This window comes from Sander lucioperca, chromosome 15 (genome assembly GCF_008315115.2).
Source record: "Sander lucioperca isolate FBNREF2018 chromosome 15, SLUC_FBN_1.2, whole genome shotgun sequence".
NCBI classification, from domain to species: domain Eukaryota; kingdom Metazoa; phylum Chordata; class Actinopteri; order Perciformes; family Percidae; genus Sander; species Sander lucioperca.
The window spans coordinates 14676216-14820394 of record NC_050187.1 but is presented as its reverse complement, the minus strand read 5'-3'; the positions used below and the strand labels follow the sequence as shown (position 1 = coordinate 14820394).

The window sequence follows — 144179 nt, the reverse complement described above, 5'->3', positions numbered from 1 at the left end:
CACTCTCCTCTAACCCTGGGCTTCACCTGAACCTAATCTCACAGGGCATCTCAGCTATACAAAACCCTGTCAACCTGAGTAAGACGATGCCTTGTTGGTGGTGGTCTCTAAAGACCAGCAGGGACAATGGATCAAATACAAACTGAGAGGCTTTGAACTATTGTTGTAACTCTCTTTGCCTCTGTTGCTCATGCCCACCATGACCTTCTGCTCCTCCTCTGCTCCTGATATATCGCTTACTATCTGACTGAGTGAAAGTGCCTCATTCTAGAGCGGGAGGAAATTACTGATTTGCCTCTCTCGTCTACCTGTGACCTAGATAACGGTGTCTACTCAATGAATACATGTAGGTATAACAGCCTTCATACTGGCTCACTAGTGTTTGTAATCTGATAAAAACCTACTTGGAATTCCCCTTCATCCATCTGACTGCAGAGTCATAGTGTAAAACAAATGCAATTTGGAAACCATGGGTGTGCACTGTAGGTGTATCACATTCACTTCAGAGTAGGGCTGGGCAATTTATCGATATTATATCGCTATCGTGATATGAGACTAGTTATCGTCTTCAATTTGGGATGTCGTAATATGGTAAATGTTGTCTTTTCTTGGTTTTAAAGGCTGCATTACAGTAAAGTGATGTCATTTTCTGAACTCTTCTTGCCATTCTATTATTTCCCTTTACCCACTTAGTCACTAGGTCCACATAACTGATGATTATTTATCAAAAATCTCATTGTAAAGATATTTTGTGAAAGCACCAATAGTCAGCCCTACAATATCGCCGCAATATCTACATCGAGGTATTTGGTCAAGAATATCATGATATTTGATTTTCTCCATATCGCCCAGCCCTACTTCAGAGGAAGAAGCAGGATTTGGGAATAACAGATGACATGAAACAGGATTACATGTAATCCAAATGATTACCATTTACAATGTAAAGAAAATCCTAAACATTGCTCATTCTTTGCGTACATGCCTTTTGTAGTTTAATTGTCTTTTCTCCCCGCCTTTACTCGCCCTTTAAACATGAGCCATGAAACATAAGTCATCCACAAAGCGCTTAGATATAAGTGTGCCCAGGCGAAAAGGTTAGGAAATATCTTTGCAGTATTTAACAATAACAGCCTCATAACTGCATGGTCGCAAGAAAAGTCATACAAATTTCTTTATGCATTTTTTTTAAATAAGCCATGCACTGACAACTGTCGAAAGGAAAGGCGAGAGCATATTTGTGTGTGGATATTGCAGAGCGGTGCCAGCTTTCATGAATAACACAATGAAACAGTCAAACAGCGTTACAGAAATCTTTCAGGTTTCCAAATGTTTGAAAAATGGGACTTTCTTTCGCAAGAGGAATCCGGAGGAATCTGATCCTTGGATATCAATCTCTGTCTGCGTGATAAAGACACTGATGACAGAGGAGTTGATCACTAGCCTAGGGTGGGGTCCATGCATATTTGTCTGCAGTTCTACAGTAAATGCTGCTGTCTCCACCCAAACTCAAACCACTCCACAGACTTGTCTCTCTTCCCGAGCTGTCGGCAGACATCAAGTCTAACATATGGTACACTCTGTGTTCACCTTCATTCCATCAAGCATTTCCTCAAGACAGGACCACGAGGAGCCTCGTCTAATGAGAAAACAACATGTATGTAATCAGCTTGACAGAACGGGGCAATTCTGAAAAACCTCGGTAAAGCTATCGCTGGCAGAGGCTGCTTATGATACAGGCTTGTCAGTTTCTGCCAGCTGGCACAGGCGCCCTGGCAAAACCATGCCTAGTGTTTAATGGATCATAAAGGTTTGCTGGGAGCCGCTTCACAGCTCGAGTTGATTTAGCAATGTAACACAAACCCATTAGTGCAGCGTTTCTGTGTAAGCAAGCATGGCATTCAGACTCCATGCACCATGCAGGCTCCATGCAGCAAAACACAGACGTATAGCCCTTGTAAATCATCAGGTCTGGGCAACTTGCACAAAAAGGCAGTTACACATTTCATCAAAAGAAATGATACAGCTTATCACATAATCACTGTAAAATTATTGGCATGCCCGAGGCAATTATTCTCAACTGCTTCATGTAAAATCGTAGGAGCAATTTCCTAACCATTCGGTCCACAAAAATGAGCCATTAAATCCAAAAAGATGTTTGGAACTTATTATAAGGAGAAGTGCACTGCCTTTACCCACTCTTTAGAAAACTGGCTGCATTGTTTTTGCCTCCTATTTTCATAGCACTCTACGCATATCCAATGTTAACAATTCTGCATCTCAAGGCTGGATGTATCATTAATGTGAAAAAGAAGGTTCACTCTTACCTTAATACAAAAAGACCCAAGAGCATCATTATTCCAGGAGTGTGCAGTTAAACTGAAGACATTATTCCTTCTTCACTTTCTCTGTTTGAAGATAGGTAACACACTGTAGACAGTGCATTGGCATGAGGACAAGCCTGGCTGGCTGACAGAAAGGGATTAAACAGTATTAAGAGTGTCCAGATGCCGGGCCACACGCACATCCGTTCAAACTAATACTTCGACATACTGACACACTGCACTGCAGGATAAACAATGAAAAAAAACCATTATCATTATCTCATCAATCAGAACCAATACCCATCATTCCACTGTTTAATATCAATATTTGCACACTGGATCTTCACAAATCAAAACATTTAAATAAAGATAGTTAAATGCTAGCTCTTGTAGCTAACAGTTGTGTCTCTGTTTTTACACATGCGCTTTGTATCATCTCGCTGTCTGCAGGTCTGTTGTTCATAGCGGATTATAGTCTGCCTGATGCACCCTGTGTCACCAGCCCCCCCCCCCCCCCAGTGAAGGACACACATCTGGGTCATGAGATTTTGTGAGTACAGTATTTGTTTTTCAGATTTCTGCATCATGATCGTGGCTGTGGAATTATTAGAGTGTGATTATAAGTTAATCAATGCAAAAAAAAACAAGGACCCCCACAAAATGATTTTATTTTCCTCTATAGCCCATTTAAATATCATTTTTTTTAATATAATCTATATTTCCTCTGAGGTCATCGTAGGAAGGCAGAGCTTATGAACCTGTAGTGTAGTTACAGAGGCCAGAAATCCCCCAGCCGCAGCTCTGGCGTTTAGAGAGTGCAACCAGGAGAGCTTTTGGTATGGCTCTGGGGGCCGGCCTTGCTCCCTGGACGGCCTCCCCTGGAAGTCTCCTGTGACCCCTCAGTCTTTCCATAACTCTGCTGAGTGATTGCGGTAGTCAATTAACACTCTGTGAATTGCTCCCGGTGGAGAGAACGGTCACACTCGTAACAGCAAGAAACCAAAGCCGCGGGTTCACTCCGAGTTCTGCAATAATAACACAGTGGACCTGGTACAATGAAAAATGGGTTGAGGGCCCAAAACTATAATAGCAGCTATTGTGCTGGTGGTCACACAGTCACTCAAGTGCAATATTCAGGAAGGCCATTTCATTACATCCAATAGAGCCTCAATCATGTGTAAAATTTGCAGTTTAAATGGGCTCGCTATCATATCAATCATCAGCGGCTGCAGTGAAGGCTAATGGAGGTCCTTTCTTCCTGCTGACTCTTTTGGCTTAATTTAGTCTTTTTTTAATCAAGACAGGCCTGTGAGTGATTATTGTTGTGCTGAACCAGAGTGCTCACACCAATATGTTTCCTGAAGATTAGAAGAAAAAAACAGAATTTGTTCTGCTGGAGGAAAGAAATCAGCCAAAATGCGTTTGATGTTAAATGTGGCAGCGGACCTGCAAAGACCTTGTTTAATTTTTCAGGTCCTGAGTTTGGACAACAACAATGGTATGTCCTACTAAATACTGAAACAGCAAAATTAAGAACAACCTTTAGGCAATTTTGTTGGATTTAGAATATGAAGTAGTGTTTAGCCACATTGAAAACTGCTACTATGGCAATGTCAGGTCCACCACTTTGGTTCAGACTGAAATATCCCAACACTATTGGATGGATTGTCATATAATTTTGTACAAATATTCTTGGTTCCCAGATGATATATCCTAATGACTTGATCCCCTGAACTTTTTTTTATGATGTTCACATTTGTTGCTTTAAGTGAAATGTTTGAGTTAAACTATTGGATGAATTGCCATGGAATTTTGTGATCCCTAAACCTTAAATTTGGGGCTCAAAACAGGTCAACATTTTAATTTGTCTAACACCTAGTTTATGGTAAGTACCAGCAAAACAAAACTTCTCATCAGCCTCTGCTGCACTTAATGTTTAGTGTTAATTGGCAAGAGTCTAAACTATGATGACGACCATGGTAAACAGTACCTGCTAAACATCAGCATGTTAGCATTGTCATGGTGAGAATGTTAGCATGCTGACGTTAGCATTTAACAAGTACAGCCTCGCAAAGCCGGCAGCATAGCTGTAGACTCTTGGTTTGTTTTATTATTATGAAATGCTCTTTTCTTGGTAAGAAGTGATCTCACACATGAGCATATAAAATGTAAGCATTGAGTATGCTTAAAAAAACTTATTTTATATGACGTGTCTTCTGATGACTTCTAAGAGCAAAAGCGTGTTGCTTCTATATGACCACATCAAAAGGCAGGGTGAAAAGTCTGCCATAGTCTCCTCCTGGCTGCATGCACTCTGAAAAAGAAAGTTATATATTAAATCAAATGTATTGGTCACATACAATTATACAGAGTATATGTAGTGAAATGCTTTGTCCACTGTCTCCATGGCTGTGCAATGTGTAAATAATAAGGAAATAAATAGAAAAAGAAGAGAATAAGAAGAAGAAATGTCTAAAGTGCATGAGGTGTTTCCAACATGCTTGTGCTCCTGCTACAGTCCTCATTCAGTATCCGGATAGCTTGGGGATAAAAACTTTTCCGCATTCTCTCTGTGTTGGCCCCTGTTGTAGGCAGCGATAGCGTTTCCCAGAGCGTAGGGCAGAGGAGAGGCAGTTGTTAGGGTGACTGGGATCTCTGGTGATTTTCTTTACTCTGGACTTTACTCTCCTGATGTATATTCCCTCTAGGTTGGGTGGTGCACTCCTGGTGGTACGTTCAGCTGATCTCACCACTCTCTTTAGGGCTTTACGGTCTTGCTAAGTGCTGTTTCCATACCAAGCTGTTATATTCCCAGTAATATTACTTTCAATGGTGGCTCTGTAAAAGTTCTTAAGTAATTGCTGAGGTATGCCTTCAGGCATCTGAGGTGAAAAAGACACTGGCGTGCCTTTCTCTATTATACTACTATACTACTATTATTATACATATTTTGAGACACTCTTCCGCCCAATTCCAACATCGGAAAGGTTTGGTGGAGAACTGTTTTCACATGCTGTTTGACAATCCGACAAGTACTTAATTTGAAGCATACTGAGGCCCTGACCTGTCCCATGCTCCTCTGTCCATCATGGCCAGTGTTGGGGAGTAACGGAATACATGTCATACATGTTCACTCTCACAACTCAATGCATTTCCCAGAAGCCCCAATATGAAAACGAAAAAATGAGCTATTTGCGTGATCACTGATAGAGGTAGAGATGGAGCCGGAACCGGCACAACAGAGCCAGGGCAGGAATGCGTTTCTATCTTGGAAATTCAAACAGCATTTCACATTAAAGAAAGAGAAGGGAGAACGAAATATAACTGTGCAGTGCAGCCTCTGCTTGCCAGCAACCAACTTCCTTTCAGCGTCCAAATTACTCCACCTTCAACCTGAAGAAGCATCTTAAAGTAAGTTTTTTTTTTTAATTAGCCATGGGTAGTCGTCTGCTGTAGTCTTACTGGTCACCTTGCTATTTTGTAGTTGACGTGCGACTTTACATTCTCCTACGTGCTGATTTACTATCCCCAGAGCCGTTGAAAGACCCCTTTAGACATGTTAGCTAACGTTAGCTAAAATTAGCTCGTGGTAGCTTAGACTGCGGTTCGATTTTTGTAGTATGCAGTTCGGGACTACAAATCCAAAAATCTATCTGCTTGTTTAGGTACACATCCAGCCAGTTGAAACAGAAGAACACACCAGAATAGACCTGTTTAGTAAGCTGTATGTGATGGCCGCATTCCTACTTATAAAATGCAATTCAATGTGGAAGTAATCCAAGTATTCAGAATACGTTACTCAGATTGAGTAACGTAACGGAATACATTACAAATTACATTTTTGGGCATGTATTCTGTATTCTGTAACGGAATACGTTTTGAAAGTATCCTTCCCAACACTGTCCATGGCCCATATCAGGCATGAATGGTGCCACTTTATGAATGCATACATGGGGAAGTGTACAGAAGAAGTTTGAGACTGACTCAGCAGGACACAGAGGAAGTCCCAAAAGGGAAGTGATGTAGTCGGCATAATCACACTGATGATTCACAGGCTGTAAAAGCACCCAAACTATTTCATCATCACTGAGAAATTAGCTTGTGGACATTTTTCTTTAAAAGTTTTTGCTCCTTGTGATGAGTTTAATTTCAAAAATCTCACAACTATGAACTCTCACAAGTATGAAACATTGCATGCATCTCTAAATTTTATATAAACTACAATTTGATGTTAAATTACTGTATACTTGGCATATTTAGTTTATTATGCCAACAATACATTTCCAGGGGACACAAGTTTTAAACGAAAATAATAAGCAACCTCCATTTTTAATTAAATGCACAGTTTTTGTCCCTCGGCTCCAAATGCTCATTACCCGACAATTACATCATCTGTGGTCACACTTAAGGGTGTGTGTTGATGTTTGAACACATTTACTTTGTTTATAGATGTTGTGACTTGGAGTGTGGACAGTACCCCCACAAACCCCTTAATTTGCACTTTGTCGGCCTTGTTTTTTATGATGCTGCGAACAATTATGTATACAAGGAACATCCCATAAAAGACACTAATATAAACATTTTATGACTGTAGACAATCTTTTCCCCAGCACAAAGACATTATAAGAAGTAAACACATGACGTCATCATCTATATTTTATCTCTGGAGTTAAGATATACACCCTGCAAGGTGCTTGGCAGGAAATCAATAGCAGACACTTGCTCTATCCCAACATGTAGTTCAGTGTTTTTCTGGACGGTCAAAGTCGGGTCCAGCTTTGCAGAACCCAGCTGTGGCTTTTGGTCCCTTGTAAAATGTTTTTATGTCTAGACATTGCACCAAAATAGAAACACTGAATGGATTTAGCTGAGAATCAACTCTGTCCTACCCAAAGGATCAGTGTACTTTCTCATGAGTGAGAATAGCACTCTTCCGTTCTGTTATTCAACCTCATAGTTCAATAGACCCGTCAGTTGGAATAGTAATGTTGATACAGCAATAAGGACGGGTGAGATAACATTGATATCTGATCCAGATTTGAAGGCTTGCACAGAACACTGAACTGAGGAAATGTAATGGAGTAATGTTGCATTGTTAAATTCAAATATTTAAGCAAAGTCTCACATAAACACAAAATAAAGACCTCATATTATTGTGTATAGCGATTAAAAAATTGCCTGTGACATTTAGGAATGCCCTGTATGTGTAAGCAAAAAAAATGAGTCAGATGTAATGTCGCCACCATATACCTTTTTGTATTGACTTGGATGTACTTTTGCCAAATAAAGACCAATAGTTGGAAGAAACGTGATTCAGAAACAGGAGAAAGGAGCATTTGCTTCTCCCAGAGATGAACAGCAGGAAGTACGTGCAATTGATTAGTAGCCCAAAATCTTGTTTTTTGTATTGGTCCTTCAATAGTCTATTTCTTTTAACCGCTGACACTTTGTTCGCCCAAAATGCCTCTGGCTTTTGTTTTCTCACTCAAATTTGGAGAAAATCCAATGTTCTAAATCAGTCTGCAATTTACATTTCCAGTGGACTGCTTCTTGCTTAAATTTATTTGAAAGGTGCTTGCCCAGGGAGCTTATGAGTCAGGGTTCAGGAATCCCCTCATTCACTGCTAATGCACAGTGACAAACAGCGAGGATGGATTGGGATCTCCAAACATTCTCCACAGGCTTCATAGAGCAATCAATTTATCACAGGCCTGGTAGAGCAGTGCCAAGGCTTTTAACTGCAACGCAAGACGTGGTCCATGCTGCTAACAGGGGGAGAGCATGAAGATTGATGGCCAGATGAAGCTCTATTATGACTAACCCCACTTGGTGGTTTTCAGACAGTGCCGCCAGGCTGCTCTAAGAGTGCCAGTGGTGCTGGTGGAGCAGCAGCAGCAGCAGCATGACCCTGCCAGTAAGATTGACAGGGAAGAGTGTCACAGCCACATACTGAGGATGTTTTGTGGAGTCTGAATGATCTGAACTGCATTGTGTTGATCTGCAGTCAACAGACAGTGGCCCAGCTCTGGCAGTGGTCCATGCTAACAAATACCAGCTTTAACTGTGGAGAACAGATAGTCTCCACTCTCTCTTCTGAGTAATGTCTGCCTCTCATTCATTTGGGCGGCGCATGAAAAGTTTTCAGACACCGGGGCCATGCCAGAGGTGACATCACACCATATTTTCTCCTCCTATGAGGCAGACTGCAGCAGGATGTTAAGGAGGTTGACATGACAAAACCACCTCTGCTTACGAACGTGTACGTGTCAACGCCCTTTTTGTGTGTGCGGTGTGAGAGCGTGTGTGCCAGATTGTGCGTACGGTTACTTGTGCCAGATTGTACGCATTTATGATCATGTGTGTTCGGCGTTTGATGATGCTGCAATGGGGTAGGGGAGCATTGCTTGAATAAAAAAGAGATTTATTGGACAACTGAGGCATTATTTTATTTTCTCTTAATTTTTTTTAAAGAGATAGAATAACTAATATTTCTGAGATCTACATCCAAGAAAGAGCTGTTGATGAATAGGGTTATGCCTGATGTGCTTGCAAATTACATACATTCTACGTTGGAGGATACAATTCCTCCTATTGAGATATGTTCTTGCCCCCTCTTTAGTTTACAGTACATTTGTTTACTTGTGATTGTCTCACATGCAGCCTTAAAGCCTTGATAAAATTGAAAAGACAAATGTATACCTTGTTAAACTTTACATGTCTTGTGGCTGCTCAATTAATCTTGTTAGAAACAAAGAGTGCACAGGTGTAGGCCATTAAAGAATACTATTACAGCCTTACCATTCTTTAAGGCCTTTGTACACCCATGTTTCCTTAACTCGCTATAGGCAGTAATGGGGATTATACACTTTTATGTTCCACCCATTGTAAGCTTTCTTTTGCTTTAGCCACTCCGCAGAGTCATTTATATTTCAGCACTGACTGCAGATAAAGACATGGGTCTTTGTGTCTGTGACAGATGGAATGTAACCAGGAATTAGCCAAGCTTCAAATGGCCTAATACAGCTAAATAATTACCCACAATGATTGCAGTTTGTTTAAGCACAAGATAGAAAACGCTCCAGAGGTCTCGTGTTACAAAACACTGTTTTGCATCACGTGCTCTTGTTCAGATCATCACTTAAGCTAGACTTGTGGTAGTCCCTGTGGCTGACATATTGAAACATAAAACAGGAATCACACCTACAACTTCCCCCTTGCAATCAGAGCTTGTCTCTGTGGTCGTCACAGTGGTTGACTTTTAAGTTCATTGTTTTAAATTCCCCAACTCACTGCACATGATTTAGTTATTAGACTGGGAAGGAGAGAGTGATGTAGGAAGAGAGAAGATGGGGAAGGAGGAGTATGTTTGCAAGATTTTTCCCCCTCAACTTAGCCTCTCTTCCTTGCCTTTCTGCTGCATTCCCTTGTCCTCACTCTGCAGTCTCTAACAGAAGAGGGCTTCAAGGAGAGGCTGGTCGAAGTCAGACAGGGATGGGCCTGAAAGAGGCGTATTGTGAGGTCACATTCTTCCCAAATGCAGGCAGGAGCCAAGTCAGTAGCTAGCGGAATTACCCCCATGAATCATGCCCATTGTGATGCCTACCCAGGATGAGAACATGGAAAGGAATTAGGTATGGCAGAGCCTTATCAGCTTCCCATTCGGAACCGGCCGCTCGCTCGGTACGAGCAGCCGGACAGCCTTTCCCATCCTTGCTCATGTAGAGTGTCCGCGAATGTGGAATTCCTCCACTGCCATGTGTTGTTACTTAAGGGTGTGCTGCAGCCAAGTTACTGCGCACTTTTCCATCCACGCCCGTTCTCCTGTCTGTGCACTTCCTTCCCTCCCATTTACCCAGAGATCTTTGTGGTAGGTCCTGGAGTTCAGGCAATATTAGGTTGCACCTCTTAAAACATGTTAGGCTTTGTGGTGAAAATTAAAGAATGGAAAAATGATGAAATGTAACATTTTGCTTAGGGCTTTTTCACATTTAAGCAAAAGGGAGAAAAGATGAGACGGCTGGAAACACATTTATTTTTCATGTACAGTCCTATTTGTTTCATCTTAACCAGCTCTCTGCAGAGTCCATGTTGAGTTATATGTCTTGGGTGGCATCTTTAGTTTTAAGAACAACCAGTTGTCTGCCCACTAAAGTGAGAAAGAAAAAAAAAATATATTTTTACAGCACAAATTTGGGGGATTTATTATATATCATTATTTCACATCAACTTTTCATTTGAATCCATTTAAAAGTAGCTGTTTGCAGCGACCATAAATCCCCCTTGACTGCTCTTTGTGTCTTGGGTTGAGAGATTCTTACATGATATGACAAATTAAGTGAATTTCATGGTGAACAAAGAAATGCGTTTGTCATTTTGGTCAAGGAGGATGAAACAGATAAACATTGAGAATTAAATGATGTAATAGAAAACACTCCACAGCGAAGGCATGCATTCTCACTTAAAAATAACCCTTTGGTGATTTGAATGAAAAGAGCCAGCAGAGAATAAATGAGTCTGCTGCATGATAAACAATGCTATGCAGCTATCGAGCCTGAACATGACTTCAGCTAAAGGTTTTAGCCCTCCAGGACTTTGTGATGGATGGTAAACAATCCTGAACCATTCTGAAGCTTGTATGAATGAGGTAATAGCAGTGAGACAGGAAAATGGACTGTGCCAGGAAGTCTCATGTCAGCATTTTCAACTGTCCATGAGAACAAAAGAGAAAGAAAAAAAAAAAAGAATCTTGCCGGTTGAATCTAGCTATCCTCTTTCTGTTTGTTTGTGTGGTGGTGGTGGTGGTAGTGGTGGTATGTGTGTGTGTGTGTGTGTGTGTGTGTGTGTGTGTGTTTCCATCAACTGCAGGCAGGACAGGACAGGGTGTGGGCAGGAGTCACCCCCTCCAGCCCCTCCTCCCAGCCCTCTCTGCCTGGGAAGGGCACGCCGGGTGGGGCTGGCAAAGCTGTGAGGGCCCCCATACCTCATAAGGGCATGACACAAGCACTGACTGCATACATCCGGGGTGTGAAGTCTTTGTCATAACACAGCTCTCCACAAAAATAAAATAAACACATGAGAAAGGAGAGGGTGGGGAGATATAAGGACAGGGAGGGAGCCACTGGAAGCAGGTAGGAGGGAAAAAAGTGGAGCGATAAGTTGAGTAGGACAAAGACTGGGAGAGTTGGAGAAAGGTGGCGCATGAAACAAAGCGACAAGCCCCCCCAAGTTGATTACTATTGAGTAAGCCCCGAGTCCATTAGCACAAATAACATCCAGGTGCTGCTGTGGCTATGGTGGCTTTTTTCACTGGGGTGTAAACGACCTGCTCCTTTTCATGCTCCAACACAGGAGGCCGGGAAACAGGCCAGACAAGCGCCATGTCTCCTTGGGCTATTCCTCTCTCCTTCTCCCCTCCATCACCTGAGTCCCATCAGGAGTCCCGCTGCTCCTCGAGACATGTTCTGTTCATCCGCCACCTGTGACATCACCCGAAAACATTGTTGCTCTCTGATCTGTGTCTGTGTGTGTGTGTGTGTGTGTGTGTGTGTGTGTGTGTATGTGTTTTGAATGTGGGTGACTTCTCTCCTTGGGTGAGACCTCCCTCCATTAATTGTTACACTTCCCTTCTCACAACTGAGCCGGGGGGCCCCTGAGCTCGCACTAAACATGCTTTCTTTTTCACTAGTTTAATGAGGAATAGGAGAAAGAGAGGGAGAAAGAAAATTTGGCAGAAAAAAAAGTGGAGGGATTTTTCAAAACAGCCACAGAGGATTTATTTGACAGAGGGAGAAAGGAGAGAGAGGGAGAGTCAAGAGACATTCTGGATGTGGAGACAAATATGTGTGCATGGAACCACACCACACCCATGTTACCTCTCATTACCTCCAGATAAGCAGCAGTGCACCACAGCTGGCTGCTGTCTCTCAGTAATGGCCACTATAGTACAAATTAGTGGATGTAGCCAAGCCCAGTCTCTTTGGCTACTAAGCCTGGACTCTGCATCCTCTGGGTCTGTTTCACAACTGAAACAGGCTTGAGCGTTTGTCATTACATCCCATTTAAGGCTGTTAGTCATTCAGGTCATAAAGTCCCCTCTATTCTTATTCTCAGAGTTGTGAAGTTAACATAACTGGATTACAGTAATCTGATTACAAAATATAGTAAGTGACAATAGCAATGTGACTGCTAAGACAAACACCAACACACACACACACACACACATCTAATAGCGAGTGCACATGGCAAAGGACAGGACACAATTAGTGCCAAGGGTACAGTGCCGTTTACGCAGGAATCTATATGTACGTATAGTATGTATAGAAATTTGGCTAGATTGTAATGTTTATCGGGGCATATTTTATGCATTTTATCAATCTTGTAGAATATAAATAATTTCTCAGTCTTAGTAGAAAAGTCAGTCTTTCCATCTCATAAATCTCCTCAATCATTTCCAGGTAATTATTTGCTGTACCGTAGGTGGATTATTCTGCACAGTACACGTTACAATACATATTTTTGTAATGTATGTAGAGCTTACATCTTGAAAATGTCCCTCTCAACACAGCATATGGATACTCTGTACCCATGCGTGTATACTCAGGTGACTGTACATTGTAAGGAGGTGCTTAATCACTCCAGCCTTCACCATTGCCCCCGTGTCTCCAGTATTCCTTTCTGGGGTAGGTATTGTGCGTGTTAAAACAAGAAGTTCAATCCTTGCAGGTAATGATCCTGCGAGCCTCCTCTCCTTCTTACCGCAATATTTGCACTGCTGGCTGCTGCTTTGTGTCCCCTATTTACCCCTATTCCTCTCAGCAGTGCTTCACCTCTGGGTCACCCTTTGTTGTAAAACAGTTTGGGTTGTAGTACGAGCTTGGTGTCGTCCTGTGTCAACTCCCTATGAGGATGGCTGTGAAACATTCACTCAGCTGGGATACAAGCAGTTACAGGAGGCTGCATTGGGGACAAACCAGGCAGAAAATCCACTCATCCCTAGGGTGACCATTAGATATGGTATGTTGACATGATATGGGACTGGGTGGTGTTTGAGGTGAGGAGGCCTCGACGTTTACAGTCTTGAGGATCTCAGCCTTAAAACACCATGACAAGGGAACAAAGCCCAAGCTCTGATCCTTAAGCTCCATAATGACTGGGTGCATGTCATCCATAGGGACTGATCTCATTTATGTTGCACTGTTAGGTCTGTGATCCTCATGCGCTCAACTGCTCTCTATAGTAGTGCTGAACAATATCAAGCATTGTTGAAGGAGTGTCTGGAATCTATCCAGCTTCATTATCGCTGCAATACAGATATGTGAAGGAGAATGTATCTAGATTTGTGAGCACACTGAGTGAAATGTGCAAGCATAGTGTGCACACAGGTGAATGTAAAGTTAGGTGTGTGTGAATACCATGTGTTGTTCCTGTTTATGTTTGTACATGTTGTTTAGGGCATGTATCTCCTACTGCAAGCCTCCAGGAGGAAAAGTTGTTACAGCACTGAATAAATGTTATTTATGGCCACCTTGACAGATGCTAATACAGGAACTGTGCACACGGAAGCCAACTCCAAGTGCTTGGTATAAACATACCAAGAGGATAAATCCTAGTTCAAAAAGCTGCTTACAACATTACAGTGAAATGTTTTTGCAGAGAATGAGAGACATGGTTTGGACTATTTCAGGGAACTCTGAATGTTCACTTTGAACAGAAAGTTTGTGAATGAGTAGTGTGTTGAAAACATGCAGTAATGGAAAAAGCAGACATGAGGATGTCGCAATGTAGAAAGAAATACAGTATGCACAGTGGCAATCAAACAACTCTGTAACTTTCAGGGTTTCAGTTAAAAGTAAATGCATCAGTGTTGATGCCTGCCACCATGGCTTGAACCTAAATGCACCAGGTCTTGTTCTGCCATAGTACTGCCTATGATGCAACAAGACTAAATCCACTGATTCAGCAGAAATTTAAGCATGTAGTGACATGTCACAAATGATTGCATGTCAACTTTTGCCAAAGCCAAGAGTCACGACTGGCATGGCAATCACCCATGGCACAGAATAACAGATGATCAGCATGTCATGGGATTAATGTCCTTTTTATTAAAGTGTTGTGTCATGTTTTCGGTGTTAAACTTCTCACGCAACATAAGTTGGAACAAAGTCATCCAAACCATACGACGACATACGCCGTTTGTTCTTATATCCGTCCTTATGTCGGTTAGTTTTTGTGTTAGGCTATACAAAAACTACTTGGTTATGTTTAGGCACCAAAACTACTTAGTTAAGTTTAGAAAAAGATTGTGTTTAGCTTTAAATCAGATGTTATTTCTCTTCTGGTTACGAAGAACATGACATGGCTTTGTATGTTACGTTTGTTCAATTCAATTTTATTTATAGTATCAAATCATAACGACTTTACAGATAGAGTAGGTCTAGACCACACTCTATAGTTTAGAAAGCCCCAATAATTCTAGTAATTCCCCCAAGAGCAAGCATTTAGTGCAACAGTGGCGAGAGAAAACTCCCTTTTAGGAAGAAACCTCGGCAGACCCAGGCTCTTGGTAGGCGGTGTCTGATGCTGCCGGTTGGGGATGTAAAGTTACGAAAAAACTTGCTGTTTACTTTTATTTTATATATATGGGACTCGAACCCCGGTCTCCTGGGTGAAAGTCCTGTGTTTGTTTGACCCATGCCTAACACTGAATTTGGCGCTCTTCTACTTTGTCACCTTACTTTCTGCTTTGCTACTGTCATGATTACTACGGCCACTAGAGGGCGCCCACCACTATAAATGTAAATCTGAGTCGTAATTGCTGCTTAAACAAACAACTTACGTATGTGGGCGTTTTTGGGAAGAGCCGAGAAGGGCGAGGTTGCTTTTACATCACCGAATTTTGACATAGAATCATCTGCATAGCAAGTTGGACATGCAAAAGTAACACCTACGCAAGTGGATTTTTTGCTGTATAAGTTACTATGTCTTTGTGATAAACCCAAATCCCTTTTGACTCTCTTTGCCCCTTCTCTGCCCTGCTCTGATGCACTTTGGTCTACTGCAGTACTGTACACTTGTATTAACCCAATTTATTATACTTTATTATGTTTGATTTGCACAGTAAAACACACAGTTCCCATGGCAATGGTGAGGCTCTACAGAGAAAGCCTTATTTGTTTGCACGATGGTTTCCTCACCCTCACTAGTCTTGCCTTGGGTTGGACTCGTAAGTTTTGTGGATTTGATGAGCAAACAGCAAAATGTTCTCTGCGTTTTGGAATGGTCCATTTCTGACCCAATACACCACTCTACAGTGTGGGCTAAAATGCCATATTAAAAACAACATACTGTTGCTGGTGTGGCAGGGTCATTGGAGACATAATGAAAAAAGAAGTGTGTGACATTTTTGCGTTCATTGAGTGCATTCCATTTACTTTCCAAATTGCAAAATTCCTCAGCCTTCCCCAGCACATGGCAATGATAGGTACTGTAGTATATTGATGCATGCTCTAAGTACCGAAGTACCACATAACCCATAATTAAAGCCATATGTGCCATGATGCACTGTATTTTTGAAAGAAAATGTAAGACAAGGTATCAGATCTGACGCCCAAAGTTATGGTGCATTTCAATACTCAGCCAATAAAAATTAGAAATCCAATACAGGTGACCAGCAGATTCCCCAAGGGAAGTTTTTTTTTTTTTCATTACAGTGAAAGAAAATGCATCATCCTGTTTAACTGCTCTGAAGGAATACAACATCATTAGCTGGAGGTTCTCAACCAAACTACAGGGCATTTTTACAGTGGGACTGGCTGAATAAATCAGCTCTCTTGGAGTTCTCAAACTAAGTAGGTTTTACTTGGTCTCTTTGATCTCTGCAGAGCACCTGCATCCGATGTCTCAGGGAAAATCCTTTAAAAGTCAGAGGCATGTTTATGTGGCTGCCACAGAGACCTGCTTTCTCATCACTTTATTATCAAGTCTTTTAACTCCGTCTGTAAGAAGCCAGACTGAAGCTCCTGAGCGGTACCGAAGCATGAGCATGAGGAAATACCTAAAGACATAATAATCATTAAATGATTAAACCAGGAAAGCGGGCACTGAGTCATCTCATGTGTATTCAGTGTAAGTGCTACAACTCTCAGGAGGCACCTGTGTTCCATCAGCATGCCATTAGAGTCTAAAAAGATCACGTCCATGATCCTGCTAACATCCTGTTTCTCCTGAGTGTGTGTGTGTGTGTGTGTGTGTGTGTATACTGTATGTTGGGGTGAGGTGGGGGTACTAGGCTAAGTTGTTTTGTTTTAATCAGTTTCGCCTGTAATCACACTACTCGGAGTTGGCAGGCGATGAGACTGGAGATGGGCCTGATGCGGGTAAAATGACTTCCTGTCTCTCGCTCTCCCTCTCCCTCTCTCACTCTCCCCGGCCTGACTCATAGCTGGGGAGCGGCCGTGCGTGTGAGTGTGAAGACGAGGGGAAGTGAGCTCACTGGTGGGCCGACCTGGCCCTCTTGGGGCCAAATCACTGCCCGCTAATTAACCACAGAGTGGCCCCTACCCTACAGGACCCAGCAGGGACTCTGCTCACCACAGCCACTGAGCTAGCGGAGTCAGCGGTCACTTTATGCAACTTTGCAGTACTTGTTGAATTCACTGCATGAGTGTGTAAAAGACAACACTGTGCACAAGTGTTGATCCTCTCACTAATAAAAATGGACCTACCTAAATGTAGCATGTATCCCTGTTCCACACTTTGAGTGACATCAGTTGTTTTCTTTGAGCTTTGACCTCAATGATCTGGCTGTGGGGCTGGGACCATGTTGCCCATGTTGCCATGACAGTGTGTACCTTGTGTTGTGTAATGTGTTCCAGATGGATAGGTAACGCCAAACATACTACATTACACCAGCGTCTGTTAGAATAATCTCCTACCACCTCTAAAATGCTTTCCTTGGATGCAGAAAGGAAGTGATGATCACGATTTACAACAATCTGCTTTGATTTCTGGAAATCTAGACCACCACCTTGTCTTGGCTGGCTGTGACTTAGAAACTGGCAAGATGGGAGTCTGTGGCTTGAAGCTAATACGCTGAAGAGCAGCCAAGCCCACCCACACCTGACAATCCAGGGTAATATCCAATAAAAAAGGGAGGCATTAAGTGAACAGCGATTTGCTTTTTTTGAATTTTACTCACTCTTGAAAAGTCAGGATAACTATTTAATAACTCACTGCAGAGTTTGAAAGCTATTTTTACTCTAACAATAGTAAACAATGTATGGCGGTCTGGCTCACAAAGGAAAAGCAAAAATGTGGATCGACAGATAGTTTCCAGGAGAATCAATCCAACAAGGACCCGGGATGATTAATGTGGCCAAGTAAATAATCATTTTTCTAGGGGTGGAACAAGACCTTGAATAAATGTTTACCAGCATTACAGCAGTGCCGTTACAGTACACAAAAGGATCTAAACAGGATATTTCTGCTTCGTTTTCAGACTTTGTAGTAAATACAGGTGATTTAAAAATGTGTTTTGTTACAGGGAATAATGCTCACTAAGCATACTTCTCCAACTAGTGTCTTTTGTTATTTTTTTTCAAATGGGGCAAGTCAAAGTAAGAGATGCAGCAACCGATCTCTGTCTGTCTGAAGTAAAGACTCAAAACTCGGCAGCAAAATATAAATTCTCCTAAAGAAGGTGGCTGCCTGTTTAGTCAGATAAATGTGAGATCTTTTGGGTCTCTCATCGCTGAGGGTTTCTTTTTCATTTTGGACCACAGTAAATAAATTGATATGCAGACAGTGTCATAGGAGAATTATACGACTGACATATAAATATTGATACATGTTTTAATAAAGACAAATTAAATAGACATGCAATCTATACTAATGTCACTATAATCTGTTTGGCGCTCTCTCTCTGCACTTTAAAATAGAATAATTGTGTAACAACACAGCTTGAGTAATAACTAATGTTGAGAGCCATATGACAACCATTGACGGGAAGCACATTAAAGCTTTGTATCATAGGATGTGTCATCAGTTGAGCAATTGGCATGGCACTTTGTTGATGTAATATGGCAGTCATTATCTTCCACAGTACCTTCCAAAAGAGGAATGCCCTCTCAACTGTCAAGTCAGATCAGTTCTGTGGAAAACCACACTGACTACAAGAGCCAATTTGTCACATTTGCAGTATGTGGCACCACATCAGCTCCAGTAACATTCATCATTGCCTTGATTGTCCCTCATTAGGAGAGCAATAAAGTGAACTGACTCACTAATCATACAGAAATTGCATTTTCTTTTCATTGTCAAATTCAATTGTTGGCCAGAGGATTAATTCCATTTTTGGCCTGTGCTGCATTGACTACCACTTTCTGAATAAAGGAGCAAAGACACTTTAATTGCCAAGAAAAATAAATGTACAGGAATTTGTCTTGGCGCTATTATAGTAGAGGCAGATGGACAATATACCGAGTTTAACAGAACATACTGACAGACATACAGTAGAACAAGGACAGCAGGACCTCACATACTGTGTGCAGGGATATGGAAGACATACTATGGACACCACCCTCTACATAGTTTTATATACATAGAGTGCTTAAAAAATAATACTTTTCAGAATAAACTGCCTGCACTTAAGATTGTTTTTAATTTGTAGGATTCTTTGAATGCAGATGGCATGACCTCCTTCCATGTGTGTAGCTTTCAAATCCCCCTGCAATGCAAAACATTGCATACATTGTTTTCTTTAACATAAAGAAGCTATGCCTGTGCCAAGAACCTATGCCTGTGCCATATGGATACATTTCTATTTTGTAAACTGTAACTACTCTTATTTCAATTTCTCATCTTTGTGTTTTAAACAATTTCATACTACAATGTTCTGTTTTGCTGAAGTGCAAAGATGGGGTGTGTGTGTGTGTGTGTGTGTGTGTGTGTGTGTGTGTGTGTGTGTGTGTGTGTGTGTGTGTGTGTGTGTGTGTGCGTGCGTGCGCGCGCTGGTGCCTGTGTTCTGGCACAGGGTGCTGATGAATATGCTGTGCCACGTTGAGCAATGCCATTATTGCATAGGTGTGTGATAATATAGCTAGTCTTCTATATTCAGAGGGCAGGGGTGGGATTACTCTTAGAAGCATCCGGAACATACCTTTCTGTGTGATTGGGCTGAGTTTAAACTACTAAGGCTACAAACACAAATGTGGACCACATATGAATTAATGCAAACTACAACCATATGAAGCTGATGGCAGACAAATGAAAGAACGAGAAAATAGACAATGACTGCAAGGTCTATTGTAATTAGAAGCAGTGGGCTTGCTGGAAATACCCTACTTCATTGATGAGATTGATTTTGTCTCTGTCTGCACATACACATATAAGTACGCACTTATACATGTGCAAATGTACATGCACGCGCTTGTATGTGCATGCACAGAGCTCTGGAGGATTTACTTTTCCTGGCATGACTAACCTACTAATACTTTTATACACTGAAGTGAAAAAAAGAGCTTGTAGTCAGGCTCTTCTGCCAATAGCTGTTGCAATACTTTTCTCATGCAGAGAGAACATTTGGGGTTGGGAATATGAATCCACAGTGTTAAAGATATACACTAAGTAGGCAAGCCAGACACTTTTCTGCAAAACCACCTCTGCATTTCTGGTCCTATTTACTGAGCAGCTTTAAGTGTTTAACTTGTTCTGTTGAAAACAGTTTTAAACTTTTTTTTAAATAAGGGGCCATACTGCTTGGATTAATTGAAATTGAAATTCAGTTATGTCTCTTCTGTGAATACTTTGAAAACCTGTGCTCAGTTAGAACATGCAAACTTACTGTAATTTCTTTTGTAACATACATTGCGGAGAATTTCCCTTACTGAGATAAGATAAGGTAGGAGTATGGGAATGCAGAGCAGGGGTTGTAAGGAAAGCATGTTTCTGAGGGAGAGCCCAGCCTTGATTTGCCTTCAGAAAATAATAAACCAAGCCATTTTTGTAAAGGACACTCTTAGGTTTGTACATACAGCTAAGCTTTCAGCCTGCTTTCAATATTGTTTCACAGCAGCTGGCAAGCTACAACACACACCTGGGTAAACACACTATGCTCTAGCTCTTGTCCTGTTCGCTCTCTGTCTTTCTGTGTAGCCCATGAAGATCATTGGCCGTTGCAGGGGCCTTCGTTTGTCTTCATTCTGCATTCTGCTCACAGGCCTCAGCTGCGACCGCAGATCAATCTCACCAACACTGTCCATCTAGACACCAGGGGGAGGATGCCATGTCCAAAGGCCCACCCAAAATCCTTTCAAATCCTCCTCATGCAGATCAGGCAGGACTCACAGCAGTGTGCATTACCTCAGAAGGCTGACATAGCCCAGCCCCCTCCGCTCTGGACTGGTTGGCTCGTTTACAACCAGAACTTTGATTGTATCAGCTCTGGTGATGTCAGCCTGCTCTGCTGCTAACAGCGTTCTGCCACTCTCTTCCAATTCTCCCTCTCACTCTGTATGTCAATCCTGCCAGTAGATTAATCCATGGCTCCCCACCACACACTCATCACTCTCCCAACAACAGGCACAAATTCATACTGCCAAGAGCAGGATATAGGCTATTAATGTCACACCTGACTAGCATTTACATTGTGCAAGCTGCTCTCAGCCACTCCAACATTACTATTTGGATCAGCAATTCATTTCACAGTATTGAAAAAGCCTGCTCCTGCGCTGACCTTCACTCAATTGCAGCATGGGCCTCCAGATGCTGGTGACTTAACCCCTCGCCTGTAAAACAAGAGTAAGAAAAACACCCTGGTTATGATGACTATATTGGTGGCCTCGTTCTCCCAGGGAGCAGAGGCTTGGCTGAGGCTCTGTGCGGCTGCAGAGGGCCAGTGGGTATTAGTGGTTGCTGTAAAGTTTTTTGGGAGTAATTTAGGTTGGTATTAGACCAGTACGCCTCCGCTGACCCTTCCCTCTGTGTCGTACCCCTTGCGGTCCCCCCTGCTGTTCCCCCTCAGACTGGGGAACTCCATGTTAGGGGTTTGTAGATCTCACCGTTATTTATTTATGAGTGTTTAAATGCCACAGCACCCTGGCAAGGACTTTAATGGAGGTGAGACACTCCCATGTCGCACAACTCCCCTCAGTAAAGTTTTACAGCGTCCCACCACACTCTCCAGAGAGACCAGGGGAAAGTGACGCCATACCCTAGAAAAATACTCTGTACTCATGCCTGGTCTGACACTCTGGTGCAGTAGAGTCGGGGGCTGTGAGGTATTTTGAAACTGTGGTTTTTGGTATTGCTTTTCTTTCAAACAACTCCAAATGTTACTGTCATCAAATATCACACTTTAAAAGCAGAAATAAGCTGCTAAAAGCAATTATCACAACATAATGTCCCTCATGTAATGAAGATCTCTCAACTTGTTTTAATCAGCCCACAAGCCAGTCGTATCTGTCAGGCTTCACCACCACTGTGGCTAATGGATCCGTACTTTATCACGTTGATTCTCCCTGTAAAACCAGCCCCCCTGTCAACCCACCCACCTTTCCTCCTTCCTTCATATGGCCTTGATGGGATCCAGACTCTGTGTGGAAGCATATTAAAGTGGCCCAACAGTGTCAGCAGGAGAGCTAAATGGAAGGTAGAGAAATCGTTTGAACCTCTGTTACATTATAACAGTTCTAAACACATCCAGCTGGGTCCAAAGTTCAGGGAGGACATAAAAGCACCATTGCATGTTACCTTGGAGGATGATAATAGCCGAGCACCACTAAAACTACTAAGACAGTCCACAATCAAAGGGCCCAGAGGAAGGACTCCCCGCACTTCTTACTGGCTGCTAATGGCCTGTGTGTGTCAGAGACAACCTATCTGACAGTCGTTATATCTCCTATAACACACACTCCATGCGTTGTAAAGACAGGGAACTTTTTCGGTGTTAGTGATTAAACTCCATTAACTTTGGGTCAATTAAAACACAAAAGACTTAGAAGAACAGTAATTACCCTGTGCCAGCCTGGTAGGTCACCCTTTAAGCGAGTTGCAGCACACTGATCTTGATGGGAGGCTGCTCATATCGTGACTTCATGGCTGCCAGACTTGTTTTACAGGAGTTGGACTGCTGACATTGACAATATTGCTTATTCTGTCTATATTATAGAGATGAGCTGGACAGACATAGCAGATCGAGGCCAGACAGCATACAGCATGTGTGTTCCTTGAGCTATGTGTCGGCTGTGGGCTCCTCTGTGGCGTTTCAACCACACACGATAAATATGAGCTTGTGGCGAGGCCGTGGTGCCCCAGGAATGCTCACATGTGGTGGAGCGGCTCTCACCACCATTGACAAGAGAGTTAAGATGGCTTTTGGTCATCAAGATTCCTAGTGGGGAGAGCTACATAGGAGGCCATTTAAATTCAAGACCGTGGTTGTAGATGCCAGTTTCCTTTCTGGCTCAAGTCTCTTACTAAAGCGTGTTATTTGTTTACTCTGTGACGAAGCAACCAATCACACTATTGTTTACTGGCTGACTGATCTCAGTCAGGTCCAGAAATGCACTTAATCACCAGTTAGCAGCATCTGAAACAAATATGGAATGGCATGATCAACAGCAATATTTCCATATCGTGTAATTCTATGAATGTCTTTCCATATTTATTTACACAACTCAGAAATGCTCTCACGGCTAGTTTGGCCTGAAATGCAGGATTTGGCCAAAAATAATTAACAAGTAAGAAGTTTAGGAATCTGTGCAAGATGCCAAACAAAATATGAGCCACGATAAGATTTTAGCTTTAAGGACATTCAGCAATAAGACATTTACACCTAGAACCAGCCAACCACACCCATAAACACAATATGCCCACCAGCTAATTTGTTACCCTCAGCAATTGTGTCAAAATATTTCTATGGATCTATGGAAATGATGCCTGTTCCTTAAATAGCATTTTGAAACAGAGCTGATTAAAGGCTGGCATAAATTATACACCAGAACGAATTTGAAAATTGTTTCACAAGCAACAACAAAAAAACAATTACCAAAGAGATTTAATTTGGGTCAATTATGCTGTGGTCAAGCTATTATATCCATTTTCTACCAAACATCACTAGCTATAGGAAAAAGTCAGTGTAAATCATGGGACTGAAATGCGCTCCTTCCACACATCCGTCATCGGAGACCAATCTGTTGTCTCCCATAACTTTATGGCTGACAAGGGTCATTCGCCTGAGGCCCTGACGGAGACTATATCCCCTCTCTGGACAGATGCAGTGGCATAAGGGGGGCCCGGATACCCCCTCTCCTCCTGCTGACCTCTCCCTCTCTTCCAGAGTCTGAGAAAGGGTCCCAAGGTTGAGAAGGTCCTGGGGACTGGACACATTGCGGCATTAATTACACACTCAGTTACCATTGAGCCTAATGTTTGCCCCCCCCGGGGGGTTAACTCCTTCCTGACAAGCAGGGAAAGTAATGGGGCCTCTGTGGCTCGTTTGCCAGCAGTCAGCCAAGACAGCTCCTCCATGTTCTCTTCCGCAGCCCTGTTCTCGCTGACTGACAGCAGCTAAATGCTTCAGTCCTGCGTCGCTTTGCATGGAGATCACACACACACAGGGAGGAGGAGACGGAGATAATGGGAGGTGTGAGGCGGTGGGTTACAGGCGTGACACTTCATACCATCAAAGGCTTTTTTGCTGGTCGTCTTGTGCAAACAAAGAGTCTTTTTTGGAGCGTTATCAATCAGAGGCTTCTCCTGCTGACATCCTCACTGCGCCCGTGACTGGCTGTGATTGGCTGAGAAGACACAGAAAGGAGAAGGAGAGTGTGCATCGACAGGATATCCCCCCTGGTTAACAGTAATGTAAACACAGTAGAAAGAGAGAGAAGTACGTGTACCTTTGTCACAGACTCAAGGAGAGATGCTTGCAGATGTCCTTCGATGTATTAATTCCTGAACTTTAGCAGGGCTGGCGTTCTTCTCCAAAGCGCTGCTGGCTACAACTATAATCACAAGTGTCTCTGCCTATTGCTGAAGTATTCCAATTTCTGTTGACAGGGGCTGTAGTCGGTAATCTGATAGGAGAGTACTTACAATATCAAGGCTTGTGTTTCGTTTGATTAATTCATAGCCTACAGGGTCTGTGAGATAGAGGGAGAGCGCAGCATGAGATCATGACCCTGGAATTCTAAACAATAACCATCTGTGGTGAACCGTGTTGAGCTCGATCTGACTCTCGCTTTTCCTCTCTCACTTCCTTTTTCTCTTCCTCCCTTGCAAGATAACACGTTAAAACACACCCACACATGGAACACACCTGCAACAGACATTTTGCATATACAACCAACCAAGTACCAAAAATATGTCACAGCATGCACACTGTTAAAAAAAGGGTACTTTTGGGCCTGAGGCACATTTCACCATAACACCTGAGTTAAAACAGAGCCTGTGTAAAAAAAAAAAAAAAAAAAAACCTCCTATGTACACAACCCTCTGCCTGAGTTATCCTACTAGCAAAGTTGAGAACAAAAATGTTCCTGATTCACTTTCCCTTTTAGAGTATCATGTAATTTAACAGTTACTTAAATATAATCAGCTTGGTAACAGTGCTTTACACTACAAGCTGTTAGTGCTAACAGCAAAGAAAATAATCCCTGTTACATGTTGGATTTAATGAATTAGTCCACTGCTCTGTGCTGGAAAAAAACGCTGCTGTGTTCTACATGCTTGAATCTGACATTTTAAAAGAGGGATGTTCTGAATTAAAAGCTTTAAGAATGTTCTTTTCTTTACTCCACAAAAAAGAAAACAACATGCCTGTAAATGTCAGAGCTCTTCTAGCATCTCCTTCGATGTTGAGAAAAAGTGACGTGGTTTGTTCTCTTTCAGCTTGTTGCCACAGGGCCGAGAAATGATAGATGAAGTGTTACTTTGTGGACTATTTTTAACTTTTCCAAACCAATGTTCAGACATCCCATCTGGACAGGGTTAGGGGCAAGGCAGCGCAAGTTCTTTGCTATTAGTTACAGTAACAGACACCGTGAGCTCTCTTCAGAGGTCAGAAAACAAACATTTTACTTGTTTATGTGCCATGGCACGGCTGAGATGATGAGTGCAGTCTGGTTAACAGTTTGCAAGAGGTGATGCGTGAGTGTTTAATAAGCTTGGACAAAGTTGTGTTACATGTAGAGGATGGTTTCAAAAACTAAATTGCCTGTTAGATTATCAAGTGAGGACATACTATATATGTGTTTATGTTCAGGAAAACTAGTAGGCCCTGCTGTAAAGGACAACGGTATTCACAGGATACATCCAGCATGTTTCTCCATTTAACAGTATGACATTTAAATACTTCTCTTCGCCAACATAGTAGACCGAAGACATAGGCTGGTCAATGACATGGTATCACAGAGTCAGTGACAGAGTTGTTAAACTGTATCGAGCTGTGGTGTATCCTTGCAAACTGGGCCTTTAAGTCAGATATATTAAAAGTTATATTACATCATGCAGGATCATTTCAGTCTGTGATAGGGGCACATTGGATTATTTGGAAAGACAGGTCTACATGAAGCAGGTAGCCCCTTGTTTATTTTCTCAAGATAAACATACACATAGAGGCTCAGTAGAGTTGGATAATGCCGATTTTAGAATGTACTACTGTGCGTGAAAAGCCTTTTTTACATAGTAAGAATGATTGGTTAGAATTAAGGAACTTGTTTCCTTTCTCTTTAAATACCCTTGAGTAGGCCCATACTTCTTATATATTTTACAAAAGCAAGATTTTCTAGGTTGTCATAAGCACACTCTCAGTGAAATCAGGGGGGTCACTATGTGTGTGTTTCAGTCTGCAATTGAAAAAACGCATAGACTATTTTTCAGGAGACGGGTGTAGCACTTATCAACTATTGTGGTCAGTGGGCTTTTTAAATACTGTAAGTAGTATGTAAAATGTCATTGTTACTAATAATCCATGTATAAAGAAAATATACATTATTATTTATTATTTTTGATTTAGTTTAGTTTAGTCAATAGTTGACAAATGAAATTGGATTAAATGAGTTTTTAGGTGTCTTCTTCTCTCCCAGCCACCTCCGAGCCAGATTTCTAAAATGACATGGCCTACAACTAGCCTCCAAAGGCTTTGCTTTGCCCTTTGACTGAACAGGATGAATGACCTTTGAAGGATGGCCTTCACGGAGAAGGACTGTCTTGCTATCAGCTAGGAATCTCGTAATGTTTATGCTTTGAGGGGTGTGTCAGGATGAGAGTGTTAGACTGAGATTCTTTGAGAAAAAGGGAGGTACACCCTGCCTTATGGCTCTAGTTGAATGTCAAGTGTAGATACGCTGCACAACAATGAAGCGGCAACACCGTCTCTAATGAAAAATGTTCTCCTGTCTGCAGCTGGAGCACAAGTGGCCCCACAGAGCTGCTCTAAAGATTTCCATTCTGTTTTTCCCCCAGACTTACCACAAGGTCCACAAATAGGCCTACATTGCACAGAATGAATTTTATCAGCAGAGGACTCTCACTTCATACCACTATTTTTGACTTTATAGTGAGAAAGGGTGTTCCCTTGATTATGGTTATACAGCGAACAATAACTGGAGTTAAGTTTCCCTCTGTGCCCTGTGAGCCTCAAATAGCGTGTCCACCGCAGAGAGACCCTTAGGTTTTCAATTACACTCTCAAAGTGGTCCCCGATCGTTCCCCCCTGTCACAGGTGGTGGGATGTAAGTGGAGGGGCAAAACCTGGTGTTCCATTTAAGAAATATGTGGGAAAAACTGACTCTGAGCCATATTTGTTTGGAATGTTTTGTGGTTACAGATGTAACTTCTACTGCACCAGCGTCACTCCGCAGGAACAATGTCTCTGCTCCGCTTCTAACCACTAATTACAGAATCAGTAGTGGGACTAAACACATAGCATAACCAAAGAATACAGTCATTATATTGCATTTCACACATTATATTGTAAATATAGAACTGTGCAAAAAGTGCAAAGACTGATGCTAATTTTCACAATGTTTGCAAGTTAATAGTTGTCCAATAATATCACCTAAACTGGATCTTAAACACTTTCCCTGTCAGTTTCTGTCACCTTGTGGTTGGCATTTGCCCGGGTGGCCCCATTTTGCTTTGGGGGGTCTTGGGGTACACGTAATTATAAAGTCCCACCCACCTTCTCTCTCTCTCTCTCTCTCTCTCTCTCCACACTCATCTGTATTACATGTGTTATTTAGGGGGGGCAGCAAGCCACCAAAGTAGAACACAAACCTCCCTCTCAAGGAGCTTTGTGTTCAAGAGAACAAGAGAAAAAGAGTTAGACTCTGAGAAAAAGACATAGAGAGAGCGCGTTGTGTCTGGACTCCTAAACCAGAGAACCACGGTGCTTCACCAGAGGACTCTAAGGGGAAGCCCACACAGCAGGAACAACAGTACAGTACAGCGTGATGGGAAAACATCCACAGATTGATTTTCATCAGTTATAACAGAAACCCAGAAAAAAAAAGAAAAACACTGACTTGCATATTATGCTTAAATCTGTCTAGCTTCCTTTGCGATATGTCATGTGTAAAGCTATATCCTGTGGTTCTGCCTGGTGGTCAGGCAGGTCTGCGGGGGCCCCAAGTCCCTCACCAGGACTTGGCAGCAAACTGCAAGCTTTACTTTGAGCAAGCAAAGGTCAACGGACAGAGAAAAGATCATCCCTTTGGCTGAGATATCATTTCCACATTGCAGCTCAATGCTTTGATCTACTTTTAACAACATTAGAGAATGCATGAAGACTTGATGTACCATGAAGGATCATACACTCAACAGCAACCATCTACTGTATGCACATGTATAATCTGCAGTACAGGTCTTCTTTTATCAACCAAAAATGAGGCTGAGTTTACACTTAATTCTCCTGCATCATCTTGGCTTAAATGAATAGTTTGACATCTTCTCTACACTAAAACACTCATCCATCATTACTTTAAGAAACAATAGTTATAGTTAATACTATTAACAAAATAAAGGAAAGGGGAAAATCCAAAAGCACAATATGAGCACTTTAAAGAAATTGTTTGACATTTTAGGAAAGAAGTAATTGGCAGTAAGTCTCTGCTGGTTACTTGGCAACCTGTCAATGAAGACAAGACTACAGGACACCTGTGCCGTTTTTACACTTTGTTTTTTCTTTAGCTCGAATTAAACAAAAAAATATGAATTGTTAATGTTAATAATGAGCTTTACATGTGCTGGTCGATGGATTTTGTTACCTTTGGACAGAGCCATGTTAGCTGTTTCCCCGTTTCCTCGTCTTTATGCTAAGCTAAGCTTATTGGCTGCTTGCACTAGCTCAACTATCCTATTTAGCATAAATACATTACTGTGGTAGCAATCTTCTCATTCAAAGTTCTCGTTCTTTAAACACTTCAGAAAAAAAGCCATTAAGCGTAATCCCCAAAAAGTTAAGTATTCCTTTAAGTAAATAGTTTAGTATGCAAGGGGTTATGGTCATGAAATAGTCTTCACTTAAAGGACAGTTCCAGCGCAAAACGAACCTAGGGGTTATTAACAGATGTTGACACTGTCGTTCTCTGGGACATGTTTTCATGCTATTCGAATGTGTTTGTAGCTTGAAAGACACTAGCGCGGACCGCTGATTAGCTTACAACGCTAGTATTCGGGGCACAGGGAAAGTAAAAACAAATCGCTATTTATACCACTAAAAAGGCTCAAAATATCACCACACTTCAACGGTAGCATAATGAGGGTCCCTAAATGTTAACCGAAGCTAGCGTCTTTCAAGCTACACACACATTCGATTAGCATGAAAACATGTCCCAGAGAGCGACAGAGTGGGTACACATCTGTTAATAACCCCTAGGTTCGTTTTGCGCCGGAATTGTCCTTTAAAGTGAATAAAAAAATTTAAAAAAGATCTTAAACCAAAGATATATGTGTTCAGGAATAACCCTACAAATCAAGTATCCTCAGAAACTAACCCCTTAAACGGCAACAGTGTCCTTTGACCCCTTCCATCCTTCCTCACAACTCACTTCTAGACACGCGCAGAAACACGCACTCCTTAACCTCATTAGCAGTTAGGATTCATTAGAAAGTGGAAATTTAATTAGTGGTTTCATTTTGTCATTGGGTAGCATTTCCTCCATCTGAAAGACAACCACACAGGCAGAGGGGTGTGTCTTACGCCTTTTCGCAAAAATAAATGGTAATGCTGTTGTGGCCATCCTCCACACCCTTCTATCATTTGTCTTAACCAAACCCGCCCAGAAATAAAAAATTACTTAAATGCAAGGGGATTTTCAGTAATTTTTTTCCTCCTTTTTCTCTTACACTCTCTACTTCTTTTTTTTTGCAAGTGGAAAAGCAGCACGCTTTGTGGAATTCCGTCGCCCACGCACTCTGTCAGGACACTTGATTCCAATTAGATATTTGTCTTTGCTTTCTTGTTCTAGCCTGTCTGGGCCTCCTGCTTTTATCCCTCCCTCTTCCCTCCCCACTAATTCCCTCACTGTTGAACTCTCCCCTCCTCTCTTCCATTTTCTCGCTCGTGTCCTCATTCTCTCAGTCTCTATCACAATATGTAGTTTTGTGAACCACAGTACCCTGCTTTGCTTTCATGTATTCACTCATACACCGATTTCTCACAGTCCCACATCCTGTGACCGATTTTAAACTTTGACACTTTAACATACAACACATCAGGGCTGTAAAACACTGTGACAAAGCTGTTACAGCAGACAAAACCCTACATTTTCTATAATTATAAAGTAGGAATTTTCAAGTTTGCAAACCACCTTTGTTTTACTCTTAGGCAGTGAATATTTATTAACCTATGGATCTATTTGATTACAGTGTGAGGTCAGCTCCGTGCTGTGAAGGTCCTCCCACACATTCACTAATGACAGCCTAGGCATGGAGTGCATACAATACATTTTACCCAGAGTGCAGTAGCCACATGTAATTCTTCATCCAAATTACTGTAATTAAAACATTCCACAATCCTTTATATGTTATTCCACCCTTCATGTGCTGTTGTTGCTTGTCTCGGCTCTCTTTTAAATCAACAAATCAAACATTAGTCTTACGGTTGAAGTGATTTACATTCAGCATTTGGAAATCCTTGCAGCGTCTAGCGACATTAATAGTTCTGCTGACTCATACAGACTAGACAGCCTTATGGCACAGCTCTAATACAGGAAAGAAACATCCCTCTGTGTTATTATTAGAGAACTAGAATTAGAGAAATAAGAACGAAAGTCAGTAACATTTCTGCACAGACGAGAGAGTTAGCACGCTTAAAGGCTGTCGTTGCTAACCCTGAGTACAATTCTCCTTTGTAGCGTGCCACAGACAGATGATTTGGAGTACATCTCTTCAGGCTTGATTGTTTCCAAGCAGGGGGTTCCTCTGCAGCGTCCAGCCCATCAATTCATAACTGAGGCCCTGAGTTTCTGCTCCGTGTTGCATGGAAGTTTCCAAGGGCCAAGCTATTGTATGTGTCAGCCACATTTATCATGTAGTTGTACAACTCTGGAAAATTCTGTGTTACAATTTGCAATTTCATGGCTAACCTCAGTAATAGAATAATAAGAATAGTATAGTAAGAGTATATTTGATATTTTCACAGTTATATCATTAGAGTGTGGAGACGGAAAGCTTGCAATTGAATTTGCTATTGAGCTGGAAAGGTTGTGTTTCTTATTATGCAATTGCTTGATGGTAGGCTAAATGAATTTCTATTGGAAAAGCTGAGCTTCAGAGTCACCTCTGGTCGCCCACCTTCAATTATTCGTGATTCTGGATGGGATTATGTTACTGATGGGCCAGCTGAGGCAGTGAGCTCTAATTAGGATTTATACTCAGGGGGCAGATTAGTTCTGAGAATGCATGAGGGGGGAGGTATATGCATGCTTGTTTATCCTTCACCTTCAGTTGAACATACAGAGAGCAGAATAGCTGGCGTTAGGCAATAACAGCTATGTTCGGCTGTAGGTACTATGCACCGCCTTCAGCAACGAAAACTTCTTACTGCTCTCTCAGGGCCAAACCATTCATCACATGGAAAAGAGGGATGGATGAAAACATACCCTCTGGTCAAGGAGAGAATACATTCAGTAAGTCAAAAAATCATCAGATTGCATCTAAACCCAAAACACATCCACCTCATCCGGAAGATATTATCTAAAGTCGTGCATGAGCTGGATGTAAATAGCAGATGGACCTGCAGATGTACCTCTATTATGTGCTTTCCAGATGACAAAATTTACCCACAGATTCAAAACTCTCAATTGCACTGTAAAGCAACGTATGTTCAATGAAATTACTATTGTAAGACGGCAGGCAAAATGATAAACAAATTAATTTCAACTAAAGATAGTGGGAAAACACTCCCACTAAATACTGTTTTATACTATTAAAATATAAATGTTCTCCTGCAGCTCTTTATGCAAATAACTGAAGCTAATAAGGAAATAAGAATGTTTCCAAGGCCCTCTAAGAAGTCTTTCAGGATTTCGGAAGTGCCAGCAGGTTGGAATTTGACTTTGAATCACTGTATATCATTTAATCTAAATGAGGGGCTTGTGCCTTTAGCCAACCATTAGTTTAAAATTAAAATCTTGCCCCAAGAATCTTGTCTGGATGCACGGAGAAAATGTTCCACTGACACACGTGTCATCAGAGAAAGTTTGGACCACACAGAATAATCCTTCATGGCTCTTCAAGGACGGAGCTATGCAGGCATGGAAGATCTACAACTGGAAGGGAAGGCTAGCCTTGCATCTTGCCTTTTAAAAAGCACTCGCTCTCCTTGAGTGTCTCCAGAGTGGGACAGATGCAACAAGGCAAGGCGACCTCTTGAAGGGGTCAAGGAAAAAAACACAGGGACGCTTGGGGAGGTGGGTAGGAGGGCCGTTGACCTTACTGGAGGTACCTATCATTCACTGAAGGTGTTCGCACCTGAGCAGACATACACACACATATATAAATCCCCGAACATGCACAAAGAAATCACCCATACACACACTTGTCTATCGTCTTTTCATGACAGGAGGTCTCCAATGAATCTGGCACTCAGAAGACCCTTGAGAGGAAGCAAGGCCACTCTTACTCCTACCACTGACTCTGCAGGGCACAGAGAGACCCTTGCATGTCTGCATTTCATAAGATAACCAGATTGAAAAGCCGTCTCCAGACAAGTGTGCTCTGTCAAGGGCTGAGGGGCATTTTTATGTCTCCCTGTTGCTGTCTGACGGAGACGCGGAAGGTCGGCTCTGAAGGAGTGCTTGTTCACAGCTATTACAGTCGCTGGTACAGTGATGGGGCACTTCAACTTGACAATACCCTCATTATCCGTCTCTCTCTGTCTCTGCCTTTACTGATGTGCGCCAGGCACTCTGTCTTGATACCCAACACACACTGTCAGCATGTTATGGCCCGACTCAAGTAACTGTATAAATTCAGATTATTGAAGAATTATTCTGGTCTGTCTGGCAATTAAATACGCTCATGTGTGGCTTGCCAGGGCAGCCAGCCAAGCTCTCATCGGCACCAGTCCCAGTCAGATCTAATTCTACCAAGCGCCTCCCTTTGTCTGTGGTAATGCACTTTTATCAGAAGGGAATGTATCTCATAGTATTGAAATATCTCTTTCTACTCACACTTCCTGAAACCTTCAGTACAAGAGCAAAGGCATGGAGGATCTCTTTTGGTCTGCGTTAAAATCCAAACAAGATGAGTCTGTCTCATAGTCATCTGAAGTTTGTGTGATCTCCAATTTATTTCATTGTTATTTAATACTCATAGTGGCCTATTCCCCTGAGAGATAAAACGCTATGTTCTCCGTCTTGACTCCTCTGTTGCAGAACTGGAGAGTGTAATGAGCGGCTGGCGGTGGATAAAACACAGTACAAATCCATTAAAGGGCCAAGTGGATATTTTGACATGGTGCAGGTTACCTCTGGTCTCTGGGCGTGTAGAAGATACATGTTTATTTTGGAGTTGAGTGACAGTGAACACTATCGCGAAGGCCCAGACTTCAGAGACAGGAGACATCACGTCAGAGCTCTCTTCGCCACAGTGGGAGCCACTAACGAAAGCTTGCCTCCACACAACATGCTCGTTAACGCACACACACTCTCACAGCATCACCTTCAGAGGGGACCCACCACCCTGCAGCAGAGCCTGGCACCTTGCCAGCCAAGAGGGAAGAGGGGGTTTTAAGTGCAGAGCCTGGCCTGGCCTCATCCAAAACGCAGAGACCACTTAAAACACATTTCTGCAGCTATTTAACACAGCAACTCAACACAGCTCAACAGCTGAGGTCTTCCAAACTCTGAGAGCAGTCCAACTAATTGGGGTTGGGGTGCAGAAGGCTGATATGGTGTGGGGGGCTGTGGGATTAAGCTATTACCTTAACCACAGGAAGTAGATGAAATATGATACCTACTAATTCCATCAAACCTCCTGTTGAGCCGTGTGTTCCTGAACAGGTCTTTTTTCTTAAACTCTTATCTCATACGTAAAGTTTCTAGACACCATTAGTTATCACTGTCATCTCATTACTAGTCTATATCCTCGACGTTCCACTTCCGGAATTGCTCCATTGCCGCCGGAAAATCCGCTGGATTTCACTCATTTAGGCCGGATATTTGTTTCCTTGCGCTTACTTTGTGTTGGCATTTTAAACTCCGGTCGATTTATGAGGACTATGGTTAACCATTTCTCAGATCTCTGCAAGGCAATTCCGGACAGCTAGCTAGATTATCTGTCCAATCTGACTTTTCTGTTGCATGACTTAAACAACTTTTAAACGTACATGTCCACCAACAAACAAAACAAGTTCCTTCCGAGCCTATTTTGCAGCGGCACCGCGGTTTTCTTCGGTGCTTAGCACCGCCCAAGACGATTGTGATTGGTTTAAAGAAATGCCAATAAACCAGAGCACGTTTTCCTCCCATCCCCGAATGCTATGTGGAGTAGCCAGACTCTCCTCCAGCGCGCTTTGGAGAAGGGTCTGGCAAAGCGAGACTATCTCATTACTAAGGCTTGCCAAGAATCATCAGATGAGGAAAGATTGCCAGACAACAGTGGGACACATAGAGAGACTTACAATCAGTAGAAACTATGATTACACACCCAGAAGCCGTCCCTCTGGTACATGATGTTCTCATCTTTAAAATTGCAGACGCAAGCAATCTGAATGACAGCCTAAAACTTTTATATCCATGACAAGTAGAAGCTTGTCACATTTGGATCCATGTGTACTCACCTTTACAAGCTTTAATAGGAGTACTTTCTTGACACATGATATTCAGTGTTGCTTTGTAAAAATTATGAAAGCTTTTGTATGCCATTCATTCCACAATGACAATGTAGATGATGATGATGATCTATAAAACCACAGACTAACAGGTACTTCAGGTAGGCTATGAAGAGTCTTATTAATAAGCATATTGTTTCTTATTGAAAAAAGTAAGAGTCTACTGCCATGCTAGCAGCAGGTATAATGTTTACTATGGTCATCATGCTGACATTTGCATATTAATAGGGCTGTATCGTATAGTTTGAAGCTTCATTCATAATGTTGACGAATATACGGCCATTGGCTGAGGATATCGGTTGGTTGTTTTTTGGGCGATTTATAATTTTATTTTGCTAATTTAATGTTCTGCCTCCGAAGAACGAGCTGCACATTGTTTCTGTTGAGTTTGACTGAAGTGAGTTTTACGATGAGTTAACAAGGCAATTAAGCTGCTCTTGGTTCAGTGAAGGAGAGATACTTGAATTTAGAAGGTGTTGAGTTGTATTTTTCTGTGACTAAAAAACAAAATAGTGGCGCTAGAGGGAAAAAAGTAGGGATCACCAAACTCATCAGTATTTATCCACTGGAGACCACGGATGTTGATGTTGTACAAAGTTTAATGGCAGTCCATCCAATAGTTGTTGAGGTATTTCCGTTTGGACCAGTTGTGGACCAACCAACATTGCCACCCCTAGGGCCATGCCACTAGTCAAACATAAGGTTTTAAATACTCTGATGTTGGACAATGTTTTAGGTTGAGATTCATTGCCTTTGATGTGAAGAACATTTTAGGTTTAACATTTATAGAGCTATTACTTTTGGCCAGAAAATTTCCTCAAAGACTAAATCCTTCCTCTGAACTGTTTTTGTACAGAAAAAACTTAACACACCAATGCTCCATTTCTCTTTGAATAAAACTGAATTATTCACAGCTAGATGAGCCAAAGAAATGTTTTTATTCCTCCGCAGATGCATGTAGACTTCAAAGTAAGTTTTTCTAACATACACAAAGTTACAGCATGTTGAGACTACTAGTGATTGTGATTATAAATGAAAGTGTACAGCACAGGCTTCAAATAGAACATTCTAGTAAAACACCTCTATGAACACTGTTGTTTTACTTCTTTATAAAACATCTGGTCTCACTTTGTGGTTAATTATTAGAGAGGCTTACATGTAGTGTCATGTCCGACAATTAAGTCACATGAGGACACACAGAAAGTACAGTACATAATCTCTGTCTTGTTGGGGCACCAATCAAATGATCTGGGTACACCACTGGGTAATACTCGTACTAATAGTCAATTTATGAATGAATTTTTCAGGGGAAAGCATACGAAGGATTCAACCTTGATGTTTGAATAAAAGGAGTAACTGAGGTCACTATCTTGAAGAAAAAAAGAGAAAAAGTCCCTCTGGTAAATCTGACAGAGGTGGTTATTATGAGGAGGATAGATAACACATGGGAGCATGTGGAAAGAATCACAATCACAGACTCAAACACACGCAAGCGCAGCCACACAAACTTCCTGTAGCAAACACTTCTTCCACACACTTATACACATGCAAGATGAAATTCAACCCATCCAAACATCCATATACACTAGCACTTTTACATCCTGTTTTATCTCACAACTCGCCTCTAACACAAACAAACTCGACTTTTTCTGTAAGATGACTTGTTACATACTGTATGGTCATTTGTGCACACACACACACACACACACACACACAAACACATAAACACACAAACACACACACATACTGGCCTCCTTTCGTCCTGCACTGGAGCATGGACAGGCCAAAGCTCACTTTTCAAGAGGGGATGCTTTGAGTTCCAGAGGGGTGCACATGAAAGAGCAGCAGAATATAAAGGAGTGCCCAAGGATACACTGCAGCGCTCAATGTGAGGACAATTTAGCTCTGATGGAAAACCCGGATCAAAGGCCTGGCCTCCATAATTGCACATTCCCCAACAAACACTGTGCCATTTGAAGAGTGGGCCAGACCTCTGGACTCCTGAGACCTGTTCCTGTGCACCGACACAGGCAGCCCCATACTTTCACCTTGCTATGTTCTCTATCTCAATGTCTCGCTAAAAGATTAGAGAAATGCTTTCATTCCAAAAGTGCTCACGATTTCTCTTTGAATGTCAAGATACTGCCCGAAGGCTGAGCCAAACGACCCTCATATTTTCTTCTCTCTTTTGTTAAAGGTCGCCAAGTCATGTTTATCGCCATGGTGAGTCATTGTTCAAAAGGACAACACTCATATTTACAGACTTATCAGATGCACCTTACTGATCTTATAAACTCTTTGCTTTGTCGCAAGGTGAACTTTAGGTTGCCATGTTCTAGCATCACCAACAAGGACACCTAAGTGATTTGGTTACATAAGCAGCTCACAAATTAATGACTGCACCCCTCTGCTAAGACTCCAAAACAAGTTCCTGCTTTCCTGACTAATTCTAATGATATTAGGATGATCTGTTTAAACACGTGGGTTCATCTTTATGAGAGAATCCGTTGTGTGGAAGATGTAGCTCTCTGTGTACTTGCCTGTCAGAGACGATGAGACAGGGGAAAAAAATTAAACTAAAGGTTTCTTATTCCCTTGAGCCCAGCCAACAGGTTTATTTTCTCCTGCATGCAGGTTCAGCCACCAGAATGCAGTTTAAGAGCTTGTATATCTAGCTTGGATATCTTCACTGTGCTGCAGGTGGGAGACCTCTGGGTATTGTGGAATGTCTTGACTCTGCTGCGAAGGAAACCAACAATAAAATAAACTGTTGTTAGAGATAGAGTTGTAAGTATTACAAGTGAACATGGCATGTGTAATCTTCAAGTAAAACTAACCTATGCTTCTGTGTTTGCATGTCGAAAACTTACACGACCACACTTTGTTTTGTGTGTTAAATATTTTTCTTGTAGTCCAGTTGCATTTTTATCACCACAACGCATAAACTGAATGACCTTGGTGTTGTTTGTCCTCTTGTTGTTCTACTACTGTAGGATGCATGTAGTGAACTGGCTTCCTTTTTGCTCTGTCGCCATCCATTACAATCAATGTTCGGATGTCTGCACTAAGTCTCTCCAAACTCCGCACATGCAGCTGCAGAAAACCAACGTGGTGGAGCAGACACTGACAGTTCTGTCCATGAGCCTGTGAGTGCTTACTCCAGGACTTCTGATGGTGTTATGTTGCGTCTAGACTTTAATAAGTGGTTGTGTTTTCCTGAAAGCACACCCCAAATATCCCCAGAAAGTCCTATGGCGATGCTTTGGTAATAAAATACTATATGCATGTGTTGTTGAGCCGGACTCAAATAAACATGTTCCTAATAGACCCGAGTGTGGCAAACCCTACAGAAAGTGCGTTGTCATCAGAAATATCACTGTGTGTGTGTGTGTGTGTGTGTGTGTGTGTGTGTGTGTGTTTCTGTGTTAATACATACATCCTTGCACATGCTTTGAAGAGGTTTTTATGAAGTAGACGTCGCATATGGGAATACTACAATGTAGACAACATGAAGAACATGACATTTTTGAAGTCATCATGGGAGAATGGGGCTGCAAAAACAAACCTGCAAATATTATTGAGCAACTGAAGTTCTACCTCTGATCTGTTGTTTCATATTGCTTTAAAGCGAGACGAAACTTTTGAAAGAACTGACTTATTCTTTCAGATGAAACGTTGGAATCATAAGTAATAAAACACACCCTTGTTCTATTCAATTCATTCTGGTGCTGCTACATTCTTACTTGGTCTGGTTTGACCAGTAGCTTAAAGTAGCCAATGTTAGCTAATGTTTGCAACCAACTTCTGATGTGTACTGTATAGTTTAGCTTTAAGGATCATTTCAAAGCAGCTCATTTTATGTTTTGCAGAATCAAAATGAATACTTCAGATATCAGAGATCAGACATCAAGCTTTGACTCAAATCAAACCTATTTTTTGGTCATATGTATACTGTATTTTCCGGACTATAAGTCGCTCCAGAGTATAAGTCGCATCAGTCAAAAAATGCATCATGAAGAGGAAAAAAACATATAAGTCGCACCTGACTATAAGTCGCAGGACCAGCCAAACTATGAAAAAAAGTGTGACTTATAGTCTGGAAAATACTGTAAGTTATATTTATTATATTATGTACTTTATTGTATACTTGCTCCAGCACAATGACTATAAAAACAAATTAACTGTAACTCTGGTGCAATTTTGTATAATGTATGGCCAAAATAGAAAAAGCAGGCAAATACTGTAGCTACCTTTTTCATCATAATATAATCCTACAGCCTACCTACAGTAGTTTATGACTCGCTGGGGCCAGTAAGATCTAGACACACTGATACACAAACATCTACCATCTGTGGCTCACCTGTGACCCAGTCCTATTATACCTTCTACCAGATGGACTATCTCCGGAGACTCGGTAAATGTATAGGCCTTAGTCCCCCATTCAGTGCTGACCTATCGTTAACCTGGGAGGATTTTCTTCAGTTGTCAGTGAAAAGCATTTGAGTGGGTCAGATTGAATTTCTCCTTTTCTGACATTCAAGTTCAAAGCAATCATGTCGAGTAGGTAGAAAGAAAATAACAGAATTTAAGAGCTGGTTTGGAAATTTTTCAAAAGAACCACGATGGGGTTATGATGAAGCATAATGATCATTTCCTTGCCGCTCTAAGCTTTGAGGAGAAAAGAAGAAAAAAAAGCTGACTGAGCTTCCAAGTTGTATTCCTTCTTGGCTTCGGTAAAACCTGTTGAGGTGCTAATAACGAGACGCAGACTGTCCACAGACTCGGTTTTGACAAGTCCTCAGTCTCCATTTCACTCAGAGGGTAGAACACTGTAGAGATGAAAGCAGGGAGGAGAAAGGGGAGGCCTTTGGTGTTAATCATGTGCTGATTGGCAGCTTGGGAGCCTTTAAGAGTTTGGAAAACCTGTAGAGAAAAGGGTCATTATCCCTGAACACCACTGTATTTCCTCCTTATTGTTGTCAGTGGCAGCACTGAGATCAGGTGAAAGATGTAGTTTCATTTTTATCCTGTTTAATCCCACAAGGCTCAAAATAGCACCACACTTCCACAGTAGCATAATGAGAGTCCCTACATGTAAACCGAAGCATTGAGAACTTTGTAAGTGTACAGACAGTTTATTAAAAAGCTAGTTTACAAAGCACGGCGTTGGCCGTTCGACTGCTCGTGACTGTTTTCCCAAGATGGCGCCCGTCTGTATACATGAACGGTACGGTCTTTGTAAACTATCTATCTTGCTATTTTGAGCCTTGTTAGTGGTATAGAAATAGTGATTTCTTTTTACTTTACCCTTGCCCCGACGACTAGCGTTATAAGCTAATTAGCGGTTTGCGATAAAACTGGTCACATTCGATTAGCATGAAAACAAATCCCAGAGAACGGTCGACTCGGTACACATGTTATTAACCCCTAGGTTCATTTTGCGCCAGATTTGTCCTTTAAGTCGGACTCTTCTTTACTATCTTAAACCCGAGGACTAAAATATATGTCTTCCTATGCTAAACCAAACTATTCGGCTTATCACAGTAACTGGACCTTACCGGGGACAGGGAGATCTCACTCTTTCCTGTCCAAATAAAGCCCCTCTCCAATAAATATATCCTCGAGATCTTTTAGGAAATGGGACACAAGTTGGCTAATTGGAAGGGTGTCAGAGGTTAAACACTTCCCTCAACGTTTCAATCTGTCATTCCACACCACTGCATGCTGGGACTAAAGCTTGGACCAGAATGTGGGAGTCCAACTGAGCCTTTCCAAGGACACTAAACTGTAGACACCCCAGAGAGGCTGCCACTGCAGCCTCAGGAGAAACACACAAACCAGCTGTGTGCCACACACACACCCAATCCATCACCTCAGCCTTCACATCCCTGCTCTCACTAAAATCTCAAATAAAAATGTGATTTCCCAATCAAAACCCCACAAACTGGAACTCACACATTTTCTCTATAATCGCTGTTCCATTTCCGTCTAAACTAATGTTATTCACCTCAGACTGCTAGCAGAGAGTTTTCCTCTTTATGCTGTTGGGGCGTCACACTGATTGAATTGTTCTTTTAGCTTAAGTCTGCATGTTTAACCCCAGGCCCTTGCAGGATATAGCATGAATTACATCCACACGCCGCACTGCTTAAGATTGTAATCTTTTGAAAATATACAGCCAATTTCCACCCTGTTATATACAGCTGATTGGTGTAGCCGTCCACGCCTTCCTTTAGTATCATACTAAGTCCCAGTGGTACAGTATAAACAATCAAGTAATGAAGCTTCTCATCAAGATGCTCTGCATAGTTTTCTCCCACCCTCTTCTTTGTCTCACAGACTAATCATTGTTTCTTTTTTAATTAGGCTAACACAGTTCTTTGTATACACAATTATACATTTGTAAATTACAATTTGACATGTTGCAAGAAAGCAATGAAGATGGCTAAGGAGGGAGGGGGCTGTGACATATTTGCAGCTGTCTTTCAACACTAAATGAGGGGTGTTTTCTGTCTTTGGCAGTTTGTTTAACCACTTATATGAGTGGATTGTTCATTAATTCTCATTCTGTCACATCCCAGCATTAATCGTTTTTTTAAATGTGCCTTTAAACTGCCACCCTCAACATCTGTCTAATGATTTAATGTTGACATATTACACAGTGAGTTGTTTTTCTGCCACTGATATATTCTGATGCTTTGATGCAATGAAGCGTTGTAATTCATTTTAACCAAACTAGTGCTCCACGTCAGATTAGATTTGATATGGTGAGGCTCGGGCACATTCTGTGAATAGCATGTCTGGAGAGTCAGTCCAGAAATCTGTGTATGGCCCTTTACAGTTTTTGTGTTTTAAATGACCAAAACGGGTAAGGTTATAAAAAAAAACAAAAAAAACCATCATTGAAAGCCAAAGTAGTCTTTATTTGTAGGAAACCCAATTACAAGCCAGACTGCTTAGTAAGACGTGAGAATGTTCAAGATCCTTATCATTATTATCATTAGCTTTCCCCCTCCCCTTTCCCACCACAACCAACCACTTATCTTGATAAACTGTCAACTTTGAATTAGCATTCAGCATGAGTCCGACATAAAGAAATGACAATCTTTGCTGGGGTTTTTTTCGCTTCGTACTGCTTTTTGCATGTGTTATAGTGCTGTGATTTCCCAACTCTGCGACCACTAGCCTCAATAGCCACAGCCCAGCTAACTGCTGGTCACCACACCTATAGGAAACACCCACAGGACATGCTTTATGCCTCAAAATATTGAAAACATTATCCGCATCCATGTGTTGGGTAAACAAATATTTCACTGGCCAAAAAAATCCATTAACTTATGTTAAACATTCAGAGGCTTTTGCAACAGAATTGACACTGGCCTTGCTGTAACTCTGGTGAAACAAAACAAGAGAGTGAAGGCCTTGCAGCTCTGCAAATCTTTGTTTTTGCAAGTTTACTTTTTGCTGAACATTATCTCCTCATCTTTTCTCCTATGAAACGTACAAACAGTGAAAAATCTCACCACATTTATCTCTGCAAATCTTTTTTGTGTGTGCAAGTATTACATTTCTGTAATATGCAAACTCTTTGTCCTTACAACCAGACTAGCATTTCCAGTCAGGTTTTCTTACACAACATTTGAAATGCTCATAAAACAGGTGGAAACTCACTCCATTTTATGACCAACAGGGGAGTTAGAAATATACACACAGAGTCACAGCACGTTAATGTCAACTCTGTCTCCTAAATATTACGTTCATAATCAACTCATTTGCATTGCCATTTTGTGGGAAGCATGCTGCGATTACATGTTTTATTGTCAAGACGAAATCTCAATGGTATAAGAATGTTACACTGCATCGGAACAAAACATAGCCAATGAACACAAATCAAATGGCAAATCCATGTCTTCTCATACATATTTGGCAATGGTTGATAATGTATTATAAATGATGTTCATATTTTCATTTATAACTACTTCACACTTGCTTGTTCCAGCTTTAAGACCAGTATATGAATGGTTTGACACAGTGGAAGGACGGAGGCCAGCTATGGTTCTGATCCAGCCGTTCACTTGTGTGGGTCCAGACAGATCAGTGTGAGGGAGGGTTTGCTGCTGTGAGGCTGCTCCACCTAATCCCAGGCTGCATTACTCAACCAGTCCAGTCAAACAGCACACAGACGCGGGGACTTCCCCTTCCCTCCAAAGACGTAGAGGAATACTGTATTGCCTCATGCACCACTGAGGTAATATCATTACTTCAGCAAAGTCTAACCTGAATATCGTCTAAAGTGTCCAAACCACATTGTGTGAGAGTATATGCAAAGACCAATTTGTTCTCAGAAATTTTGAAGCATTCTCTATGAAGCAAAGTATTCTCTGGTTGTAACATTAGTCTGCTGAAAGTTCTCCAACAGAAAGCATTACCTTGACTACTGCCAAGAGTATTGAACAATGCTTTTAGTTATTTTCCTTTTTTTTCCCGATAAATACCAATCAAATCTTCGTGAGGGGAAATCCATCACATGGGTATGCAGCAGATCCACAAGGTATACTCTCTTGCACGCAACTCCAAACTCCAAATTAAATTACTGATATCCACTGTTCCTGGCACTCTTTCAACACCTTCAGGGTGTTGAGGAGTGTCATTTCTAAACGGGCCAGAACACTGTGGGTAACAATGTTAATATTTGTTGGAACATGGCTCATAAAGTCCCCCACCTCTCATCATATGCAGTTCACAGGGGCATAATTGTATGTAAGTGTGGTTCTTTAACTCTATTTTAGCTTAAATTATGTGAAAAAAGGTGAGGAGTCACAGTTTGAACAGAATCTGATATGTAATCCTTTTCATTAAGAAATGTGACACTTAGCCAAACTTTTAAATCAGATGTTACTGTGTGTAACAAAGAAACAGGCAGGTTAATTCATCTTCAGTAGCATAATAAGGGGAAGAGACTGTGTAAAAAGTACAATCTGGATCTGCACTGACATATTTCCCTCGATAGATAAATATGAACTCGAAGCAAAGCGTTGGGTCTATCTCTGAAAACAAACAGGGCCATATATTTCACTTGGAATAACAGAGATCAGCTGTATCAACACTGGTCCTCCTACTGCAGCCAGCCACCTCAAGTGAGAAACCATCGAGTCTGAGAACCGTCCTCTGAGTGCATTTAAGCAGACATGAGGCAAAGCCATTGTCATTCTGCTGAGTAGAATATTGAACTAATCAGGATTTGATATCAATGATGAAAATCTGGTTTAATGACAATTAATCTCAATTTAAGACAACTGTCAACTCTTGAAAAGTGTTCAGACGAAATTAAAAAAAAAACTACAAAGAGACACAGCTGAAGAGCACTTTATGGCTGTTATGATTTGATGGCAGCATTATATTAGCGAGGCCTTCCTAACTTTAATAAATAATCTGACTGCTGTTTGCACTGGCACAGCTGTTTGCATTGCCTTTGTTCAGCTGTCTGTGCACTCCCTCCCTTTTCCCAGTTTGATAACATAATACTCTGAGTATGTTCCTAACGGGTAATAAAATGAGAAGGAGCCGCTATCTGCTCTGTGATTGAGCAACACCAGATTTAAACACATCCAATGAACCTGGAGCATTTTACCAGCCAATGTTTTCTCTCTCTCATACATCCTGAAGATGTGTAGCGTGCAGCGGAGTTGAAAGGCTCAGAGAATTATTTTCTTTTTAAGGCAGAATTCACCCTCAAAAAGATTCAGATTTGTTAGCCTTTGATGTCGAACATGTGTCATTTTATAACAGCGAATATAGACCGCAACCATGTCAAAGGGCTACAATCTAAAAACCTACATTTCAAATCACTGATGCCTTCGAGGGACACCTTAAAAATCGTGTTGACTAAAGTTGTTTGCACCATAATGCTGCCCAGATATTTTTTACCAACATAACAAGGAACAATTTATATTGAACATATGTGCAAGCTCTCCAATTTTAACACAGAATTTTACTAACTGGGTGCCTGTTTTTGTGTCTTTTTGCTATCTTAAATGACCTAAATGTGTACAAAGGGGATTAGTAGCAAAATTACCTTTTTTCTGTGGAAAACAATGATTTTGCAAGACTGCTTAGCATAAAGAATATCCAACTTTTCACTGTGAGTCAGCAAGATCCTTATCGTTACTATGATTACGTCTCCCCCTCCCCCTTCCCACCCCAACACACCACTTATCTCAATAAACTGTCAATGAATCAACATCCAGCATGAGGCCGAGGTATGGGCATGGTAATCTTTGCTTCTTTTTTTTTCTTTGTACTGCTTTCTGCATTTATTATCGTCTCATGATTTTCCCAACTCTGCGACCACTAGCCTCAATAGCCACAGCCCAACTAACTGCTGGTCACCACATCTATAGGAAACACCCACAGGACATGCTTTATCCCTCAGAATATTAAAAATATCCACATCTATGTGTTGGGTTAACAATAATTCCAGTGGCTACAAAATCCATCAACTACATTTATATTCAGAGGGAGTTGCAGATTAGCATTACTAGCTTTTCTCTAACCCTCGTACATGATGGCAATCTGTTGCTCCTTCCCACTTGTCTGTATGTTACTTTCATGAATTGCGTGACACTGACGAATTATGTCACCTTGCCGATAGGGGTTTTGTTGTTTAATCTGTAGGACTGAAATGTTCACACCACACGCGTTCCCAGTGCCTGCAGAACGAACGCTATTTGTTTTCCCTACAATATCTGCTCCTGGCTACCAAAGCATAATACACTTATTAATAATAATGTTTAAGCACTTGGTTGAGGTAAGGCAAAGATCATGTTCTCGGTTAAATAAATAAAAAGCCAGTGCTGATGTTGAAGCATGAGTAATCTTAACCTTTAGTGTTTTAGTAGCCTAAACCTAACAACACATGGGACACAGCAGGACTCCAAGTTACCAGTGCTATACATTGCACCACCCCCCTACAAATTCTGTGCAGTATAAGAACAGCATACTTCCTGGATTTAAAAAAAAAACATTGCCAGTGAATGCAATCTAAGTGTGGCAGAGCAAATTGTAGTATATAAAATGACTTTGAAGGAGTGGGGGCTGCTCCTAAATGTGCTTTACTGACAGTGAATGGGGGAGATGGGTGAGATGGAGCTGATAGACAAAAATGGCTTTTTAATCTCATAGAAGGTCAAAAAATTTTGACCTGGCAGATCCACCTTTGACCTCACAAAATCACTGTCATTGTCAAGACTGTCTGGTCTTCTGCGTGCCATCAGTGAAGCTGCTGCAACAAGTGTTGATTGATGACAGTGGACTATATTAGACTGTTGTTTGTAGCTTTTGGAGTGAGTTGTTAATGTACATACATCTAGACTAAACACATACAGTAAGAAAAGAGGCACAGATACTCAAAAACTTTGGGAGTTGAGGCGCTTATACAAGCATGACGGCGTGCTTAGTCACAGACCTGCAGGCTATGGTCTTGGAGGACTCTGTGTTTTGTTTCAATCATCAAAGCTATTGGGTTTTGGGTCTCCTCTCTGTGCCTATCACTCAGCAACACTCATGGCCACTCGGACCCTGAAATTTTACTCCGGGCTGCTGAGAGGAGCGGGTGGAGGGGGCTGAAGAAACGTCTCCCTGGCCTTGCTCTGCACTGCCGGGGGTCACTCTGCCATTCTTCTGTTACACAAAAGACTTCTTCAAGTGCCTGTGTGACAATGGCCTTTAGATCACCGGAGCGCAATGATTGCTGGTTAACGTGAAAGCACTGCGTATCAATTGAGCCAGAATTAATCTGAAGTTTTAGTGTTTTTATAAGTTGGCAAGGAAACGTGTTAATGCCGTCCTGTAACCATGACTAAATGTTCATGCTGTCCTTCATTAATTAATTTTTTTGCATGATAGTTAAGACCGCACAGATTGGCCCCAGACTGGGACTCATTCTGAGCCCGTTAATGAGCACAACCACTCACTTTCAACCCGAAGAGCTAACATAATGTCACTCGCAAGCTCCTCATAATGAACGTGCACAAACCACATGTCCACAATAGCAGTGAAGCATGATTTCACAAGGCAAGCCTTAAACTTAGCACAAAGGAATGTCAGATGTGCTGACACAAAAGATCTCCCTTTCCCCCTTGATTTACATAAAGCATAATGCACTGAAGGAGATGAGACTTTCAAGCATTTGCACACCACATTTAAAACGCATTTGGGGATTCTGATTAGGGAAAAATGAAAAACATTATCAAATAAAAATAATTAAAACAATGTTTGGAGTCTATGGTTTCCAGACTGTTTTTGTTTAGCCTTCATCATAAACAGAGTTAGCTGTGTCTGTCAGTGAATTAAGAAAACACTGGGCCCCTTCTGCTGTGCCGACCTCGATTCACAGATCCTGTGAGACTTGCCAACGGTTTGCTTTCTTTCAGCACAAGTCGACTCAGCCAGTGACAGACAGGCACCCTCATGTCAAAACACTGTCTGCTGCTGCCAGCCTATAGGCAGCCCCAGATAGCATGCAGCACAGTTACACTGTCACCTCAACATCACTGACATATTTATGTATACAGTATGTTCTTGCGCATGACAACATATGCAATATATTAAAAGAGCAATAAGTATCATCATTGTAAGGCAACAAAGCAGCCAAGCCTTGTGAGCCAAGTCATATATTTATACTGGTTAATGGTTTGTGAGGCTACTCCATGCTCCTCTGCTCTACAACCTTTATGTTTTAGCTCCTCTTTCCAAAACTACTTTCACTTAAAAGGTTTAATCTGTTAATTTTAAAACTTTGAGTCAGTCTAACACGTGCAGCCTTGTCACGTTTTGCCTTTGCTCATCAATGTTTCTCTGTTCCATTGCTGCTAATTGGAACACTTTGCTTTGGTGTTTTGGACCATTTGGTGTGGAGCAACCACGAGAGGACAGAATCAGGCAGAGATGCCAGTTTGTTGCAAACTGACACCTCTTCAAAGAGCCGCGACTCTGCCAAGCATGCCGAGGTATCCTCTTTCTGACCTGAGTTCAAAAGGCACATCTCTCACACAACTTGTTTAGCTCGACAGTGCTATAAAGAAATAAATAGCAACATGCTTTATACATTTAGACATGGTTGAATGTCTACTTCCTTCACGTCTGTACTTGGCTTAATTCAAGATGAATTAATAGAGCAGAATACTGGAATAAATGTGCAGTCTCCATCTTTTTTTGTACCTGTGCACTTTGAAAGCAGCCAAATAAATGCAAATGGGTGTCTATTTTATTCCCATTTTAACCACTGGAATGCTCTGAGGTATAGGAAGAAGGAAATTATGAGCTTAAAAATTCCCATTTCTCACTTTTCATAGTGTCTTTGATGCAGTGCTGTTGTGCACAAAATTCCCCTGCCTTCATGTGATGTAGGAAAAAATATGTAGCCAACATGTTCAACTGCAGAAATATGGAGGAATTGCTTAAGGATATAAAGGAATTGGCCATTTTTCATTTCATCTTCAACAGTTGAACTCATTTCCAACAGAGGTGATTCCAGGATTTTTTAAGTGGGGTGGCACGGGGCAATAATCAGTCGTATCAGAATACAGCATAGAAAATCTGCTTGCAAATATAGGAAATATTGGATAGGATAGAACAACACAATGTAATTCTGCAAAATAAAACATCACATTCATTATTAATTTCACTTGTTTTCATTTTAAACCAATTGTATATCAGAATACAATACATATTTTCTATAGGCTCAGTCTGCCACTTTTAAGAAAAAAAACAATTCCAGTACTGGTTCCATGGTATCAGAATTTTGGATAGTCATCATGGAAACATTAATTGGTCATGTGACAAAGGCTGGGAAGATTAGCAGAACAGGCAGCCAAGTGAAGTGATGGATGGGGGGGGACACCAGAGAGGGGGGGGTAATATTTCAGGGGGCGTCGGTGCCACCCCGTGCCCCCCTTCTAGCCCTGCCCCTGATTTCTGGGCTAGCTAGACAGAATTATGTAGATAACTGGGATAAAGATGGTAGAGTACCTGTACTTTTTATTCTTTTGTGCATGCTATTTTTTACCCAGCGCCTGCAAAAAAAATATGGATGTGCATTTGTCCTCTAATGATTAGCTTAAAAGGTAAAAAAAAAAAAAAAAAAGTTATATTAACCTATGATTAGCTCTTTGACCACATGACTTATGAATTTAACTTGTGTATGATTAAGTAACTATAACCTTGGACTCATTTAGGTTTAGCTCAGCCAAGATTAACGAGAACAAGACAGCAACAGCAAGAAAACTGTATGTAATGTAATACTCCAGATTATCTAACCAGATAGTTATTTGTTATTTTCTCCTACACCAACAAAACAAGCAGCCTGCAGACTACAACCCAATGGGCCAAACTGATCATTTGAAAAAGTTTTACACATTATACTACAGTATGTTGCCTGTATGACACCCATGCACACATTGCCTACATGCTATTTGTCATCATGCTGTGTGGAAAATATTGCTCCCTCTGACAGCTTTATGAGTACTTCACACAGAATTCTGAGAGTCATGGCCAAGAAAAAAAAGAGATGGCAATAAAACACTCCTGTTGCCTTTTAAGCTATAGTGCAATTCAACCATACTGAGGTTTAGCATTGATCGTGTGTTACAGCTCCTATTGTAGAAATATCTAACTTGTCTACAATACTGGATACGGTAATGACATATAAAGGTCTAAGCCTGTCAGCTCAAGTAAAAAAAAAAAATGAACACTCAGATATACGGTAAGTATTGCAGCTTCCATAACTTGGCCGAGGCTGCCCATTATTCAGTTGCAGGTTTATTTAATGTATTTTCCTGTCTGCAAACATAGTTTAAAATAAAATGAAAGTGTTCCCTCATTGGCCTGTATATCATGTATGTTAGGCCGTCAGTATATATTAAAACCAGATTATAATTGAATTAACAGCATTATCAAAACATTGGGAAACTATGCTCACTGTATCCTGAAAGTAAGTGTGCTAGCACTTCAGTGGAGGAATACAAAGGCCCAATCCGAAAGTCCGGACTCACAGACTCACGGACTTTGGTGTGCGTTCTCGCAAAATTCGTAAGGGTTTAGGGTTGTCCCAATGTCAAATTTCAAAATGAGTGAGGGTTTGAGTACACACTTACCGAGCCCTTTCCGTGAGTCTGCATCAATGCAGACTTCACCAAAGGGAATTACCCACAGTTCAAAGCGTTGTGACGTTTACCGCGGAGACCATAGGGAAATCCGGAAATAAACAACAGCACAACACACAACCACGGAACACAGACCAACCTGTTGTCCAGCTTGTAAAACAAGAGTTTGAAAAAATGTGGAATCAGGCAGCCATCTCCTGTGCCTTGGCTGTGTGGAAAGCAACAAACTTAAAATGAAAATTCCCAAACAGGCAAGTGTCAGCAACATCTTTGTTATTAAACGTCGCCAAGGTAACCAATCCCAGTTATACCTATCTGAGCCCATGTGGCCTCACACACTCACTCATTTAGCACCTGAGATCAATTAAGTCTGTGAGTCCTTAGCCCTCAGGGCTCACTTTGGGATTGAGCCAAACACACACACTGGGCTGGAGATTAGATCCAACAAAGCATCAGTTAAAGGTATAATGTGCAGTATTTTACTAAAAAACTGTCATTGTATGTATTGTATGGTATTGTATAAAGCTAGTGCTAGCAGTTGGAAACGGGGGGAAACCGTTAATCTGGCTCTGTCAAAAGGTCCATCTAAAGGTCACTTATTAACTCGTTGGAAATTATTTGTTTCATCTGTACACAAACAGAAATGGAAAAAAGACAGTTTGTTAGATTTTTATTTTTGGACAGACCTGGCTAGCTGTTTTCCCCCTGCTGACAGTAGCTTCATATTTAGTGTACGTACATGAGAGTGGTATCAATCTTCTCATCTAACTCCTGCCAAGAAAGTGAAAGTTGGGACAAAGGAAACTGAGGATCCAACACATACAGCAAAAGTCAGCTCTGTTCTACCATCAATCTTTCTGTGTCAGACCTTTTAAACTAGCAGCACATCCACAATGGGAATGAAAGTCGGCTCATTAGTTTAACATTAGAGCTTTAGTGTGTAACTTTTTGATATTAATGAATGTCCGTTACATTCAAGCCGTTGCCAAATGAGTTGCTACAAAGCTAATTAAGACTATCAGCTCCACAAAACTCTTTGTGTATTTCTCAGTATGGCTATGTTAAGAAGATTGTGGCGTCCGGTGACTTTCCGGCGCAGTAACTCAAGTGAAGATAATTACCTCTTCTGAAGATCCATCGTGTTTTTAAATCCTCCGTGTCATCCTTGGTTACAAGCAACTGTGTGAAGGGGGCGTGGGGGCGGTGTGCGGTCACGTAAGGCTTGTATCATGTGGACGCGCCGACAGTTTTGTTGTCATTACTTAGAATTCTTCATGGGCGTGACAGAAACTACGCACTATAGCTTTAACAGGTAGTTGACATGCTCCAGTGAAGTGGACCCGTCCAATATTCAGCTTTGCCATGTGCCTTGTAAGTGAGCTGTTCCCACATATTTCCATGTTCTTTGTGACTGCTCCACTTCTCCTGCAGCGCAGTCAGACACACATCTATAAACAAACTTAATATTGTCCTTCCCTTGTTAGTTGACACTGTATAATCTAATTCTCAGTATGTTGACTTACTTACTGTTGGCGTTGGGTCTAAGCCCAGCACTAAATATGACAAGAAATTAGTTTATTGTTGTATAAAATTAACAGGGACTTACCTTGAACTATATTGTAATTAATTACTGTGAGGAAAAGTGTAAAGTAAACATTCTGACATGCTTCTTCTATTGCATTTAAATCTCATATTGGTCATATTTTTACTTCCTACAGTAACACCACATATTGCTTTTTAATGTCACACATCCAGTTTCCTGAAATAACATTGTGGCTTTCAATCTGCAAACGTACAAAAACAACATCAATTCAAACCTCCTCACTTATGAGTGAGAAGATTGAACATGAAAACATATATCAGCTCGTGAATGCCTGTTCTATCTCAAGACTCATTCCTGGTGTGTGATCACACATTCTGTGTGTGTGTGTGTGTGTGTGTGTGTGTGTGTGGGAGAGCCGGTGGATTTTGTTTACTTTAGAGGAAAGTGAAATGCCGGGGTCGCCTATATTAAAACTGACAGGCCCATTTGGAAGCAATCATCAAGTGTGTCATGGAAAAACCGCTACGTCATGCTGCAAGGCACGTCAAGACTTTGCCAGCATCAATATTTTCCTTCAAGGCTGGCAAGGTATGTCGTTTAGACTGGGCTTACAGTATGTACATCAAGTTCCTCTCGACGAGTCTGCAGCCCTGCAAATGTTGCAATAAGAGGAATAATTGTCTCTCTTTCTTTCCTCTCAACAAATGATCCAAAGTGTAACGTGATCGACAAACAGGAACAAAAGAGAGGAAGAGTTTTATCAGTATCACCTCCTCCAGATAGGAAGTTCAGGTAATTAGCTGCACTCACCTCAAGCGAGGGCCAATATCCTGTTTGAAGAGAGCACTGTTCTGACTCACTGATCCTGAGGGCAACACACACAGGCCCTCCGAACTCTAGGAGACCACCTTGGATGGTGTGATGGGCAAATGATCTAATCTTCCTGCCTGAATAGTTTGCATCCTCCCACCTGACAGATTGTCACATTGATCAGTGATTTAAGCCATGAACATCCCTCGGCATACCAGCTTGTTCTCAAACCTTTTCCGCTGCAGAGACAAATCTAATCAAACACACTTCTCTCCAAAGTGAAAGTACTGTGCTATGACATATTGCGCACTCTCACACAAACCGCCAAATCACACACACACACACACAGACACACACACACACACACACACACACACACACACACACACAGTATGATAACTGGTATTGTTAGCCAGGTGGAAATGCTGCGCTGGTGAGTAGTAGGCTACTAGCCTAAGCATAGATAATCTGATTTGTCTCACTGACTGCAGCCCTCTGGCCTCCCCTCCCCTCCCCTCAGAGGATCAAACACCTCCCAGGCCATTAAGGATGTGTGAGGACACACACAGACTAATGATCCATACACAGGTTCTTAATGCAGGGTGCTGATCCAGTCATCTCTTATGACGAATGCCACTGACATACACTGTACTACTTTTGGAAGAAAGAAAGAAAGAAAGACAAGAGTAAATAAGAAACAAGAGAGACTAGAATAAACATGACATAACTGAGTCACCCACACCATCACCACAACAATTAGGCACAGTTTGAACCAATGGAAATCAAAACCATTGCTCTTAACCTTACCCTCTATAATCCAATTTTTACTTAACCTCCACATAGCAGCTGGACTCCCCGCGCACTAACCACATTGAGGTACTTACCACAAACACACTCAGACATCAAAATACCATCACCTCACAGAACAGGCTTTCGAATAAATGTTGAAAATAACAAAGCGGCCACCTTTAACAGTGGAAAATAATATTTATCTGAGCACCGATTGCTGATACCATCTGTAACACGTTCTGTAAAAGCAGCTCCCATAAACACACCATGTAAACACTGATACTTTTAAATGGGACGAACACTGATCTATGGAGAGATCCTCCCTTTCTGTAGTGGTCTGAACACTCATGTCTTCCTCAGATGTGCTTCTTCACCTCGCACATTTTTCACTCACACGTAGATAGACTGACTTTACTATGGTAACCCACTACTTCACTTTATTTCTTTATGCCTACATGTCTCTGACTTTTCCACCCGTTTTAGCGGTTGATCGTCGTTACACCAGATAGACGAGTCAAACATTACCAGGCCATGTCGTGCATTTACTGTAAACCTCAAGTGATTGTGTTTACAGTATATTCCTACATTCACTTTGTGACAAAGAGTGGCAAATGTGGCAAGAATGGGGTTTTCACTGGAAATGACTTTTCTAGACAAAATATACTGTATACATGCTCAGCATTACTGCAATGGTGGAAAAAGTACTTGGATATTTTACAACTAAAATATGTGCATTTAAAATCCTAAAAAGTACAGATATATTATCATCTTAATTAAAAGTAAAAATACTTGTTTTGCAGAAAATGCCCCTGTGACTGGTATAGCTGGTCATGGTGGAGCCAAACCTTTTCACGTCAAGGACCCCTAAACTGACACAAATTAGGCCCACGGATCCCCATTTGATAATATTTCGTCCTAGGGGCCCCCATCTGATATGAGTTTTGCTGTTAGATGTTTTATAACAGAAAGTGTATGAAACCCATGACCAAAATAGTCATACATTCTGTCATTGTGTCATCAAAATGACATCTGCTCTTTCCCCCTCACTGAAGAATCCAAAATCTATGAATATGCAAATAACATAAAACATTCTCTCTTCTGTAGATAAATTTTTTTTTCTTTATTATCATTATTATTGCAGTTCAACATGGACATGACAGGTTGTTCATTTCAAGGAGACATTCTTACGTTGAACATATTGACACCACTAACAAACATTGATACAATAAAAAAAAAAAAAAAGACAAAAAAGGATAATTATGAAGACAACCTTTTAGTGTCAAACTCTACACACACATCATTCTGCACAGTGAAGCTCAAACATCCAGGTGAAGCAACACAAAGCTAAACATGTTTGAGTGGAGGGGTCCACATTGTCTTCACTATCAACAGTCTCGACTGGAAGCACAAAAAAGTTTGACATACACGTCACTTCCGCCACTCCCTGATGCAGAAAAGTAAATTTGCTGTCACTCCGTCACACGGTGCTTTCTTCTTTCTCACTGTTGACTGTCCACAATAGAAGTCCTTGTTGATGCAACATAGCCAAATCACGTTTGCATATAAGAATACGGGAGGAAATGATTCTGCTCTACGTCATGGGAGCCAGACAATAATGACAGAAAATAAATGGGATAAATTTTAAATAGAAGGATGGAAGTTGTAAATCTTTTTAGGAGAGAGTGGACCACAGATTTTAGGAAAGGTAGGGGGGAAAGGAATGCTCACTAAGCACCTAATCCACCACATTCTTGTTAGGGGTCCGAGTCTGAATTCAGGCAGGCTTCAATGCCATGCACTGCGATAGGAGGGGTTGCAAAAGGCTGAGGTAATTGGATTGGAATACGGCACTGAGTGTCAGACAACAAAAGATATCCATCTCTCTCCTGGCCGTTCAGCTCTTTTGTTGCTGGCTGGAATTTATTTGGTCATTCACTCTACTCTTCCAAGCCCGGCGAGGACAGAAGAACAGGGGCAGGCCACCAGGACTGGCTCAGTCTGGTGGTCTCGTATGCGGGCCAGTGGAGTCACAACGCCTGTGCAGCCGCTGTGTGAGGATGTGTGAACCACGGATCCCCCAAAGCCCAGGGGTCATTTGTGTGATCATTACCATAATCACATTAAGGCTGCAGGAGATTAGCACCATGGCCTCAGAGGAGATACCCTGTCTGTGCTCCATGACGACTACAGACCATGCTTATAGGGAGCAGTGAACACGCTGCTTAGATACCTAGTAGCTGTATGATAGACAGACAAACTGGCAGTCAAGTGGAAAAGCTGGATAAAGCAAGGAGGCATCCTTCTTTGGCTCGTCCTTTGTGCAAAATGTAGTTTTCCAAGAATTGAGATATAACATGTAATATGACATCTGTTTTAAAAATGCCAGTTTTTAAAATTGTTTATGTGATATAATTAATATATATCTATAGATTTTGTATATCTTATATATACATATATATAAATGTGGAAGCACAGGGAAATATTTTTTTGATTTATTTTGTAGTGCTGAAACTCTTGGTCTCTCAGAAAAACAGGCTGTAGAAATGTGTTCTGTTTTGCTGACCAATAGATTAATTCAACAGGATTATATCATTGACGTTCAGTACGACCACCACTGTCTCCCACCCCTGTCATCATCCCAACACAAGCATCACCTTTAGGCAGGTCATGCCCCCACCCCTCAAACCATCTACAATATCTAGACTCAATTTTGGCTTTTGCCATCAAGGAAAAAAAAGAAAGCTCCCTAGGGTCAATTAACCCTAATTACCCTGAGAGAGCATTTCCGTGAGGCCTGTAACCTGAGATATCTATCAGTTCAGCGACTGAGGCGGGCAGGGAGGAAGCCATACCTTTTTAATCTTGAAGTTCAACCACAGGAAACGTGACATCTGAATATTGACAGCAGTGATTTAAGATGCTGGAAATAACACTTAAAGTGAACATAGTATGCTTTTCTGTGTTTTCTGTCATATCACAATGTTATAATGTTGGATTTTCATGTTAAACGCGTTCAAATAATGAGGTAAACATATTTTAGACAAATCCCTAGCTAAAACGTTCAAATATCCAACTATTCTGAACGCTCCAGTTTCAACCGTTTTTTCTACTCTCAGCTAAGTCTCACGCAACTCTCAGCCTGCCTGCTATGATTGGTCATCTGCTCCAAGTAGGCAGGACTGGAGTGTTTTTTCTTTTTAAGCCACTGCGGTGTTTACATTGTCGCATGTAACTAGCTACATGCAAACGGCAGTAAACAAAGTCATCTTGGCTGCCAGTGTCGTTAACATTCTCCCCAATTTCGGGTCACATTACTCCTGAAACATTTTCTGTTTATGCAGCTAGTATTTGATTTAAAATCCTTTGTTTGAGATTTTTGACTGCAGAAATTGCTGCTATATTCTATTAGTGTCAACTGCTAACTAAAGTAGCTACATGGCTAACGGCAGTAAACAATGTAATCTTTGTAACAATTACAGTAACTACATGAAAACTTCACTGTTGTTGCATGAAATGTCGTTTGTGGGCTTGATGTCAAGCCCCGCCTTCCCACGGGCTGTAGCGAGACGTACTTGATACAGAGGGTGAATACAGGTGCAGCAGCCATGGGCAGTATGAGAAAAATAAAGTGTTTTTTGTTTAATTTAAAGCATGTAAACATGCTCTAGTACAAACGCAAAATGCAAGTATAATCCTAAAAATGATAATAGTTGCCCTTTAAATTCTCCCCAATTCTGTTTATGTGGTATTTGGTTTAAAAGCCTTATATTCTATTAGCTAAGTGTCCATTGCTAACTACAGTAGCTACATGGCTAACGGCAGTAAACGTCATCTTGGCTGCCAATGTTGTTAAATTCCGTAGAAAGTGCTGCTTCGTTCCATTACAATCTAACGTTAGCATATTGCTAACTATTAAGCAGCTAGCTACATACTAACGCGAGAACATAGCTGTAATCTTGGCCAATGCTGGTCATTTCTCCCCAAATTCCGGTCACTTTACTGCTGGGACATGTCCGCGGTTGTGTAATATTTGGTTTAGATGCCTTTATTGGTGATTTTTCACGGTACAAAGTCCTGCTATATACTCCGTTGCAGTAGCTCCAGCTTCAACTAGATAGCTAGCTGAAGCTACCGTACAAATCTTTGTATCACTGAGGCATCTAAACTAAAGATAAGAAAAGCTTTTTGCTTTGCTGCTTTGTTGAAAACAATGAACTAGTCCTTGGTTGTTTTTACAGTTTCTAACAAAAATTGTTAGAAAATACCAGAGCTTTCTGCTTATCAGGTCCAAACGCATATATTTATGTGAGATTTGTGACACCCTCATAAACAGCTATAAAGTGTGATGGTGAAACATTATAGTTACTGATTAATACGGTCCTGTCTAGGCAATGCCACAGTTCCCAACTGTGTTTCCTTGATTGTGACCCATTGCATGACCTGTGTAATTGGTCCACACAAATCACTAACCACAGGGGCAGAGGGGGTTCCCATCCTCTCATATGAATGTGTGTGTGTTTGTGTAGTCACTGATCCAGTTCATAGATTACCTTCGTGCAGAGGTACACCCGGCTGCATTTGCCCTTCGACACCAAAAGGATACCCGGGAAATAATATCTTTCAGCAGTCTGTCAGCCAATTCCTCCATGTTTAAGCTGTAGATCTGGTCAACAGGGGTTTCACTCAGACTAATATCCATCCAGGCATTATGTTTGGCTATAAACTACTGGTTGGTTGTTTGAAACAGCCTTTAGATTGCAAGGCATTTAAAATGTGTGACATTCCTTAGGCAGGCATAAAACCTGCAGGTTTGCCACTCTGGGGCACTGTTGTGTGCACTCCTGATAACATCATGTTGTCAGCTTTTGCATTCAAAGTTTATTTAAAATTCTAAAATTAAAGTAAAAGTATTTTTAAAACAGCAAAATATGTTGAAAATGTGCAAATACTGAGCATTTTTTTTCTACTATGGAATTTAATATTCTTTATCCAAGGCTTGCATTACACAAGGAAAGATGTCTAACATACCATGCATTTAACAAAATGCCCTTGACTCAACCACTGGCCTTGATGCATGCTCATTTTGCAGTCCACATGATTGACAATGTTACCTAATGGCACAAATGTAGAGGAGAGTAAAACCAGCTAAAATCAGTCTACCCACCTTTTAAGCTGACATAAATCTTTATGAGGTAAAATAATAGTATAAATTGTGGTGAGTGTAGTATGCAGCTAATGCAGGACGTAGGAAGATATGGCCTGTTAAAAGGTAAATTGATGCTTTTCTGAAAATCCAATTCATTTATGTTTAGGTTTGTGGTTGTGATGACTTGTGATTATCAATATGACTGTAGGTCATAGTTTATTTTCATTTTTTTCCCCACCACATCACTGCCAAAGAGTCCTTACAGCAGGCAATCTTGAGTGTATGATGATATTATCCTCATAATGTGAGATGGGCGGGCCCACTGTTCCCTACTCATGAATATGGAGGCTCAGGCTCCGCAGACATTCCCTCCCTCTTGAACTTGTGTAGCCAGCTCCAGCTCAGGCCAGCAGTCAGTCAGTCAGTCAGCAGTGGGCTCGGCTGCCGCATGGCCACTGTGTAAACTTTCTTCAACAACAAGGGGAAACTTTCGGATAACGAAGAAGAGCAGACGCTCGCAGAGTTTGAGGAACATATTAGGAAGAGGTCTTCTATGAATCGGGAACCTGTGCTCCGCTGATCAAAGTGTTGTTTCCCACTCGTGCATGTTTTAACCAGAGGAGAGCTCTGGTGCCGTGTGTCGGCCAGACGACGACTAACAAACGAGTGGCAACAGCAGTCCGGAGGCATGATTTTGAGACGGGGCTCAGTCGTTGTTGCTTTTTTACTCTGCTTTCTGGCGAAGGTATGTGGATTATTTCAGGGGGAAACAGCGGGAAGGGTCACTCATTCAGCTGTTGGGATGTACTTTGATTGCATATGTGTGTCGCCTTTATGTGCACGGCTATGCTAACATTACATGTAACCATGCCTCATGCAAAATTGTGTCCAGTTAGCCTGCTACAAGTGCAAATAATGTCAACGGCAGAACAGCCCGTTTGGTATTACAATTTCTTATATATATATATTTTTTTTATATAATGAGTCAAAGTTTTCCCATTGCATTCACTATTCTGTCCTCAACAGGTGTCCGAGGGAACGGGACAATTCGAGTTGCAAATCTTATCGATGCACAATGTTAACGGAGAGTTGCTGAACGGCATGTGTTGTGATGGCTCACGGAACACGGCGGATAGAAAATGCACACGGGACGAGTGCGATACGTTTTTCAGAGTTTGCCTGAAGGAATACCAGTCGAGAGTTTCTGCTGCAGGGCCCTGCAGCTTCGGATTGGGAGCTACGACTGTCCTGGGAGGGAATACCTTTTCTTTCAAGAGCTCTGTCAGGAATGACAAATCCAGGATAGTATTGCCCTTCAGTTTTGCCTGGCCGGTGAGTTGGAGACTTAAAAAAAAAAAAAAAAATATATATATATATATATATATATATATATATATTTATTTATTTATTTATTTATTTCTGTGTTCCCGGCGCGCTTCTTTCTTCTTCTGCCTGGAGAGAAAATGTTTGTTTGCAGGGCAGTTATGTGCAATTACTGTCCGTCAGTCATTCTCACTCCCTGACAAGTGGATCTTTTAGTAGTTAGCTCTCTGTGAATTGTCCTTTTTAGAGGAAGGACCCCGTGGTCTCCTCATTATCTGCACCTATTAACCAAGTGCAGGTATTTTTCTTCTTTAGGCCTAGACCGGTCTATTCTATCTAAATAGTATTAGGATGTTTATAAAACTGCTTTGCATGTTAGATCATCATAAAACCTCACTGTTCAGAATGCATTGGACAATCTAAAAAAGTGAGTAAATTATGACCTACAGTTACAAACCACTAGAAATCCATCAATAAGATTAAAAATCAAATATTTGAGCCTGTCTGGCTTGATTCAACAAATAAAAAGTTGAGAGAAAAAGTTGGGTGAGCTGTATTCTCCCAGATTTCCTCCTCCTCTGCCTCCCTGGCAGCTGCTCATGTTGCACAGTTCACTAAGTCTAGAGTAAAATCCCACTTTCTGGTTTCCTCAAGTGTCAGCTCTTCTTCATAGAGTAAATAAATGTGCCTGACAGGCCTGTGGGAGAGTTGTAACTCTGTGAGAGATATGATTCGTTATGCTGGAGCACATTTCGATGGAGTGAAAAAAGTAGGACTGTGCACACAGACTGACTGGCCCCACAGCTTGGCCCACAAACTCCTCCACTGTGCCTGATGGGTGAAAGGCATAGTCCGCTGGTATGTGTGTGTCCAATTACATCAAGGCTATTTTTACCTCAATCTTGATGGAAGTTCTTGTTGTAATTTCAAGCAGCGATGGGTTCAAACGGCCCGAATAAGTGAAAGAACTGGAAGACTGTGTGTGATTTTCTTTTTAAGTTGGACATTTTTATGTGTGTTACCTGTGGGGCACAGCAGGTCATTTAGATTTGTGTTTTTCCTATGATCTGATGGCCAGTAAAACAATGTTCTCAGCAGGGTAGCATGTAATTTGATATGTTCTGTACTTTTATTTGATCTCCACTTAGACACTGGCGCCTCACACCTTTTTTTAAAAGACAAAGGTTTCTGTTTATGTTCACGCCATGGCAGCACTAACAGAGACAGATTAGTTTCATCTTACTGGTTGAAAGTCCTTCCTACTTTAAAAACAGCACTTGTTGACATTGAAATGAAACCTAGTGCCATTCATGTTTTACAGCTCTGCTTGCTTTACTCATTTCTTTTCTGACATATTGATAAAATGTATACTTATGGCTGACATGTCCTAAACCTAATGAAGGATGTACGGTCATTAAGGGCAGGATATCTGTGGAAATACCAAAACTAGGGGGTTATATTGCCAGCGAAACTTGTAGAAAATGTTGTTTTGTGTATGTATCAATTAAGAAATGTCATGTTTAGATACATAGATTTGATACAACTCTATTGTAGAAAACAGGAGGTTGATAGCAGCTATGCTGAGATTTTGGAAAGAACAGGGTCGCTCGTTAGATTCTCTCATCCTTACCTTCAAGTGCTTTACTTCAGTGCACATTAACAATTGTCAGGTTAGGTATGATATTACTCTTTGTCCTTTTCATCAGTTGATTGGCTGTTGTGGACAGATGGCAGTGTGGTGCAATTGGGTTGTTGGGTACTCTGAGTTCACGAAGCCCCCCCCCCCCTCATCCTCTCTTGTGAGCTGCATGAAGTTGGCCTCTTGTCCAGGCCAAGGGCTTTGTTTAAGTCACGCTCGGTTGGACCCCAGGCATTTCATCGCTTTAACCTTGCCACCCACAGTAACTGCTGCACTTAATGAGGCTACACACATGTGCTTAGATAGACAGACAGGTAGGGCGAGAGCCAGGAATCTATCTGAATGCCGTCGGCTGGAACATCTTTAACATTAGCACATCGTTGTTTTAGAGCCCTGTATAGATTCGCCAATGTCACTCGTGCTTTTATTCCACAGAGAAGTGAGGGCCCTCACAGTGTATCAAGCAGGGACAATGGTGTGCCCTCAGTGACTACAGTGAGGATTACAGAGCATAATAGAGGCAGTGCAGCTGTAATGCCAGTGCAGGGCAAGCAACAGGAAGCAGTTGTAGTAGACTCAGCAGTGATGAAGTTGGCTCTCAGGCAAACTGACCTAACCTCTGTGGCCACCTCAGCACATTTGCACATGTTGCACCTAAACAAGGAAAGAGAAGACCCTTTTTAATTGGATTCCTTTCAGATGTTAGATTGAGCTTTTATAAGCACGTATCTTCTCACTTCCCAACTGGTTTCTTTCTTGAGTAATCTCAAGCCTGATTTGACCCAGCACCCCTAATTATGCTCAAATCCGATTTAATTATGCCCACATTTAATAGCATAATTTTGCTCCCTCTTTGACTTAACACAATGCTAGCGTGTTCTCTCAGACCTGAGACATGCAAGCATCGCTGTGATTGATTTTTTGACAAGTCGGGGCAGTCTGAAAACTGAGATCAGGTAAGTCACAGAACAATAGTCAGCTCAGCCTTGAGGGTAAGCTCTACCAGCAGCTGTGGGGGTAATGACATGTTTGTTTTATATACTCTGCTCTGATGTGGCAGTTAAGTGCAAATTACTCAAGTGAAAGAGGGAAAAGAACATGTTCTTTCTTTTTTTCCCTCCCTATCTCACCCTGTCTTTGACTTTAGTAAGGACTTTTTCAGTGTACTTACAGTGGTGTTAGTGTGACGTTACATAATGGCTTTGGAAGCTTCGCTGTTTATCACAGTTGTTCCAAGCTGTATGGAAACGTGACATGCATAGAAAATGCATTTAATTCGGTATCACCTGTGCCCTGTTTTTGTTTGCTTGAATGGTTAGTGACTCTTGTAGAAGACAATGACTGGCTGCTTGTTTAGTTCATGGGGTTCGCGGGTTCATGTTTTGATCTTGTTTGCCTTGCGAGAGATTCAAATTCTGTTTGCCGTGTCTGTTGTTTTTGTTGGCAAATGGTGAGATTCTTCCGTTTGAGGGAAGGTTTTGTCCTGTCCCTCGGCTGATGTACCTCTGCAGGTTATTTAATAAGCTGTTGATTGTACAGTCTTTCGCCAACTCTTGTGATGAAAATCTCTTGCGAAACAATGCATTCCTTCCTTCCCTCCCAGTCCACCAGTGCAGTCAGTGCCTATGAAGGTGATTATGAGAGTTGTCTTTTCATGACTGAGCCGCCTGGCTTTTTGGCAAACAGGGGTGTTACCTAGCAGTCCCAATCATTGGTTGGATCTCAGTTTGATACAATTGAAGAGATTGACTCAGGGGAACTGATACAGAAGGTCAACATCCCTTTGACTGGACTGTTTACATTTCCTGTGTGCTGATTGTAGGCCTAGATCGGTCTAATCTGTTGTGCTTTGCCTTTATTTAGACCTTTGGCTTTTGCCTGTTATTCCACGAGACATACCTCTTTTTATTTTGTTAGATTACGATGTAATGGTACATCAGATTGTGTGTGTGTGTGTGTGTGTTGGAAAAATTCCCCTACTGAGAGGATTCAGTAGTTTTTTTTGGCAAGTCATTGTGATTCGAACTGGAATGATCTTTATCGCTAATGTTACTTGTCTGTTGGACAGTGTCTGCTTGGCCAGGAAAGATAAGAAGACATATGGCCACACTTATTGCACTTGGACGTGTGTGTGTGTGTGTGAGTGTGTGTCTGTTTGTGTGCTCTGTAGTTCAAAGAGAAGCTGGGAGCCTGGGAAAAGTGAACCTGGCAGTGGCAGACGGTTCCAAGCTGATAACTGCCGGAGAGTTATGGAGTGTTAGTGAATGAGGAGTCAGGCAGTATCTCACTTTCTGGAAACAGTTATTTGGTCTGGAACTAAACATCCCAATAATGGCAAGGCTTGTACTTGTTAGATCAAGCCAGTATGACCTTATTGTTAGAGAATACAAAGCCTGTGGATCATCGGCTGTAGTTTATGCGAACATCAACTTTCAGACCGTAGGTGAACGGTAAACATTGGTATCCAAGGCCACTGTGTTTTAAATTTTGGTTTAAGTGTTTATGGCGTGGGCTGTCCTTAATCATGTTTATGTAATATGCGATCAGTCTGTGGTGGTGATGATGATGATGCTGCAATAGCTTCCATGTTGAGGCAAGTCCAAATCGCCCAAGACATGGGTGTGTTGTCATGTTGTTGTAGACCTGCCTTTTAAAGGAATGAGTCAATAACCCATTAAACTTTACGCCTTTTTGACAACAGTCCCCCACAAAGTGATTTAATGAATTTCTTTGACTCTGTGTGAAGTTTCGTTGTGTAGCAGGTGAAACAGGGTTGTTGAAGTTTTGGCAGGGATCCATTGTTGCTCCTAATGTAACTGCCTGTAAACTGATAATGTGCTGTTTAAGAAATGCTCAGATTGTTTGAGGGGTCACTAAAAGGTCACTGAAAGGAAGACTTTACTGTATTATATATATTAAATATATTTTTTTCGGCTTTCTCTACTTCTCATTTTGGTCATAGCCGCAGGAATTTATTATTGCAATGATGACTAATATTAGTGTGTGTGTGTGTGTGTGTGTGTGTGTGTGTGACCTACATACTAGTGAATGTGTGTGTTGCTGCATTTTGAGTTCCTGTTTTTAGGATGAGCTCACCACGCTCACTGCGCTGTGTCATATACGTGGGATTTATTTTGGGTGGCTCTCAAACACATTTGCCCCAACCCAAAAATGTTTCAAAAGTCGATGTGGACATGCAGGTGGGAGTGCAGCTACTGGAAAGATGCATTCAAGTGCAGTTGTACAGGCTGGAAAAATTACTCCTTAATGGGAAATTAACAGTAAAACTCAGAGGACTCTTGTTCTTGGTGTTAATGTAACTATCTGTAGGTTGGGTTATAGTAGTGGGTGAGTAGTCACATTACCACAGACTCACTCGAGTTCTGTGTCAACTGATTGCAGCCGATTGTGAGTCAGGATACACTGTAAAGACTGCATTTCAAATAATAACTGCCCTGATTGCAGTGAAACACTGGCACAGGATGAGACAAATGTCTCCTGGAAAGATGGGAAGTTGAATGGCTGACAAAACAAGGTAAAGCCATGAGAAACGGTCCGGGAGTGAGTCATACCCCCGTTTTTTTCTTTCTGTGGAAAGTGAAAAGGGGGTTTCCTTTGAGCAAGGTTTGTTTACCATGAAGTCATTGCAGCAACGAGGGCCATAGCAGCAATGCAGAATTTCTGAAATGCCTCCATGCAGTGCTGCTAGGGGCAAGCATGTGTGTGAATATAACAAGTAGGTGTTTTCTAGTGGATGCTCGAGCACTGTAAGTGGATTACACTTTCTCACAATCACATACTTTCTCTCTGACTCTGTCATGCGCGCTCGCAGACACATTGTTCGCTCCCTCATGACTGTGGCACAGGGCAGCGCAAATGTGTAAGCTGATATTGGTGTGAGCGCTACCGACCCTGAATCGGACAAAGCGTTTTTCGGGAGTGCTGAAATCAAGACAGGCCCTCCAGAGTGTAGCACTCTTTAAGTCTCTCTCTGCCTTTCTGCCTTTCTTCCTCACCCTCACATACACTTTTATTGTGTCTCCATTTTCTACCTTCCTTGACTTTGCCTATAAAGCAGTGTCCTTAAGCACTTTGGTCTTGATTATTTACATCATTCATAGCAATTGCCACTAGAGGTTTATAAATGAGCAAAACATTGAAAATCACATATAAGCCTACATTGTAAAACATAATTGACTGTGTGCTTTCTCAGACCACTGGAAGTCATCTACTGACTTCTCTCACTGCATTTTGTAAATATGTGGAAACCAGTTTCTAAAGAGCAAAGTAGCGTGGCTGAAGACATATATAATTTTGGCATTGCAGGGTGAAGTATCCTTTTCTACGTGTTATTTGTTTTATTTTGACTCATTCTAGTCATTAGTCCAGTGCAGCGCTGCTATATCTGGCTGGTTTTTGGTGCATCAGACACCCTCCTGCTGGGTGGGTGTCCAGCTAGACCAGACCAATGTCCATGTGTCTGTCATCCTAATCTTTGAGATGCAGAGAGCTCTGCACCACCGCGAGCTTATCCTCTCTAATCAGATCAACAGGACCATTGTTACAAGTTAACTGTTAGCAGCTTCTGTCCCAGGCCCCATTGTAAGCTAACTCAATGATGGGCAGATGAAACTGGCAAGGCTGGTGAGGTCATGGGAAACCAGAAAGTTGTGGATATTTTCTTTTTAGTTTGCATGGTTACTAGAAAAACAAAAAGCTGTCTGTGGTTCTCTGCACAGTAAGTTTTTATGTTATCATTGAGTGGCAATGTTTATAGATTATTTTTATGATACAGTGATTGCTTGACGATCCTGCTGTTGGCTAACACTTGGCTATCTCTATCTTGTCTTCCTCAGAGGTCCTACACTTTGATAGTGGAAGCCATGGACTGGAGCAATGAAACCAGTGGTGAGTATTTGTCCTTGTCTGGCATCTCCATCTTGCCTACCCCTGTCTTTTCCGCTCCCCCCCCCACCTTCCCTCACGGCAATGTCTGGGAGGAGTCTTGTTGAAGGTCAGAAAAGGAAGTTTATTCTTCTTGAACCCCCTGCCCTCTTCCACATGGGGTGGGGGGGTGTGTGTGTGTGTGTGTGTGTGTGTTAAGGCAGTGTGTTGACAGGTGCCTGTAAGGCGGGAGAGCAGGACAGGGAAGCGAGGGGGAAGAAGAAGTGGGGACAGGGCAGACGGAGGGGGGGAGTGCAGACAGAGAGAAGGAAGTGTGGCGAGGGGAGGAGTACAGAAGGGGCCCACGCTGCCCCCCTATGAAAATGTTTTTATTTGGCCGATGACTGATGGCAGGTGCTGCCAGCCAGGGTCGGGGTCACACTGTCTCACTGTCACTGAGGCGTGAAACACAGAGTTCACTATTCGCCCAGCCCGGCGCTGCAACTAGCCCGCAGTCACAATGCGGGGGGCCAAGGCCCCTGAGCTATCCTGTCCCGTAGGTTAACGTTACCTCTGGCAAAGGTGGGCTGCTGAGTTCAGAGTGGAAGACTTTTTAATGTACTGCTCGAAAAGACTGCGGGTGTTCTTCCCATGAACGTGGGAAGTACGCGGTGATAGCATGCTGGATCTAAATTCTGGTCGTCAGGGTTTGGTTTCTGCTGTTAACAATGCTGGGATTCCTGCTGGTTGGAGGTCAGATTGGTGACAGCGTGGTGATTCCAGGCGAGGGAGGGCCCTATCCCATGCTTGTTTATGCAGGTCCGTTCGAGGTCAACAAGGTTTCGGTCTTTTCTGCTGTATTTGCCGCTCCCCAGAGAGCTATTAGGGCATCGGTGTGAAAAGCCCCCTGAATGTACACAGTCAATGCTGGTTAAGCCCCGTTGAGCTCCACCAGGCTAGCTCACAGCTCTGATAGCTTCATATGTTTTGATTAGCCTAACTGATGCTTAAATGCCAGCTGATTCCTAATCACAATTAAAAGTTTTTAATATTAAACTTATGTACATTTCATGCACTTTTAAGCATTTTTTAATTCCTACTCCAGCACTGTTCCATTAGTGTATATCCAGTGTTTTAAGAAAAGTATTTTTTCACTTTTACAGCTTAAAATGTAGAATTTCTCAATATAAAATGAATTTGATGCTCAAGCTTGACCTCTCTAAGCTTTATAAAGCTTGTCTGATTTATGTTTAGCTCTGAGCCAGGCAGCAGGTAGTAAGGATGTGCTACTCCTGACACTGCAGGTCAGCGGTTGGTAGAGAAATGCCACACAACTGAGCTCTGGATTCCAGACCACTGCGAAATGTTACCGGGCACTGTGATTCCCCCCACCACCACCACCATACACACCGCAGCACAGTAAATAAATGACAGCAGGCCATCCCCCACTGCACTGCATTGCATTGCATCATACTACACAGAGAAGCGATTCACCCAGCGGTCAGCCACCTATGCTCGTGTGAGTGTGCATAGTAAATAATGGCTTTGACATATTTTTCATTCTCTCCCAGGTGGAAGATTTAGATATGAAGTAGCGAGTGCTACATGTGCAGGTGAATGGGTGGTGCTAATACTAAGGGCTTGTATGTATGTGTACAGTGTAGTGTCTGGAGACTGGGCTGAGCCTGTTTGCTCAGTTTGAGTGTGTTTGCTCTGTGTGTGAAGCTCATTACAGCCCTTGGCTCCCAGGTCAGTGCTTGCCTGTTTGACAGAGCCGTGACCTCTTCATGTTTGACATGAAAATAAGTCTGTTTCTGGGTCTAGGTCTGTGTGTTTTTAAGTCTCCTTTGGTGTTGCACAATCACAACATGGACTGGACCTTTGCTTCCCATCTGAAGTACAGATAGATACTTGTAAGTGTGTAAAAAAAGAAATTGCTGTTAGTTCAATAATGTATGTGAGAAATAAAATTGCTGATGGCACATTGGCAGGCTTCCCAGCGGTGACTGTGACATTGTGTCCTCACGCTGTAATTTATGGCGGCAGCGGTTCTGTCCTCGCCTGAGCAGATCCACAGGGCAGAGACAGTAATATCCTCAAGCTGTAAACCTGAGAATCAGAAAACCAACCAGGGAGAGTTGGAGAGGGAGCGTGAGAAAAAAAGCAGTTAAGAGTGCTCATTACAGGCAGCCTTTTTCTTTTTTTCCTCATTTCCTCCTGTACTTTTCTTCCTCTTTAGTTGCTTTAATTACATATAATCTGCTATCTAAGAGATCTTCTGCAATTTGTGTTCAAATTTTTGGGGCATTTTTGGGTTCCCACTGTATGATCACGGAAAACATTGCAACTCCCAAATGTGTAATGTACTGTAGGATGCTGCATTCCACGATTCTCTCCCTGGCTCAAACATTTGATGAACACTAACATAGTTGAGGAAAGGAATGTCATTTTGTTACGTTGATGGTGTCAAAATGGGGTTTTGTATGCAGATTGGAAGTTGATAGAGAAAGCCTCTCATTCGGGCATGATCAACCCCAGCCCGCATTGGCAGAAGCTGACTCACAACGGCCCCGTAGCCCAGTTTGAGTACCAGATCCGGGTCAGCTGTGACGAGCACTACTACGGCTTTGGCTGCAACAAGTTTTGTCGGCCCAGGGATGAGTTCTTCGGGCATTACACATGCGACTACAATGGAAACAAGACCTGTCTGGAAGGCTGGTCCGGACCTGACTGCAACACAGGTAAGCCCTGCTGAAATGGCAGCATGTAGTGATGGGTGATGGAAACGCTGATCAAGACAGCAGCTCGAGACAGTCTGATTAGTATTTATGACTATGAATGAGTCTTCTCAAACTAGCAGCCAGGCTGTAATCTGTGATTCATGCTGATACACTGTCTGCTAAGTGGTTTGCATTGAATGGAAGGCTTTGTTTCTTAACTCTTGCAGTCTTTTTTCTTTTCTTGCTTTTCATTGCCTATATGGCCAGAAAATCAGCCTGGGCAGTAGTCACTTTTTTATTAAATATTTTACTGTGTTATATGGCAGGGCAAACTTGGTTGTTTGTCAACAGCAGCCTTTGTTCTCACAGGCTGTCATAGCAGGTAGTAATTATTATAATCATTTACTGCTATAATTAAAACATGCTAAAAAAAAATGGAGCTAGGTTTGAATCTAGTTACCAGGCAGTGATTGTTCTTCTTCCTCCTCTAGCAATATGTCGACAAGGCTGCAGCACTGAACATGGATCATGTAAGGAGCCAGGTGGATGCAAGTAAGTGACAGAGGCAGCTCTGTATGATTTATTAGTCTGTTATGAATGATTTTACTGCCTTTTTACTATGTAAAATGTCAAACATGGTTTGTTCAAGTGTCTTTACTTATTATGGAGGCTGGGGCCAGAAGCCTGTGGTGTGGATCATTCCAATATGCAGGGATTGTGTCAAAAGCACCGCTTCGGTCATGGCATGGATCTTTCCCTGTACGTGCTCGGTTTTCTGGCCAAGAGACTATCAGTACCAGGGCTTTAACAGAGATGCAGGCTGAGCTGCTTGTAAATCTCTCGTGCAGCTTTGGACCGGAGCTGCCAGTCTGAGAAAAGGGAGAGGCTCAACTGCCAAGACTTCCATGTTGGAAATGTAGGCTATGCGTTTCCCTCGAATGAGGCAAGTGTTATCAGTCAAATCATGTGTAACGTTCGGATGAGCCTTAAAGTGTATTGTTTGTGTAGCTAATGGCTTCCTAATGCTGTTTATGCACACAGCTAGAGGAAAAGCCAGGCGCAGATGGATATCAGAGCTGGGGCATTGTGTGCAGTAAGAGTTGTATCTCATCCTCATCCTGGAGGAGGCCCTGCACTGACTGACTCTTCCCACAGCTCAGGCATTGGTTGCTTTCTTAGTTGTCTGATTTGGCTATAGATCAAGCACAGTGACCATCAGGTTTGTTCATTTTCTGCCTCAGCTTTGTTGTTTTTCCCAAGCTTTCGACATCATCAGGTTTCTTGTAAGTGCTTGTGTGGCCACTGGCAGAACAACTGGTCGAATTGCTTTAGTCTTTGCACAGGTGTGGCCATATTTAAAGCTCTGGGTTTAACTCTGTTTATATGCACTCTGCCAAACAACTCTCCAAGCCAGCTCTACTACTGTTGTAGTCGGGGAGTAGTTTCCTGTTGTTGGGCTGTTGCAGAGTGTTAAACAACAGCAGTACATAGCAACATTGGCTGCAGGCTAGGGTAGCCTCCTTGTCACTACCTCGGTCAGTAGTAGATTGATGACACTCCATGGGATTTTCTTTTAGCCTTTAGTTTTTATTGATCAGCAACTTTCATTGTTACTAATAGAGTAGTCTTGCATTGCCAGACCTTCCTCCACTGCGGTGCTGCGGAGGAGGGTCTGGTGAGTCCCCACGGCATTCCGGGATGGGAGAAAAACGTGCTCTGGTTTATTGGCATTTCTTTAAACCAGTCACAATCTTGGGCGGTGCTAAGCACCGGGAAAAGCCACGGTGCCGCTGCAAAATAGCCTCGGAAGGAATTTTTTTTGGTGGAACATGTGTACGTTTAAAAGTTGTTTTAGTCGTGCAACAGAAAGCTCAGATTGGACAGATAGTCTAGCTAGCTGTCTGGAATTACCCTGCAGAGATCTGAGAAAAGGTTAACCATAGTCCTCATAAATCGACCGCAGTTTAAAATGCCAACACAAAGGAAGCCCAAGGCAACGGATATCTGGCCTAAATGTGTGAGATCCAGCGGAATTTCCGTTGGCAACGGAGCAATCCCAGAAGTGGAACGTCAAAGATATAGACTACTAATAGAGTAATACCAGTGCAACTGTGGACCAAGATTGCCACTGTAGAAAAATGGTTTGAAAAGCATTAACTGCACAGCCACAACATACAGATTTTAAAAAGAGGTCTGTTTTAATGTTGAGGGTTAAAATCTGTATGTGCGTCAGCTGTGCTGCGCAATATAATGTCACATTCCCAAGTAATTTGGCTGTTTAATAACTGTAAATGATTTGAGATCCTGCTGAGGAACCCTGCTCCGCTTCTCATGGAGAAGATTAGCACACTTTTAAGAATAGCCTCTTTAATCACAGACAGAGGTTTACTTAACCACCGCGTTTATTTTTACAGTCCGTCCGTTCCTTGGGGCTAATCAGCGCACCGCTCCCCCAGAGGGACACTATTTCCTGTCACTAGGCTCCACAGCAGCAACTGTATCACCACCTCGCCACCTTTTTGAGGAGTGGACTTATCAGTCAGGCTGGATTTCAGTCTTAATTATAGAGCCCTGGAAGAAAAGGGCAGCATTATCGGTGTAATTATGGACCTGGACATTTCAGTGGTCAGCAAGCTGTGTTCCCCTCCTCGGCCTTGGGGCACAAGCCTGCCTCCTTACTCATGGGAACCAGGATGAGCAGCACTGTAACAGCCGAACACTCCTCTCTGCAAGGATGTCTCTGCTGCCAAGCCACAGGCAGAGTGTTGTTAAAGGGAGCGTCTGGCCGCATGCTAATGTTAGCTGTGCTACAGGTCCCATTGGAACTGTAATTTAGTGTTTTGTTTTTTTCTGTTTGGTAAAATGCTAAATAGTCCTCTGTTTCCCTGTCCGCAAGTATTGTTCAAAAGCTGTTGCATAAACACCCTGCTACTTAAGATTCATTTGTGGTTTTTAAGACACAGCCCAGTGTTGAGGGCTTGAATACTGGCTCTTTGTTTGTTTTATTTGTGCAGCTCCACGCTGTATACGCTAAGGTGTAGTTCATTAAATTCAGATTATTGCTTGTAAAGGAATTTGGAGTAAACGGAAGATTAAGATATTATTATTTTCAGATACCACAGGGATTATCTCACCTCGCTGCAATTGTGCGTGCGTGCGTGTGTGTGTGTGTGTGTGTGTGTGTGTGTGTGTGTGTGTGTCCCACTTCTGAGGCTGACGGCATGGCTCTCTGTGTGTCTTGCAGGTGTCTGTATGGCTGGCAGGGCCAGTACTGTGACAAGTGCATCCCCCACCCTGGCTGTGTACATGGAACCTGTGGAGAGCCCTGGCAGTGCCTGTGCGACACCAACTGGGGCGGCCACCTTTGCGATAAAGGTTAATTCCCATCTCTAATTTCAGCTTCAGTTGCTGTAGGAGCGCCGTGTGTTGTGTCAAAACTAGCTAAAGCTGTATAAAACAATTCTTTTCCAGACCTGAACTACTGTGGTACTCACCAGCCATGCCTGAATGGAGGGACATGTATCAACACAGGGCCTGACAAGTACCAGTGTACCTGCGCTGAGGGCTACTCTGGTGCCAACTGTGAGAGAGGTGAGTGTCCGTAACCTTCTGCAAGATAATCTTTAGCTGTCTTTGTTATTGCTAGCAAGCTTTTAATGTGCACTCCACTGATAAAGTTTACTCGTCATGAGTACTACTCAGCCTGTGAAAAGCAGTTTAATGTCTTCTGTAGCCCTTGTTGGGAGCTTTCTAAAGTCTGAGAAAATAACCTTGGATTGAGCTCATAACTTAAAATTTTTACAATTATGAACTGGGGTTAGAAAGGTGTGGGCAATAACCAGGTGTGGAGGTGTGGATCTAATAAAATAAGCTATCAGGTTGCATTATGGGAAACATAGGAACCGGTCTCTGTAGCAGTTAACTTGTAAGAGGGACTAAAAGTCTGAATATCTTGTCCGCTGCCACTTTGTTTTTGACCATTCTTTATTGAATCTGTCTCTCGCAAGCCCCAACTTTGTGAAAGTGCAAATCGCCTGACTGCCCCTTTTTAAAGCTACTTACGTTTTTAGTGACTGAAGGATAGATAGGATAGAATATTGCTCTGGCTAAATCTTATTTTTAACATTTTTCGGCAAACAAAATAGAGGCTTCAGGATTCCCTAGAACTTTTTTTTTACGTGTTTTTTTTTTTTTAGTTTATAAGACAATCTACATTTGGAACCTAAAATCAAAATATAAAATGTTATCTCATGGGGTCTTAAACTCATGCTTGCAGTTATAATAAGTGGGTAGGTTATTGTCTTTCTGAGCTTACAGACAAAAGGTCAAAGGTGCCTTGAGTTTGTAATCAGAGGAGGTGGTAACTCGGCAATAATCTTGTTTCCACTTCAGCGTGAGTGCCCCCCAAGTCAGGTAATCCACCAGTTTGATCTTCAGGGGCCGGTCATCCCTCTGCTCCTCAGGCACTCGAGACAGATGGGTGTGGTGCTAAGGTTCAGCTGCTGCGAACACTTACCATGGAGATGATGGTTTTTTCCTCATTAAATCTGAGCCTCGCGGGGTGCTGACAGCTTAACTGCAGAGATGTCAGGAAACCGTGCCCTTCGTAACAGGAGGTCCGCCGACCAGGGGATACGTCAGGCTATTGTAACACGGAGGCCCCAGGGTGCAGCGCTTCATCCTCTTCCTCCCTCCTCCCCACGGCATACCTAGAGCCGTCCACTGATCACCTCCAACCACCTAGTTATTCCCAGAGTGAATCATTCATTTTTGACCCACTCATCCTTAGCTCGTCCATAAAGGAGAAACTCTAGGGCAGAGCTCCCCCCTCTGCCGCTCGCCCTCCCGCCAGTCTCTCATCTTGTGCCGCCTCACAGAAGAAGAATGGCGGGGAGTCAGAGGGAAGTCACGGTGCGTTAGTCAGGTCAACTTAGCATGAAAGATGATTTCCTGGTGGTGTGGTCTGCCGGGCGGGTAATGAGAGTGAGATGGGGGGATTTTGAGCGGGCTTTTGGGACATGGGAGGGGGAAAGGAGTATGTGATGGGTGAGGGAAGTCGACCCCTGGGTATGTTCTGCTGACAGGTCCCGGGCAAAGGAGTGTGGTTTTTTTTTTTTGGTTTTTTTTTTTTAGGAATGAGAGTCGGCAGCTGAAATGCATTTTTGCATCTGATTTGTTTTTCTTGTGAATAATAGGTCAGATGTAGATAACATGATGTCACAGTCAAATATTCTCATGTCAGCTACAATAGCAGAAAAACAATATAGTGATATAGACTGAGATCAGCCAAAAAGGCTAAAACCACAAAATGAGTGTCATAAATTGAAAAAAGGAAAATCCAAGAGTTGATTTTTCCTTTTTAAAAGTGACTCACACTGTGTGTGACATGTTTGCAAAAACATTCTTTCTCTTTCTAGCGGAACATGCCTGTCTGTCCAACCCATGCTCTAATGGAGGGAGCTGTTCAGAAAACAGTCAAGGCTACGAATGTCAGTGTGCGCCAGGCTGGAGCGGCCCCTCCTGCACTATCAGTGAGATTGCACTCTACCTTTACCCATTAAATGTCAGTACTCCTCATAGAAAAGATCATGCTGAATAACCAGAGTTCTTCTGCTTAGATGTTGACGACTGCGCTCCAAACCCCTGCAATCACGGTGGAACATGCCAGGATATGGTCAACGGTTTCAAGTGTCACTGTCCTTCACAGTGGACGGGGAAGACATGTCTGATAGGTGAGCCACACAGCCTCTCTTCCTCTTTCCACCACGTCACGCCTGTCAACTGCACATGCAAATGCCTCTAATCCCTTCTCTCCCTCTCTAGATGCCAACGAATGCGAGAGCAAGCCTTGTGTCAATGCCAACTCATGCCGCAACCTGATTGGTGGATACTTCTGCGAGTGCGTCCCTGGTTGGATGGGGCAGAACTGCGACATTAGTGAGTTGGAAGGCTGTCGGCTGCAGCTGTGGAGCGGGACACCTGTCCAGCTCCTGCCTCCTTTTTTAATTTATTTATTTATTTCTCTCCATTCAGTACAGGCTGAATAAAAACTGTGATATGAAGGCGTAAAACAAACAGTTGGACAAGTGTAGCCTTTTTCCTGCAGTGTAAATTAATCTGCCATATCATTATTAGCCCTGTGTGTGGCCAAGGCTGTGGTGACCATCCCAGGACTAGTTTCACTTGGCAGCAGACAGGATTGCTCAATACTCGTGTGTTGCACTGATTCTGCAGCCACGTAATCCAGCTCTGTCTAGCTCTGACAATGATTTTTTAAAGGCCCCTAGCATGGGGAACATAAAGCACAGGCTTGTTTTCAAAGACAGACTATTCAGTCAAGCTGTTAAGATTTAATCGACATATTTGTTTTCCCGTGCAGATATAAACGACTGCAAGGACCAGTGCCAGAATGGGGGAACTTGCAAGGTACGTGTCGGGTCAAAAACGGTCTCGCTTTATCTGGCTTCGCTGCTCTGTTTGCCAGCTTGTTTGCCAGCTTGTTTGTTTGTTTTATTGTGTCTTTTTGTCAAAGACCGAAACATTTACAGTGGTTGTATAAATAGCTGCTGTGAACTGTTCTCTCCAAACCGACAGTGGAATTGTTGTGGAATTCCTCTCTGAAATCAAATCTGAGGGGAGTGGGTTCAGAGGGGTTTCGAAGGGAGGGACACACAAGTTCCTTGACCACACTAGATTGAATTACCATAAACATTATTGTGTTGAGCCTGTGCCAGGAAAATGTGTTGTAATAATTGCGGAGCTGTGATAATGTCCCTCCAAAGTTGGCACGGCCCTTCCCCCCCCTTCTCTCAGCCTCGCTCTTCGCTCTGTTCCCTGGTTTGACAGTTATTGTTTGGACCCCACCCTTTCAAAGCAGTTAATCAAAGTTGTGGCTGCATGAGGTTAACCCTAGTTTCTGTCTGTCTCTCTCTTTCTCTCAGGACTTAGTAAATGGCTATCGTTGCGTGTGTCCCCCTGGCTTTGCCGGTGAGCATTGTGAGAGAGACATCGACGAGTGTGCGAGCGCACCGTGCCTGAACGGCGGCCGCTGTCAGGACGAAGTTAATGGTTTCCAGTGCCTGTGTCTGGCTGGTTTTTCAGGAAATCTCTGCCAGGTGAGACACAACTCCCAACATTATCATGAACAAAAGCCCCCCAGCCCCCTCTTCCAGCATTGCTGTATCTTTGGGTTCGTTGTAAAGTTTTCCTGCCCCACCCTCCTTAAATGGCTGTTGTTCCACAGTCCTCCTTTTTAAAAGGGAGTGCTTTGTTGAAGCTGCTCCTGGCTACAGCAGGATACATTCCTCAGTGCTGAAGCCCAGACTCGGAGGACGGCTCCTATGTCTCTGCCTTGTTTTTCCCCTTTCCTCCAAGTGCTGTGCGTGTGTTGTTTCCTGGCACAGCCTGTAGGGAGGATGCTGTGGGTTTTGCTCTGTTCAGTGTAGCAGAAACCATGTCGGCTATCAGGTTCACCACTCTCTATTCAATACCTTTCTGCCCTAGCTGGATATCGATTACTGCTCCCCCAACCCGTGTCAGAATGGAGCGCCCTGCTTCAACCTGGCCACAGACTACTACTGCGCTTGCTCAGAGGACTACGAGGGCAAAAACTGCTCTCACCTCAAAGACCACTGTCGCACCACCACGTGTAAAGGTACGTCTCCTCCCGCCTGCAACAGCCACAAGCTTTTCACTCTTTGTCCTTTTTCCAGAACATTGCTGTAAGGTGATCTGCATAGCGTGCTGTAGTAAAATGCTGAATAAGACCAGGTCTTCGCCATTTGCCTGAACACTTTGCCCACATTTTCCCATGAGGGCAATACCTATATTTTAGTTTTTGTGTGCTTAAGTTTCCTGGCCAAGGTGAGCAGGAGTTTTTTTTGGAGTGTAGCTCCCTTGATGAACGCCCCCCTCCATCTCCTCAGCAAAGCTTTTCCAATGATTCTCCCCTCCTGAGTTGCCTGAAAATCTGGCAAAAGGCTGATAGCACTGTGTGTGTTCTTAATAATGACTTGGTGGGCTACCTCTTCTTTTCCCCCCTCAACGAATGTGCACATTTTTCTGTGTGTGTAATTAAGTGAGTGGACCAACCACAGAGTCAGATAACAGACGGTGAGATTCTCTCTGCTCTTGGCAAGAATTAAGTGATTACAGGGGAGAAAATTCACCCTGTTCTCCTAACCTGATCAGACAGGGGGAAAGGAAGGGATTTTAGTGCAGAGTGAAAAAGATCACTCTGAATTGCTTATGAAAGCATAACAGCTTATCGCTGCTTCCATCATTCATTCTTTTTCACATTCTTACACTGATACGGTTTTTCTCAGGGGATGGGGATTTTTATCATCAGTAGAGGCCTGTACGTTGTATAGATCTTTCTTAATCTCTTCCTTTCTCCTGCTCACTCTTTATCTCTTTGTCACTTTTTGGCTCTCCCACTCATTTTTTAGAATAGAGTAGCAAGTGGTTGTTCTCATTTGAATATCAGCAATAACCTAATTTCCCATTTTCCCTTATCACTTAGAAGACTCAAACCACATTTTATTATTTGGAACGAATGTTTGTTTAAACCAAGGTTTGTCAGTTGTTTCACTGTTGAACTGTCTCTCCTCTCCACAGTGATTGACAGCTGCACAGTTTCCGTGGTGTCCAACAGCACGCCGGGAGGAGAGCGCTACATTTCATCAAATGTGTGTGGACCTCACGGCCGCTGCCGGAGCCAGGCCGGGGGCCAGTTCAGCTGCGAGTGCCAGGAGGGCTTCAGAGGCACCTACTGCCACGAGAGTAAGACCAGACTCCACACACGCAATACAGAATACAAAGCACAACTGATCAGGACATATCGGATAGGCCTCTGCAAAAGCACTCTCAAATTCACTTTTTTTTTCTTCTTTCACTTAAAAACAAAACAAAAAAACAATCAGATATCAACGACTGCGAGAGTAACCCATGCCGCAATGGAGGCACCTGCATCGACAAAGTCAGCGTGTACCAGTGCATCTGCGGCGATGGTTGGGAGGGCGACCACTGCGAGATCAGTGAGTAGGACTGCTCAAACCCACACCTCCTCATTGGACCGTTCAATCCATGTTTCATCATACAAAGTGTGATGATGTGTTTGATATGCTGCCCATAAATCACACTCTATCTGATGTCTCCACCAGACATCGATGACTGCAGCACCAACCCCTGTCATAATGGAGGAACATGTCGAGACCTGGTGACTGATTTCTTCTGTGAATGCAAGAATGGCTGGAAGGGAAAAACGTGCCACTCCCGTAAGAGACCTTTTTTTCCACACCCATGTAGTCTGTCTGTGCAGGCTCATGGTATGTGCTTATGTCTTTATAGAACAATGTGTGTGTGTGTGTGTGTGTGAACCCTAACATTTGAAATGCTCTCTCCAGGGGAAAGTCAATGCGATGAAGCCACATGTAACAACGGAGGCACCTGCCACGACGAAGGCGACACGTTCCAATGCAAATGTTCCCCAGGGTGGGAGGGTACGACGTGTAACATAGGTGAGTCACACAGTCACTGTGGTTTGGTTCAATGTTATATATTTACACACACAGAAGATTGCTTTGTTGGAGAGCTCCGTCTTGTTTCAGATATTAATCAGATCTGTCAGATCAGCGAGGTCCATAAACCCTTCACTCTGTCAGCGCTCCCTCTCCTCCCATCTCCCTGCTTGCCCATTTCTCCCTCTCCCCTGAGTGCTGACAGATATCCGCTTAAAATCCCTGATTGCAGTGACAATACACTTCAAAGTCATGGAATGCAGATTCCCTCAGAGAAAACGGAAACCCGACAGGAAAAAAAGCCAAACCAACAGCAGTCTCCTGTGACAGCTTTTAAAGTTTATAAGCACTGATTTTACTGGTAATCCTGACTGACATCTCTCTCTTTCAGCCAAAAATTCAAGTTGTCTTCCAAACCCGTGTGAGAATGGAGGTACCTGCGTGGTGACTGGGGAGTCGTTTACCTGCGTCTGCAAGGAAGGCTGGGAGGGTCCCACGTGCACCCAGAGTAAGTGCTCGTTAAATTGTGGCTGGGATAAGGGTGGACAGCTATTGCTATTAAATGATGATACACCTCCTGCTACCTAGTGCAGAGGTAAAGTCTTGCATCTAATTAAAACCGACTCTCCCAGCCCCTCTTGATCTGTACCTTTTTTATATATAGATTTGATCTCTTTCCTCTCTACCCCAGCTGCTGCCAGCCATGAGAGGAGAAAGAGGAGGGAGAAAGGGGCTCAGGAAAGTGGAGACAGATGTTTCTCCTCCTCCTCCTCCTCCTCCTCCTCCTCCTCCTCCTCCTCCAACACACACCCGTCTTTCCCCTCTCATCGTTCTATTCCTGTCCAAACAGTGACATGTCGGCTCGTTCTACAGCCTTGCTCCATTTCCCTGGGATCCCTGCCATTGTATGCATGTACCCCAAAACATAAATTTCCTCATCTTTTGTAAGGGAGGGAGAAACAGTCGGGTTGGGAATCTGGGTGTGGAGGTGTTGGCGGTGGTGGTGGTGGTGGGGGGGGGGAACTCATTTTTTAGGGCGAGAGTCTACTCGATTGTTTGCTCTGTGTTGTTAATAAGGCAGAGTAATCAGGTGGTGCCCGACTGGCCCAACGCACCTTTGCACACGCAAGCTCAGACGTGCTCTTTGCTGTCATGTGCACTAAACACAGGTACATTAGAGAGAAACAAAATACAACACTCACTACTGTTTGTCTCTCTCTCCCTCCCTTCCTCTATTTTTTTTTGTCTCTCAGATACCAACGACTGCAGTCCCCACCCATGGTAGGTGGAAGCCAAACATTTCCTGTAGATTTAGACAGATGTAGACGGAGTAAACAAGGTGCTCCTCCTGTATCGTAGTTTTTCACCTGCAGGCATTCTCGCTCACCGTCTCAATGCTGAGAACCAGGCATACACCCTTCACTGTCATTCCTGGGATGCAATCAACAAAATCTTTTGTGAATTCCCAGACACGACTCTTATTTAACCACATACCACTGGAGCTCACTCCCATATGCATTTACACTAAAAAAGAACAAGTCTGATTGCCATAATTACCTTTGAGAAATGATTATAGCTGAATATTAAAGCTTGAATAGATGTCAGTTTGTCAAACAAGCCTGATATACAAATTTAAATCTCACCCTTTTTTTCCCTTGCAGCTACAACAGCGGAACCTGCGTTGACGGGGATAACTGGTACCGCTGCGAGTGTGCCCCAGGCTTCGCTGGTCCAGACTGTCGGATCAGTGAGTATTAACCCTGCCTCCCACTCCTCCCTGATCCCTGTTTGAGCCATAAGTTAGAGCAGGTCCCGGGTTGCGGGACCATCGCAGTCGCTGCAAATGAAGGGTCTAGCCGGCCAATTATCTGTGCATTGGGCTGCAGGCCAGGCCGAGCCATTTCAGTGTCACTCCACCGAGCCCTGCTGCTGTCCCCGGGGGAAAACCGGCTTAGCAGGCCAACAGCTAATCAGCCATGCTCTCTGACACTGATTACACAGATTGTTTTCCCTCTTAAAGGCTTTCAGATGGCCACATTCTTTCCCATTGCAAACCCTTTGTTCTGCTAAGTCCAGCCTTTAGCTCCTGCATACCTGCTAATGATGCTGCCTTTAATAAAGCTGCATGGGGCAAAAAAAAAGAAACCGTCCAGGAATGATTTAAAGCATGTTTGCTTGTTTTTTATTAACTGGTGTGCATATGTATGTACTGTTCAAATGGCACATGACCTCCAGTGAATTTAGCCTAGGAATTAGATTTGTGTGCCGACTGCTTAACCCAATGTTTGTGTGCTGTCTGGCTGTGCTCTTTATTCCCAAAAAGGAGCCATTTCTCACCTCCCGCTCTTCTCCTCTGTGACAGATATTAATGAGTGCCAGTCCTCTCCATGTGCCTTTGGCTCCATCTGTGTGGATGAGATCAATGGATATCGTTGCGTGTGTCCACCAGACAGGACTGGACCCCACTGTCAAGAAGGTAGAAGTCTTCACGAGATTATAAAGGACAAATCCACATAACAAACACACCTTTCTCTGACCTAATGCTGCGATTGTATTTAACACAGTGACAAGAAGACCTTGCTCGGTCAATGGACACGTCACCCCTGATGGACTCAAATGGGATGAAGACTGCAACACTTGCCACTGTTCTAATGGGAAAGTTGAGTGCACAAAGGTATGTCCAAACATACTCTGCCTATACACGAAATGTGGAAGTAAGAAACGTATTTATGATTGCTCGGGACAGCACAATGTCATAGTTTAATGACGGAAGAAGGGCTGAGGAGAATAATGGTGTGTTGAATTAGTTATATACTCAAAGGTTGCGTGGGCAGTTGCATCGCACTCCACGGTATTCAGAGATCTCAGGTAGGGCCATGTCGGGCCACAACAACACTCTGTGTCACAGGGTGGAGTTGGCTAGGGAGTGTCAAATTCTATACAGAGATGATGCAGTTTGTTTAAAGAGAAGAAAAAAAAAACACATAATGGCACTGTTAGAAATGGGTGTCAGATGCCAGCCAAAGTCACACTGGGTGAAGATTGGGTGATATACAGTAGTGGCCTGAAGTAGTGCTATCATTATCATGCTCGTCTAACCACCAGATGAACAATGGCGCCTCACTGATACTGCTCCCTTCGGGAAGCAAATGCATCACAGGGTGAAAATGATCTAGGGCTGTAAGGTACAGGCTGCCATGTTGGACATAGTCTGATATGGGAACACAATTTCTACATGGGTTTTACCGTACTTTTGCTAGCAGTAGCTCGTGTTTCATGCGGATCACAGAAGCATATCCCTTGACATGCAATCTTCACAGAGCCACTATTATCCTTGAATGGGGAAAAAACTGGTGCCATTGATTGTTTTTTTTTCTATTCCGTTTACAGTCCGGTGTAGGGCTGGGTATTGTATCTCTGGTGTTCAGTAGTTTTTGAGATATTACAGTCAGGACCAAAGTGGTGAGCCGACAAACCTTCATGAGCCCTAGTCCTCTTTATACTTGTTTATTAAAAAAAAATAGGTCTGTGACATTATCTAACATTATTTCCCCTGTCATGTTTTTCTCTCCAGATGTGGTGTGGCCCTACATCATGCCACCTGGGTGCCAAAGGTCGAGGCGGGTGTCCCTCAGGCCAGAGCTGCATCCCCATCAGGGAGGGCCACTGCTTTGTGCAGCCCTGCCTCGGCCTCGGAGAGTGCTGGCGCTCCAACCCTCCCCCGCGTCCCACCAAATGCCACCCCAGCTCCAGTTACCAGGACAACAGCTGCGCCAACATCACCTTCACCTTCAACAAGGAGACCATGCCTCCAGTGAGTTACCTAGACACCAGGGAGGGAGAGATTGAATTAAAGGGTTTTGGGGTCATTTTTCATGCCTCTCCCCCACCACCACTCTTAAATGAATGGGAGCAGCAAAGTGTGAAAGATCAGGTTTTCAGAAGTGCTCAACCATCTCTCCCAGGCAAAAGGACTTTTAGTCTAAGACTCCTAAACAATTCAATCATGTATTCAAATGTGTTCCAGGAAGAAAGAATGTGGGGATATTTTCTCAGCTCTCTCCCTGTTTTCTGTTGACTCTATCCAAGTTTTGGTGTTCCTGAGAATCAGGCATTCGCGACTCCATGCCAGTCCCCTCTTAACCCGACCACACTGCGGGATTAATTTCAGGATCGTATGGATTTGAGCTAAACAGGACCACTGGCGACTCTGTCACCACATAGGATCATCCCTCGCCAGTTGCCTAACAAGCATGACAGCAGATAGTGACAAGCATATGAGCCTGCGGTCTTTAATCTAAATGAGGTGGATCCCAACCAGATAGCATGTTGAACCTACTGCCAAAATGCAGGCCTAGAGGCCTAGCGCTTCCTTTTTCTTCTTGATTGGCATCTATTTTTTCCATGTGCATTAACATTCGCTTCTTTTCTTCTTCGTGTCCAGAGCTTGACTGTGGAGGATGTGTGTAAGCAGCTGAGGCGCTTGTACGTAGTGAAGAATTTCTCCTTGGAGCATTCTGTGTCCATAACCTGTGACCCCTCATTCTCAGCCAGCAACGAAATCCACGTCTGCATCGTAAGTACCTCCTCCCACCCCCAGTTTGCCATATGTTTGTCTCTCTCTATTAATGCACACTCAAAAAATCCTCTTTGATTTAAAGCCTGCAGCGTGCATTCTTAGCAGCATTAAGACACGCTCTAATGGGATATGTGGTGGATTTAGGCTTGGTTGTTTTGTGTCAACAGTAGACAACATGTAAACATGATTAATGGCAGACGAGATGGAACTTAAACTTAAACCAACAAATTTCAAACCTCAATTTTTTTCTTCTTTACTTCTAGTCCACAGAGGACCATCGTTTGGACCGGAGCCCCATTAAAGAGATCACAGACCGGATAATCGACCTGGTTAGCAAACGCAACGGGAACAACACCATCATCACCGCCATCGCAGAAGTGCGCATGCCAAGCCCCAGCAAAACTGGTATGAACCGCCTCCAAACTCTTGTTGCCTGTGCTTTTTCCCAGACTTGCACACACAGTGGGTGGGAGGATTTGGCTGCTTTTTTTTTTTTTTTTAAGAAGCTCAGATTAGATCGAGCCAAGCCCTGAATATGACAGTGACGCCAAGCACTAAAGAAAAATGTGCACGTGTGAAAAATAATTCCTAACCCTCCCGCATAACTCGAGCTGCCCAGGTCTGCCATCTCATGGCAGTTTGAATGGAGCATAGAAAGAATCTAGCCAGGATGAAAAGAGCAGAGCTGCTTGGCTACGTGGCTTTAGGTTGGCTCGTACTGCGACTGGCTGGACTTGTAGTCAGACTCCCGCATATGTCCGCCATTCATCAACACGGTGACAGCAGACTGCCGCCACGGCCAAATAGAAGCAGCCTCCTCCCCTGTCCAGGGCTCAGAGGTCAGGTTGCACTGGCAAAAGCATGCTAATAATTTAGCAAGCTTCACGTAGTAACATAACAGAACCTTTTTGTGCATTGTTTAACTGGGACTTACTTCTTTTAACTTTTATATTTGTGGCATCTCTTTGACCTCTGTTCGTCTTCTTTTCTTACGTCAGACTACCTAGTGCCCCTCCTCAGCTCCATCTTCATCGTCATCTGGGTCCTCGTGCTCGTCTCCATTTTGCTGTGGTGCATGCGCCGCCGGCGGAAACAGAGCAACCACAACGGGACGACAGCCACCGGCTCTGAGGACAACACGACCAACAACGTGCGGGAGCAGCTTAACCAGATCAAGAACCCTATAGAGAAGCACGTGGGCCTCGCGGTGGCCATCAAAGACTACGAAAACAAGAACTCCATCATTGCCAAAATAAGGACAAATCATCCCGAAGGGGATGAGGACGACAAGGAGAGGCACTTACAGAAGGGCCGCTTTGCCAAACAGCCAGCATACACACTGGTGGAGAGGGACGAGAAGACTCCCATCTCCAATCCCAACTCCACATCCAAACACCCTAATTGGACTAATAAACAGGACAACAGAGACTTGGAGACAGCAAACAGCATAAACAGGATGGACTACATTGTATAGCAGACAGCTGTGTTGCTGTGCAACCAAGACTTATGCCTTCACACCCCGGTGGTGGGTGAGACGGGGGAGCTTTGGCATGTGTAGTTAGCAAACTGTTGTGTCAGTGGTGACCCCACAGTATTTTCAGATATTCCCCGTGTTAATTTAAGTTTTGACAAGCTGGCTTACACTGGCAGTGACAGTTGCTTTGTTTGGCTGGAAACACAAGGCACGGATATACATTTCACTGTAGAACTAGTTGCAAAAGTGTCCTCTGCATTTCATTTCCCTTTTTGTTTTTTAATTTAGTGGACACATCGAAGGGGCTCCTGGTGTAATTGTTGTACAATGACTAAAACTACTCGACGTGTTCAACGCTAGAGCTAATTATTTTTAGTATTTGTTTGAATTCTTTCTAGTTCTGTTTAGAGAAAGTGCCTTTTCAGCTTTAGACTTCAGCAACTGTCAAATGAGAAAAAAAGATCAACTTTATTATTTATTTTTATTTTTTCGGGCAGGTGGGGATAGGGAGGGAAGGGTTCAATGTCAGCAGTTGCTGCCAATATGAAGAATTTATGTCAATTTAGAACATGTAGATATGTAAATTTTTTTTATTAATCATTGTGTATATTTGATTTATTAACTTAATAATCAAGAGCCTTAAGATATCATTCCTTTTTATTTATATGTTCTGTCTAGTTTAAAGGTATTGATAGCCGTGGAAGCCTACCATTTCTTTCAATGACTTAATTTTTCAACGCATTCTATAAAAGCCAAATTTCAAAGAAGACAAAGGATGGGCACTTTTGGCCTGAAACACTTTTCTTTTTCTTCGTTTTACCACACATTTGACATTTCATTACTTGTTGCCAGGACCTTGATTGAAGGCAAGTGAGGTTAAGACAACAAAAAGGATCAAGGCTGCTGCGAGGGATGGACATGGTGGCAGACATATTGCTTGCCACTAATGGATAAATACTTAAGGGAACAAAAATCCTTCAGCAGCTTCAGTTTAACCCATTGACATATTTCAAAGGCGGTCAAAATCCAACAACTTGCAAGGCAAGTTGCGTCAATATGACACGCAAGAAATCCCATCTGCTTTAGTCAGCGTAATATCTTAGGCTATACCATGAATACTTGAACAGTAGGGGGGCAATGGGAACACTGTAGAATCCGGTAAAATCCACTGCCTTGCTCTGCAAGTGCCTGCTTTTGTTTCTGTGCAAATTTAGTTTCTTTAAAAAAAAAATGAGGCTCTTAAAGACAAACATGTTTTATCTCATTTGTTAACCCGTTGAGATCATGGCAACATTTTGTTCTATTTTTGACTTTTGTGTTATGAACTTGAGAATTATTATGTTGATCTGGCAATATATTTTTGAAAGTCATATTTATTAAATATTTTGTATGAAAAGAGAATTAAAGTTGTCTTTGTTCTGGAGAGCGAGTAAAGAGTCTGTCTGTGATGCATCAAGCCAAACATGTCGGAGCATATGAAAGATTTCTCATGCAGATGGCGTGGGAACCGCTGCTGGAGAGGCATCATAGTCTCGAGCAAGATCTGTCCAAATGTGTTTACAGCTAATTACGTTGTAGCAAGCCATCCTCGAATTAAATCAATCCTGGGGACAAAAATACTCTTGCTCCTCATGATTCTCAAGACAATGTTGCCCTTGTTGGTCTGGTTTAAGTAGCAGGCTTAACTAAAACCTTTTCAAACTAGCAGGCCTCAGAAGCCTACGTTGTAGAGGAACTGATTTTAAGATTTACTCCTCTGCAGAATCTGTTTTTAAAAGGATTAAATCCCAAGCGAGAGATTATCAACACCTCTTTAGAATGACCTTAAACCATACAAGGACTTAAAACAGTAGGGTCAATACCACTAATCCACTGTGTTGTCTCTGTCTTGATAAGAACAGAATTGGCTCCTGTGAGTGACTCATCTCAGGTTACACCCGCTAATACAGATGGAGAATGGCAGTGAAGCACTGGTTTATTAGTAACATCACTGTTGGACAGACCATCACTGTCAAATTGCCATGAGCATCAGCCCCCGGACTGTGTGGGAGGAAAACAACGTGCAGAGATCTACATGCCGTTTCATGCTGGCTGCTTCCACAAGATTCATTTATTTGCATATTTCCACAAAGGTTGAGAGATTGCTTTTTTTTCATGGGAAAAACAAAAAAAAAATGTCAGCCTTTATTTTTGATAGGACAGCAGAAGACATGAAAGGGCAGAGAGAGGAGAGAATGACATGCAGCAAAGGGCCGTCGAGGAGTAAACCTCTATATATGGGCGCCCACTCTACCAACTGAGCTATCCCGGCGCCCAAAAACAAATTTATTTATATCATGAAATGTCTTTCCAGTCCAATAAAAAGAATCGGGAGTAATGTATCCAGGCAACATTATGTCATCAAGTGGAACATCTTGGGCTTTACGTGGGGGGTATGAGTGACTGTTGGCCGCTAGTTGCCCTATGCTCTCTGGATCACTCTACTGGCCCAGGCCCAAACAGCCCTGTCGAGTGTTGGGGCGACGACAGCAGCTACATTTTAACCTGTGATACTGTAGACGTCCTGCTACTCCCAAATAAAACCACTAATAATTCAATAATGCTCATAAACCCACACATATTTGGTTCAAGTTCAAAATAAAATTTGCATAATACCCTCAAATTTAAGGATGCATTTCAGGTGCTTAGCAACTTATTATTGAGCAAATTGTATATGAATGAAATCTAACTACATAAGTACATTTTTGAGAATGGGGTGATGAAATAAATCTGGAAACAGCAATCAATCATACCAGAGCTTCAGCGGGGAAACTGGACAGTTTTCAGACACGTAGGAGCCAGTATTTCAGACTGAAAGCCATGACGTACTGCATGGCTCCTGCCTGTCTGAAATCCCCAATCTTTAACACAAAACCAAATCTAAACTCCAATTAAAGGTTTTTGACTTTCATTTGCGAGCCTCTCTTGACCACCACTACTTATGGGTGGAGGCAAAGTCTGTTTCAAGTATTTGACAAAGCGTAACTCAAACGCTCATGTATCAATTGCCATAATGTGTTCAGCATTTGATCTGTGAATGTGAAAGTATGTATGTGTGTGTGTGTGTGTGTGTGTGTGTGTGTGTGTGTGTGTGTGTGTGTGTGTGTGTGTGTGCACTGTATGTACAGCACATGTGAAAAGAATAGATATTTTAGTAAAAAAAATGTGACACGTGTACAAATGCATGTCATGTGAGGAAAACATGTAGCCTGACATGATATCATCTCTATCTCTGTGGCGTCAGGCATCTTTACTGTAGCTTGTCTCTCCCCTTCAGGACCTCTTCAGTCGTCGTAATCTAGAGGTTCTGGGCACATTTTCACTCCCCTCCTCTCCGAGTGTGGATCTGGAACTAATAGAGGAGCCTGAGGATGCAGGCTTGACAGATAGGCCCCTCAGACTTGCGGCCAGGCTGTTTTGGTTTGTCTGTGCCGTGTTATTGCTTGTGAGGGGGAGCCTCTGGGCCCGTTTCCCTGGAGTAAGCAGCTCTACTTCCAGTGTGGTTTTCTTGCGCTCGGAGACAGGGAAAGCCTTGGACTCTGCCTTGGCTTCGACTAGAGGAAGGGGCGGCAGAGGAAGAAGGTCATGCCTGGATGTTTGTGTGGAGCACTCGGTGGATTGGGTTTGCATTGTGGCTGGAGGTCTTCCAAGGCATGTCCTCTTGGCCCTCTGTGGGCGAGGGTCTTCCCCTGCATCGCTCGACTTGCACCTCTTGCTCTTTCTTGTCTCCTGACTGATTTCATGTTGGCAGGAAACTACTGACGCCCCATTTGGGCTGATGCTGTCTGGAGGACTGTTCTCAGTCTGCTGCTCCTGGGTCAGACCCTGCCTTTGAGTAGTCCCAATCTGTGCCATGGCTTCATTTAAAGTACCGGGGCAAGGCACCGTGTGGTCTGCCTCTGGGAGAGCCTTCCATCCAGAGCTGAATTCTGATTCTCCAGCCTTAAGCTCCCCTCTTTGCTTTTTGGGACAGGCTCTCTGGTCCATCTGCTGCTCCCCCATACTGGAAACATAGAGCTCTTGTTGGACACTAGCTTGTTTGGCTCTGAAAAAGTTAAAGGATAGGAGGATATGAACAGATACTTAAGTATCCTCTCTGACTGGTGGGGTTGGAAAGTTTTGCATTAGATCATACTTACATCTTTTGAAGTACCGTCTTCTTTGTTTTTGCGGGGCAGTTTAAAGGCTCTTGGGTTTCTCCAACTCTGGAAAAATATTCCGATCGGCTTTGTTCGCTCAATTCAGTCTAGAAAAGACAAACAAAATCGATGTAAACAAAAAATATTATTCCTGGCATCCACTGGAAAGATTTGGCTCCACAGCAGACTGCTGTCATCATCTGGCATTGCCGGACAAAACAAAACATTCACTAGACTGCTTTACAAATGATAAGATAGTGAATACAATTAAAAGTCAAAATAATTCAATATGATAAAAAGTTTATATACATTTATCCTTAAATAATGTTGCCTCCTCATTATTTGAACTATGATACAAGAGGAATGTTTTCTATAATGCTTTTAGGGACACTTAGCAACACCCTAGCTGGCACTAATAATTAGCCCCCCCACTTCATACTGTCCACAGCAACCACCTCAAAGGCTTTAGAAAATAACCACCGGCTTGTCATAGTGTGATGTGTGTTTCATAGTCTCTGCTATCTGAGGCTTGGAGTGATGCTCGCAGCCTGAGGCAGGATTACTAAAGAGTGAAACCATGTTGAAAAGTTAAAACAGCGATTAAAGGATCCTTATTAAGATGATGGAGAAAGGCAGAGGAAAAACACAACTGAGACATGTGAATGGAAAAATGCAAAACAGAAAAGGGGTAAAAAACATCTCAGAAGACAGAGGATAAGATAAAAAAGTGAGTGAATGTAGCCTTGTATTTAGTAGGATGTAGCAGCACTTTGAGTTGCAGGTTTAAATGCAGACTAGCCCATATGCCACTATGTTTGAGTACATTCTTAGTTGGCTAAAATGGGTTGAAAGTTCAATATAGCCACATACTAAGGGGACCCACTGAGGCAGAACAGGGAACAGGCCAAAGATTGGATCTCACCAACGTGTGCCCTCAACAGGCCACTAATGAAGGTTAATCACAGGTCTTTCCCTTGGCTGACCTACAACAGACTCTGGATTTATGAGAGAACAAGAGACGCTGGTAGTAAATTGAGCAGAACTTAAAGGTTGAGAGCCCGACAATTTATTGTGAAATTAATTAGGAGAATACCAGAGTAACTCGGGTTTAGAAATTGAGTATATTTGTTTAACCAGAATAAGCAGCATACAGGTGAAGAGCTTCATGATTTGAGTGACAGGCTGTAAACTAACAAGAATAAGAGGCCACAGTGACCAATCTATTAGGCTGTACTTAGGCACAGCAGTGCTTTAAACTAGAGCATAACATCAGCATGCTCACAATGACATGTTGATGTTTAGCAGGCATGGTTACTATGTTCACCATCATTGGCACGGTAGCATGCTAACAAATGCTAGTTAGCACTAATCACAAGGTACAGCTGAGGCTGATGGGAATGCCATTTGGTTTGTAGGTATTTGATAATAAACCAAATACATTTTGACCTGCTGATGGCACTAGATGAAAAATGAAGGGATAACCAAAGTTATTACAATTCATCTCGAATTCCATGAATGCATGTACCACGTTTCATGGCATCAATCCAATAGTTTTTAAGACATTCCACTCTAAAGCACAAATGTCAACCTCATGTTGGAGACAGAGGAAAAGTGAAGGGATCACAAAAGTCAGTACGATCTATCCTCTGCGAACCATGAACATTGGCACAAAACTTTGTGCTGATCCATCGAGTAGATGGACCTGCTGGTGCACTTGATGATAGGTCAGGGGTTCACCAAAGTCATTAGGATTCATCATCTCACCACCATGAATGGCTGCACCTAATTTAATGGCAATCCAGCCAATATTTGTTGAGATATTTCAGTCTGGACCGAACGACCAGTGGTGGACCGACCGACAGACATACATCCCCATCCACAGAGCAATACGTTTAGCATGGCTAGACACTCTTGCAGTGGGAAAATACAACCAGACAGATATTAAATCTTGGAAAATTTGAATTTGAGGTTGTGGCCACTATGTTTATTTAATATCAGACATTTTCAGATCATTACTATTCCATAAACTGGTTGGTAAAATGATCAATGTGCACTCTAAGATGAGGGAAGCCAATGTGGTAAGCTCTGGCCTCCATCAGCTGCTGTGAACACTGAACAAAATCATTAATGTCCTCTCCCATATGTCATGATACCAGTGACAACATGTGACCCTACAGAAAAGGGGGAAGGAGTAATTGTCCCAAGCTGCAAGTGTAAGCTGGGGCATTGTGGCTTTGCACTGGGTGTTGAGACCTAGCTGCACTTTGGTCTGTGGTGTGGCGGATGGAATAAAGAGGCCAGACGGAGGGAGTTTATAAGGAGGCTGGGCAACAAGGAAGTAGGCGGAGACGACAAGAAATAAGGGACAAGATACTACAGAATGAATTGGAGAAAGAGAGAGCGTTAAGAGGGGAGTACAACAAAAGAAGAGGCACCCCCGAGAGTCATATCGTCTGACCTCAACAGTCTCTCCAGCATGCCCACAAACACAAGAATCCTCACACAGGAAGTTCTCCACAGGCTGCCCTTTGTGTAGAGATGGAGTCATGCTCGAGTGTGGGCAGAAGTTCACTCTCTACGTTCTCTCATATCCAGAGCTACAGCTAAGCCTTGGATTTGGGACAGTGACACCACACACAAACTTGCATTTGCCTACGCACTCACACACCCACCCCAACAACAACAATTGTGAGAAAGATGTGGGTGCCATCATTTGCATCGTAATGCCTTGATATGTATTCTCATCTGTTAAATATGAATAAATGCTGTTTGAAAATGAACTTGAAAGAAAAATCAACAAGAAGCCAATGGGAGGTTCTCAGGGAAAGTTTTGTGCCTTTCTGTTCCTGTCGGCACAACTTCAAAAGAGAGAGAGAGAGAGAGAGAGACAGAGAGTGAAAGATAGAGAGAGAGTGAAAGAACAGAGTGATGGAAAGGAAGAAGCATGAAGAGAGGAAGAGGTTGGATATACATAGAAAGTAGAAGGAGAAAGATGGATAGAAAGTCAGACATAGAGAGAGATGGCGCATGAATTATTATCACCAGAGGTCCATGGGTTGGACATTCTGTATATAAGAAGAAAGTAGAGGGATTAAAGATTGAGAGAGAGAGAGAGAGAGAGAGAGAGAGAGAGAGAGAGAGAGCTTGTGCATGAACATTATAATTATCACAAGCTATGTGGATAAAACAGTAAGTATTGTGTGGGAACCGAGATGGCCTAATCTCGTACGGAATGATGCAAACTCCCAATAGCTGGAGAGCGTTCCACGAAACAGAAAGAACATCTACCCGCTGCCACCACCAACACCACCACCTTTCCCTCAGCAACAAGGATTTAACCCCCCCACCGCCAGCCAGTCTACTCACCCCCACACAAAGCTGCAAAACACTTCTCGTGATGCAACACGTAGGGCAGACCAACAGTGCCCTCCCTGGCCCCGGAGCCTCCAAAACAACATGGCTCCACCATGGGAGCTGCAACAAGACAGCACATCTGGATGTCAGATTATAGAGATAAACCTGCCAAAAGGGTAAGGAGAGCAGAATGAATGAATCATTTGGTATAAAAGGATATCAGTATAGATCCTCATAGCTTGCCCCAACTATGAGTGACTCCTGGAAACAACTTCAAAAAGATAACCAACTACAGGCTCCATAAAATACAGGGAATGAACAGTTTTTCCTTAGCCATCTAAGATAAGGTCACACAGATAGGAATATTATGTTGGTTATCTTTTAAGGCAGCTGCACTTGAAAGTAATGTGCTGATAGGGCCGAATAGTCTCTGAGTAGTCTAATACTCCACTGCCATGCCATACTCTTGGTATGCATTTGACATATGACATTTCTTTTTTTATTATCTTATGCTATGTTAACATACAGTAGGGGTTTGCTGTATATAATCTACATAAATGCCAATGGTCATTCATTTGTACTATAACAATTTTGCTGGATAAAAACATTCAGTTTTTCAGGAACAGAGAATAGCTAAGAATAAGAGGCTTTTTTTGCAGCTTGACAACCATGCATTTTTTTGGTTTATCCAATGGGTTTTGCAAGGATTTTTAAAAGCCAAATAGGTCAGAGATCTTTCTTGACCTATCATGGAGGCTTTGCAAACTGAAGTAAAAACATAAAAATTACCCAAAAAACAAAACAAAAACAAGATGACAAGTCAGAAAACAGGTCGGCGTGGGAAGCTCCGATCAACCATCAACTCATATTTGCTTGTGATCTGCCACAGTTTGTTCTTGGATTACTCTAATGTCTTTGTATCTTACACAACACACACAAAACCAGTGATATGCCATCCTATAAAGCCATGATTCATTAATCTGTCAGACGGTAATGATTCAAACCACTTGTAATGCTTGAATTCCTAAAAGTATTCAAGTTATAAAAATGGAATTATTCTTTCCACTAGAAAGCCTTTGAACAGCTCTATGATGGTACAACTAAGTATACAAAATCCTCAAACTGGCACCAAGAAACAACAACACTATTTAACTGTCAGGGCAGAAATACCTCCTGCAGAGATCATTTGTGAAACTAGTTCACAAACCCCTCTCCCTCCTCCCACTCTGCTCCCACAGAGGAAACATGCCCTGTTTGTCTAAGCTCATCACCACATCTTCCCTAAAACAAAGTCAACAAACATGCATGGGTACATACTTGTCTAAAATAGAGGACTTCTTATCCCTGAACAATGACAAATGTTTTTGGATCCACCCTTGTTCAAGGATTAAGACAAGCTGTTAACAGTTTGGACTCACTTCGTGCAAATTAATGGACACAGCTTATGACAGGATGGTCAGATCATAGCCATGTATTTGGCCTTGGTGGAGAGGAGATCTGCAGATACTGAAGGCTTGGGAAAGCGCTGCTTCTAGCTGTTGCGAGCTGTGAAGAACAGAGGAGTGCTGAGGTCATGAGTAAACACAGGCTCGTCCATAGCTCAGAAGAGGGGGGGTGGTTGGGGGGGGGGGACTGGAAACACATCTGCTCTGCCTTTGATCCAAACTTCTGCGGCCCAGCACGCCACTCACCTCAGCTGCCCACTCTGTGCCTGATTAGAAAACATCAGCCACAATCCTACACAATAGCTTTTCCTTCCCATGCTGCCCTCCTCACTGTTGGTGATGACTCACAATAGCAGCAACTTTTTATGAGGGACTTGAATCTTCAAATGACAAGAAGAAAAAGATTGTGTAAGAGATGCCTTTTGTTTGCTTCCCATGCAAACGCAGTAGTTTCAATGGCCCTACCTCTGCAGAGCAACAGTCGGTTCTAGGTTCTAACAGACAGCTGATATTAGTCTCTGAATAGATCAAATATTAGACCGTTACTGTCGCCCCCATAGAAGGGATGGATGTCAGGATTCATTTTACTCAACTCCATGACTTTAAAGGCGTCAGCCCGCTCAAACCAAAGCACTTTCTGATTGTCGAACAGCGTCTGAAACCCACTCTTAGTTTCCAACATCGAAAACGGGCACTGCGAAGACTGGTTTTGAGCAGACCTCCACCTTAAAATGGCATTTGGCCACTTGGGGCAGCAAAACCAACTTGTAAATCAGACATTGACATATTATCACCTTTTAAGTTGTTATGGCGAACGTTGGCAAGTCCAAAATTCCCTCTCCTTTCAGCTCTGTTGTTATGTCGAGCTCTTAAAGTGTCTCTTATTTGCTGCTAAATGCTCCAGTATGTTCACCAGCTAGTCGCTAAATTTGAAAATGCTGGGAATGGTGCTGATGAGAGCTGTGGAACTGAACCAAAACAGCAAAGTTGTGGCTGTAAAACCCAAACAATGCACTGACACTCCCAACACAAACACTTTGTAGAGTTGACTGCAGAGTTGGGTGATAATTCTCGGTAGGTTCTTGACTATGAGCAAGCCCTTTAACATTACATAGTCATTTGATCCATTGTTGATAAAAAAAAAAAAAGATTGATTAATGCATCAAATTGAATTTGTTTGTGTTAGCATTGAGCGTTTTAAGGTTTATTAAAAACACTCAATGCTTTTAAGGTTACATTAAGGACCCTTTATGGTCCTTAATGTTGTTTCAGATAAGATGTGGTAAATCTGCACAAAACATCAATTGTAGCCTCGACCCAAAAACGTAGGTTTCGGTATTGAATTTTGAGTACCGAAAATCAATATCTGGTATCCTAGTTCCCTCTACACTGCAGGAAATGACTAAATCTCACCATCTCCTCTTCTACTGTAACTGAACCACAGCTGAAAATATGACTAATAATAAGAGTGCACAAGATACAAGAGACTAGAGCATGCTCGAGCGTGGGACTGAGATGTTGGCTTTCACAGAACAAAAGGCCAACCATGATGTCACCTAAGTTCCCTCACAACGTAACCCCCTGACCTTATGAGAAGTGCTAATTTGATGAGTCTACATTTCCACTGTGGTTAAGGATTTTTGTTTAATACGTCACACAAACTGAATCCTAACAACAAAATCAAAACCTCCCTAAATACAGGGGAACATGGAATTCTTTTGGGACTAGCAGGCTCGATCTGTCAACAGTTGTGGAATAAAAGACCCCTTTTTGAGCATATGACCAACTTTGACATAAAACTCCAACGGCCCCATTATTTTTAGACAGCAACATTATTATGCCTTACATCAGCTGTGACTCACTGCATAGGCTGTTTTTTGTTCATTTAGATTTTCAACTTTCTTGGCAACCTTGAAATTGCCAAAACGTAGGTTTCTGACAAATTAGAACAGAGCAAAGGATGTAAACAAATAATTGTTTTTGTCATGTGAAAAACTTTAGCCCTGCTGTCTGGTATCTTTCCCTTACAAACCACGTTCGAGGTTGGACTAGTGAGAGCTCCACCACAAGACTCCCACCCTCCAATTCCCTCTGCTTGTACTGTATGAGCCCAGAGAACCACATCCTGAGGAGAGGAACGCAATCGACAGCAATGCCTCCTTGAACTGGAAAATTGGTTACACAATATGAACTTTTCACTGACGACTGTGTTGCTCCACTAAAAATATTACAATCACTGCTTTCATTGGAAGCCAAACTGTGGAGAGTGCAGAGACATTTCAAAGGGAAACAATAGCAAAAGCCCCACAGAAAAACAGCAGGCCACTGATCATGGGATGTGATGGGAGAGATGTCTGTCCTTGATGTGAGTGCCAAGGTAAGAGGCTCCACCACCGTTTCCCAGAATACTCTTGGGAGTTTGGGATCAAATGAGCACTGGCCAGATGATAGTTGTCCGTAATATGAATGGACAAAAAACAACTACAGAAGTAGGTCTTTCATGGGCAGTACACATGGACTCTTATAGGGAAATACCCACTGAACCCAACTTTATCCGAGTCCCATCAATCAAGGCACATCATGACAGTTAACTGCACACAATCACATTAACTGAATTCTCCCTTAAAAACCCAAACAATGTATATGTACCAGAATGATAAAGACAGTTCTATTGAACCCAGAATAATATGATGTAAAAAGGAGAATATGATGTATTAATGATTGTGTATACTAAGATTTTACACTTGAGGGAGTAAGGTGGTTAAAGGTTAGACAGAATCCAGTTTTTATGTAAGATGAATATTATGTTCTGCCAATGTCAACATTGAATGCAGTGCCACAATGAGGTTTGATAAAAGTTGAGTTCTGGAAGTATCTAGACTTTCCTTTTTTTTGTCTATATTTTTGACTACCCTCTAATGTTGAGGTTTACAACAATCCCACATTTGAGTTTGACAAAAAAAATAAATGAAATTGTACAACTGGGGTGAATTGGCAGAATGTGGGAGCAGAAACTCTTCCTTTTGACCCCACCTCACTCCATCCAACCCCCTGCCATCCTCTCTTTCCTCCTCACTAGATCTGTGAAAAGCCCTGGCAGGTTCAGAGACCACTGCCCCCACCCCCACCCCTCACGTAACGAGGATCAGCATATATGAAGTGAGAGCACAATTTGGCAACACATCCCTATAATAACACACAGACCCATGCAGGACTTTTCGCCAGGCGACTGGAAGAGGAAATAGAGCAGTATAAACAGCACTTACCGCGGCCAGACTTGGGTTTCCATGGTGCGCTGAGGCATCCTCTGGACAGCTCACACACACAACATAGCGTTCGGGAAACACACGCAAATCTGAAGGAAGGCAAAAAAAAAAACAACACAGACCATGCTAGTTAATAACGTGGGCTCACCTCTAATTATGAGCCAAAGTCAGACAGAAGGAATTGTGGTGGAGGTTAGAATTTACATCTACAAGCACCAACTATTTACTATCCCTCAGAGCAAGGAGAAAATGACAGTTTACAGATTGAGCTTCACGGTTGAGCTATATGAGCCGCGTAAATAGCATGAAATATTAGAACATTTTATGGTAACAATGGCTCTTGGGGGTAATATGACTGTTCCATCATCTTCAAAGGCAAAGACCATTTACAACAATAATACACTACATGTATTATATCATGATAATAAATCTAAATGTCCGCAAGAACTACATATAAACTGACTTCAACATATCACCTCAACTGGAAAGAAAAATTGGCCAATACCTGATCTATGGCCTGTAATATAGCCTCCTGTATGTAACAAAAACTTCATTTGTTTTTGTTTTGTTTTAAACATTCTTTTTGGGTTTTTATGCATTTTAATTAGATAGTACAGATAGTCAGAAAAAGTAGGGAACAGAGAGAGGGGATCACACGCAGCAAGAGGCAGCGGGTCGTATTTGGACCCGGGATTCTGCCAAGGACTCGGACTACATGGGGCGCACGCTCTACCAGGTGAGCTAGAGGTCGCCCCTGAAGAAGAAAAATACTGATGCAAAAGTAACTTCCTGTAGGAACACATTACACCATACTACAGTATTCTTCATCTTGCATTCTTGATCCACTTAGCTTACCACCCTCTGTTCAAACGGTTTACAGCTGTGGCAAATTTAGTCCGTAAAAGCTCATATTCCTCCTCAGTGGCCATTTTTTAATACATTGGTTTTGCTTCACTTGTGTGGATCAGTGGTTTATAAACACAGCCAATACACACACTTTGGTTAAGCTGACACAGAACACGCATATATCATACACCTGCATTAGTGCACGCACAACTGGTGTAGGGTAACGAGGATGTCTAAAGATAACTATCTCGGTGGGTAGCTGTGGATGTCGATTGATTGCTCAACAACTACTGTACTTGGCAGATTACCATGAAAAATGCAGTAGAAATTCTTGACATTGAAGATGAATTCCTGGGCCAATATCAGGCCTTAACTTTCACTCATACACTGTGAAATAAAAACCTAACAGACATAAAACTCTCACAGAAAGAAACTTACTGAGTAAATGTGTGCTTTCCAGAGGATGAGCACTTTTGATATTGGATATTCCAAAATCTTTTCTCTTGGGCCACCCCATCACAGTTAAAATTTAAAGTTTACTTAATTTATATCTCATAATCTCTTATGCAGTTTGCCATGAAATTAGTTGAGCACATTTATCTACATAATGGAGTGACCCCCAGATCCTGTTTTAATGACCTTATGGCTGTCCCTGTAATGCAATACAGTTTTTGTCCCACTGATAATAGCCTAAGAACAGAAAAAGTGTAAGTAAGTCGTTCGTTTGTGTTGTGGAGTGAAATGAAAGTAAGCTAAATCAGAAAAATGCAGCTGCATTCTGATTCGCTAATTATAATAACAGTTTTTAAAAGTCCCACTTTGTTTTAGCCCCGTAGTCTTCCTAATAGGATTTAACTTGCCATTTTGCAATGTATACAGTAAATATCAGCATAAAGACGTTTTAACCATCTGTTTTATAGCTGAATGAAATGTTTTACATGCCCCGACCACTATGTACAGCTAACTCACTGGACTGAATTACACAACCTTTGACCTCGGGAGACTGGGTCTAATTTGATGTGTAACGGACCTGCTGAGAGAAGCCGTCATCTTAGTCTGCAGCAGGTCAGTGCTGCCTTAACATCCAGGCCCCCAGGGAACAGATATTAACTTTACTGACAGGAAGAGAGCCATGTTGGTCCCATGAAAAAGGTGGCCAAGGGTCACAGGCACTAGATGGCCCACGGAGATAGATTCTCCCTGCCCTCCAATCTTTCTCTCTCCTACTCTCAGTAGGCTCTCAAGGGAACCACTTAATGGCTGCCTGTTTTCAACAACACCCCGAGCAGGTAGGGACAGGACATAAAAACAAGTGAGGGGGAGAAAAATCAACATGCAGACCACAGATGACTTGCTTTTTCTGTGGGAAATTTGGCTGAGTACGAGCCATTGAGACGTCTATTTCTGATTCATTTAACTGGGAATTGAATTTTTTAGAAAACATGGAGGATACGTACCCCCATAGAGCTGCTTGACAATACATCTGAGGTTTAAGTGCCGCTTCAGAAAATTGGCGACCAGGTTGAAGTTCTTCCCTATTAAAAAAACAAACAAAAAAAACAGAAAAGCAGTTAGAGGTAAAAGAGGAGCAGAAAGACACAGAAGAAAAAATATTGTACTTGTGACACTATTTACAAGTTAATCAAAGGACACACTATCCAAATATATTTTTTTATCCAATACCCTTCATTTGATGAACTCCACAACTGGCACTACTTATATCACATACTGTAGAAGCACACTTGGCTAGGCTATGCTGGACTGGAAGTGATTATAGGACTAGAGATCAAACTTGAATACAGCAGCTACAAAAAACAATGCTCATTCCTACACATTATTGTACCGTTAGCTTTATATGGCTGTATGTGCTTAAACATTTCCCATCAATTTCTTGCTAACCTTAATCTTATGCTCAGTCCGAGGGCCAGCATGCTTCAAAACCAGCTAACTGATCCTTGGAGTAAGAAACTACTCCATTTTAATTTAACTGACCTCCCAGCTTGGAACAAGCAGAGAAACCATGGTCCAGGCCTCTGCTCAATTTGTCATGGAATGTTTGTTATGGTATGTAAGACGTACTGGGCAGAAAAAGACGCCTGTTGCCTAATGTGGTAGGAATTTGTTGACTTAAAGCAACGGTCTTGCTAACACGCAATCCAGTTGTTCGCTGTAAACAGGACAACAGTTCTGGGAAGCTAACAGAGCCTGCTCACCCTTCTTAGTACCCTTTTCCTTTTCTTGAAACAGTGACCGTAAAACTATACCTTGTTGACTTTACCACCAGTGCCACATCTCTCTTTTATTTCTTTTTCTGATTTGGCATTCTTGTCCTGCTGTTGCCATGTGAAATGTAACTGTGGGGATTTTAGTATTTTAACATCAATTAAAGGATTACATGTCTTCCATAGTTTGAGAAATTCCTGACCTCTTGCACTCAAGGCTGTTACAGAACTCCCTGGATAATGTCAAATATGCACTGTCATCAAGTTAAAAACGAGGCTGACATTTTGGAAGTGGGGAGGTTTTCACCCGTCGGCAACAACACAGACAGTAGTCTCCTCTAAAAGCTGATCTTCAACTAGGACAAATATGTCCTACATGGTGCGTTAACTACAACACAGAGTTAACAGCACAAGACACAAGAGTGAGGGGGCCTTTGAGAACATTCCCCTTTCTCTGTTAGCTGATGTCATCTCAGCACCAACTACAAGCATTTAATTATCGTCTTCAAAAAGAAGCTGTCTCGTGATTCTTTGGATAATGACATGCAATCACAGAGACAGTGTGTCACAAAACTGTCAGAGGTATACACTTAAGTCCACTGGCTAGTGTTTAATGGCACCACCATGGCTTTCTTTTTCTCTGTGCTTGTGGCTGAATTATCGACCAGGGTCACTACTTTAGCAAACACAAATCGTATATATGCAAAACATATACATGTACATAAATAAATGGAGGAATAAATGACAATAGTCAATCAAATCTATTTCAACCAAAACAAGCCCAATCTGTCAACTAAAAATAAATCCTTACAGCTAAAAAGGTCCCATGTGTAGGAATTTCTCCCATCTAGCATTGAGATCATATATCGCAATCACCTCTCTCGCGCCACGCAGTTCAAAGTACGCATTACAACTATGGTAGCCTTCGCGCTTTTTTTCTGATGACTCTTGTTCTTTTCAATATTCTTTTTCTTTTTCTGGGCGAAGAAGAAGACTCCTGTTCCTGAAATTTGGATTTTGAATATGTGTGGTCCTCCATGTTTCCTTCTTCAAACTTGCCGGGGCCGGGAAGCGACGATACCCATTAGCAGCATTAGCAGCACCTGTGAGTTTATCATGTGACAGCAAAAACACGAAAGGCAGAGCAGTATGTCCTGTATGTCCCTTACTGGCTAACGTATTTCAAGATGGCACATGAATATGGAGCGTCTACCCCAGGTCATGCAAATACAAATGTAAAATTTCAAGCCAAAAGGAATACTTTGAATTGATGGTGGTGGTAAATATTCATGAAAAAGGACAAGTTTGTGAACGGGCAACACAGATTTTGATAATGAACAACTAAACACGTTACACACTGGACCTTTAAGTCCAGTTAAAAGGAAACTAAAGTGAGAAATCAAAGGGCTTTCCAAATATGGATACCTGTTTGTTACTCCAATACTAAGCAATTACAATCAATATTTTTCTTAGGATAATAGGGTAAAATCTGTACCTAGGGGACAGGCTATAACACATGTACGTTTAGCACCTATGGGAATGCAGCTAATCCTCAAAAGCCATTAAGTAGAAATTTAGCCTACAGCAAAACGTTAGACAACTTGTTCAAGATTTGTGAACATACATTAAAGTCTCTCAGAGACAAAAACTAATCTCTAATCTGCACAATAACAAGGAGACTTCTCGGTCAGTAATTGTCACTCTGCTCCATTATTTTTCATTCTAGCCAGCTAATCAGGGACTAACTTATCCTCAGGACACCAACTCAAAGCATTTACCTAGCTCTGAAAATACAAAACCTCGAGCTTCACGTTGGGAATCCCTGTCCTGCCATGCAATAGGGGGGCCATAAGACAGCTTCAGGTGAATGCTAAATAGGAATCATTTTATTCCATTCCATCCAATCGTTTTACATCCTGTTTTGGTAACCAAGGTTTCAGGCAACTCTATAACTGTAACTCTATAAATACAGCACAGTCTGTAAATATAATGGCAATGATATATATATTTTTTCTGTATTGGCTCTGTACCACATCACAGTGAAAGTGTATTGCATTGCAAGAAAACAGTGACTAAGTGCTAACTTGCAGCTTTAATTTGAGGTCGTTAACATCCATGTTTGATTCATAATGTAGCAATTGTCTTTTTTTGCCCAAAATGCAATTGAACAAATAAACATAAATGTGCACAAAGAAAAGTTTTGATTGCAAATCATCTGCGTAAGCAGTAATCAGTTTGGTTACTTCTCTAGTGGTGCTCTTACAGGCCTCTAATGCAGCCATCTTCGGTTTTTGGTTGTTTGGGGGGCTTCTGGGGCTTAAGTCTGATCTCCAGCAAGTAAAACACATGTTGGATTGAAGTCAGGTCATTTACATGGCCACTCATCAACAAAAATGTGTCCAAATTCTTATGGACTGTATTGTACAGGGTGGACGAGACGTTAGTAACATATTCATGAATTACATACCCTTTGGAGTACCTCCCTCATTTTACAGTTGATTTCATTGGAAGTCTGTCCCTTTAGTACGTGATGTACATAAAGTATGTAGTAATACTGGATAAGCCACCAAGCTTTAAATAGAATGCTTAATTAATCCCAAAGGGAAATTGCATTAACACACTGTATGGTATGTTGAGCATGCTTGTAGTTAACAATAGCAGCATTCTTTTATTGGAAAGAAATCCAGATATTCCATTATACTTTAAATAGAAAAGCATGTCTACCAAGAGAGGAATGCCGATCTGTATCTCGGTTTTGTTTTCTCTGCCCATTCTGGGTCCAGGAAAGACCAGGAAGCAAGGATCTTTAATTGCACATTCATTGTTTTTAGAAGCTTTGATTTTGTTTGTTGGACTCTTTGGCCTCATGTCTAGCACTACAACTTTTCTCATTGCTTTCCCTGGTGGGCTGAGCTTACCAATTCCCAGGACAAGTTTGACAGGGATGTCTTGACACAGAGTTGGGAACCAGTGCAACGGCATGGCCCGAGACATCAGCTCAGCTGTTGCTCCAACTTTTTAACGTCCTGCACAGCGCAGAGTTGCTTTTGGCCCTCTGCCCGGGTTCTCTCGTGCTATGCTTACATTCATGTTTCTCTCTCACAAACAGTTTGCTAGTGCCTCCTCTGGGAATGAGTGGCCCCTTTCTGTGGCAACTGTGGCCCAAAGTGGTGCAATATCCAAATCTGCAAAGTACGGACTTTAAAGGGTTTCATTTGTACTTCCTGCAAAAAAAGATGGTCTTGCTTAATTGTTTTGAAACCCGATGCACAACAATATTATGACAGGTCAAATCAAACAGTAAACAAGCCAGCATGCCATGTTTTCAGAAATGGGGTAGATAATATTGTAACCACTTGTATGGAGATACTTATACCATCTTGTAATATACCTCAAGACAACTGCAGAAAAAGACACAGACTCCACAGGGCTGGTGCAAAAGCTAGAATACTGTACTTTTGAGACACACACGCTCACACACATCCCTGCAGCTTTCACCGCTTCCTGGAAAAACAATGAGAGGAAAGAAAAGTCAACAAACCAAAAGGCATCCAGAGTGACTAGGACTGTAAAATGGAACAGAAAGGAGAGAGAAGCATTCAGACCAGGGTCAAAGGTAAGCCCCCATGGAACAGACTTCATTAACTTTAGTTATATCCTGAGGAGATCATTAAAACAGCCATAGAAAACATAGCCTACTTCTTTTCGCCATCCGAATTCCTGGCAGCCCATGCTGTTGTGACTCCTGTAGGAATACATAAGAATTTCTGCTGTGATATGAAGGATTTCCAAGGAGGTCCTGGCCATGCCTTAGCCTGACCACAGTGGGTGCAGGACACTTAACAGGAATACTACAGTGAGTGTCCTCTCTCAGTGCTGTTTAACACAGCTAGACTTCTGCTGGAAGAAACCAATTTCTTGGCCATGTATATGTTAGCAGATGTAAACGATGATACTTCCTACACGTAAGGAAAGTATCATGGCACGGCAACAGTCCCAACCCACCGAAAGAAAGATGATAACTTGTAGCATCAAATCAAAACTGAAATAAGTCTGAATAAGATGAATGGTGGATTCTTTTTAAAAGATTCAGGCTCATGTGCACAATAAGGAAAGAATGAGTTGCCTCTCAGTCAGTTAGTCCAAATGTTTCCACCAAGAAAAGAAACTCTTCAGGCTGCAGTATTATATATCATTAATACACTCAAAGTATGCCAGCACTGCTTCAAAAGCATGGCACTGAGAAGGAGAGAAATCTGATTACCCACCAGCTGCATGTAAATGCAGGGTTTTATAGTAACCTGGTTATTGCAGGCATGTGAAGGCATTCTCCGATTTCCTGCCGTAACCTGATTTCTCCCATTAACCATGTTTTCTAAGTGTGTATGTAAATATAGTGACTGCGTGTCAGGAGAACTGCAATTCCCACGCAACCCCTTTATGAACAGGAGTTGAATCAGCAGGACAGTCAGACATCAGTGCCTGAGAATCCTGCTATTTTGACATCTCTGCTTTGATGTGGACCCCCTCCCTCTGTCCTCAAGTGTGGGTGGAGAGTTGGGGCTTAGAGCGAGAGAGAGAGGGGTGGAGTGGTGAAGGATGAGAGAGCATGAGGAAGTTACCCATATGTAAGTGGGGGCTTTCCTGGAAGGACATCACTCTCTGTGTGTAACTGTAACTACGGCCGTAGCAGAGCACTGTGCCTTATCATCCTGCACAACGTCCACCTGAAACAATATTTGCACATGAGTGTTCAATTTAACATTTGGGTGACCCCTTCATCGCAGTTACAAAATACGCCGCAGCATGGTAGCTCAGGCCAACCCATAATGCAGCATGTGACTAAAGTGGTGGGGAGCATTTTGGAGCACAGAGCAATTATCAAGGGAAAAAAATCTGTTTCTCAGAAACATAATCTGATGAGAGAAATGCAGTCACAATACAAAATGTCGTATTTAATCAACATTATATCTTAATTAGCCTAAGAGGCCACAAATCTCTTTCAAAGTGCCGCCACTGTTTATATTAAAGAACATTCAGAATAAGGAGGATGCAAACTGCTTATTTTGCATTAAGCTCCTTTGGATTAATGTTGTGCAGAGCAGTTTGTGGACTTGAGTTATGCACTGTGCTGGCCTTTTAAATCGCAGATCAAGGTCTCATTGGAAGCAGGCTCTCTCTGCCTGCATGGCCCTCCACAAATCTGCTAGCCTGTGTTTATAGAATCCAAATAGGTGAACCATGGCACACATGGCAATTCTATCTAGGTTTTGCTACCAGTGACTAATGATAGCAGGTCATGCAAAAAAAGAACATTCTGTGTTGAATTGACTTAAGTTCTGATTCTGATTTGATCTTATTTTATGTAAATGATGTAAGACACTGACCTTATGCAAATGAAAGGCCTGGAAAGCATTACAATTAAACTGTGTTGCTTTTATTAAGGCGAAAGCACTACAATGACATCTGTCCACAGGAAAAACCACAGAGCTCACAAGAGGACATGACATGGGCCTGTTCCTCTCAAAGTGAAGCAAAGAGCAGAGAGAAACAACAGCATCCTCTGAAACGTTTTAGTAATTCCTAAAACAAGGCATTCTGCTCTTGCTGAACACTTAGTATGAGTTCAAGAGAGTGTGTGCCATCTCCCAGACCAGATTGTGGTGAATGGGAACAGTCACATGAATGTGATCCGTGCTCAGGCTCAGGCCCTAATTATATGGGAAAAGAGTGTGGTGTGACAGCTATGGCGGGGATTGCGGTTGTGTCCTAAGAGACTGCAGCTGACCCTGCGGAGAAGGAGAAGGAGAGAAAGTGAGAAAACATAAAGAGATGACATGAGGAGAGCAGAGAAGAGCAGACATGGAGGGCACAGGCGAGAGAGAGAGAATAAATGTGTAGAAATGCAAAGGACGAGGAAAAAGAACAAAAGTGTGTGTGCAATAATAGGAAGGAGGGGTTAACATTGGAGTCAGACTGTCCTATGTGTTGCTGCTGAGTAATGCCAGGGGCTTACAGGAAGGATTTAAAGAGCCACAGCAACACCACAAAGCACCAGGAGAAAGGGGGTTGCCCAGCAGGGGCCAGCGGAGGGAGGGCAAGAGGGGAGAGGGGCAGGCTGGCTGGAGTGGCTACTCTGATCAGGATCCATTTTCAGCCTGGGCCTTGGAATTCCTTTGTTCCTGTCACAGGTCTCCGTTTCCCCCTCGCCTTAATCCCAGCCTGCCTTACGCCCAGTAACACAGAGCAGGGCAGGTAACTCTGCCACAGGCATGCCTCTCTATTTACAGACCAGTCCCCACATAACAGCCACTCATATAAATAGTAATAGCTGCGGTAGCACTGAGAAGAAACAAGGTGGGTTAATACAGGTTGTCACTACAAAAGTACTTCAGAAAAGTGCTGAAAGATTGGCATACCAATTCTCCCTAAAATGGACATCCAACACTCATGTAACGGTTTATATGTTTTTTCCATTTTGTACACAGAAAGTCTTTTTGACTGAATAGCTTTTCCAAATTTGATTAACTGTTCTGGTCTTCGGCTACAGGCCTTCAAAGAGCCAGAGAAGCCAAACAAAGCTAAATCTATGACAGGGCAGTGCAGAAAAAGAACCATCTCCCCTTTAGCCACTACACATCCTCTGCATTCTTCATTAGGAAGGAGATGGTCATTTCTAAACGCATTCTCCAACAGTAAAGCTACCCAACAGCACTTGTGCTTTTCCCGCAATGGCCGTGGCCAGGCTGCCTTAAGCCCCCTTCATAGGGTTGCCAAGAGGAGTCAGTGGTACACTGTGCAGCACTCGCAAAGCCCTCTCCCACGGCTATTAGTGACCATTCATCTGGGGAGCCTGGGAAAATTTCTCTCCAGCCTGCCGTGGCCATGGGGAAACAGGCTGGCAGGTGTTCCCTCCCCCTAAGTCCTGGCACCTGTGCAGGGAGAGGAAGAAGGAACCAGCTCTGCCATGGGCTAAAATGGACTCTAGGTACCACTTTGCCAGGGCTCCTCTAACTCCTCTGACTGGCAGGAAGCCTCTCAAACACCAGGCTATATCGGAGCTATGCCTCACATGGGGAGCTCAATGTGGCTGTATTGATACTCATAGCAGACGTAAGACATCTGGTAATGTCCTTTGTTTGAAATGGCATGTCAACTAAATCACTGTAAAAAAATGGGCCTTCTAAGTTTACACTCTAAACAACCACACAAATATATATACAACATTATGGACTACAAAATCAATATCCCCTTAAGGTAAAACAATACTAGACCAAGAGCAAATGCAAATCAAGATCGCTCACAATCAGCAGTTTAAGTAAACAAACTCTAATCTAATACAAAAAGTAAAAGTGTATCGGTGAGACAATCGCTTGGGCTACTGTACATGTTGTGTTGTCCAAGAGGGCCATGTCTGAAGTGAAAAGGTTTTCTTTCTAGGCAGTGGCATCTTCTTGAGGACAACTGTGACACTCTTGCTGTCGTAGAGCATAACCACCAGCTTCCTTACTTGAATATCATGACAAAATATCGAATGACAAAAATGTATTCCTCAAAGCACAGAGAACCTATTATCCACTCATTTTCAATCTGTAATTACTCTGAGAAATGTGGGTGTGTTCAACACAGTCTACCAGGGAGAATGCAACAGGCCTGGGCTTCTAAGTCTTAGCATGTCCATTCTGCTTGTCCAGAGCCAAGATGTTTGGTGGGAAAAATTCTCTCTGTTCATCTCTCTAAAAACATAAATAAATCACATCACTATGAGCTAATCATGAAGTTTCAAGTAGCCTGGGTAAAAAAATGAAAAAATTGAGGGGGGCTGAGGGTTGACAGTTGGAAATTGGCCTCTGCAGCTGAGATACGAAGACTTTAGATACAGATTTGTGTTGGCAGAAGATATGGGATAAGCCCCTCTCCGACATGTTCACTGGGTGCTTATATACACACACATATGCACCCAACACAGCATACATACATAAATGCAATAACCCATAGAGATAACTCAGATACAAACACATGCACTGAAGGGCCTTGGAATGCTAAAAGCTGTTGATGGCTCATTTGAAGTGCCAACAGCTGAGGCTGTTACGCTGTTCTTACCGCTGTCTGTTGGCGGAAGCCCCTGTGATTTCACACTGGCACCAGCTCAAACACCGCCTCATACAAGACCTACAATTCCCCTCCCACACCATCCCACACATAGCACCACTCTCTATCCGCCCTATTCTTGGCCCAGACATCAGTACCATCCTGCCTGACACATTTGTGTATGTGCAACAATATACATGAGCACGTGTACCGTACACATGTCTCACGCTAGGATATCCAGCTTAATTCTGCTCTCAAATAACATAATGCTGCGCACGCGCACACACACACACACACACACACACACACACACGCACGCACACGCACACACACACACACGCACACACACACACAAATAGGTCTTCTGCTGAAACAGATACGCGCAGAAAACCAGCTTCCACTCCCTGCTATGGACAGTCTGAAAGTCCTGTGAGGATTAGCATGTTAGCATTTGACCTGCTTGCACAATTGGCGACCCTAAAACTAAATACCCACCCTGAGGTTTTCTGGGCTTCCCTCCCTAAGCCTATGGTCTGTTCTTCCCTTTTTATGGCTCCTGCCTGCCTGCTTACTTCTCACAGTCACAGTCTCCACCTTTACTGCTCTGCCGCCTCCCTCACATGGGACAATGAAAAGACCAAGAATGTGATTACACTCACTTAAGACATTTAATAGGACTAGAGCACATGAACTGTGTGGGCCTGTTTGAGGCGCGATACCTTTTCATGTTCTGAAGAGGGGAAAATTCTCCAGTATGGTATGGAGTCAAGTTCCACTGGTTACATTCTTTTTTGGCAAAGCAGCAAGGAGCTTAATCATTTTTACATGCATATTTCACTGCTGAAATACTGATAGTCCCCTTGTTCACACAGTGGAGTGAATGTATGTGTGTGGAGCCTTAGTCTGTGATCTCCATCATTAGAGATGTCTGTCTCTCCTCAGTCTGTCATGGGGAATATGAGACAGGCTTTTCAGTAACCGTACCCTGTCAGCCTGTTCACACCTAGCCCAGGGGGAGGATATATCTCTCCAACACACTGTCGCTCCTTTGATTCTCACTGGGTCGGATGTGTATCAGCGCCCATGTGCACGTGCACGCACATACATGCAACCAGTATGCCTGCTTAGGATGACTATATGTTTATCAAGTTGAATAACATGCACACATGTATCTGTGTATGACGACAATTGCACACATGAATGCACAGCATAGTGGATAAAAGGACTTAAGTGGAGGCGAGTAGCGTGAGAGGCAGAGCTGCAGCCACAGGAGAAACTTTATGGAGCCAACTGCCCTGTAATCCCACTCTCACAGTCATGCCTGCCCTGCTGAGTGAGCCCAGTTTAACTGCCCTTAACTGCTACCTGTGACAAACCTGTCTGACTTACAACACGCAGCTGGGGGTTCCTCTGAAGCTAGGCTTACAGTGCTTCAAAGGCATGTGTGTGGGGGGCTGGGGGAATGTACGTGCATTGGATAAATAAGAGATGAATTGAAATGGCCTATTTCCAGTGGAGCATAATTTATAGATTTTTCTCATTGTGCATAGAGTTGTATGTGTCAGAGCAACTGTTTTTGGTGTCATCTAGTTAACTACAAGTACAGACGAACACAGTTGCGCCAACACTACATTAAACAGAAGTGTAACAAACATTAGCCATTTAAATGGACTTACGTTTTGTGCCAAGTTAAACAGGGCAACACAATATAAAAACTCATATCAGCTCCTGACTTCAGGTCACACCCTGGGCGTAGAGAGCTGCCGTGTCCCAACTAGTTCTGTTGTCTTTCCTCCCACACTCTCCAAAAAAAGGTAGCCATGAAATACTTCTCAAACTGTTTTGTAACAACATTCCCATCCTCCTCAGAACTCAGTGGCCCACCTCCGTGCACAGAGCCCATATCGCTGCACTGAGGTCCAAGTGAATAAATAACAGTTTTGAGTTGTTAGCCAAAGTAAACAATTTTACTTATTAAAGAGTTGATGATCGACACACCTAGACAGTGAAAGGGAAGACAAAGACTACATTCCAGAGTAATGAGCAAAAGTGAAATCAAATCAGAATACATAGAATTTGAATACATTACCAAATAACAATTTAAACTAATGCTCCAATAAAGAAGCAATGTTACACACAATAATGGACCGTAAAGCAATACATTATAGCATAATAAATACTGGACTTTTTGGCTCTAGGGCAGTGTAATGAGGGTCACAAGATGGTGTGTTACCTTTCACAAAGAAAGCTGAAGCAGATGCCAGCTCCTTCTTCTGTTTGGGCTGTCTTCTATTGTGGAGGTACTCTGTGTGCTGCTTAACCCTCTGGTCCACAGCATCACGAACCAGGGCTGTAACCTCCTACAAACAGATATTTCAGTACAGCTACATGTTTATGAACTGCTGAGACAACACAAGTTATTTGATTTTATAAGAAGAGATTAATGAGCACAGGCAGACAACAGGACAGTAAAAGTCTCAAGTGAAAGGTCAGAAAGGCAACTCCACAGGTGGCTAGGTGGAGAGATGAGTTTTGCAACAATGAAAGCCCCTAAGAAGAACAGACAGAAGGCTCAAAGTCATTTTCAATTCCACGCTGCTGCTGACTTTTGAAAAGGCCCCCAGCAGACCAGAAGACATATATTCACACGCACACTTATTCACGCGCACGCCCTTCTCCTTGTGTCTGTACCTCGATGTGGTCTGTAGTAAACCAGCTGGCGTCCTCTTGGCCGCCCAGGGGCAGAACGTGGAGATCCACCAGCACAGCAAAGTTCCCACACTGTAACACAAAGAGGAAGGACAGCCACAGGTTTCTGAGGGGCATTGAGCTCACAGACAACAAAGGAAATCAGTGTGGGTGATTGACAGCGAGACAAACCACAAGGACCCCCTGTGTCCTCAAACATCACCCCAGCCCTCTCAAAGCAGTCCCCTCCATTCTGATTCTCTGTCTAGCCATCTCTTTACCAATTTCTTTACAAAAAAGGTATGGCACTGTCTGTCTCCTTACATGTCCCCTCTCTCAGCATAAAAAGTATTTTCTTGTTCTATAAGCTTTAGCAATACAGTCACCGCCTCAGGTCACAACAGGCTGCACAAGGAAGTCTAAAGATGTACCACATACATTAGGATTATCCTAACTTTGCATCAGAGTGGTGGTGAAAATCTCACATCTACCCTAAAGCACTCCACATGTTTCTGCACTACTTTTGAGTTCTGTAGAAAGCTGAGTAGAGGGCTGCAGAGTGGATTCCTGAAGCACTACGTCATTGTGTGTCAATGACAATAAGCTACAAGGGACAGGGAGGCCAGAAATGCCGCGGCTGGTTAAGTTGCCGTTACATCTTTCTCAGGCTAGCCTGATTATGGTTTACACGAGTGCAAAAGCTGCCCGCTGCAGAGAGAGCAAATGGATGTGGGTCTCGTGTGAACTTTGCCTCTCCCTGGACAAGGAAGTAATGGATGGACTGAGACCACCCACAACATGACACAGAGGAGCAACAAGTACTGCCCTAAAACCCACAGTGACAATGCAGCAAAAAGCATTGAACTGAATGGGGTAGCAAAAACAAAGTCATATAAAGACAAAACCAGATACAGATTTCAGGCTCACCACGTAGAACTGGAAAAGAGTGTGTACAAACAGATGAGGTTATTCATTTAGTAACAGGGAATAGTTATGCACACTAAAAGCTTTGTTTTGGGCCAGGCTCGTCCCCTGGGCCCAAGTATTGCAGACAGAATGACTAAACTCTACAACCCAGGCTTGAGGGATGTTCCTACGGGTCTCGCTCTCAGGATGACGCGACAGAAAGAATGAACCGGGTGTGCAGGGGAAGACCCCGGCTACTTAGGTCCTAATTCTAGACACAGGCCTAAACTTTCCAACTGTCTCCTCCTCTTGTTTAAAAAGGAGTCAGGTTAGCTTATTTGTTATGAGAAGATTGAGAAAGTTTTATTCACAACCTTTTTTTCAAATTACATCAAAAGGCTAAATACTGGCTCTGAGCAAATCAAGCTGACACATATTTGTCTTTTTTTCCCCATGAGAGCATTTTTCTTTGTCATGGTCTGTCTGCAGAAAATAACTGAAGTGAAGCTGCTTCCTTAATTCTACTTGCAGGTCAACTAGAGGAAAGGGCGCCCCCCAATGACTGAGCTGTGAATGTTGAGCTCAATTTCAGTCATAGCTTGCACTGTTCTTCTTCAGGATGTCTTCTATGTCTCTAAGTCCTAAAGCCCTAATGTGTGCCAACTTGTACTCTGCATCAGTGTTACCAAGACTAATGGGAAATTTATGTAATTCTAAGTCTCTCATGAAAGGCAATGCATTAATCTGTGATCCTCTGACTCATAGCTCCATCCATATCTCGAAAATATGTGAGAACAAAACACAGTACAGAGTACAAAGGTCCAAACATCAAGACGTGATAACCACAAATGGAAAAGTGTTAAATACGGAATAGCTTCTGTAGGAACTTAATAAATAAACAAAAGTCGCTATACAAAAACATGCTTTCACAAAAGACAAGAATGCCATGGACCAGAACACAGCCCCCCTTATGTGCAAGCTCCTCATGTATAAAATGTATGCATGTTGCCTGTCAGAATCAGCTCGTCCCTACATATCAGTATTCTCTCCATCCTCTGCCCTTTGTCTCACAGCGGTCCACGGATGACTGGTGGCCTCAGCTGACTGCCTCCAACAATTACCAGTGTGTGGGAAAGCCTAACAACAGAGGGTCAGACCTTGTCACTCAAAAACACAGGACTAATGGATGAGCCCCACAGTGGTTTCTTGGGGTTGGACTTGACACACGCTGGATGGGTTTTTGTATCATGACTTTAGTCCCTGACTTTAGAGACCTATGAATGGCTTTACAGATGAGTATAGCAACCCTGCCACTATGCACACCAGTTTATCAGGTATAACGGCCCTGCAATAAATCATGCAAAACTAATAATATTGACAATGTGTCAAAGAAATGTTAATTCTGTTTTGGAATACTTTATAATGGCATGTGTTTCTATTATTCTGTCATCTCCATGTGTTTAAATCCCAATAGGGACCACAAGATCAATCTTCTAGGGTGCATGCCTCAAAATTACACAAGCTAATGCTAGCTCAAAAGAGCGACACAAGGTTAATTTGATCAATATCCTGGACCGAAGGGTGCAGTGTAGAGATTGCGGCCCTTATGGAGACACAGCAGGGTGAATACCTTAAAAGTGGTTTGTGAGCTTCCGATTGAGTCTGTGTTTTGGGTCGAAAGCCAGACATCTAGCAAGCCTTAGACTAACGTCCTTTTATCACATTAGAGAAGCAGACAAGACTCAAATGGGAACTGGACATTAATGACAAACATTGGTCTGCCCCCCCCCTTCACACAAAAACGGCATGTGGGCTTCTCCGAAAAGGGGGATTTTGTCAGGGAAGCAAACTAATGCAATCACACTAATAAGAACAAAAATGTGTTTGCTCAGCAAAACTGGGGATTTGGTGGAGGCCCAAATTACCTGCTGAAGTGTCAATCTTTGAGTCAAGGTGGCGCTGTTTAGGTGCAGCCATCAGAGCTTTTACAAAGGAAGTTTGTGTTGAGTGTGGCAGAAAGGACACAAAAGCAGCAGAATCTAATTTTACACAAAGGCTCCAACTACAATCACATCATGTGGTCTACTACCTTGTCAACTCCCAGAACAAAGAGTGACCGGTGGATCTCTAAGCTGAACTCTGCCATGAACTATGACCCCAGCTACGGCCCTTCTTTAGGGAGATCTCTGGTGGCAGCCTAATACTTTGCAGACGCAGTAATACAGACCACAAAAACCTTGTCTTCCTTTGAAAGTGCCTATAAGAATGCAGTAAGCTCATTGAAAGAGTAGAAATCACCATCTCTACAGCACCATCAGTAGGACCCTGAAGGATTTCATTAAGCTCACATATTCATTTATCAAATTCATGAGCTCTCCTATTTTGTGTACTTTGCTTTGAAACATTTAAAGCAATACTCTACGCAACTGCCGCTGTTGTTGGAAAGAAAGGTTTGATAAAGGGCCTAATTCTAGAGGAAGTTACACTTTTAATACATACTAAAGTGGGCCAGCACTGCTTTGTTCTCCGTCTTGCACAGGCTTTTTTAGAGTTATGAACAGAGGCTGAAGGCTGAATGAGAGGCGGCAAGGAGAGCTACTTAATACCAAATCCTTTATTGTGCCATCTTTTGTGTGCTGTCACACGGTGAATGAATAGGAGTTTTCCTGCAGGCTAAGCTCAACTTCTGTCCTAATTCTCCCCACTGCCAATCTGATAACCATGACATGCAGGGACAAAAGGGTTAACAAAAGACAAAAACATTAGAAACATTTAAGACCCAAGCTGCCCACAGTTCACAGCACAACGCGAGAAAATTCCTTCATATTTCTGTAAATAAAGAAATCCTAATTCAAAGCCGCCGACGGCTCCTTTTCTTTTCTGGCCTTCAGGGCTCTGGTCTATATCACTCTCAGTTCCCAAAACACTCTCTACCTTCCCTTATCTCTCTCCCAGACCTGGCTCTCCAGCCTCCCGCCTATGCTGCTCCAAGTTGGGCACGGGGCCCAGACTCTTCGAGCAGCTTCACCCGCCTCCCCACCTCGCTGCCCTTTGCCATTGCTATCGCGCCGTATAAGAACCAGACGTTCTCGGACTGCACTTAGCTCAGAGGCTAACACTAACCAGCCGCAGATGTTTACATTGGGAGAAGGAGCAGCAGATGCGGTCTCACTCAATATAACTTACATCTCTCCCACTCTCCCTTTGTCTCTCTCTTTCTGCAAGTCTGCAAAGAACCCAGGGGAGCTCTTTAGATCTGTGGGTGTGACAACCTTGCTCTCAGGCTGTATTTGCCTCATTCCCAGCTCTCTCTGTGCTGTGAGTCACCTGGGTTTCCCCCTTCTTTTTTTAACGGCAAGAGAGACAATTCTCTTTTCCAATTTTTCAAACTGCCAGATACTGAGCAGTGAAGCTTGAGACTTGATTATTACTGAGGCGAATATTATTTACAGATAGTGAGCGGAAGTGTTTTGTGTGCAAAGCTCCCTTCATTCTGATGAATGTTGGCACACCTGAGTCCTCTTTATTTGATGAGAAAAAGAGACACAGCCCATGAGTGGAATTCCAGTAGCAAGAACAGACAGGAATAACTCCAGGTAAAACTCAGCAAACAAAACTCAGGCAGACACATCCTTGAGAAATTGGTAGATAGAGAGAAATAGCAGGCTGAGAAGGGGTTGACCTGGTTAGGAAATGTGAATTCTGTACCGCAATGTAGGGCAGCGCTGAGATGAAAGAGGCCTTTTGTTTGTTTTATTCTTGTCACCTTCTCTTGTGAAAGATTCCCCAAGTTGGAAAGTGTTAAAATGTTTCTAATCAGACTGCAATGATTTTGTACAGACGCACGGTGTGTGGTCCGATATGAGTTCATCTGCAGAGTGACAACAACACCAAACAGCACATGAACCTCTGACATTAAACTGCTCTGTGATACCTCAATCTTTTTATTCTTAAAAAACACTCTCTGTCTCAAACTACTACATTAGATGGTAAGAAAGTCAGCAGTGCCTATTGCTAATAGAAGGCAGATTGCAGGGCTCTGCATCTGTAATGTCCTGGCAGACAGCAAGCGCTTCAGTAGATCAGTATTTTAGCCTGCAGGCCCTTTTCGGGAGGTCTGAGAAGTGGCTGGTCACTATATAGTCTAAGCCTATTTAAGAAGGAGCATACCAGCACCTCCTGCAGTTCCACAGACCAGGGAGGGAGCTGCTTTGAAAACATTTTAGGAGAAAGAATCATAAAACACACTGCTGAACAGCCTACTAAACATGGCATGGTGAATCCAACAACAGAACTCATAATTGCTCCAATGATCCTTGCTGTCTGTGCAAGCTGGCAAACAGACTTTGCAACATGCCTTTGTTAAAAAAACGTCTCTTGAGCAGATTTTTGTTCTTTAATATTCTAAGGTAAGTAGGTAATTCATTTATTAAAAAATATAGTGGTCGTGGTGTTTGTTTTGCAAAAGAGGAGCCCAGGGTAGCGCCTTGAATGCTATTGTTTCGACTGATTCTAGCATACTTGTTTGTGGTTAGTTGGTTAAGCATAGCAGAGGCTGTGTGCATTTTCTCAGGCAGAGTAACACAACAGTATAATAATGTGCCCAGTGGGATGGAACCCTCCGTGAACCTCCAGGGTTTTACTCTCCCACAACCAGCTGAGGGGGGTGGTGGGGCAGCCTGTATGCAGGCATGCATATGAAACAAATAAAGGGAGTGAATGCAATATCTGGTCAACTAGGCACACATGGCATTATGGAGGATGTGAGAGATCAGTGCAAATGTCTGCAGCCCTCATCCAAAACTCTCAATAAATGAAACATCAACAAAAGAGAAACCAGCGGCTTTTCCTGCACTTAACAAAAACATCTGATGTGCATTATTCCTGACAGAGTATCAGACTGAGGATGAACAGCTTGGCTTTTTAATAGAATGAGTTTCCTCTGCTCTGTATGGCTGTGTCCATTAACAAAAGGCTCTCAGGGAGGCAGACAGTTGAGGTTTACAAAAGGTGAGCAATAACTCTGAATAATGTGTTCTAAATGATGAATAACAACATCAGAATGTGGAGGCCAGACAGGTAAAACATGGATCTGTACTTCCCTCTAGTGGCCGAAGAATGTGCTACTAAGAAGCATACATAGAAACAGAAAAGGTATAAAACCCAACATAGAAGGCGTTGCAACAAGATATTTAACTGTAAATGTGAGATAAGCAAGCTATATTTTCCCCTACTGCACAACAGCTGGTTTAACATAGACTATAATAACTTGTGCCACTTGATGGAACTAGCATCTGTAGCAGTTGTTTGACAGTAATGGAAAAATTGTTGTTTATTATGAACGCTGGCAATACAAGCTGAAAAGCTTTAATCAAATGCAGATTTAACTTATTCTTTAGTATCTTGTGTGCATTTTATGTGGGAAAACATTTTTTGTTTTAAAGGATAATATGTAGTCCTCTGTAGAGAGAGAGAGAGAGAGAGAGAGAGAGAGAGAGAGAGAGAGAGAGAGAAAAAAGCAGCAGTGGTTGTGTGAGTTAGAGAGTGAATGAAGAGAGGGAGTGCCAAACAAAGCAGTGACGTTATTTTTGGATTGCTTCACAGTGGTAACCTTCTAAAGCACAAATAAATACACCCACACCTCCACGGGACAGTGCTGCATAGCCGAATATGAGTGAATGCAAAGCTATATTCTGTCTGTCTGTGTGTGTGTGTGTGTGTGTGTGTGTGTGTGTGTGTGTGTGTGTGTGTGTGTGTGTCGTTAAACGTATGCATTGGTTTGAGACGCTAAGGGGCAAAAGAGCAGTGGGGAAAGAGAACGAGCAGCACAACCTGCACTCTGTTTTGGGAGGGGATTACACACACACGTGGGGCCCAAGGCCCTTTTTTGACGGCAATAAACATCCCGCACTCAGAAAAAAGAAAAGAGAAAAGAGAAAATACAGGCAGATGGCAGGGATGCTGCAGATACAGACAACGCCACACACTTCTAGTGGGTCATAAATAATGATTGAGAGGGATTATTTGTGTATTAGTCCATACAATGTTTTTTAGGCTTACGTAGCATATTATACTTTTAAGTAATTGTGAGACTTTGTGATCAGTGAAAAGCACCCAAACGCTTCTTTGCTTTGAAACAATAGATTATTTTCCACATGATGTACATATTCACAGCAATATTTGAAGAATATGATTAAGTGCGTAACATTTTTATATTAAAGTGCTCATATTATGCTCATTTTCAGGTTCATAATTGTATTTAGAGGTTATATCAAAATAGGTTTACATAGTTTAATTTTCAAAAACACCATATTTTTGCTGCAGCTCCTCTTTTCACTCTGTGTGTTGAGCTCTCTGTTTTAGCTACAGAGTGAGGCATCACACATCTGTTCCATCTTTGTTGGGCGTCGCACATGCGCAGTAGCTAGGTAAGGACTACTAGCCAGTCAGAAGCAGAGTATGAAGGCGTGCCACGCTAGTGTTTTCTGTTGGAGATGGTAAGTCCCTTTGGGGTGGACTTTGGGCTTTTTCACTTTGTAAACCTATAATGTACACAAAACTATATATAACACAATAAAGGAAAGGGGAAAAGCCAAAAAGCACAATATGAGCTCTTTAATGAACGTCCATTACATTCAAGCCATTGCCAAATGAGTTTATTAAGCTCCACAAAACACTCTCTGTAGTTCTCAGCATGGCTGTGTTTAGAAATTGTTGTCGTTCGGCGACTTTCGCACACAGAAACTCAAGTGAAGATAATTACCTCTTCTGAAGAGTCCATCATGTTTTTTTTAATCCTCCGTGTCCTCCTTGGCTACTAGCAACTGCGTAGGGGAAGGGTGGGGGCGGTGCGCAATTACGATAGGCTTGTATCATGCCGATGCAACAACAGTGTTGTTGTCATTGTTTAGAATTTCTCATGGGGGCGACAGAAACTACGCACTATAGCTTTAACATGAGTTCAGATAATAACCTTTTATTTTTGGTTACCATTTTGTGTGATTAGTAGACCATCTACCTTTGTTAAACATTTTAATGTGAAACTGGACACACAGAATTACAATAAATTGGTTATAAACTCAGTTTACAATGTAACATGGGAACAGCACTGCATAACTTTGGTTCTGAGCAAATATAATTAAAAAAATCTAAACTTGAAAGTTACAGAATTTGTCTAAAACATACTTCAAACAGATAAACACATATACATGTTGAGTAAAACACAATACCTTATCTTTAAAATATTTCTGAGCTTTTTTATGCCATTTCTCATATGTTTATTCTCAGCTTTATTCAAATGGTAGGCTCACAAAACTAATTTAAAGCCCAATACAACACAATACTTTTTAATATAACACTACAATAACAGTATAACACTGCACTACAGAGGTCTGTATGCTGTATATTTTATTTTCACTTACCTTAATGACAAATTTGAGAGGAGCCATTGCAGTGAACACAGCAGTCCGCTAGTTTCACCTAATACAAGTGGATCATGGATTACACAGGGAACACCGTAAAAACAACACAACATAAAGCTGGCAGCAAGCTTAGTTTATCACCTTAACAAAAGACATTTAGTGTCTATAATAAGATAGCTAACGTTAGTCTGTAGGAGATCAATAGCACTTGCAGAGATAACATGGTGGTTTGGTAATAATTACAGTATTTAATTTCTTTACATTGCCATTTATTAGGTTTACCTAAACGCAATACTGTAATGTTAGTCCAGCGCTGCTTAACTTTACCCTAAAAGAGTTTTGATGGTAAAAGTTATATTAGCTAGCTGCACTGGTTAGTTAACGTCATATGTTTTGACCTTAATTCAACTTAATCAAGTTGTGAAGACCAACGTGGGCTCTTCAAATGTAGGTAGATTAAAGCTAAAGTATTTTCGCCGTAAATTATTTAGAGTTTAGCCAACTAGCTAGCTACCTAGCTTGGATAGCTACCTATCCAAGCTAGGTAGCTAGCTAGTTAACGTTAATTGTAACGTCACGTAACGGCGTATTGAGTAACGGTTACCGGTCCAACTGATCTCTCTCACGAGGCGAATGATTCAAGTTGTTAAGAAACAAAATTATGGCTCTAACGTTAAGCCATCATTACCACATTACACGTTAATGACACTATTAGTTTAATAAACTAATGTGGTGTAACGTTATACAACGTTGTGTAAGTAGATTAAAAAAATAACAACAGATGTCAATGTCATACCGCCAAATGTTTTGAATGTTGTCCGATGTTGTCTGTCAGACGATGAGGCGGCGACAGGAGATGACGTCACCTTAAGTTTGTACAGTTTGTAGTCCAACAACTGCAAAGCCACTATGAGTCGGAGCTTTTGGCGAATTAACAAGGTAGCAAGGCGACTGTCCACCTCTGTGCGGGGTAGTGGGGAGTTACTGAGTTTTAGATTAGTCGTGAGAGCAGCCACTTCAGTTTGTTTATCGAATAGGACCATGGATAAGAGAACAGAACCATGCATGAGAAGGAATACCACCAGGACCCAACGCTGTGCGCTACCATGGAAACGAGTTGCGTATTGAAATTGCCTGTTTTAACCTCGACATTATGTTGTCGAATTGTATCTAACTACGGTATTTTTCATCATTAAATAGCCACTGTAATATAAAAATCAACATTGTTTGATTTGTTCAGTGTATTATATAAAGGGGTGTATCCCCAAATATGTTTCATTTTCGTCAGGTAATTCAATAAGCCTCACTATCCAAGTCGTGGCAAGCAAAGCTGATTTAACGCAAAGTAGCGTTTTCTAACAGTCTAAAAGGACACCGTAATAATACAGTCTATGGTAATGACAACTCGTCGTACCGTGGCTACTCAAAAAGCTAATCTCGCTGTTGTTTCTGTAACGTTGGGTTTTCGACGTTGGTGAACCCGCTTTGCCAGTGCCTTGAGAAATTGCTGCTTCAGTGATGTCTCGACTCGTCAAGAAATCTCCATCGCTTTGTACGGATCTACCACTGGGCAACACTGATATTTGTAACAGGCTCCATTTGCTAAGACAGCTTTTGAGATCTTGTATTGGTCCGACAGGTAGACTAAAACAAGTTCATAACAACATTGGAGGACACGTTATAACTACCTCAACCTCCTCAGTTCTCCTTCCAGCCATTTCCTCATCACAGCCTTTTATAAATCTGATAAAAACCTCCATTCTCAACCACGTTTCTCGTTTCAGTGACTGTGGTTTGTTTGCTTCCATTCTTTGTTTGTCTCTTATTGAGCAAGCAAAGCAGTCTGGTCTCCGAGGAAATGTGGCTACCAGCGTGAACAAGCACTTGTTGGGTCTGTGCACTAGTTACCTACAACGACAAGACTGTGGTTGTAAAGTGAAGCTCGACTTCTGCAGCAGCCAGAGCTTGATCACATTAGCTCGCAGTATTATCTCTAGCAAACCAGCATGTGTGCTAACCGAGCGAGAGGCACTTCACATCAGCAAGTTGGCTGTACAAGCTTTTTTGCTGACTGTTCCCTGTAACAACCCGGGTATAGTCAGTCTTGGCAAAATAGTGACCGTCTCTGTTGAAGGTCATTCTGTGCTAAACTCTGCAGTGTTTCCAGGTTTACTGGTGGACATGCCTGATGTCTTTTGCCTCAACAAGGTAGAGAACCTGCATTCAAATCCAATGTGCATGGTGGTGTTCAGTGCATCTCTTGCTGGAGACCTTTCTGACCTGGGAGGGACAATTGAGGTGCACCCGGGTGTAGACACAGACTCGCAGATATTGGATCAGCTCCTAAAGCTCGGTGAACAGGTGGTTAAAGATGAGGTGAAGCTCTTTATATGCCAGAAGGTCATACACCCAGTCCTACAGCAATACCTGAGGAGCCATGGCATCGTAGTGATAGAGAGACTGGGAATCACTCTCATGGAGCCACTTACGCAGCTGACAGGTAGGGGTCTATATGTCTTAAATCCTGGCTGGATCGATCCATTATTTTCAAATTAATATAAAAACAATCCATTTGAAACCACAATACTTTTACATTTGTGTCAACCTCCCAAAGTTTCCAAATACCAAAAATATTGAATTACAGAGACGTGTATAAAATGTACTGTTACTTTGCACTGTGTGTGAGGGTGTGTTTAATTTCTCTCTAAATTTAACTTATAGGGGCTCAACCTGTGGCTACATTGCACATCACAATCCCAACCAAGGCCTACGGGAAGGTGAGGGATCTCAGTATTAAGCAGTTTGGATCCAAGACAATGCTGCATTTACAACCGCCTGGGGATTCGGCGATCTGCACCATGATCCTCTGCCACAGGAACGAGACAATGTTAAGTGAGCTAAAGGTAAGATGCAGTGAGGAGTGTGGCGACTGTACTGTTGACTCGTAAAGAGAGAACCCATGCACAGGAATGGAAATTACATCATAGATTCACTCCTAAACATCAGAGGGATATCTCCCTCCTACTAAGATTTGCATGTCCACTAGATATTATTCCATAAAGCCGCGTACACATGATCAGAGGTAAAACCACCAGGTAGGGCACAGAGCATATTGCAGGCACAGAGACAAAGCGCAGCCTAGGTATACGTCATCATTGCTTCTGGCTTTGGTTGCGCCTTGAAAGGTCAGCGGCAACAAGGGGCGCAACGCCAAGGGTAGCGCTTCTTCCGAGTTGTCGCCACCGCTCTCCCCATAGGAAAATAGTGGCATAGCCAATGCAGAGCGGTTTTACTGTGGATCATGTGTAGGCGGCTTAAAGCAGAAATATGATTGATAATATACTGCCCCATAAAGCTCAATTAGTATGGAGTATGGAGCCTTAGAATAGGGTGGCACCTATACCGGGGGTCTTGGGTGCAGCTGTCGTTATGGACCTACTACACTCTGCTACGCTCTGCGATTCCCCGCAGTGTCCGACTGCGTCCTGCTGCGTCCAACCGCATCCACCCAGGCTGCTGTGCCACACCACACCCCATAACGCCCTGCTGTGCCCTACTATGACATGAACTACTACGACTACCATTGTGGCCACTGTTCCACTATCTTTATTATGACTATTATTGCCACCATTCATCACACCCCCAACCGGTGCCGTCAGGCACCGCCTACCAAGAGTCTGGGTCTGTCCGAGGTTTCTTCCTAACAAAAAAGGGAGTTTTTCCTTGCCACTGTCGCAATAGCTACTGCTAATGCTTTCTCTTGAGGCAACCACTGTAATAGTTGGGGCTTCGTAAACTACAGAGTGTGGTCTAGACCTACTCTATCTGTAAAGTGTCTCGAGATAACTCTTGTTATGATTTGATACTATAAATAAAATTGAATTGAATTAAATTGAGTTAGTTTTTTACTAACACAGCCAGGGGGAGGGAATCAACTTTTGGTCAGCACTTTTGGTGAAAGCATCAACTGGCATCACATATTTTTTTTAAACCTTGAGAAACGCATAATAATAGCTTTTACACAGAGACATCAGCTTGGAATGTGTGAGGCAAGTTTGACAGATGAACTGATGTGGTAATATGTGTCCTTTTTAAAGGTGGTTTGCCAGAAGACTGAACATGTGTTGAGGCTCACCCTGAGGGAACCAGCTGCCTTACTTGGAGGTGGGTGTACTGAGACCCACTTAGCTGCCTACGTAAGACACAAGGTGAGATCCAATATTTTGCCTAAAACAGTCCAATTTGATTAATTTCACGTCTTCACAGTAAACTCATGAACATATTTCCGTCTTAGAGCATGGATAAAGTCACAGAGACAGTATCTGTACTAGGGTGCTCACAGACAGAGTACCTTCGCGGCGTGGAGGGATTTTGCCAATCTCTGGAGTCTGTGGCCGCAGCGCTGCAGCACGACGGTGGGAATTCTTTAATGGATCTGACTCATGCTCACCACTGGAGTCACCCTGCAGATGTCATGGAAGAACGCATGGAGGATAGCTCGGGCTTTTGTGGCTGTGGACTGGTGGAAAGTAGCACTAATCAGAAGTGGACTTACTTAAACACTAAATACCCACAGTTCTCCCCTGCACCTCTTTTTAGAGTCCCTACTGTGCAGCCACGTGTGCTTGACTCCTTCACGGCTAAACTCAATGCATTGCAAGTTGCTGTAGAAACTGCTAATCTTGCACTGGACGTGCGATATCTAATTCAAGATATGAACTAGCAAATTAAGCATTTTATCCAGTGTGGAACTCTGGTTTATAATGATGAAAATGAGAAATAAATGCTGTTTTTTATTTATCAGTTTAGACACTAGATGTTAGCATTGCTTTGAGTGAAAATTGATTGAATCCTGGTGGCAGTCAGTGAGAATGTCTTGTGATTTACCTATTTAAGTCATGGACTTATAAAAAAAAAAAGAAAACTATTATTAAAAATATAATATAAAAAATACTTACTGCTATACTGGTTGCTACTATTAATCTGTATGTACCAGCCTTGCTCTCAGGTCACGTGTGCCCTCTACGTTTAGTGTTCGGCAGGTAACAACCTTTTCTCCGTACACTTTGTTTCATATTCACCAGCCATCTACCACCACTTTCAGACAATAACACTTGAACCTTAAAAACTTACTTTTAAACGATATTTAAGAGCGTATACTTTTATTGATTGAATATGATTCAGCTCCTATCCAATTCATCAAACCTTTACTATTACGGACCAGCATGTTTCTGCTGCAATTGCCTTTAGTCAGCAGTAGGAGGTGCTGCAAGGTTGCCACAGATATTTTTTCAGCCAACATACAAACTACTATCTATTGGCTGGCTTCCACCCTTTTTACCCATTGTTACATAAAAACTGTTACCAGTCTAAACATGCTACTCTGTAACATAAACTCACTGCCTGTAAACACAAAGACTAACCTCAGACAATTTCATGTTCCACTTTAATGCCTTCCTGTTTGCAATGTTTTGACATGTTCACATACCATGGCGGGGGAAATCTCTGAGCCAAGTTACAATCAGTGTAATGAGATGTAAAAAATAAACATTTATCTTATCACAAAATCTCATATGTGCACCAAATGATTGTATCAATGTATTTATGCAAGTCTGTTCCAAAGCAGTTTGTATAGAAATAGTTGAAAAATTAGTCGGTGTATAATTGCTGATTGAACAATGACTGCAAGCAAAATCCAAACAGATTTAGAAATGAATGTAATTTCTGTTTTAAAAATACGAGAGCGCTTGTCTTCAGCTGCTGCTGTTTCAATTATTGTCTGCCCTTACAAGATGACAGCAAGGTGCTTTTTCCTCTCAGAAGAAGAATGGAATCAAAGCCTTTCGTAACTTGGGATAGTCTTTGAATTTCTCTTGGTAAAACCTGTAACAGAGGAGCAGAACACAACAGCTGTCACTTGAAAATAGCATATGGTAATGTAGGTAGTTTGGCAGGTGAGTATTCATGTACTGTGTCAGGACTTTTCATTAATATTTTAGGCACCTGTGATGGTGATAGGCTCTTGGTCCAATAAAACACAGGCTAAACACAGCAAATGAGAGTGCTGGAAGGGACCAGGTGGCTACAGCATAGCCAAACCACTCCACTATCTCTCCTATGTAGTTTGCACCAGACACATGTTCAAACAGACCTCCTGCAGGAGATTAAGAAGAGTACAAGTCACTGCCAGCACAGAGTGGATGAGAGCTTATTCAAGTGTGTCTTACCTTTAGGAATCTTGTAAACGACTTCCCCTGGTTTCCTCAGATTGTGTAGAATATAGTCACTATGTATATTGATGGCCATTCCAATGTAAAACAGCAGTAAACCTAAAAGAAAATCCTACATGTATATTATTGACTTTTAAAAAGCAATCATTTTAAATGCTCATGTATGTATGTATGAGGCACATGAAATGATACATTCTATTTGGCTATTTTAAAGCAAAGCATGGATATTGCTCCTACCAGTTTTATAGCGATAGCCTGCTGACCATTCATCATCAAACTGGGCACAGTGCAGCAGGTAGTGTCCCTGTAGGAACCCATTTACAGAGCAGAATAAACCTGCTGCCACCATCACACCCAGTGGGTAAGGCCTTCCTCTGGTCAGTAGTGAATAGACAAATGTCCTATGATTTGTGAAGAAACAGTAGATACAGCAGGTGGAAAGAGAAGGGGGGGGGGGGTAATAGTGCATGTTATCCATGCTGGTACATGCAAAGAACATGTTTCACAGCCAGGTGGAAAGATTTTGTATAAATGATTTAGCATTTGAGTGCAGGCAAGAAAAGGCCTGCCATTAAGCCACATTCTTCATGGGAGGTTACCAATGCATTCCTCACAGTGTTTTCAGATTATAGCAGCAGGAAATCTTATTCCCAAAGCTCATTTTTCAGTGTCTCAACTGAAAAAAAAAAAAAGTATTTTATGTGGCTCTTGCTTTTTACTTACAAAGTAGCTGAATACATACTGTACATCTACTAGCTATATGTACACTGGCAAAATGACAACATATACTACATTTTTTGTTGTTTTCTGTCAAGAAGTACAAAATGATAGGTTGCAATCATTATTACTGTACTGTATAACTGTAATTACGAACAGGAGTTGTTTCATGTTTGGTCAGTGCTTTCATAAACCATTATATAGAGAAATGTTTCTTGTAATAAATACATTGTATGTAGTACATACTGTATACAAACAGACTAAGTAAATATGAGACAAATATGACAAAATAAGTCAATATAAGAAATGCAAGGTGTAATAATATACTTTATAAGTAAATATATCAGCAAATATGAGGAAAAACTATAAACCTCAAAACAGTGTGACAAGTAACAGAAATTGAACTGAACTAAAATCAAATGGGAAATATCTGTCCTATACAAGTAATCCAGTGTAGTTGCTTGCATTTTGAATGAATTAGGGTCTGTACCTTCCTACACACAACTCCAAAGATGCTGATAAAGTACATTTTTACACTTCCCTCTACATACACATTAAATGGCTAAAACTAGGCTCCTGTCTTTGCGTTTACCTTTGAAAGTAGTGCATGCAAAAGGTCCCAAGCAGCAGGTACTTCCCCATACTGGAGGGTTTGTGCGAAGTGAGCATTAAAAGCAGGGGGATCAGGAGAGCTGGCATCTCCTGGAGGAACCAGCCTAGTCTGGCTGGGACCGTCCTAGCCGGAGAAGAGAGCCTCATGTGGCGCCCATAGGAGGTCTGTGTCTTCCTGTGATGGACCAAGTGCCAGAGTCCTGCCAGGATCATCCCACAGCTGAGATAGTCGACTAAGTCTCTATAGCAGTGCATCTCACAGTAATCTTTTCCTCTTATAACTAAATGTAAGCATCTGTATGAAGTTAAATGGATTTTAAAACCCTCTCTGACTCCTCCCAAAGAAAATAGAGAGGTGTGTCAGCCTGCTGAAATGCAAGTGCTCCTTTTTGTGTGGTCAGTGGTAGTGATGTTATGATTATCCTTTCCACCTTGGAATGTATGCGCCGTTTTCAAATAGCTGCATTTCCCAAAGGTACGATTTGAGTGAACGGATGCATGGAATCTGTTTTGATGTTCCCCTGCCCGTCCATCCTGTTTACAGACACACACAGCAACATCTGCCCCAATCTCAAATTCTGTTTGTATTTACAGTTTCTTCTTAAGTGTGCCAGTTTAAACCTTTCCAGTGGATAAGTTAGAAGTTCAGACATGGACCGAGGCACTTAAAAAAGGTGAACTGACTAAACTCACCATAACTTCACAATGAAGTCATCATGCTGATTACATTATTACCATAAATGTGTCTATAGTTTTAGGACAGCAGTACAACATTCAAACAAGTTTTTAAATTCTCGTTTGCGGTTTGAAATGTACTACTCAGTGTACTTTTAAGCTACAATTAGAGAAGAACAGTGACGTTAATATGCTCCATTCCGACCAACAATCTCAGTCTATAAAGGACAATAGAAATAATAGTGCCACTCTTGATAATTAGAACAGTAACATGTTCTTCCTGTTTCAGTTGCAGTATACATCTTTAGTAAAGGCAATTATTCAGTTTGTTCTGTAATTTGATGTTTAGAACAAGAAATGCAGGAAATAAAAGGTCAAATTTACAAAATAACATCATCAAAGTGTTGTGCAAGTACACAAGTACACTCAGTTGCCAGTTTATTAGGTACACCTAGATAAAGCTATTGCAGTGTAATACAACAGTCCTACAGTAAATCCTACAGTACCTTCATGAAAGTTATAATGTTCAGATTTGGTTGAAACTGTTGACGTAGCTGTTGAATTGTATTGTGTTATACTAACAGGGGTTTCTATTATTTTGTCCAACTTATTTATATCAATGAGGGTAGGCTATATAACAGAAACACATCTCTGTATAATACAATGCAAAACATATACTACTAGTATCTGGACATTTTTTGTTTCTAATATGGAAGTAATTTTACTATATTCATCCAACCACCTGGCTCCCTCTGCTGGAGACATTTCTTAATGTCTCCACTGTAAATTGACAAACATAGTAGAGATAAATAAACACTATATGCAGCACTGCAAACGTGTTACCATACATGTATGACAACCATACAAGGTTGAAAATCACAGTTTACAACCATACATAATCTGCTGCAGTGCTAATAATCAGAGGCTACTAATTCATTGCCACTTTGGAGGAATAAACATCTTCATTAAAGCCAGTGATTAAAAATGAAATGCATATATCAGGTCAGTAGTTGTGATTGCAAATACTTGAAGAACAAGACACCAGAGCAGACATGCTTTTCAGTACATTTTACTTGTTTTGTAACATGAATCCGAGGCCTTATCTGAAGAGCCTTTTGGGATGCTTTGTCAGTGGAACCTGAGATAAAAAAAACTCCATTTAGGGAGTAGTTAAGTAGTATATTTTAGGTTTGTGACGTGTAAGTTCCCATTTTCTAAGCAAGACAAAAATAATAATACAAAAAACATTTCTGAAAGACAAAGATCCATAAAATGAACAGTGCTGAGGTTCAGCCGTTTGTCTCTCTACAGGAATGAGGTGGAAAAAAAGAGAACACCACTCCCTGCTGGATAAAGGAGATAACAGTTGGTGCCATTTTAGACCAACAGATGAGGGGGGGGGGGGGGGACAGGTCACACACTCCTGGAGTGCCGGGTGAGCTGGATACATTGTTGGGCACTCGCCCAGGAGGAGGGTGCATGTGGAAAAACAAAATCTGAAAGTACACATTCTAAAATAAGACTAAAAGTGAGAATACACTTTATATGTATATGTGTAACAGTGATAAAAGGCACAATAGCACAGTGTGTCATGCTTTACTAGTTTCCCTTAAAATTAGTGTCAGAGTTTAAGTGAGTCTGAGGATTCATCTCTTAGTCTGTGCCCACTTGGTCCAACCAGACATTGTAGCTTAATGCTAAGTGCGACGCCTCTTATGGTACCGAGAGGGACGGACCAATGTTAAGAGGACTGCATCAGTAAAAGTCAGTCAGTGATATTCAAATACCAAAACGACAGGACAGCAGACATTGTGTGCTGCCTATATCTTACGGTCATTAAAAGACTATACTGCCATTATGAATCATCAGCTTTTTGTTTGTTAATCTGTTAAAAAGTATTGCAGGCAGCAGGACTACATAGCATATTACTTTGAAAAGGAAAGAAACCTTTTCTTTTGTTGATAATTGTGATCCTCGTGCTTGACATTTCATAAAGTAAATATTCATGTTTGTTTGTTTTTTCAAAAATACAGCAGGGAGCAACTGTCACTTTTCTGGGTATATTCTTAAACCTTCTAGCAGAGCATTAACACTTTGTGCTGATCTTAAAACTTGGGCCATCTATGACTTGCTTTAGCTAACCTTGTCTAATTGATACTCCTACTGCCTCGAGAGCCATTTGGAAGTGAATTCTCATACACCCAAAAGCAACAACACTGGAAAGAAAACCTTTAAGTAAGGATGACTTCTATCTTCCCAATAACTTTTGGCATTCTTAAATAAAAACATATTAACACAAAGATTTGTAAATTAATACCTAGTGAACAGATTCAATAACAGTTCCAACAATTTAAGCAGATCATCTAGGCCTTTACCACTTTATTCAGGCCAAAACAAACGCGTTGCTGCTGTTACAGAACTGAATGTAACAAAATCATTTTTCTACTAGTCGCTCCAATCTATTGATAATTCAATAACCACAGAGATTGAAGGAGGCAGTGTAAACAACGTCTAGAGGTGTCAGTGTTGGGAGTAATTTACACAATATCCAGCTTTGATTACAATTCTGAAGCACAACTGGAGTCTGGCCCTCACAAAACATCTGTAATGCTAAAGGCATAGAATTGGAATCTGGAAGCAGTGTTGCACACACTAATTTATTGGGCAAACCACGTTGATGGCTTTCAAACTTGACCGACGACATTGCTTTTGTTCAAATCTACACACTACTTGAGTAAATACTATCACATCTAATAAAACTACTAAAAAAGGGAGAAATAAAAGGAATAAAATAAGAATAACTGCTAATAAACAGGGTAATAATGTTTTTGGTTTTGTACAGTAGGGGGTTAGTGAACTTTGTTGGGTGCAGCCCTTTGTTAGCAACTACAACAAATGTTGAGAAATGGTAGTAATTACCTATGAAACTGTTCCCCCCCCCCCCTTCTGACACTTACTCCAAGCCAAAATAATACGCTCTCTTCCTATCTCCTCCAACCATTTGCTCCTACATGATCTCAAAACTGCACTTCAAGCTAAAATATTTGAACCAAAACTGAGACGCACTTCAAACTGAGAGGAGGGTGGAGAAAGGCGGAGGAGAGCAGAGGGAGAGACAGAGAAATTAGACTGTATTGGCTTTGAGTGTCTAGGTCCTTTCTGCAAATAGTGGGCATAACTGGGGACGGGGCGAGAGGGAGGGTGTCTGGGTCAGGTTATGGCGATAGATAGTAAGGGCGGGGCAGTGGCGCTGGCGAAAGTTGACCTCAATGAGCGATGAGAGCCCCTGCAGCGTAACTCACGGAGCTATCCTGCCAGTTCCTGCACTCACTTGATTGGGCGTAGTTCAGGAAACTGAAGTTCATTTCTAAACCAGACTTCCTCAGCTCAGCCACAGCCTGCAAAACAGTAACAAGCACAGAGGCATAAGAGATGGATAAAACAGTGCGTTTGTCTGCTTTAACGTATGCTGCAATTGTTAGCATGTATGGATAACTAGCTTACTACCTAGAGTAGTAACCAAGCATCACTTCCAAGGCCAAGAAGGATGTTATTAACTAATTACATTAGTTTGAAAGCTATACAGATAATGTTAACCTTAAATAATAGTCTGTTGTTTTGTTGTTTTTTTAATCATACTTGAAATACTGGGACCAACACTTCTCTAACATACCTCTACACTGCGATACAAGAACAATCCTGTTTCTTTACTTTCATGTAGCCTGTATGGATCATCAGCTGGTGAGGATGCTAACTTTTTGCTTGGTGCATGCAGCTTTAGCCTTTTAGCATGATTTGCCTGAAGCCATCGAGTGCATATTTAGGTAAGGATCCCCTATAGAGTTGTAATTTCTGCCAGCAAACAGTTGTAGGCTAGAAATGAGCAGCTCCTTTTGTTGACTTCTTTCTGACATCAAGGGCCCGCTGTTTCAAAAAGTAAAGATTCTTGGGCAGTACGTTATCATTATGAACTGCATGTGCGAGAATGGAAAGCTTGACACAGCGGTGTACTAACAGTAACTAAGGTAGGCGGGGCTTAGCAAAGAGTCAGTTGAACACCTATCAACATGTCTACATAGCGATACACTTGGTGATGCTCTTCTTCTGTGGTACTTACATTTAGAAGCACTCCAATCGGGTGACGCCCACAGATGGTGTTGCGGTACTTCTTCAAGTAGTTGGTGAAAGACATGGGATCCAGCTGTTCTATAATGCCCATCCCCTTCACAGGCAGAGAAAAAAAGTCATGTTTCGAATTGTTATGGCATTTATTTATACTCGGTTATTTGATCTCTAGAAAGCAGTTATTTCTGTACGCTGTATTCAAAATAAAAACTATCCATATCCTTGCTGCCCTTCTGTATTCCAACTTCCTGAAACATGGTGTATTTGTAGCAGGTACATTAAAGTTAATAGTCACATTAAGAGCACATGAGGTATAGAAAATGACACTATTACGAGTCTGGCTCGTTGTGACATTAATGTCTATTTAATGTGTATTTCATTTCCATAACAGCTGTACATGTGGCTGATGATAATATCTTCACATATTTCATTTCATGAATGATCTTACATTTGAATCAAATATCTCAGTGATTACCATTTTATCAAGATGCTCGATAGACCTGTAGATCTCCCCATGAGATTCATCATAGTATGTGTAGCGGAACCGTTGACCTTAAAAAAGAGAAATACAAAGCTGGATACAGTCATGGCACAGTCATGACATTTAGCCCGAAGATGATCTACTATCCTTAGATGACAAACTATACTTTTAATGTCATGAATGCTCTCGGAGAATGAGTATCATTTCCAGTGCTTTTATTCGTCGGTACCTACCCCAGTGGCAGAAGTCGGATGAGATAATGAAAAGGTTGGAAGGGTCTGCCAGGTATTTGCTGAGCAGCTTCCCATATTCCTGTTCCTTGGACTCACTCAGGGCGCCCACAAGCACAGGAACGATGCTAAACTCGTCTTTGTGGCTGCAACATCAGATTATTGAATTAACAACTTGAGTACAATAACTGCCCCTCACTGGCAATATTCTGTCCAATGGGCATGGGTGGAAATAAAATCTGCATTAATACAGTTTTATTTTCCACAGAGCATCCATCAAAAGCTAATGGGAAACTGCCAACCCACCATGTGATAAGCTGCACCTTTGTACCCTATATGCAACACCTACGTTACTAATGTTTCTTGTCAGTCAACACCTCAGGTTTTAGTTCAACTTGAATGTTTAATATGCATTGAGCTAATGTACTCGGTTCACTTCATACATGCCTGATCTGTGCTTTTCTGAACCAACAGAATTCCTTTGACTCCTGCCAACCTAACAGAAGGCTGTATCAATTAGGTACTGTATATCCCACTTCATGTGTCCCTGTACCAATGTGATTCTAGTATATATAAAACGACAATGAAAAAAATAAACAGAGCTAAAAGAGCATGATGCCTGCCAATGGTCTCGCACAATTGCACTGATCTACAAGTGACAGTAACATGCCAAAATATGCTGCAACGTGCTAGCAAAGACAGGGAAGAAGAAGACTGCTAGCAAGTGAATATGGATTTAAAAAATGCAGGATTTAAAATACTTTTAAAAAAAGCGGTTTTGCAAATTGTTTTATGAGGAAGGAAATGCATTCAACACATTAGTTAGAGCTCAAGGAAACACTGCGTTTCGGTAGAACAAAACTCCACAGGGCACCTTTAAGAAAAAGCTTAATTCCATGGGACCGTTCCCTCTGTAAGTATATAGTGTTGACTCTTTGGTTCAATGAATGCCACTCCTATGTGCATTACCTCTCCATGGCTTTAGCAGTGTAAGGCAAGTGCATTTCAATACTGTGCTCATCTTCATCTGTCTGCAGACTCATCCGCTCAAACAACCCAGTTTTCCAGAGGTCAGCATAAACTGTAAAACAGAGGTGAGTTTCACTTTAATTTGTGCAAGTTATGATGACCATGTCTCCTGATTATGTCATTTTGGGGCTGCACACTCATTTAAATTGGGTATCGTTAAATTGTCTAGCTGAGAAAAACCTCATCACTGACAAAGCCTTTATCTTAATAGTGAGGGAACTGTCTGGTCCCTGGTGGCTGATTAAAAGGGTATCACCACCCAAGACTGCTTGAGGTCTGCATGTTGGAGCTCCAGTCAGACTATAACAGTCACTACGAGGAAAGGGTCATTTTGGGTGATTTCTTTTTTTTTTTTTTCTTGTGTTACTGAAAACAGGTGTTGTCTCATTTGGTTTTTGGCATGAAACACGCACTACATTCTACACTTAACAAACCTAAACTTCAATCCAAACTGTGGTTACATTACTACCTCACAAAACCCTTAACATACCCTTCCTAAATAATTAACCCATTAGCACATCTGAGATTGACAGACGAACACGCACACACAAAAAGTAAAAAAAATCACAATGTCATGAGTGAAAGCGGTGAATACCCTTCTGGTCGATTCTCAGGTCATAGAGAGGTGTTCTATAGATCTCTGCAGGTGACAGGGCACAGCGGGAGAGGGGCACATGGTGTGAAGGTCCCAGGATGAACACCCTACGACTGAAGGGCAACAGGATTTTTATCTCACTCGCTCTATTCACAAAAGGCACATCACCACCAGCACTATATTCTACTATCTATCTGTTCACTCTGTGGGGTGGGGGGGATTTAAGATAAGAAACAGTCTTACAAAGCATTTTCTTATAGAATACAGATAAAAACTGAATGACTTACGTAACAGTGGGATCAACCTGCTTGTAGGCATGTGCTGCACAAGCACCACAGTAGGTATACCCTGCATGCCTGCAAACAAAAACATGTCAAATTAGACTGAGACGGCATCACAGAAACCTGTTGACGTGTTCAGATTGTATTTGACGTGTGCTTACGGCGCTATGATGGCTCTAGCAGGTCTGATCGTGGACTCTGCTTTGGACAGCCAGCCTTCTAGTTGTGCGTTCAACTGGGATCCTGAAAAGGTAGGTAAACATTTTTTTCAGATCACTGAATTAAAGGGGCCGATGCCAACTCATACTGCTCTCTCTCTATATTTCATTACTAAATACTATAATGCTTCCTTACAAGACTAAAAATGACATGGCGGGCCAGGACGAAAAACATTGTCTGATCAATACAAATAGGATTTGATAGACTCAGCAAAGCTACAAGCATAGATCACTAAAATCAAGATTATATGTCAATGTAATAATCCCAGAGGGGTGAAATCCAAGTGTGGCAACAGTGGTTAATTTAATCTTGTTGCGTTATGTTATTTTGGGTAAGAAATGGAGATAAACTACAATGGTCCTTTAATAAAACAAAAGCTCAATTTTAAACTTGCTAATTGCCTATACTGGAACACACTGCCTGTATTACTGTGAAAACTGCTTGGTATTACCACCTCTGTCCCAGCTGCTAACGTGATGTCAACATCAATCAAGCATAGCTGACTAATTTATAAAATTAAATCTGCAGGAAAAACAACCAACCAGTATAACTGTTCATTCGTTTTGTAAAAATGAAAACGGGCATATTAACGGTAGTTCTGCCTTCAGTTTATGCTTATGGACATATTATTGTTTATATGCAATACACAATCGTTAGTGTACTGTATGTTCCTTCGAAAAAGGTTATTACAAACAATGCAATAAGGCACGCTTAAAATGGATACACAGGCAGGCCTTTGGGGTTTAATAACAAGAAACTAGCAGCGAGCTAGTAAGATGGGGGAAGGGGAGCAACATGAACCTTCAATGGTCTGCCCTGCCCTTCCAGTCTTTTGTTTCATGGCAGCGACTATTTCTGCACCTAACTTTAGCGAGTCAGGGCCAGAGCCCTACAAGACCATAACAATACTGGCAGCTTCAGGGAATGTCTTATTCTAGCCAGACATAAGGTGACGTTAGGCCAGGAAGTTCTGCATTATTCACCAAGTTAGCAATTGTTAAGTTGAAAGCTTTGCTTGCTTGTCAAAAATGCTGAGCAGCAGATGGTTTGTTTTGGAAGATTTCCATCGACCATCCGAGGAGGAGAAGCGCTGAATAAGCTCAAACCAACCATGCACCAAATAGGATAACAGAGATAAAGCAGTCAATGCCAGCTAATGTTAGCTAACGTCAGTCGACTTTATATCAGATGGATTAGCTTTACAAGCCTAACGTTAACAATCACCGTCTGCTGTGACAAGACATGCATTTGACAGTTTTTGATCTCAATACATTAAAGGTTATACAACATAAAAAGCCAACAAAACAAATAAAACAGATTACCGTGATTAAAAAAAAAAAAAAAAACAACAACTGCTAGCTAGCAGAGTAGCTTGCTAACTCGAACTGTGCTCTGTTGACAGTTACCCGAAGCAGAGTACCAGCTCCCGGCGTGACTTGCTTCTCTGCACACCACTCGGTTCGACATCTTGGTTCCCAAGCCGCCTATCTTGGTTTGCTTAACTCTTGTCAGGCGAAAGAAAATTACAGAAGCCAGTGACAGCTAACCAAGAGGAGAAATAATGCCAGCTAGCTAACTTGCAAAGACAAAGGGCAGTTCGACTGGAGAGACAGCTGGGCTAGCTGCTGCTAACAAGCTCAGTGTTCCGTCAGCTGGCCGTGGTTTTGTTACCGGTTAATAAGTAAGCCGGAGAGAGCAGCAAACGTCAGTCTGGTGTAATTATCATGCAAATTTAGAAAGGCACAAAATCTTTGTAATGTGCCGATATCGTACAGTCAGAAGAGCAATTACAGCAACAACCGCTGTCACAGTCGGAATCAGAGGATTACTGGTTTGTCCGTCGACTCGAGCGAGCCAGGTAAGGGGCGTCTCTGGAATTGTTATCACAGTGACGTCAGAGCAAATTGATTGGTTACTTGATCAGCCAACAGAAAGTGATTCGTGGAAAAATCCAGGAGGCATAGCCGTTACTAAAATGATTGTTTGTGCCCGGACAAGTCTCTCATCTGTTTGCTCTAAGAGAAAAGTGTTGTTTGGTATTATCTTAAAATGTTGCGAACATTATTTTGTACTAAATAACCGGACACTGCCGAAGAATTGTATTCGCATATTAAAAAAAAGATCTCACTGTTTTAAAACTGGGACAGTGGCTCCAGCTAATTTCAGGAACAACATCTGAGAAATCTGTCCAGAAGAGCGCAGTCCTAGGAACAGCTAATATACTGCAGAACTCTCAGGCTCCCATGCAGGCCTCTGGTTCCCAACCCTTTTGGTCTGAGCTACCCCCACAGCCCAGTCAGATGAACTCATGTACCCCTTTATTGATTACCAATCTATGTTCCCAAGCTATAACACTATTCATTATATAAAAATGGATAGTTGTTCATAGAACTGAACTGTCAATATTAAGGTTGGTTTGGTCAACAATCGTACCAGCCTATTCTACTCAGAGTGAAGCTGAATGTTTTAACCTACTTTTATCTAATCATTTGAATTGTTCAGTCATTACTTTGAGTTATTTATTTCTAACATTTATTTATTACAGCTTTTATTCTGAAGATCCAAACGCAACTTGTGTTTGTCACAAAAAACGAAATAAGTTTCCTTGGTTTGGGAGGTCATGTAGGAGATATGGGGCTCCAAGAGAAGTGGTGTTAACTGAAATGAGGAAAATTGGATTAACTGAAATATCAGTAGTAAAAAAAATAAATTAAAAAAAAGTGTAGGGAGAGAAAGAAAAAATGAGTAAAATGACTGTTTGACTTCTTGAGAGACCCTGGACTAAGGGTCTAATATGAAGATGGTACAGTAATGGAATAGTCCAGAAAGTGGAAACATTGCAACACTGTGGATACTCAGAAGAAGTACACCTGAGTTTAATATGACCATAGCCATAGACTATGTAAAAGACTTAGATTGTCTGTATTTACAGCAGAAGTAGTTGCTATTAGAAGTATTAGAAGTTAAACTATTAGAAGTACTAGCTTAGCTTAAATATAGAGGTTTAGATAATAACATATAGTTATATATATATATATATATATATATATATATATATATATATATATATATATATATATATAATTTCCTGTCATGAATTACTGAATTTGTTTTTGGGTAAATTTGATTTTGTATTTAAATATAAACATTATGTATATTCATGCATGTTATGGCTTTATGTATGTATATGGTTTTGGGTAAATTTGATTATATATTTAAATATAAACATTATGTATATTCATGCATGTTATGGCTTTATGTATGTATTATGTTATGTCTAAATAAATAAAAAATAAAAAATGTTTTAATTAACGTAAGAACGTAACCTGAAGTGTAGAAATTATGCAGGTGTTGTATAGAATTCATAAAGCAGGGTATGAAAAGAATTGTGGCAAAATTCATGGGATTGTGAAAGGAAGGGGAGAACTTATTATTCAGTACAAAGAATGGTAGAGAAAGAAAGATGTGATTCTAGATGTAAGAGAAGAGATGCAGTAGTTTTATCCAGATTGAGGCTTGGGCATTGTGGGCTGAGGAGTGGGCTGGCTCTCATTAGTAAACATCCTGATGGAAAGTGTGAATGTGGAGACAAGGAAACAGTGAAGCATGTATTAGTGCAGTGCAGGAAGTACTCTCGTCAGAGGAAGAAACTGTTCAGAGAACTGGGTGCAACTGGAGAAATAGTTTTTACTTTACAGACTTTATTGAATTTGGACAGTTGGAACAAATTGAAGAAACTGATGGAGTGCCTGCGACGTATTGGAGTATATACAAATATATAGATAATTACTTTTAATTAAGTTGTGAATAGCGATTAGAGAACAGCGGAGGGCAGCAATACGCCATAGATGCATCTAGTCTGCCGGAAATAAAAAGAAGAAGAAGAACCTGAAGTGTATGAAGCCTGGTATTACCGCTTATATACTGTCTATGGTGTTACCTCTTATATACTGTTACCTCTTATATACTGTCTATGGGTGTTACCTCTTATATACTGTCTATGGTGTTACCTCTTATATACTGTCTATGGTGTTACCTCTTATATACTGTCTATGGTGTTACCTCTTATATACTGTCTATGGTGTTACCTCTTATATACTGTCTATGGGTGTTACCTCTTATATACTGTCTATGGTGTTACCTCTTATATACTGTCTATGGGTGTTACCTCTTATATACTGTCTATGGTGTTACCTCTTATATACTGTCTATGGTGTTACCCCTTATATACTGTCTATGGTGTTACCTCTTATATACTGTCTATGGGTGTTACCTCTTATATACTGTCTATGGGTGTTACCTCTTATATACTGTCTATGGTGTTACCTCTTATATACTGTCTATGGTGTTACCTCTTATATACTGTCTATGGGTGTTACCTCTTATATACTGTCTATGGTGTTACCTCTTATATACTGTCTATGGGTGTTACCTCTTATATACTGTCTATGGTGTTACCTCTTATATACTGTCTATGGGTGTTACCTCTTATATACTGTCTATGGGTGTTACATCTTATATACTGTCTATGGGTGTTACCTCTTATATACTGTCTATGGTGTTACCTCTTATATACTGTCTATGGGTGTTACCTCTTATATACTGTCTATGGGTGTTACCTCTTATATACTGTCTATGGGTGTTACCTCTTATATACTGTCTATGGGTGTTACCTCTTATATACTGTCTATGGGTGTTACCTCTTATATACTGTCTATGGGTGTTACCCACTCGGTACAGTAGGTGGCGATATGCACCTTAACACGTTGGTTTGCGATCCGCCATGCATCAGAGAAGAAAAAGAAGAAGTACACACGGGAAAGCGGAAGCTAGTTGTGGAGATGTTTGTGTATTGATCTAACATGACACATATACGGCGAAAAGATTGTTTAATAAACCAAAGACTTCGGATTGACCCAGTTATAAATGCGAGTTGAAAGCTTCATTTGACCGTGTCCTCTTTTAAGTGGCTAACTCTGAGTTACAACTGAGAACAAGGAGACAGTAACGTGGGATTAAAGTCGGCCAAAAAACAATGGCAAGTAAAAGCAAAGACAGCGGTGAAGTTATTAAAAACTACCATAAACAGGCGTTCGAGTATGTATCGAAGGCGTTACGGATCGACGAAGATGATACAGGTTTGTTTCTTGTGTTTATGAGTTATTAGCTGATGTGTCGTGGCGTGAGGCAGCTTGTAATAAACACCCCCTCCTCCCTGTGATGACAGGAGAGAAAGAGGAGGCTGTGCAGTGGTACAAGAAGGGCATTTCTGTGCTTGAAAGGGGTATTGAAGTAGAGATCACGGGGCAAGGTAAATATGCAAACAAACATCCGGATGTACACAGTGTGCAGCGTTGACATGCTTTAGTCTTATACTCTGTGCTTTGTTGGCAGGAGAGCAATATGACAGAGCAAAGAGACTTCAAGATAAAATGGTCACCAATCTCACCATGGCAAAAGATCGGCTCGCTTTGTTAGGTAAGTGTCATCGGTTGTTTGCAATAACCAAAATAATATTGTTATCTGAGCTGAAGAGGGATGCTGAAGATGAATACTGTTCTTGATTCACAGAGACAGCAATGGCAAATAAAAGGAGGAGTGATCCCCAGAAGACCTCAAATCATGCTCTTACACAACCAAAGCCTGTGCCTAAAAGCCAGCCTGCAGTGCGAGGTGTGTCCACTAACATCAGGCCCTTCACTGTTAGAACCCCATCCAGACCCACTGATCAAAAGGTGATTCTTAAATTACATTTTGTTGTCCGGTTGTATGTTACTTCAAGATGTCTGATTCTGATGAACCGTGGACTGATTTGTGGATATTTTTGCTCCTGCTAAGGTGACGCCACGGGTGGCAAAAACTCAAAATGGAAAACCTGCAGCTGTGAAACAGCCCCCAAAGAGAGATATGAAAAACTTCAAGAATGTGGACAGCAAATTGGCCAACTTGATTATGAATGAAATTGTTGACAGGTATTTAGAAGCAATGCTATCATATTACAACACCTGTACATGTTGCTGTCTGGGGAATAAAAATGAAAAAAACTTTGCTGCAATTAAAGTAGCATTCTGTGTTCATTGCAGTGGAGCATCTGTATTCTTTAAAGACATTGCGGGACAGGACCTGGCCAAGCAAGCACTCCAAGAGATTGTCATCCTCCCTGCCTTAAGACCAGAGGTGATCACTTATGCACATTTTGTCTGTGCTGCTTACTATATTCCTACTTTTTCAGATTTACATGTAACATCTTTTCACCTATTTTGTCATTTAGCTCTTTACTGGCCTGAGATCTCCGGCACGTGGTTTACTTTTATTTGGCCCGCCTGGAAATGGGAAAACCATGCTGGTAAGTTAAGTGTTCTTTCCAACACAGCAGACACATTGATTTGGATCAAACTGTGCTTTTATGATTTGCATATACCTGTTGATAATCTTGCTTCAGTATTATCAATTGAGACTTCACTGCTTCCTCTTACAAGGCCAAAGCAGTTGCAGCGGAATCGAAAGCCACATTCTTCAACATCAGCGCTGCCAGTTTGACCTCTAAATATGTAAGAAAACACTTTTAGTGCTCTTTTTTTGGTCTGGAGTAGGTCTCCACACTACACTAAACTTAGTTTAGGTTTGAACCTTTCTTGTCATCACCATTGCAGGTGGGCGAGGGCGAGAAGCTTGTGCGAGCACTGTTTGCAGTTGCCAGAGAATTGCAGCCCTCTGTGATCTTTATCGGTTTGTATTACTCTTAATTATAGACTAAATGTGCCCCGAACAGTAATTTTATACCCTAAATTGCAGCTCATAAATAAACCTCTTATTTAGTTTTTTTTATTTTTCATTCAGATGAAGTTGACAGCTTGCTCTGTGAAAGAAGGGAGGGAGAACACGAGGCCTCTCGTCGATTAAAAACCGAGTTCCTCATTGAGTTTGATGGGGTAAGGGCAGCCACTGAAATTTGATCATGAACTGGCTCCAGAGTGCTTATGTCACAGTTATCTCAGAGAGCACCGGTGTTATTTTCACAACAGTGCTTCGTGGTTTCAGGTGCAGTCAGGAGGGGATGACAGGGTGCTCGTAATGGGAGCGACCAACAGGCCTCAGGAGCTCGATGAAGCAGTACTGAGGTACGTGATGCAACTCAACATGCTGCACAATTATTGTGCATTTCTTTTGTTACAAGCTCACAACAATTTTCTTCTTGTGTTAATCTTCCAGGCGTTTTGCAAAAAGGATTTATGTGGCATTGCCGGATGAGGAGGTATTTACATTGGAACCATTATAACAGTTCATTACTTTGATCAGTGTCTTTGTTAGCTGTGAAATGTGAATGGTGCCGCAATTGTTACGTTCACTGAGTTATAGGATGTAACTCTCGTCCCTTCAGACAAGAGTCACGCTGCTGAAAAACCTTTTGGGAAAGCATGGGAATCCACTGAGCAAAAATGAGCTTTCCCTTCTCGCAAAGTGAGTTTCACATTTACATGCCATACTGCTTTTTCTGCGATTATTTCTGCGTGTATATTCATTAATTCCTGGATATGTAACTTGATAGAAAGAGTGAAGGATATTCAGGAAGTGATCTCACATCATTAGCCAAAGATGCTGCGCTTGGGCCGATCAGAGGTAAGACGTCTTCCTCACATTAGCGTATGGTTCGTGTATATTTCAGCCTCCATGACCAGCTAACTCTGCTTCTTTTTGTTGTGAAAATCCTCTCTTGCACAGAGTTGGGACCAGATCAAGTCCGAAGTATGGCTGCTAGTGAGGTAATGTTAAAGTATCACGATACTACCTACTTGAAGTAGGTACTGGCATTACAACTGGAGTTGGTCCCTGGGCGCCGGACTATGGCTGCCCATTGCTCTTCGTTAGTTAGGATGGGTTAAATGCTGAGGATACATTTCTCATATGTGTGTTAATATGTAATTGGCAAATAAAGGATATATATTATATATATATTCTTAAAAGTGCTCTAAGCGATGTTGGGTGACGGCACTTCTTGTTGACGTTCGAAGTATTTTCAAACAAAACGGAGGCTAGCTCACCCCTCCCTCCTCCTCATCCCGTCCCCTCTCCCTCCCTTCCGTACTTCCGCGCACTAACCCCTCAACCCCCACCCCGAAATCCTTCTTGTCAGTTATTGGCTGGAACGCTGGAACACTGCTTGTTATGTTTGGTGGTGCAGGTTGGCCAGTTTGTTTTTGTTGGCGTTTGTGGAGCCTGGGCTGTCTACAGAGACCGTGTTTTTTTACAGTGTGTTCAGGGGACAGGCAGCTCGCGGATAGTGAGGTGATGTTTGCTGTATGTGACAAAAAAAATGTTGTAGCCTAAAAAACGCGTGACATCGCTTAGAGCACCTTTAAGTATCATTATGTAACAGTATTTATTTATCTTTATAGTAATGCTCTTTTGTCTGTATTCACAGGTGCGTAACATCAAGATGAAAGACTTTGAGGATTCCCTGATGCGCATTAAGCCCAGTGTTAGCCCAGCAACTCTTCATATGTATACCAAATGGAACAAAGATTTTGGGGACACAACAGCTATTTGAATTTTGAACTTTTCACTTGTTAAAAAAACAAAAACAAAAAAACAGTTAATTCCTCTGTTTTAATCTACTGGTACAAGACGTCATTAACATAAATTAACTTAAAAGCCTGGAACAAACTCTTTGTAGGGTGGTAAAGCTATAATGTAAATATTATGAAATTAGGAAACATTTCCTGTTATATGGAAAAGCTTTGCTAGTAAGGGTTTCTTTACTGTGTTTTTACACTCCTAAAACACTGTCTTGCTATTTGAAATTTCATTATTTATTCTTAAGAATGTCCTGCAAAATTACAATTGATCTTTCTCTTGCCTCAAGAGGGCAGCAACTTTCTGTAAATCCTGACAACCTCACTGATGTCGATCATTTTACACATCCATTATTTTCCTGATGCATTGACATGTTGATAGTATTGATCACCAAATGCTCTCGATACTTGTACATATGCAAGAGTGATCATAATTGAGAGAATATCTGCCAAATTGGGTGCATGGCTAACCCTTATAGTTTGTAGATACAAAAACTTTTATTGTAGTTGAAAGTAGGAGACCTTATGAATTGTTGTGATGGCCAAGAAGAGTTATGATTTAATTGAGCAGAACTGTAATGGCGTCCTACTTTCTTCATGCATCAATAAATACATTCATTGAAGTTTCTCCAGCTTTATTTTTTACTTTTCTTTTAAATGTAACTGCTGTATCATACACAGATGAGTGCCCAAAAAGCAAACACGTCACTTCCTTTTAAATAAAAGAACATAACATGTTTTCAACACATCCTCTCATCTGTAGGTAGATGGTGCTGCTGTTCTGTTTTTACCTGTTGCACAACTCCTTGTGGCTCAAACTGCATCCAGAATCAGCCAACATGTTTGCCTGCAACCACAGATGTGTGGAATGCAGTAAATTGCTATTAATGAAAATAAAGCCCATGTTCTGCTGTGTTGACTGTCAGGTTGAGTGATAGATTGGATTGAGTTTGCTGTTTTGGGTATGTTGGATAGTTACACTTGTAGGAGCTTCAGCCTGTTCATGTACCTGCAGGAAAGTGCTTCAGAGAAAAGGTCACGGTGTTTATAAGTGAAGTTACATTGTGCAGCTCTGAGGTGAACAATACCCCATAACAAGCCACCACCTAATAACAAGGCTGCAGACTCGGTTGGATGAAACACTAGCTGTCGGGGAATGGAAATGGCTTAGTAAATGCCTGTGGTCAAACATAGAGCTTTATTTCAGTGCACACCAAACTCTTCCAATGGAAAAGCTTAACTTCAATCCCACTTCTCTCCCAAAGGCCCTTCCTATGGTCAGCTGGTGGTGTTGCCTGTGGTTTATGTGGCCCCCGGCAGCTGCATCATCTGTTCCTGCAGATGTTTACAGACTCTGCAAATGCAAATATTTTCTGTAATTAATAAAGGTTGTCCTCTGAGTTTTATTTCCACACCGCTTGACGTTACCATGAGAAGAAATTAAAAAATCATGCAAACCACTAGCCCCCAGAGCTGCAACCACACCTAGTACGACTCTGTTTTCCTCAGGGGAGAGTTGTTAGATGGAGTGGGTTTTTTAACCTGTCATGACTAAAGAACTTCTTTCATGATGCCAGGCGGGAATGGAGAGTGTTAGGGATTAGGGTTTAGTCATCACCTTCTCGTTTACCCTTCCCTGAGAGCATCCTGCACAGTAAACAAATGGTCTTTATGATGGACTAGTTGCAAGACCATTTAGTCCTGTTATTTTCACACCTTTCCATTTACATGTCGGAATATAAAATAGATGCCT

At 42.1% G+C, this 144179-nt stretch overlaps 6 protein-coding genes across 8 annotated transcripts; 3 read left to right on the top strand and 3 right to left on the bottom strand.

Annotated features, from left to right (window-relative positions):
• Positions 1-58494: 58494 nt before the first annotated feature.
• Positions 58495-85473, top strand: jag1b (jagged canonical Notch ligand 1b). Its single transcript, XM_031301703.2, has 26 exons — positions 58495-58850; positions 59132-59437; positions 65924-65975; positions 68441-68692; positions 69163-69223; positions 71916-72046; positions 72143-72262; positions 74089-74202; positions 74290-74403; positions 74495-74608; positions 75051-75097; positions 75613-75786; positions 76175-76325; positions 77288-77452; positions 77593-77706; positions 77833-77946; positions 78076-78189; positions 78581-78697; positions 79443-79470; positions 79851-79936; positions 80552-80665; positions 80754-80863; positions 81764-82003; positions 82634-82765; positions 83032-83173; positions 83767-85473. The coding sequence occupies exons 1-26, from the start codon at positions 58794-58796 to the stop codon at positions 84240-84242; spliced, it is 3645 nt and encodes a 1214-aa protein (XP_031157563.1). The 5' UTR covers positions 58495-58793; the 3' UTR covers positions 84243-85473.
• Positions 85474-87105: 1632 nt separating this feature from the next.
• Positions 87106-119720, bottom strand: LOC116051324 (SLX4 interacting protein). Its single transcript, XM_031301652.2, has 8 exons — positions 119456-119720; positions 118660-118717; positions 110336-110425; positions 109878-110004; positions 98789-98866; positions 96486-96574; positions 88421-88527; positions 87106-88326 (listed from the first exon to the last, which is right to left on the bottom strand). The coding sequence occupies exons 2-8, from the start codon at positions 118684-118686 to the stop codon at positions 87555-87557; spliced, it is 1290 nt and encodes a 429-aa protein (XP_031157512.1). The 5' UTR covers positions 118687-118717; positions 119456-119720; the 3' UTR covers positions 87106-87554.
• A 457-nt stretch (positions 119721-120177) lies between these two features.
• On the top strand, positions 120178-123566 carry mkks (McKusick-Kaufman syndrome). The gene is made up of 4 exons (XM_031301640.2): positions 120178-121159; positions 121381-121562; positions 122757-122867; positions 122954-123566. Exons 1-4 carry the CDS (start codon positions 120178-120180, stop codon positions 123380-123382), a joined length of 1704 nt encoding a protein of 567 aa, XP_031157500.1. The 3' UTR covers positions 123383-123566.
• Positions 123567-124091: 525 nt separating this feature from the next.
• On the bottom strand, positions 124092-126967 carry srd5a2b (steroid-5-alpha-reductase, alpha polypeptide 2b). The gene is made up of 5 exons (XM_031301683.2): positions 126199-126967; positions 125127-125290; positions 124887-124988; positions 124663-124813; positions 124092-124542 (listed from the first exon to the last, which is right to left on the bottom strand). Exons 1-5 carry the CDS (start codon positions 126471-126473, stop codon positions 124476-124478), a joined length of 759 nt encoding a protein of 252 aa, XP_031157543.1. The 5' UTR covers positions 126474-126967; the 3' UTR covers positions 124092-124475.
• A 979-nt stretch (positions 126968-127946) lies between these two features.
• On the bottom strand, positions 127947-135721 carry memo1 (mediator of cell motility 1). The gene is made up of 9 exons (XM_031301672.2): positions 135260-135721; positions 133796-133877; positions 133641-133709; positions 133354-133466; positions 132699-132810; positions 131733-131875; positions 131494-131570; positions 131011-131115; positions 127947-130291 (listed from the first exon to the last, which is right to left on the bottom strand). The coding sequence occupies exons 1-9, from the start codon at positions 135318-135320 to the stop codon at positions 130160-130162; spliced, it is 894 nt and encodes a 297-aa protein (XP_031157532.1). The 5' UTR covers positions 135321-135721; the 3' UTR covers positions 127947-130159.
• Positions 135722-138634: 2913 nt separating this feature from the next.
• On the top strand, positions 138635-143054 carry LOC116051303 (spastin-like). 3 transcript variants are annotated; one of them, XM_031301618.2, is made up of 16 exons: positions 138635-138991; positions 139081-139164; positions 139245-139331; positions 139425-139588; positions 139692-139825; positions 139937-140030; positions 140125-140199; positions 140333-140404; positions 140507-140582; positions 140694-140785; positions 140895-140974; positions 141066-141108; positions 141235-141314; positions 141403-141473; positions 141576-141616; positions 142276-143054. In XM_031301618.2, exons 1-16 carry the CDS (start codon positions 138889-138891, stop codon positions 142399-142401), a joined length of 1422 nt encoding a protein of 473 aa, XP_031157478.1. In that variant the 5' UTR covers positions 138635-138888; the 3' UTR covers positions 142402-143054. The 3 variants fall into 3 exon arrangements, 2 of the variants coding, with proteins under 2 accessions (XP_031157478.1, XP_031157485.1); XM_031301625.2 differs by having other exon boundaries at positions 138636-138991; positions 139248-139331; XR_004105323.2 differs by lacking the exon at positions 142276-143054 and having other exon boundaries at positions 141235-141318.
• Positions 143055-144179: the final 1125 nt, after the last annotated feature.

What these genes read in the sequence shown, in the direction of transcription:
- jag1b (XM_031301703.2), top strand. Translation starts at nt 58,794, where the DNA reads ATGATTTTGAGACGGGGCTCAGTCGTTGTTGCTTTTTTACTCTGCTTT. An exon ending in TGGTGCCAACTGTGAGAGAG is followed by an intron (nt 72,263 to 74,088) that starts GTGAGTGTCCGT and finishes TTCTCTTTCTAG; the next exon opens with CGGAACATGCCTGTCTGTCC. An exon ending in ACAAGGAGACCATGCCTCCA is followed by an intron (nt 82,004 to 82,633) that starts GTGAGTTACCTA and finishes CTTCGTGTCCAG; the next exon opens with AGCTTGACTGTGGAGGATGT.
- LOC116051324 (XM_031301652.2), bottom strand. Translation starts at nt 118,686, where the DNA reads ATGGCTCCTCTCAAATTTGTCATTAAG. An exon ending in TTACTACAGACCACATCGAG is followed by an intron (nt 110,005 to 110,335) that starts GTACAGACACAA and finishes ATCTGTTTGTAG; the next exon opens with GAGGTTACAGCCCTGGTTCG. An exon ending in TTCAGCTTTCTTTGTGAAAG is followed by an intron (nt 98,867 to 109,877) that starts GTAACACACCAT and finishes TTTTTTTAATAG; the next exon opens with GGAAGAACTTCAACCTGGTC.
- mkks (XM_031301640.2), top strand. Translation starts at nt 120,178, where the DNA reads ATGTCTCGACTCGTCAAGAAATCTCCATCGCTTTGTACGGATCTACCA. An exon ending in GCCACTTACGCAGCTGACAG is followed by an intron (nt 121,160 to 121,380) that starts GTAGGGGTCTAT and finishes TTTAACTTATAG; the next exon opens with GGGCTCAACCTGTGGCTACA. An exon ending in CAATGTTAAGTGAGCTAAAG is followed by an intron (nt 121,563 to 122,756) that starts GTAAGATGCAGT and finishes TCCTTTTTAAAG; the next exon opens with GTGGTTTGCCAGAAGACTGA.
- srd5a2b (XM_031301683.2), bottom strand. Translation starts at nt 126,473, where the DNA reads ATGCACTGCTATAGAGACTTAGTCGACTATCTCAGCTGTGGGATGATC. An exon ending in TGCATGCACTACTTTCAAAG is followed by an intron (nt 125,291 to 126,198) that starts GTAAACGCAAAG and finishes CACAAATCATAG; the next exon opens with GACATTTGTCTATTCACTAC. An exon ending in AGAGCCTATCACCATCACAG is followed by an intron (nt 124,543 to 124,662) that starts GTGCCTAAAATA and finishes CCTCTGTTACAG; the next exon opens with GTTTTACCAAGAGAAATTCA.
- memo1 (XM_031301672.2), bottom strand. Translation starts at nt 135,320, where the DNA reads ATGTCGAACCGAGTGGTGTGCAGAGAAGCAAGTCACGCCGGGAGCTGG. An exon ending in ACTGCTAAAGCCATGGAGAG is followed by an intron (nt 131,876 to 132,698) that starts GTAATGCACATA and finishes CTGATGTTGCAG; the next exon opens with CCACAAAGACGAGTTTAGCA. An exon ending in TCGAGCATCTTGATAAAATG is followed by an intron (nt 131,116 to 131,493) that starts GTAATCACTGAG and finishes CTGCCTGTGAAG; the next exon opens with GGGATGGGCATTATAGAACA.
- LOC116051303 (XM_031301618.2), top strand. Translation starts at nt 138,889, where the DNA reads ATGGCAAGTAAAAGCAAAGACAGCGGTGAAGTTATTAAAAACTACCAT. An exon ending in ATGAATGAAATTGTTGACAG is followed by an intron (nt 139,826 to 139,936) that starts GTATTTAGAAGC and finishes TGTTCATTGCAG; the next exon opens with TGGAGCATCTGTATTCTTTA. An exon ending in GAAGTATGGCTGCTAGTGAG is followed by an intron (nt 141,617 to 142,275) that starts GTAATGTTAAAG and finishes CTGTATTCACAG; the next exon opens with GTGCGTAACATCAAGATGAA.